The following is a 144179-nucleotide window of genomic DNA, read 5'->3' as shown; positions in this document are numbered from 1 at the left end:
ACATCCCTGCACCACGATGAGGAATATGTACTGTATTCGCAACTCTCGAAAACCCCTTGAGGATGTTGCCACCCCTGCACCACGATGAGGAATATATACTATATTCGCCACTCTCAAGGAAACCCGTGAGGATGTTGCCACCCCTGCACCACGATGAGGAATATGTACTGTATTCTACACTCTCAAGGAAACCCGTGAGGATGTTGTCACCCCTGCACCACGGTGAGGAATATATACTGTATTCGCCACTCTCAAGGAAACCCGTGAGGATGTTGCCACCCCTGCACCACGATGAGGAACATATACTGTATTCTACACTCTCAAGAAACCCGTGAGGATGTTGCCACCCCTGCACCACGATGAGGAATATATACTGTATTCATCACTCTCAAGGAAACCCGTGAGTATGTTGCCACCCCTGCACCACCATGAGGAATATGTGCTGTATTAGCCACTCTCAAGGAAACCCGTGAGGATGTTGCCACCCCTGCACCACGATGAGGAATATATACTGTATTAGCCACTCTCAAGGAAACCCGTGAGGATGTTGCCACCCCTGCACCACCATGAGGAATATGTGCTGCATTAGCCACTCTCAAGGAAACCCGTGAGGATGTTGCCACCCCTGCACCACGGTGAGGAATATATACTGTATTCACCAATATCAAGGAAACCCGTGAGGATGTTGCCACCCCTGCACCACGATGAGCTATATATACTGTATTCACCACTCTCAAGGAAACCCGTGAGGATGTTGCCACCCCTGCACCACGATGAGCTATATATACTGTATTCACCACTCTCAAGGAAACCCGTGAGGATGTTGCCACCCCTGCACCACGATGAGGAATATATACTGTATTCACCACTCTCAAGGAAACCCGTGAGGATGTTGCCACCCTTGCACCACGATGAGCTATATATACTGTATTCTACACTCTCAAGGAAACCCTTGAGGATGTTGCCACCCCTGCACCACGATCAGTAATATATACTGTATTCACCACTCTCAAGGAAACCCGTGAGGATGTTGCCACCCCTGCATCACGGTGAGGAATATATACTGTATTCACCACTCTCAAGGAAACCCGTGAAGATGTTGACACCCCTGCACCACGATGAGGAATATATACTGTATTCACCACTCTCAAGGAAACCCGTGAGGATGTTGCCACCCCTGCACCACCATGAGGAATATGTGCTGTATTAGCCACTCTCAAGGAAACCCGTGAGGATGTTGCCACCCCTGCACCACGATGAGGAATATATACTGTATTCGCCACTCTCAAGGAAACCCGTGAAGATGTTGCCACCCCTGCACCACGATGAGGAATATATACTGTATTCACCACTCTCAAGGAAACCCGTGAGGATGTTGCCACCCCTGCATCACGGTGAGGAATATATACTGTATTCACCACTCTCAAGGAAACCCGTGAAGAGGTTGCCACCCCTGCACCACGATGAGGAATATATACTGTATTCACCACTCTCAAGGAAACCCGTGAGGATGTTGCCACCCCTGCACCACCATGAGGAATATGTGCTGTATTAGCCACTCTCAAGGAAACCCGTGAGGATGTTGCCACCCCTGCACCACGATGAGGAATATATACTGTATTAGCCACTCTCAAGGAAACCCGTGAGGATGTTGCCACCCCTGCACCACCATGAGGAATATGTGCTGTATTAGCCACTCTCAAGGAAACCCGTGAAGATGTTGACACCCCTGCACCACCATGAGGAATATGTGCTGTATTAGCCACTCTCAAGGAAACCCGTGAGGATGTTGCCACCCCTGCACCACGATGAGGAATATATACTGTATTCACCACTCTCAAGGAAACCCGTGAGGATGTTGCCACCCCTGCACCACCATGAGGAATATGTGCTGTATTAGCCACTCTCAAGGAAACCCGTGAGGATGTTGCCACCCCTGCACCACCATGAGGAATATGTGCTGTATTAGCCACTCTCAAGGAAACCCGTGAAGATGTTGCCACCCCTGCACCACGATGAGGAATATATACTGTATTCGCCACTCTCAAGGAAACCCGTGAGGATGTTGCGATCCCTGCACCACGATGAGGAACAGTACACACAGGGGTTGAATGTCGAGTGCGTTATTAACGTATATTGTGCCATGCAATCTGATTAAAAGTAGCTCCACTGGTTAATAACTACAGTAGAACTGATTTCAATCAGATAGTTGTGCAATGTGGACAAAGACATTAAAAAAGCTGTACAAAAAAGGGCAACAAAAATATAGTATTTTAGATGGTGAGCATCCATAGATATAACAGCATGCATCACATTTCCCTGTAACAAGCCCGTAGGAGATGGAAGAGTACAATATCGTGTCGAGGAGTACAGATTTGTATATATCTGTATACTGAGTAGGAAGAAAACCCGTACATTTTCGTCCTCATGTTACGACTGCGAACCTTCAGTTCAAACTAGAACATTTTGGTTGTGCTATTTTTATTTGTAGCATTAGATTAAAAAAAAAAAAAAAAAGTCTAAAGAAGAAAGCTTTTAACTCTGTTGATTCGCTGTATGGCTGAATCCAACTTTCGAGAACATTTTTAGGTCCAGCCAAGTGTTATTTCTCGTTATTCTTTAAACATGTTTTCGTACTTGATAGAATAAAATACAATTTGCAGCAGCCGTGATTTTTTACTCTACAGTTGCAAGTCATTTAAATACCAGCGGAAGTTGAATTATTTGCAAAATGGCGAGTGTTTTAAAGGGAGGTAATCGTATTAATGGCGATAATGCTGCTATGTGGCGGGTAAGGAATTTTGTAGCCTCTTCAGAGTGACATTTTGTGATAAAGTGTCTGTGTGCCGTATTGATTGTCTCTGGAAGCGGCACCATCATCCTCCGGGAGACTGGTATTTATGTCAAATTGAGAAAAATGTCTTTGAAAACAGTTTCAGACGTAAAGCTAAGTCCTTCCCGCGATGCCTGTAACACGCTCCTTACCGCATGCTTGCGGATTTGCGCAGATCGCTCGATTGTTCTTTGAACCAACGGATGGGATAAATGTCATCTCGCCACGACAAAGCGGATTTTGCTATGCACTTCTAAAGAATTTATGTTAGACGTATTGGCGTTTTGTCATTTCCATTAATTATCTACTACAGCGACGACAACAGTTGATGAATGTGCCGAGGTACAGCACATACGATGTCATTAAACTGTCTGGATGCGGTTGTATTTTTGTGATACCAGCGTAGCATTGTCAGCAAGACAACAGCTGTTGTAACTCGTACCTTGCTGAATTGTACCTTGTAATATTGATATGTTAGGGTCTTTAATAGGTTCAGGGTTACCAGGCCGTGTGACCAGTACAACGTATTTCAAATCTTGATGAGCCACAATCCATTTCCGTAAAACCATTTCCGTTGTTACAGACGACGATAGAAGAAATAAGAAGCAGACGTCCACGTGACCAACCGTGATGCGGGGGGGGGGGGGGGGGGCAGTTCGATTCGAATCAACAGACTGGGGTCGGGATCTGGTAGGAGGGAGCTGGGATGACGGGAAAAGACGTGGAAGCTGAGAAGCCGGGAGTAAGAGAAGAAGAGAAACAAGAAGACTCGTTTGTTATGGAGTTGTAAGAAAAGGGGGAAGACAAGGCGGTAATAGTTGAGAGGAATATTTGTTTTACTGCTCGTGTACACAAACTTAAACCACAGATATTTGGTGGCATATATATATATATCCGTTCCCCTATATACTGATGGGTGGGGGATATGGAACGTAGACCAGATTTAATTCACTACTAGTATAGTAATGTCTGTATTTGATACTAAGTTATAATGTGAGATTGAATGTTAGTAGTGTGGAACTGACTGTCATCAACACGGTCAACGTTTGGCATTATGAACTGATGGGTTTAGTTGCAGTTACTATTGGCTGTTAATATTTGTATGATCCCTTATTTCGTTCCATCAGTACATATAATATGGTTCTTTTGAAGCCTGGAAACCTTATGTCATTATACAGGTTACACCTACCATAAAGCAGCGAGATATCTTTTATATGCATTTTAAGGATTGGACACCATATGCCATGGCCTTTGATGTATCACTCATATGGCTTTGGTTGGGGTGGCAAAAACTAGAGTCCATTTAGGGAGAATGATCCTATTACACAGGGGTTGAGAATGAATAAAGACACCATTGAATGAAAAAAATGCATGTGTTGTATTAAATACCTTATGTCGGGGACTTGGGTTTTTTTCTTCAGCAATACCACGAACGCAAGCACAAGTCCTTCACTGCTTCACAAGAGCTTGCAATAGTTCGTGTAAAACACGTCACCCCTTGTTGAACGTGATTATATAAAGTGCAAACTGCATGGACAGAGGGTTTTTTAATATCAACGAAGTAGAAGTCCCTCTGCCCTTTCTAATTAACAATAGATCACTTCGCGCAACACAATCAATAAAAATACCACTGACTGAGTGTGGACTTTAGGTTGGCAATAATGAGAATAACTGTATGTCGTAACAATAATTAACGTAAGAGTCTGGTGTAGTTTACTTTTAGTACAACCAGTCAATTGATTGATCTCCTGTGACCTTTACCTGGCCAGTTTGTAATGGATAGAAATGCCTGAACCTTAATTGGATATATGCACGTTAATAACATTACCTAACCTAATAGATAGACATAGCATAGTATAGCATAGCACATAGCATAGCATAATCTAACATAACATAGCATAATTAATAAACATAGCATAGCATGACACTGTACAACAGCATTGCGTGGCGTGGCGTAGCGTAGCGGAGCACAGTACAGCACAGCACAGCACAACATAACAACTCAACTACCTACCTACTATATACATACATACATACATACATACATACATACATACATACATACATACAGATACATACAGATACATACATACAGCAAAGACATGAGACAATTTGTGAGGCCAGAAAGGATTTAATTATCCCCTGCGCCAAGTGCGTTAATATCTATGTATGTAATCGTCAACCTCGACATACATAGATATTCATACATCAATACACACTAGCCAGTGCCAGGTCTGCCCACTGTTTCATGCACTTAAGCGGGATCGACCGCATATGGCTGACTTAAAGAGCATCCTTTTTATGGATGCCTCAATAGCTCAGAAGGCAGCATGGCAAGTCTGCAATTTGCGGGCGATTCGGTGCCTTAGGATCGAGTCCCAGCAACGGCATGGGACAATTTGTGAGGCCAGAAAGGATTTAATTATCCCATGCGCCAGTGCGTCAATATCTATGTATATAATCGTCAACCTCGACATACATACAATATATAGATATTCATACATCAATACATACATATAGATATTCATACATCAATACACACACACACACACACACACACACACACACACACACACACACACACATACATACATGGTTAGTTTTATTGTCAAAAACTAGGTCTGAAATCAATATTCCATTTGATTCTTTGAACAATAATAACGACAACCAAAATACAAACGCGAATTTTAGATAATAATACATGCACCTGGATGGGAATAGTTGAATTTTGTCGGCTGATTAATACATTCCTGAGATGGTTAATATATTCCTGAGAACCAAGTCCAATGAAAGGCAAAGGTAAGAAGTATGATGGTAAAAAGATTACCAGCAGGTCGGTTTTCATACACGGTTCAAACCGTAGAATGGCCAAGTTGAACAAAACAAATCGATTCTTACATAGAATTTAATTTTGCAAAATGCACCCTTTCGGTGTTGATTACCTCTGTGGTGTTCTGAATGGCCATAAAGGGCGCCATTCTTGACACCTCGTGTTCTGTCTGTAATCGATCAAACCTTATTCAAGCTGTCATTTTATCATGCTCCCACACAATGCAACTTCCTCAAGCACGGGGACCCGGCTAGTAGAACTCTCCGGTCGCGGGAAAGCACATTAGTCGATACTCTCGCCACGGAAGATTAAAAAGGAGGGAGCAGACGTAATTTGCGGAGACTGACCGGCTCGAAATCTTCGGTGGAAACACTTGTCAGAAATTGGCTTTCCTTTTAGGCCTGTTTTCACAATGGTAACTTTATTCTCAAGCACGTTGTCTTGTTTGCCCAAATTCTGCCTCACGTGGCTGGTAGAAAAGGAGAAATATCCGCGAAAATGGCAACAGATAGTCAAGATTAGGACAGTCAATATAGACGTCGCGCTACTCAACAAAGTCCCGAAACGGTTCGCGAGAATATGTACTCAGGGTCACTACTGAAGGGTCACTCATATTGTTAATACTACACATATTAACGATGCCCGTCCAACACACTAATTATGAAAGAAGGAATGTATGGCCTTCGTGGATTAAGCCCAGAGTGATGTTTCCTAAGTAGCATTTGGATTTCAATATGAGTAATGGTACTTCCGGTTAGAGGCCACAACAAAATGGTAAAAGTTATGAAAACACATGTACCTACTGTCACCCCAACAAATGGGTTGTCTCACACGCACCCATGTCTGAAATTCTGTATGTTGTACCCGTTGTACTACGGGCTCCTATTGTGATGGGGAGGGGAGGGTAGGCTGATTTATCCATATTAGCATTACTGCGGGCAGTTGCCACTCTCCCCCCCCACCCCCCGTCTCATACTCTTGTGTATTTTTGTTCATTGAAGTCTATTTTAAGTTGGCTTTTTATAATTTTATATCGCCCATTGCCTCCAAACACCACCAACGACCTCGAAAGCACTTTAAAACAACCAGTTTTATTACCTACAATAGTTTCCTTTTTCACAAATTTGGCTTTGCAAAGATCTCTCTCAATTTACAAATTAAAATCTTTCTTACGTTGCGCTGTAGATTATTAGTGTTGCCATTCGCTCTGCCAAATGATTTCGTTTATGAGAATAGTGTCTCGGCAAAAAGAGCCAGTCAGCAGAATCGTATGCAACGTCTGTTTTGGTTTGTGTTTTTTTAAAATACTGTAAATCTTAATCTTTAATTTTTAAAGGGGAGACACAGAGAGAGAGAGAGAGAGAGAGAGAGAGAGAGAGAGAGAGAGAGAGAGAGAGAGAGAGAGAGAGAGAGAGAGAGAGAGAGAGAGAGAGAGAGAGAGAGAGAGAGACAGACAGACAGACAGACAGAGAGAGAAAATAAGAACGAAGGTACATACACGCAACCCCTATGCCACCACCACATACACGCACCAACCATTCACACATAAATATTTGTATTCCGTTATTCCGAATCTAATTAAAATTAGATCCACTGGTCAATTACTATGACCTGTGGATCTAACAGCACCACGTTGGAGCTCATGTCCAGTTGACCTTTCATTCGACCAATCAAAACCTTACTTGCAAAATCATACCAGTGATTTGAAAAGAATTTGAAAACATTCGGGATTATGCCGAGGGTATACGAAATGATTCGGGTAAATTACAAAGTATGCCGGAAACTAATTTCAATATAAAATCTTATATAAAATTCGTTTCAAGACGAAAAAAACAAAACAACCCGTGATGGTATAGCCATAAAATCTGTTTATACTAGTATACAATCCACAGTTTATTACTACACTTTCCCCCCTGTTTTTTAATGTTGAAATAGACCAACAAGTTCGCCTATTGCATAAATAGTCTCGAACGATATTTTAAAGAATTTGTATGCTCCCGAATAACGCTATAAAAGGCGAAGTGTAATTGGTCGATATTTAAATTGTTATTTATAGATGAAATGTCACCTGGACATGGGAGTCCACGCAATGCTGTTAGATCTACTGGTAGACCAGTAGAGATAATTTTAATCAGATTGCGTTATTCCTTCTTTATGTAATAACGTGATTTAGACGCAGGTATCACATTGAGCAGGAATGTATGTAGTGTGTGTCTAGACTGGCGAATGAAGTGTATGGGTAGATCGAATCATACTCCCCTGAAAAATAATTAATTAAAACCCTTATTAAAATTGGCTTAAGCAAGGGTTTGTTCCCCAAACCCCCCTCCTTGCAGACGCGTCTGAGGCGGGTTTGGAATCTTACTGTACTATACCAATCGAAGTCCACGGCAAACACAATCAGCAATAACAAATGAGTCTGAGAAACAATCCAAACAAAGCTGAGTGACCTGTGTTTGAGTCGACCTAATTAGATTAAGAGGTGAAACCCGAAATTACCGCCGTGTTGCGATCACTCAACGTGCCACCGTCGACTCCGCCGGCTTGCGGCATCGATGTGCGTGTTTGAACGTAATTGACCGTTACAATACCCAAAAGAGGAAATTACGCGCTAGCTTGTAAATTTCAATAAAGAAAGAATTTTTTTTTTCAAACCCGCCATGATTTCTCACGGGACATGAACCGTGTTTGTTAGCAATAGGTTCATTCCTCGGTTGTCTTAAGCGAAACCATTCAGGAACGTGAAAAGCCAGGTTTTCCGTCCGCGACGTCTTTTCAAATCCCAACTGGTTATCCGCTATCGAAAATTGCCTTAGATGTCTAAGGTTTTGAGGTAATAAATATTGATTTTGCATTCTCTCCACATCGAAATTTTAAAGCGAACCCCATAAAATGTGATCAGTCTAGAATAATGTGGACAAAAGTGCATATCCTTTGGGGAAATGGTCGAGCATGCTATATTATCATCAACGTAATGATTAATGACACCTTCATGTCAATGTTTGCCTGTACTCGCTTATAGAGGCAGCTGCACTGTAAAACTTAAGTTTTCAGCGGTTTCAGTAATCTTCGTTTGCGTCTTAAATCTCCATACTAAAGAGGAAGGTGCTTACCTTAAACGTCAGATATTAAAATCACCATTCCTGGATTTATCATAAATGAAAGAGGTATTTGTTTATCAATACTTCACAACTTAAAAATCCTAGTCCTAATCAATAACACAAACACGTGATTCCTAGCCTTGTGGGGTGTTTTCTTCAGAGTGGTTTGATGTCATCTTGGACAAAATCCCGTGATTTGCGTTGCCATTTCGCTCAAGACTACTTCTTCGAAGAGACTTATATCCCTATCCGTACCCACCCTAAAGGCGGCGCCACACGACACGAGTGCCCCGTACGAGAATAGCCGATGGTATTGCAACCGATGAAATGGTAATGTTTGTGTTGTCACAATCGGCTATTCTCGTTCGAGACACTTGTCTTGAAGCTGGCCCCTTGGAATGGAATGGAATGGAATGATTCTTTAACGTGCACATTCAGAGCAAGCTGTGGTAGCGCACGCCTGTCCTGGGCACAGGTGCCGGCCTCGGCTGGCTCCTTCTTCCAGGACAGGAAAGGTGGGTGGGGGTGGGTGGGTAGGAGGGGGGACCGCCTGCACTGGCAGGTGCAAGGGAGCACCAGCAGTCCGACCGTAGCCGGTAACGGGCGGAGGCCTTGGAAATAATTGTGGAGACATTAATAAACTAATTATTGAAAACTAAAATAAAAGAATGCAAACTGTTTAGAGAGTCTTAGGATATGTTGTTTTATTGAGTCCAAAGGATGTCTTTACAGTGTTATGACTGGTCGAATGAAGTACAGGTTATCTTAAGCGTTTCTAACATCTTAACACTAAAGTGGATAAAAGTGTAGGGGCATAACTCCCTGCCAATAATCACCACACCCCCTCCAAGCTCCGACGGGACCGTAGATTTTAGTTAAGTTACGACCTTGAAATACATTTATTAGGAATATATACATGAATGGTGTGTGGTCTTCACACCAGGGTAAGGTGGCAGTTATCCGGAATTCCACGATGTATTTTCATGCAGCTATCAGTTGGCATGAGTGGCTGACAGACGAACTGGGCGTCCCTCGAGATTCAGACTAGGAATTTATCAGACTTCTACTTAATTCATGTCGTCGTACGAAGAATAGTGTACTGCCATACTATCGTGATTCGGGCGAATTATCGTGAATAAAGACTAACATCGATAGTGTGTTTTAGTGGACGGTACATTTACATTATTGTCTTAACTCACTTTCCGTAGACTCGAGTCTACTGTTATTATTTAACCATTTAGAATAAACATCCGCATTTTCTTATCGTCACACGCCATTCTTCGATATCATTTGACTATATCGTTACACGCCATTCTCCGATATCATCTGACTATATCGTTACACGCCATTCTCCGATATCATCTGACTATACTCGCTTATCTAGGAAACGTACAACGTATTATTCTCCATTTAAAACTCAGAGTTGGGCACTATTTCACTGTTTTGTGTTAATAATAGATGCGGATCCGGAGAAGGAGTTCATGGTTCTTGTTTGTTTTGTTTTTTCACTTATTTATCACACAGAAGTTTGATAGAATTATTGTGTCATACTGGAGTTTGGGTTTGGTGCCTAACTATGTCACACTGTAGTTTGGTAGTGGTCTATGTCACATTGGTGTTTGGTGGTGGACTATGTCACATTGGTGTTTGGTGGTGGACTATGTCACATTGGTGTTTGGTGGTGGACTATGTCACATTGGTGTTTGGTGGTGGACTATGTCACATTGGTGTTTTGTGAATGACTATGCCATATTGGTGTTTGCTGTTGGACTATGTCACATTGGTGTTTTGTGATGGACTATGCCACATTGGTGTTTGCTGTTGGACTATGTCACATTGGTGTTTGCTTGTCGTATTAGAGTTTTTTGTAAACTATGTTACACTCTAACTTTGTGATAAAATATACCATATTGGAATTTAATAGTGAAGTTTAATGGTGACAGCGTTTAGTGGGTTACGAGAGCTTCAAGCTATGAAGTCACTCTGGGTTGGATCCGGTACTGGGACATGAACCCAGGAATTACTGGCTTTAATCACAGTGGTCTTCCTGCAGTATCACGGAAGCCAATGAACTGTTACGCTTGGTTCAGAGCAGTCGACCGGTTCACGACGTCTGCGATAACATTCATGTAACTAATCCCAGGTTTGATTACCCTCGCCAGCAGATGGCGCTGCCTCTCGACCTGGTAACGACATCACGCGGCTCATCAAGAAGAACTTCCGGAAAATTGGATTCCTGATGAATTTTCTGTCTCGGCGTTAGTAGTTTCTAAAACAATGTATCTGGTTGTCTGCCAATGAACTGGTTCACGATTCACTCGAATGCTTTTACAGCGTTTGTTTTATTTTACCGACCGTCCACAAAATTCTTCTTCTTTCTGGCCAGCTTCTGTTACTTAGCGCCTTTAACGCGTTCGATACTGCTGACAGCAAACATCACTAGAGCACATTGATTTATTAATCATCGGCTATTGGATATCAAACATTTGGTAACTTTGACATATAGTCTTATAGAGGAAACCCATTACATTTTTTTCCATTAGTAGCAAGGGATCTTTTATATGCACCATCCCACATATAGAATAGAACATACTACGATCTTTGATATACCAGTCGTGGAGCACTAGCCAGAACGATGCTGGCAGCAAATGCTGCTCGATATTAAATATTGTCTGCCCGGTGGAAGCCTTCATGTCAATCCAAATTTAAATCAGTGTCACCGCACTATCATAGAATCACTGAAACCCACCCAAAACATTTAAGATAATTTTGCCAGCGGCAGAGACTAGGTTCTGATTTTAAGCACCAAGCCAATAGTTAATGGCTACCACTGATTACGTCTCAAACCAATTTGTCTACACTCATTGTGCCCTACTATTATAATAATTCCACCCATGCTGTATTTCATCTCAGTTTCAAAATATCGTGAGACGAATATAGCTCAGTAGTACAGTGCTTGTCTAGTTGGGGGTTTTCTCAGCGCAACCAGTGCCACATGACTGGTACAAATAAGGCAGGGTTGTGTACTGTCTTATTTTATGTGAAGGCGCATATAAAAGATCCTTTGCTGCTGTTTGGAATGAATAATCTTTTACATATGGTGAAAGACGGTTTGTACGTATTCCTTGCCCCCCCCCCCCCCCCCCCCATCTCTCTCTCCCCTCCGCGTCTCTCTCTCTCCCCCCCCCCCCCCTCTCTCTTTCCATCTGTCTTTCTCACTTTATCCCTGTAATATCATTCTCTGCCTCTCACTTCCTCTGTAACAATCTCTCTCTCTCTCTCTCTCTCTCTCTCTCTCTCTCTCTCTCTCTCTCTCTCTCTCTCTCTCTCCTCCTCTCTCTCTCTCTCTCTCTCTCTCTCTCTCTCTCTCTCTCTCTCTCTCTCTCTCTCTCTCTCTCTCTCTCTCTCCCACCCCCTTCTGAATCTGAAATATAAGTGAAACGTGCAACTGTAAAACTCTCCATCAAATTCCGTATCACTAACCACCAACACCTGTCCTGGACACTTAACAGACAATCGAGATAGCTGAGGTGTGTCCAGGAAAGCTTACTTGAATCCTAATTAGATATAAACATGAAAACATATTCAGATAAACGAATGAAACACTTGTTGGCATACAGGTATATATACGTATTTTTGTGTAACATCTCTGTGCTTAGAATAGGTGTACCTATCGCCCTAGATAACAGATAACGTTGATGAATGGGTAATGCGACTATTTAACGAAGACTTCAACATAAATTCCTTACGCGAAGTAATAATTTAGCGTTAAAGTTAATTAGAATTATCTCGCTGCTTTCTGAATTATGTTCTTTCATTGGCCGATAAGTGACAACTGCTTCCGTTTATTTTTAATATGAACATGTTTTTAATTATATCAAGATGCAACTAGCACTTGTCATGTCTCTGTTTTCATCATTTAGCAGATGATAAAAAAGGAATGTTTTATGCATGGCTTTTGGTACATTTCATTAAGAAGCCTATTTTCATCCCTTATTTCCTTTTAGGTATGTGTGTGGGGTAAATATTGTTATATATGCCAGTCAAATGATGATACTGTTTGTGAATGATTACCCCAAAAAAGAAGAAAAAGAAACAAACCTAAAGAAACTAAAAAAGAAAGGAATGAAGGAAGATCGTTCAAGTACATTTAAAAAAACACACAACTCGTCAGTGCATTAGACATAGCTAATGATATTGTAAATAAGAATAACAACTTGTAATACACGTCACATTTTACAATAAACATACCCACTAGTAGGCTATTTCATAGAAATATATAAGAAATAAAAATTGTATTTTTGTTTGTTGTTGTTTTTGGGGTTTTCATCACTAAAACATATTATTTGCGATACAGAACTCAGAAATAAAACTGGCAGAAAGTTGAAAGTGCCAAAAGGCGAAACGTACTTCCGGAGTGACGTAAAAATAGCAGATTCGATTGCTGGTCTAATAATGGTTACACGAAGGAAGTAAAAAATAATTAACAAGAAAAAAAGAAAGATTTTTTTTTACAAAAAAGTGAAACAAAACGAAATTGTTCATACCGTAAGCTCGCTCTAAATGAGTGTGATTAGGAAACGCTTGCGCTAATAGCGCCAATATGGTCGTATTGCCCCAGTCAGTAGATAACTTGAATTACAGGATCACAGCCTGGCCACATAATGACGCGGCCTAGAGAAATAAATCTATTTTAGTTGTTCACAAAAATATCGCACTTGTCAGTTTTTACTATCTCAGTCGACAGGTGACTGTTGTACGCGTTATAAGAAATACCAATTTTAATTTTTATTATTATGAAATTTAATTGGTTACTGCTGCACGCGCGATAAAAAATATATGAAAATTGTATTACACTTTAATTGGTTTTTGTCATATACGTCAATGGAAATAATTGTCAGTGGTTTTGTTGTGGGTTTTTATTTATTTTATTTTTTTTATTTTTTTTATTGATTACTATATGACACGCAGTAAGAAATTTAAAGTTATGGGGCTACCAATTTTTACTGAGGGCTACTAGATTATATAACCTGGTAACCCTGAAAAAGCTTTTACATAGCACAAGCGAATAAATGTATATATTTTAGTTGTCAAGAATCAACACAGAACGTAAATGTTAAAAATAACCATCACCATTTTGAGATTCACGCATTTTAATAATGATTTTTGCAGACAGACACGAGACGCGATGTAGACAGTACTAATAGCCTTATTGTGATACAATCATTAAAATGACTGAGATGACGTACTTTCACCGAGAGCATGACACTACTATTCAATAAAACTCAGGTCACTTTTCACAGCTTCACATGTTATCTCATTAAACATTAATATTCCCAACGTTGAGGTGTTAATTCAGCGAGACAGGAAGGGGTCATTAAACAGTGAATTTGTCTACCCTTTATGTGGGAGGTTACTCTATCACACACTCTTCCTTATGGACTCATTTATTAATTTCAACTTATTTTCATGCTTATATCCAATTAAGTTTCAAGCACGCTGTCATGGGCCCACAACTCGGCTATCTGGGCTGTCTGTCCAGGACAGTGGGTTAGTTGTTAGTTGGTTAGTGAGAGAGAAGAGGGTGTAGTGGTCTTATACCTACCCACTGAGCCCTTAAGAACTCGCTCTGGGAGCGTGCGCATGCGTTGAAAATGGTGGCCAGAAAATCCAGAGCTCCGAAAAATATATAAAAAACTATGTAAAGATACACACTGGAAGTGAGCAGATTGCTTAAAACTCTATGAAACAGACTGCCGAGAAACAGAAAAGAGACATGTAAGTCAATAATGCGAAATATCAATTAATTATGACAATTAAATCTGTGAATCCGATACACGGCTTACATTCGGAGCACAATTTTCAAGTTCGAAATTGCGTTGTTGGATAAGATGTCAGACTGTGATGCAGAATAGAAATTTATACTGTTTCTAAATTTACTAGAGCATGAACTATAACTTCCAGATACAAATAAACTACCTGGTATAATATAAAGAAGCGTTTGTAGCGAACTGTGAGAACTACTCACTAGAAAGAAAACATGGCGACAAGCGATGAACTGTCTACAGTTCTCCATAACACACGAGAGGGTGATATATGGAAGTAGCGCCAAGACTGAGACACTACCACTAGATCTCTTGATAGATTTAATGTCAAAAATGAACACCAGACTTTCTAACATTGAAACGTATGCGAAAAAAAATTGAAGATGTTGAAAACGTATGCTAAAAAAATTGAAGATGTCCAGTCGTCTATCTTGTCACTTGCTAACAAAGTTTATTCGTTGGAAGCTGACGTTAAGAACGTTATCACTGATAAACGAAACATGGAATCCAATTTCCAAGGTCTGAGTAATTTGTACGATTGTGTGAAGGAAACAGGTGACAAAAATAAAGCGGAAATAGAAGCGATAAAAGCGGACAATTAAAAACACTGGTAATGACAACGCGGAATACAAAAAAGAAATAGAGTCGCTGAAAAAGGACAATTATGAAATGAGAGATTTGATAACCGATCTACAATGCCGATCTATGAAAATGTAACCTCATCTTCACCGGTCTTGCCGAAAACCCTAACGAAATTACAGAGTACGTAATAAGAGAATTTCTTGGAAATGAACTTGGCTTGGATTACGATTTTGAGTTTGGTAATGTACATCGTTTTGGCAAAAGATGACTTGGTTCATCTCGCCCCATTGTTGCTCGCTTTCTGTACCACAAAGGATATCGTACTGATAAAGTCGAACGCGTACCAGCTCAAGGGAAAACCTTACGGTATCAGTGAGCAGTTCCCCCCGGCGATCGAGGAACGCCGTAAGAAACTGTATCCCATAGCCAAACGCCTGAGACAAGCTGGACACAGGACGAAACTGTTACGGGACAAGTTATTTGTAGATGGGAAACCTTACGAGGAGGCAAATTACACCGATTATCGGTCGTTCCGAGATGTAGTACAAAACAAGCCAAGCCAACAGCGACCAAGTCCTACACACGCGAAGGATACCAGACCGGCACAGAAACGACCGCGCGTTTGTTCATCGCCAACGGTAAACAACCGACCCCCCTCAAACTATCTGGCGCAGACCCCCATCACTTATCTGGCGCAGACCCCCCTCACGTATTCGCCGCAGACCCCAATCACCCATCCGCCGCAAACGGAGCGATGTCGGCTACATAGGACGGGCTGGAGGGTGAACATGTGATCAAAATTATGACATGGAATGTTCAAAGGAGACTAGCTTTTAAACTTTGCGACAGCGAATTTGTTAATATTATTTCAGGATGTGATTTGCTCTTTTTAAATGAATGTTGGATTGATAACACTGATGATCTCAATGTAAACGAATTTATCTTAGCCGCCCGCATAGTACGATCGAAGTGTAAGGGTGGTGGCTGTGTTTTGTATTACAAAAATTGGTTACATAAATATATATCTATTGTCAAGATATGTGCCGATACATACTGCTGGGTTAAACTTGACAAATCCCTGTTTGTAAATAAATTTCACGTATTTATTTTATGTGTGTACATACCTCCTGAAAATAATGTGTTTTATGTTAAATATGACTGTGACATTTTTGATATGATATACAATGACATTTTGAACTTTCAAACCCAGGGCGAGGTATTGTGTATAGGTGACTTTAACGCGCGCACTGGAGCGGAACCGGATTATATCCCACTGGATCGGCTTGATGATCAAGTGTTGCGTAAAACGGTGAACTGTTTGACTATGTCTCTGACGAGTGTTCAACGCCAAGAGTGTCTCAAGACAAAACTGTAAATAAATTTGGGTCGTAACTTGTTACGCTTGTGTAAAGCTACTGGTATCCGTATTGTGAATGGCAGATCACCTGGTGATAATATTGGTCGTTTTACTTTTTATCATAGAAATGGATCAAGCTGTATTGACTACGCTATATGCTCCAACGACATACTTCATATCGTTAGCGACTTTACAGTGTGCGATTTTAATATGTTTTCTGACCACGCGCCCTGTTTGATCGAGGTTGTTTGCTCATTGAAATTTTTTAACAAAGTTGTAGTTAATAAAGGTAAATCCTTTATATATGACTTTAACTATCTGGAATGAGGAATGCAAGGTTGATATTTTAAACAGTTTAAGCGGAAAGTCCGAACAATTACAGATTCTCTTTCAAAATATTTGTCCCACCAAAGAAAGTATTGATAAATCAGTTACTGATTTAACTCATCTGATAAATGACTCGACCAAACAATACTGTTCCCACACTGTTAAATGTAAAACTGTTGGAGGTCATTGTCTAAAATCAGTCCGTGACAAACCATGGTTTGATGATAAGTGCCGTGAGTTATATCGCAGTTACAAGGAGGCTCTATATTTGTTTAACAAGCATTCTTCATTCGAGAACAGGTATAATTTAGCTGTAAAAAAAAAAAAACATATAAACAGCATATAGGTAAAGCAAAACGAATGTATTTATATCAGGAAGGTAACCTGTTGCATTATTTGAAAAAACATAACCCAAAGCAATTCTTCAAGCGTTTTAAGAACAAACGTAAGCAAGTTAATACGTCATTAACAATCAACGATTTTTTTATACATTTTAAAAATTTAACAAACACCGATCATGTTGAACAGGTTAATATTACCCAAATGATAGATGAATTTGACGATACCTCAGTTAATACCCATAATGAAAGTGTTTTTGAAGAATTGGATAAAATAATAACACCTGCTGAGATTGAACATGTTATTTCAAATCTTAAACGAGACAAAACCCCTGGCCATGATCTTCTGTTAACTGAATATTTCATAGAATTTAAAGACATTTTATTACCCGTTTTAAGCAAGCTATTCAATAGCATTATTGATTGTGGTTATTTCCCCAATTCTTGGTCAAAACGGGATCATCCTACCCTTATACAAAAAAAGAACGACCCTAACGATGTAGGCAACTATAGAGGTATAACTTTATTAAGTGTTATATCCAAAATATTTACTTCTCTTATTAACAATAGACTTCTACAATGGAGCAGTAATCACAATATTATATCTGATGCCCAGTTCGGATTTAAGCCTGGCTATGGAACTTGTGATGCAATTTTTTTCCATACATAGTCTGCTATCATCCACTTTAGCGCATAAAAAACGTTTTATATTGTTGTTTCATTGATTACAAAAAGGCCTTTGATAGTATTAATAGAAATAGTCTTTGGTATAAACTAATCGGATACGGTGTCACAGGAAAACTATTAACTATAATTAGATCAATGTATAATGATGTTAAATCATGTGTTAAACACCACGGGTCCTTCTCTGATTCTTTTTCAACTAGTGTGGGTTTAATGCAGGGAGACGCACTATCGCCTATGCTCTTTTCTCTTTTTGTCAACGATATTGAACTTGACCTGTTAAACCACTGCAATAACTCTTACGAATTGAAATATTTGAACTTATTATTGCTAATGTATGCTGATGACACAGTTATTTTTTTCAGAAAGTATAGAAGGCTTGCAAGAAATGTTAAATTGTCTAAATATATATTGTTATAAGTGGAATTTATGTATTAATACCGATAAGACCAAGGTTCTTATATTTCGTAACGGACGTATTATACGAGATAATGAAAAGTGGTATCTAGGGGATAACGAATTGGAAATAGTAAATGAATTCAATTATCTGGGATTGGTATTATTAAATTCAATGGAAAGTTTGTTGAGACACAAAAATGCATTGCTAATCAAGGTCGCAAAGCTTTATTTGGTTTGCTGAGAAAAATTTAATGATTGTAACCTTAAGTAGAAACTAAGTTATATTTGTTTGATACTTATGTTAGCAGCATATTAAGCTATTGCTGCGAGATTTGGGGATACCATAGCGCTACAGATATTGAAAAGGTACACATCGATTTCTGCAAAAGAATACTTGGTGTAAGTAAAAAATGTACTAATATGATGGTATTCGCAGAACTTGGTCGCTTTCCTTTAACCACTTCTCGAAAATTCAGAATTATTAAATATTGGCTGAAAATATTAAATACTAACAACTGTATTTTAAAGAGCTGCTACGAATTATTATTAGATGATATCAATCTCCCTAGATTTAATTGGGTAAATTCTGTGAAAAATATTCTACTAGAAGTAGGCCTTCCTCACATATGGGATAGCCAACAGGTCGAAAATAAAACTTCTTTCTTATTCACAGTTAAACAACGTTTAGAGGATCACTTCATCCAGGATTGTAACAGAATAATTGATTCGTCATCTAAAGGATTCTTATATCAACATCTAAATCCTACTCATAATGTCAAGAACTATCTAAAAAAACGCCTTGAATTTGTATACAGCAAACTGATTACCAAAATACGATTATCTGACCATTGCCTTTGTATTGAAGTCGGGAGACGCCAAAATACCCCAAGAGAAAACAGATTATGTACACTATGTGATAATGAAACAATCGAAGACGAATTCCATTTTATTCTGAGTTGCCCTTTTTACCATGATCTAAGAATAAATTACATAAAGAAATACTTCTACGTCAGACCTTCCGTGTTTAAGTTAATCAAACTATTGAACTCGGAAAATATAATAACTTTAAACAATCTTGGAAAATATTTATACAAGGCTTTTCTAAGAAGGGAAATGTTCATTAAAAATTAATATATTATGTTTACCCTCCTATTGACATTTTATATACTCTATTCATGTAATTTTGATTGTTAAATATCACACTATGTATATATGCACAACTGTTACTATGATAATAATATTGATGTTTATGTCGCGCCTATAGCCAGGATGGCTTTGGATAATAAAGATATAGACTTGTAAGGGTTGGAGCCGGTACCGGGCTGCGAGTGCTGTACCTACCAGCCCGTAGTCTGGTGGCTTATCCACTGCGCCACCGAGGCCGGTTCCCCTTATGAACTATGTTTCTTCTTCTTTAAACAGTATCACGCGTACAACATCTACAATTCTTTCTCTTGGTTCTAAACCCAGTAGGCCTAATCCCTGGTAATATAATTTACTGGCCCAGAATATAAACTCTTTTTGTGTAAAACTATATACATGCATATAACACACACACACACACACACACACTTAACACACATACACACTTAACACACACACACTCTCTCTCTCTCTCTCTCGCTCATTCACACACACACACACACACACACACACACACACACACACACACACACACACACACACACACACACACACACACACACCGCACACACATGGTATTAGTATTTGTAGTACCAGTGTTGTACTTTGGGTCTAATTCAGGAGTAGTGACCAGCAACTGACCCGCCTCCAAATCCACCCCCACTCTGAATCCCCCGCCTCGGAGCGCCCGAGACCAGATGCAATTTGCAGTGCGCTAAGTACGACAACATTGTTCGTAGCGCCTGAGACTGGCTGCAATTGGCTCTGTCTGGCTGCAGTGATGCGTTCATTTGGTCTCGTGGCAATTGTTTCACAACTGAAGTCATCGTCCGTTCACTGGTCAGGGGCAATTATCTAGCAACTGTCAGCGACCTTGTCAAATGTGCCATTCACAGGAATTATTACAGCTTCTTCTGTAACACGGTGTTATAATGATCTCCAGAAACGACATCCCGTAACATCACAAAAAGCAGGTTTAAAAGCAGTTTTCCAAGAATTTAAAATTTGCGTAAGCTATTTTTGACCTACGCAAAAAACAAATTCAAGTAACTCATTTCCTTTACACTAATAATATGTACTGTATATATAAATGATGTCCTAAATTTAACGCGGGAACGAAAAACAGTTTACGCATAGTTAGATTTGCGTAAACGAAGCGCGAACGAAACTATCGTTCTCGCAATTTCATATACATGTGTATTAGTGCGTGTATATATATATATATATATATTACACATATGCTGTTTTGAACAGACATAGGATACGGGGGAGGGGTGCAGGGTGCACATTGTTGTTTGACAGACATTTTATTATATATTTTGAAGAAATGTAGGGTCATCATGAATTCCGTATCCTGCGCTTAAACATCCTGCATCTCTTATTAAAATTTTTGTAACCTTCTCTTCGTTTTAAACTGTCTAAGAATTATTTTAAAGAATTTAATAGTTAATGAGAGCTGTCCAATCAGTGCTAATTTCCATCAAAGTTTTAAGCACTTTCCTCATGCACTTTTTCTAAATGGACTTAAGAATCTGACTTCACCAGTGGCGGATTTCAAGGACAGAATGGATGACGTCTACGTGTTTATCATGTTGAATACGACTTCCAAAATTAGGAAATATCCTCACCCCACCTCCAGAATGGACTAGGGGAAGATCAAGTATGAGGAAAGAAATGGAAGTTAAAGTTTGTTTTGTTTAACGACACCACTAGAGCCCATTGATTGGATTATTAATTGCAATTGGGTGTCAGACATTTGGTAATGTTTGCACTTACTGTAGTTTAACCACTTCGCCATCAACATGCGGTCTTCAATACGAATTCTGTATACAGTAGATGATTTAATACAGATTTGTAATAGTGCGAATAACTGGATTTTTGTTTGTTTGTGGCTAGCTTGAAAATAAAGAAAATGAATTTCAGTTATTATCAATCTACTGTAAAGTTGCATGTTTCCATTATTTGATATATTCTTGTTATGATACAAGTAAGCTATATTTGTAATCGCTGCTGTGTATCGCTACGTGGAAGAACGCTCTATAGCCCGTTAGTAGAGAGCTTGTCTAAGGTGCAATAAGTGGTCCCATTAGTTTATTCCCCATCTCAAACAGTGCTCTACGATAGCTTTAACAAATGCCATGGTATGTGCTGTCCGGTATTAGATGTACATACAAAAGATCTCGTGCATACAAAAGATCTTTTGCAACTAACAGGAAGAAGTAATTAAGGAGAACCATGGTTTTTTGCTTCCAAAACCTTAAAGCAAGTATCAGACTACCATGTGTCACGCAACTAATATCCGCCGATTCAGCACTAAGTCAGACGTTCTTAAACATCCCATTGCCTTCCAGTGATTTGATAACTGGGACACAATACAAATACCACAGCTCTGCAAGAGGTTAACCCACAGTAATCATCCGGCCCAGCCTGTGGTACTGGTTTGAGAAACTAGTGTAACACAATTTATTGCTTTAAAAGGAAAGACACACTGACTGCAGAAATCGAGTTGTGTCCTGGAATGTGAAGAGTCTCGTTTGTATTGTCCGACACGTGGGAGAGATAGTGCAGGAACTGTCGAGCTGTTTATTCAACGAAAACACATTGCTTGCACTTGCAGAAATCCATTGCCACTTTTGAAAAGCACGTGGTATTTGAAGCGTTAGAATTCAGACTCTATTGATAAGGACTCCAGTTCTTACTCCAATTCCATTATTGGCGGGAAAAAAGACCTTCTCGAAAGTAAAGAAAGACAAGGACTACTGAGGAATCGAGTTTCCTCCGATGTTTGCTGACCCGATCGTGACAAGGGTAGCAAACGAAGAAATGGTTAACTTTCTGGTAATTTGCCGATATCGGAAACAAACGGCAGCAGATGCTAGACTAACCGGCTCTCGACTTAAACAAGTCACTCGACATGGCACGTGGCGGACATGCGTGCTTACACAGTAACTCGCCACCGCTCTGTCGTGGCGATTTTTAACACAAATAAAATAAATTATACAGAGAATATAATAATTATTTTTCAAAATAAGCCATGGTGAATGTTTATATTGGTGGTTTTTGATAATTGTGTAAGATTTTAATATGGAATTTGGGGCTCGGTTTGTGAATGTTGAGGGGTGTGTGCAATATCATTCTAATGGTGGGTCCAACGGGCTATTTCTCGTTCCAGCCAGTGCGCCACAACTGGTGTAACCGGCCGTGGTTAGTACCATCATGTCTGTGGGATGCTGCTTATAAAGATCCCTTGCTGCTAATGGGAAAGAGTAGCCCATTGTGTGGCGGCTGCGGGTTTCCTCTCTCGTTATCCGTGTGGTATTTAACTATATGTCCGACGCCATATAACCGTATTTAAAATGTTAAATAAACCATTTCTTCCTTCCTTCTAATGATGGAAGTACAGTAGAACTGATTTGAAACGTCGTTTTCCGTTTTTCAAAACCGATACGAAAACCTACATATGCGTCTTTGATTAACATGTTATGTTGTAATCATTAGAGAAAATTATCACCGTTGAGTGAACGAGACTTGTGTTGATATTCAACCAGTGGTCACTCCGTGCTTCTTGGAGACTGTTTCAATGACTGGAGTTAATGGCGGGTCTAATGAAGTCGATGATCTCTGGACGACTTGAAGAAGCGCTCTCTGTGTGTGTAGATCAAACAGGGCTATCGTGGAGAAAACGACTACAGTAAACAGAGCTAAGTGGAGGTCCATCCGTCTACAAGGTCTAATTAGACCTCACTTGTCGTTCAGCTTTATTCTATACTACATCCTCTTTGAAGAATTCCAACATCGCTTTGCCCGGAAAAGCCGCGTGCAAACCACTGATGTTTGAACGTGCATTATTATTATTATTATAGTAAATCTCATTATGGTTATTTATAACAGCGGAGGATCCACAAGTTTAGAAGCGTGATTGGTAGGGGTCTGTTGGTCGCAAGCAGGTTTTTATTATTATTATTATTATTATTATTATTTTTTTTTTTTTTTTTTTGGGGGGGGGAATTGTTTGTTTAAAGACACCACTAGAGCACATTGATTCATTAATCATCGGGTATTGGATGTTAAACATTTGGTAATTTTAACATATAGTCATCAGAGGAAACCTGCTTAATTTTTGTAATGCAGCAAGGGATCTTTTATATGCACTTTGCCACAGACAGGATAGCACATACCACAACCTTTGATATACCAGTCGTGGTGCACTGGCTGGAACGAGAAATAGCCAAATGGGCCCACCGACGGGGATCGATCCCAAACCTACCACTCATCTAGGTTTTAATTGGACACCAAGCGTAAACGGCGTCATAGTATTGGTTTTCAAAAGTATGAGTTACACGTAACCGTAGCAAATGAACTGTTCACACTTTGAAGCAACTAACCTAACTCCAAAGTGATATATATCTATACAAAACAAATACCATTTATACAAACTCGTATCTCTGTATAATACACCGTTCATTTAAAAATATTTAAAAAAACCATACATACAACTAATCAATATTGTATTGTACAAAACGCCCAGATAGGACTGAATACATAATAAATTCGCTACAGGATATAAAGTTCACAGACATATTATATATATATATATATACAGGATATGCATATACTATTTATTTACATTCATTGAACATATACTTACATACATGTACAAATATATATCTAAATATTACTTTTTTATTATTTGTATATTGAGAGTAATCATTTTTTGTTTTAAAAAAAACGCAAAAAAAAACTTCGCTCGCCAAAGTCTAGACCACCCCACCCCCTACAAAAAAACAAAACAAACAAAAACAAACAAAACCACACCAACAAACAAACAAAACAAACAAACAAACAACAAAACAAAAATATGTATAGATTCATGCAAATGCACCTAAAAATATAGTTAAAAAAACATTGAAACATTCTTTTATTTTTAATTTGTCTACGATTACAAAAGCAACACCATTCTGTAGGCTTTAACATTGTGAAACTGTAAACCATGTTTCTCCAAGAAGTTCACTTAATGCGATTTTACGATGTTCCAAATGCAGAAAATTGGCTGTAAACGAATGCCACTGATTGTTTCGACCACCATGTCGCTGTACTGCGATGTGTGGTGTTTCCGTGAACGCAACAAGTCGACACGTCTTCACCTACTGCTCTTGCTGTAGGAACCAAAAACCGCAAAGTATGCTTCGAGAACTTCCAGCGAGGATCACTAATGTCGCCAAACTCAATTTCCCGCAGCGGATGATAAACCATCAGTCCGGAAACGATATGAAATAAAAGAGACTATGGCGGCCGTTCCAGTGGCATTTCCACTTAAAATTGAATTCATTACGTGTGTTAAAACGTGAAACAACGTTACAGAGCACCACTCTACCTCCTCCGACCTCAGTCGGGCGGTCAGGATTCCATCATTGGCGGTAAAATTGAATCCATTTTGACAACGGAGGACGTTGGTATTATCTCCGTGCAAATTGTGTTATCGCCAGCGAGGTGGAATGGCGGCGCTCCACCACAATGGACCTTGTCACTTGTGTGTCTCGCATCTGATGCCGGCCTCCATAACAATCACCCGACACAGTTCAAGTGTCCCTGTTGCGTTATCCCAAGCTTCAGAGCTAATTTTGCAGTCTGCATATATTGTCCGTGAAAGACTGTTATCATGTAAATATACGTATAACATGTAATTTTGTAAAGACATATTACATATTCATGTAAATGTTACACACATTCTTTTAAATATTATACGTATTCCTGTAAATATTACTTATTCTTATAGTTATTACACTTATGGTTATAGTTATTGCACGTATTCTTGTAAATATTACACGTGTTCTTGTAAATAACACGTGCTCTTGTAAATAACACGTATTCTTGTAAATAACACACGTATTCTTGTAAATATTGCACTTATTCTTGTAAATATTACACGTATTCTTGTAAATAACACACATATTCTTATAAATATTCGACTTATTCTTGTAAATATTACACGTATTCTTGTAAATAGCACACGTATTCCACTTATTCTTGTAAATATTACACGTATTCTTGTAAATAACACACGTATTCTTGTAAATATTACACGTATTCTTGTAAATATTACACTTATTCCTGTCAATATTACACGTATTCCTGTAAATATTACACGTATTCTTGTAAATATTACACGTATTCTTGTAAATATTACACTTGTTATTGTAAATATTATACGTATTCGTGTAAATATTACACATATTCTTGTAAATATTACACTTATTAGTGTAAATATTACACGTATTCTTGTAAATAACACACGTATTCTTGTAAATATTACACATATTCTTGTAAATATTACACTTATTAGTGTAAATATTACATGTATTCTTGTAAACAGTACAGGGCCACACATTTTTAAATAAGATATAACCCGTGCTTGTACGGGAAAGTTTAGATGGGGTGTGGTGGTCTCCTCCAAAACAAAAAATGATTATATATTTTTTTAATATATAATGTCCGCCGTATTAGCCGATGTTATAAACACGGTCGCTGTGTTAAGTAACAAAGATAGCGGCTTTCATTGCGGTTGTATTTACGGAATTCATCTTTGTACCCAATATTTAACAGGATGTGCGTGCGTTAGTCGACTGGACCGGAGTGCAAAAAGATACTTGTGATATGCGACAAGGGGCAAGTATAAAGATGAAACAATCATGACTGTGGAACACTGTTAAAACGGCCTTGCGTATTACATTACAGATTATAAATGTCATACGTATTCTTATAAATATTACTTATTCTTGTAAATCTACTTATTCTTATAAATAATACTTATTGTTATAAATTGTATAGGTTTACGTATTCTTTAAATACTGTATTCACGTAAATATCACACGTATTTAACTCGTTTAGTGGGATATTACGTCTATTACAATAGAAGGCCTAATGATTGTGGTTTGTTGTTATTCAAAAACTATTTGCGGAATAATTTTCAGCTCACCTAACCCATAACTCGGCGATAGCGGGACATTTCTAGGCTAATTTTGTGAACTGTAAAATTTAAAAATGAAAATTGTAAGCACAGTGTGCCTCTGTCGTTATTTTGCTTTCACGAGATAACCACTGCTTTACATTACAAATTTTGATTTTATCAGTTTTGTGAAAACACTGCGAGTTATAAACATGTACATATCTAAGACCACGATAAACAAAATGATTACAGCTGTGGGAGAGTTTGCCATTCAGAATTCACGAGAGTTTTAACCCCCCTCCCCCCCCCCCCCCCCCCCCCCCCCCCCCCCCCTCAGGGTATGAGATGAATAACACATTTTTAATGAGTTCCTAGACATATTACAGCACACGTGTACGAGTGGTTATCTATTAGTATATCGCGGGTATTGATAAAAACTGAAAATATAATTAGGAAAAGAAACAAGTGCTGTGGCACTCGCCAACCTCGCCAGTTGCGAATTCTAAAAACAATTGGCTAATATTATTTTAATTTGGTGAATAAATTTGATGTAATAATTATTTTAATAATACAAAAATAATCTTGTTTCTGCTATTTTTGAAAAAGTTTAAATAGATAATATGGCGAAAGTTCCTGTTCACCCTGAGCTAGCCCCGACAGAAAACGACGACTCAGTGCTGAGAAGAATCCATCTCATTTTTCAAGCACTAGCGTAGCCACAACCACAATTTTCCCTCGTCACCTTTTATATTTGCCTGTCACCCCATGACACGACTCATAGAAAGTGCAGGTCCCCACACCCCCTCCCCTTCTAATATATAATTATGGCTACACAAATTAACCTAATGAAATGAACCAACAAGACTGCTTGAAAGTAGGGCCTACTTTATTCAACCAGGTACATAGTCAACATATCCATTGACGTATCATCGATGTTGATATATGACTGATGTAGGCGATTTGGCTACGCAGTCATAAATTTGAGAGAGAGAGAGAGAGAGAGAGAGAGAGAGAGAGAGAGAGAGAGAGAGAGAGAGAGAGAGAGAGAGAGAGAGAGAGAGAGAGAGAGAGAGAGAGAGAGAGAGAGAGAGAGAGAGAGAGAGAGAGAGAGAGAGAGAGAGAGAGAGCGCGCGCGCGCTGTCCGCCACCCACTTAACTTTCTTCAATTTAACTGATGTTAGCCGTTTAAAATGTTGTACAAGATGGTTCATGGTAATGGACATTAGTTGAAGAGGAACGTACAGTGTATAGTTCCAAGTCACGTAATCCGTTTAACACGGCCTTTAGATGAACTGCTATTAAAGTAGCAGATACATCGAGTTAAAGTATCCTAGAATGTACATAAAGAGTATAATAATAATAATTTTAAAAATCTTCCATAGTACTTAGTATGACGAATATTACTAGTAATTTCAATGCTTTAAAATTCTTTCTTATGGGCTTTGAACTTTCTACACTAAAACTTTCTGGAACTGTTTATTTTTATACCTTCCCCGTCAAGGTTGTACGAGTTAATACATTAATTCGCCTTGACAAACAACCACACACCGTTATTGCTTTAAAATGTCCAGCCGTCTTTTTCTTGAAACGCAGATTTTCTGTTTCAGCGAACCTCGCTGGTTATGCATTTAATATGTTTACAAATATCTTCACCAATTACTAGAATTAACTGCGTAAGTATTTTTGGAACACGACTGTACGTACAGATGCACGCGGCTCCGGTCTCATTAACATTCATTACTGAACACCGTAAAGAACGGCGAAGTGGCAAATGTTTATTTCCCTTGCACACCGTAGGCGAGGTAATTAGATTTGTGGCGAAATGTCCGCGTTTTGGACTCGACATGACATTCTATTAATCTCTGCCGATCAAACAAGCACGATAAGATTTTTGATGTACGTGTCTGTTCAGCCAGAGATTGCGAGCGTTTTTATCACTGAACGTCGTCCGTCGTTTTCTTGAATTGAATGCACTTTTCGCACGTAACATTTTATAGGACTATGGAACGGAAGTTATTGTACAAGACTATTAATATGCTGTAACTCTAGTTTATTAGTGAAAGCAAACGTTTTCCCTGGTGTGAAAGAATATAATCCTTTAATGACGACATAAAATTGCTTCATTTTTTGTTTCATTCCTAGAAATAGGCCTACATTTGTGGCAAACCATTCAGTGATTTGCAATGCAAACGTCAGCAATGATTGGAGATTATTCAATTCAGACGAAGTCGGCAGAGTTATAGATTTTATATTTTAAAGGGCAATTAAGGAGAATGTCTTGAATCCCCCCCCCCCCCCCCCCCCCCCCGGACAAAACAAAAGAAGGTTTTACCGACTAAAATTACCTTCTGGTATTAAAAAAACAAGATTTTCTTGTTTAGAATGTCAGTGTCCAAATACCACAGGCTTTAAACATTATCGGGAGTTCTTGGAATCCCAGCCAGGGAAAATACAGGACGTTTTAAAGATGGGTGTGGGGTAAAATGTTTAGTGTATTAAAAAGTCCGACACCTAGTATCATACATTTTGACCACAAGGGATGTGCAACCAGTTTCTAGCGAAACGGGTGTGCGCACTCCTGCATACTTCCATTTAACCATGGTTCCACCCCACCCTCCTCAATGTATATGTCACTTGAAGCTTCATTAGGGGATATAATGTAATCAGGTCCGTAGGAACGATATTTTAAGGGAAGGCGCACGCTATAGTGCGGGTGTATGGAGGGGTTGGGGGCACAGGCCATATGCCCCTCCCGCACCCTCGATTCCTACTACAGTGGAAATTCCTTTTGAAGAGCAGAAACTGCTAGTCGTACACAGAATGTTTGATTATCAATAAAAGTATTGAAAATTTATATCTTGTTATAATAAAAATCGGGTACAAGTATGCCATTAGTGTAGGCTACTTCATGGTATTAAGTTTTTAACAGGAAATACAAACATAACTATCCTATATCATATTGTGGGGATGGAGTGGTCTTCCTGTGCTTTTACATTAATCCATAAAACATGTGATGTCTTTAAGTTACGTATTCAATTGTCCGAGGATAGAGATTCATAAATATGTATATAAAACATCACATACGAATATTTTTCTTTTATCAGCATTGCCCTGGGAAATGTACTCAGTGTACAGGAAAACTCGATATATTAGTAGTAAACGCAATTATGTCAGAAGTGGAATATGTTTAGTATTGTGCAAATGTTTGCATGTTATAGTCCGTTTGCGTGAAAATGGAACCGCTAACTTGGGATGCAACTCTATAAAGAATGTTAAACCCATACCAACTACCATATATAATATTTTTACAATAAATTCCTGTCAGTAAAAATACTAATAACCACCAAATTGTATAGATTTAATCTTATTTTAATACAGGGGTGAAGACAAAATGCGAGAACAGCGAACGTAGGCAGAATTTTTACTAATATTTAGTACACGGATATCAAAGTTAGAATTGCATGTGCTTTACTTGGCTGTGCATTCAGTTGCCAAAAGCTGTTTCGGACGACATAAAAAGGAGAATCTTTCTTTGAAAAATGGCCCTGTACAATGCCATAGACAGGAATATATCAATAATCAAACTGTATACGATACACGGGGATTTGGAGGTGGAGAAATACAACAGGTTTACTGGAGTCCAGTGTCGGTAATCTCTCAAACTTAAATGAGGGGACAATTAAGGCATTTGGCCTGGTATGCATATTCAACGATATATAATGCACATTATTGCTTAATATCAACAAGTATAATCGTATAGTTAATTAATAAAACGGTTAAATGTGACGGTTATTATATATAACGGCCGCAGCAATTTTGTACCATCCCAGCGAGCCGGTAGTTACGTAATACTTAACGTGTCACGTTAGGAATTAGTCTTAGAACTGAAGAAACAAACGTACCTGACTTTTGCGGATGCATCGCAATGTTCTGTAATAATATCCATCACAGTAAGCCAGCAATAAGTATATATTATTTTTCAATACAAAATAAACCATTGTCAAAAGGGTCGAAATAACTATATTATATTTCGTCCATACATGAACCCACGTACTGAATTGCTAATCAAAGTGTTTTCTTAGTTAATTGGCCTATATCTGTGGTTCCTGACAGGCCTAGGTGGTTAAACCATCGGACTACAGGCTGGTAGGTACAGGATTCGCAACCCGGTACCGGCTCCAACCCAGAGCGAGTTCTTAAGGGCTCAGTGTGTAGGTGTAAGGCCACTACACCCTCTTCTCTCTCACTAACCAACGAACAACTAACTCGGTCCTGGGCAGACAGCCCAGATAGTTGAGTTGTTTGCCCAGGACAGCGTGCTTGGACCTTAATTGGATACAAGCATGAAAATCAAAATGAAATGAATGTAAATAATTCTGTAAAACACTTGATTAAGCAGACTTTCCCCATCTAAAATAACAAAACTGACCAATTACGTAGTCCCCCCAAAAAGAAAATTATCACTTGGGTATCTTGAGTGGTCGTTTTTTTTCCTTTGGATTTTTTAAAAGAGAAAAATACTATAACCCCATTTCGTTCTATTAATGCAAATTGAAATATATTTAGTCAAATAGTTGATTATATTATCAAGTCATTTATGTTGTTTTACAAGTCAGGTTGATCAAAGCGAAGCGCCTTGTCGTAAATGACTGCGTTTGTTTGCACTGTGCATACAGGAGTTGGTCGGAGCTGACGTCACTTCGCCCCAGGCTAAAATTCCGGACGCAACGAAAACAAAAGAAAATGGCTGCCCCCAGTTATCAGGAATAATCACTTTTTTTATTAACTCTAAAATTACACGTTTTTAATTTCTTAAAGTGTCAGTATGTACTGGTGATCCGGGTTTAAGTTTACTCTCCCTTTAAGTCTGGAGCTCTACTAGATATCAATGTCAATACATGTAAAAATAAAATAAAATCCTACTAAAGATCAAAACAACCCAGATCCCATCATAAAAAGGGATATTACTACAATGTTAAAAGCACACTAGAATTCTCGTGAATCACCGACAACGGGGATGGCCAGTGGATGCGAGAGCGTGGGTGACGGCTTGACGACTAGCACGGTGATGTATTATCGAGGGTACCAGGGCCGAGTTCAGACAGACAAAACAAAACAAAAAACAAAAATGTTCGCTATGCTGGTTTATGTGCTTCACGGTAAACCAAATAACTACGTCAGGAACCAATCAAATAGTTTGCGAACGTTAGCTGGATTAACTTGGGACTGGGCTTACTTCTGCCTGACTTTTGTCACTAACGTTCGCTAAACTGGTTTTCGTTATTTCAAGCTACTCAGTAAACCAAATGACCACACTTTAGGAACCAGTCAAAACATTTTGAAAACGTTTAGCAAAAAACGGCTGCCTGAACTTCGGCCGGAATGAGAAGAAAAATGTTCTCTAGACTCATTTATGCGCTTCATGTTAAACAAAACGACTACATAGAAGACCGTCAAATAGTTCGCGAACACAGGGCAGCACACAAATGTCCGGGGACAGCGATTTGGCGAAAGCATCTGAAGCTTGACCTCAAGTGATTGACTAAAGATGGAAGCATCATTATTCCTTTACAAGATAATTGGTGGAGAAATGCAAATATTTGTTTGCTTTCCATGTACCGCTTTTCTTTAATCAGAGAAATAGATTTCTGTGTTTTCCCCTTCAGTCGCGATATCTCCCATCAAAACGTCGTCTGAAATTCGGATTGATGACTTTGCTTGTCGCTTTATTACGAGAATCCGTGTCAATAAAACCCTTCTACCATTAATTATAAGGTCGGCAATCAAACGGTGATCAAAGCACAGTTGACCGCCATTAAGTATTGGAACCGTGCCCATGAAACGGTTTTCTATTTTCCCATTACGGAAACTCGTCAGTGTCGTCGGCGGTTTCGGGACGGTGATTAGAAGCATGCTTGCATTATGCCGCGTCCGTTTATGGCTTGTTTCTGGTTTAACAAGTCCTTTAAGTACCACAGAAGCAGGAAATTGCAATCAATAGAACACGACATCTGACTCTACAACCACGCACATTTAGCCAGTGCACGAGCAAGCCACGTCGTGAAGAGCAGGTCGTAAAAGGAATGCGAGAACGAAGCAGTGGATTCCTCGTACAACGTGTTGTCTATTGATACACACTCAGAACCTGGACAGCCATTAGACCTGGGACTGAAGCCGAGAGAGCCAGAGATTTAAAAGTTACACGTTTGTTTTCTTTAACGACACCAATAGAGCACAATGATTACGTAATCACAGGCTATTGAATACTTGACAATTCCTCTGGCTTTTTAGAGACAAAGTTAAAAGTTTGTTTTGTTTAACGACACCACTAGAGCACATTGATTTATTAATCATTGGCTATTGCATGTCAAATCTTAGAGAGAAAACCTGCTACATTTACCCCATTAGTATTAAGGGATATTTTATATGCACCACCCACACATAATGGCACATACCATGGCCTTTGATATACCAGTCGTGGTACACTGGCTGGAACGAGAAATAGCCCAATGGGTCCACCGACAGGGATTGATCCTAGACTGACTGCACATCAAACAAGCATTTTACCACTGGGCGGTGTCCTGCCCTCAAAGACCAACATGATCAGCAACATACATGTATACTACCTACATGTATACTACAACCTACATGTATACTACAACCTACATGTATACTACAACCTACATGTATACAACCTACATGTATACTACAACCTTCATGTATACTACAACCTACATGTATACTACCTACATGTATACTACAACATACATGTATACTACCTACATGTATACTACAACCTACATGTATACAGCAACATACATGTATACTACAACATACATGTATACTACAACATACATGTATACTACAACATACATGTATACAACCTACATGTATACTACCTACATGTATACAGCAACATACATGTATACTGCAACATACATGTATACTGCAACATACATGTATACAACCTACATGTATACTACAACCTACATGTATACTACAACCTACATGTATACTACAACCTACATGTATACTACAACATACATGTATACTACAACATACATGTATACAAGTTATATTTAATTCTGGGTACCACCTTTAATACTCTATTTACAGATAAACCAAAACAGTGATATTAAATTTTTTATTACACATATGCTGCCATAATATAATGGTAGTGGTTGGTGAACTTCATGACAATTTAAAAACAAGTAGCCTACTATCACCAGAACAATGATGAATTCATCCTAATAGTATACTTTTCACGTATCTAAATGGAAATGTCTGTTAAATGAATAGTGCTATGCATATTCTCTATAGTACAACACATACTATGTACACATTGCATTAAACATAAAAGATTCAGCATCGACACTGTCAATATTACACCTTGTAATATTTGTGAAGATGATGCATTCTTCTATAACATAACTTTGTTCTAAAATTAATGCCAAGTTGTTGTGTAAGTTAAAAAGTGAAAGTGGAAATTATTTCACCAAAATGCACTAAACTATAAAGAAATGGAATCTATCGTTCAGTGACATAATATATTGCTTTAAAATTGTACACTTTTCTTAAGAACAAGGACCAATCTACTTCATTTGTTGTGTACAGTATTGTAATATATTATAGTATATAACTATTAATCTGTATTAATCAGGCACACATTTTATTAGTCTCATGTGAATGCTTGACATAGGTTTGGTCTACAGACCTATAAATCAGGGCTCAATTTTACAAAACATTGTAAGCCTAATTTTGCATGCACACCCAATACAGTTTGTAGTACACATATTTCATTTGTCTTTAAAATACTCCATCTTCCGTGATGATGTAATTTTAGATGCCAAACACATGTAAATGTATATCCAAATATATGTCTGATATGACTGCTAGTCACAGACATAAACTTACAATGTTTTGTGAAATAGACCCCAGACCTGTAAAATAGACCTAAAAATATAGTCTTAAATATACCTGTAGGGTAGATCTCTAAAGATCTAGACCTAAAGACTTAAGAGTGTAGATCTGTCAAGTAGACCTATGCAAGATATTTAGCTCCTGGTTAACATCAGCTGCCAACCAATGTTTGGATGTAAGCATCTCGACTCTATGGACAGACATCTCAGTAAGCAGATGTCCCATAAAAAGAAGCCTCCAGACAAGAAGCCTCCAACATGACAAGAAGCCTCCAACATGACAAGAAGCCTCTAACATGACAAGAAGTCTCCAGACAAGAAGCCTCCAACAGGACAAGAAGCCTCCAACATGACAAGAAGCCTCCAATATGACAAGAAGCCTCCAGACAAGAAGCCTGCAACATGACAAGAAGCCTCTAGACAAGCCTCCAACATGACAAGAAGCCTCCAACATGACCATTAGCGTCTGTCTAACATGTGTTCTCCTGCTAGTGCCGGGCTCTCTTCTTGCCTTCACCAATGTTCTTGTAGATCTTCGTCTTCTGGGTAAACTTGCTGCGCTGATACCCAAAGCCACCACCTCCTCCACGCTTCTGAATACGTTCACTCTTGCTGGCATTGACATCTGTTCAAATGGTTAAGGAAACAGAAAAGACAACATGGATGCAAAGGAAAGGAATGTTATTTTTAAACTTTCAAATACATGTATTTTAAACTATAGCCACTTGGTATTTAACATGGTTATTTTAACATTCAGTCTAACAATGGATAAAGAGAAAACCTACTTCCGCTACATGTAACATACACTCCTACTGACAACCAGCAAGGACCTTTTACTTCTGCTACATGTAACATACTCTTACTGACAACCAGCAAGGATCTTTTACTTCTGCTACATGTAACATACTCCTACTGACAACCAGCAAGGATATTTTACTTCCCCTACATGTAACAATCCTACTGACAACCGGCAAGGATCTTTTACTTCCCCTACATGTAACATACACTCCTACTGACAACCGGCAAGGATCTTTTACTTCCGCTACATGTAACATACACTCCTACTGACAACCAGCAAGGATCTTTTACTTCCGCTACATGTAACATACTCCTACTGACAACTGGCAAGGATCTTTTACTTCCGCTACATGTAACATACACTCCTACTGACAACTGGCAAGGATCTTTTACTTCCGCTACATGTAACATACTCCTACTGACAACTGGCAAGGATCTTTTACTTCCGCTACATGTAACATACACTCCTACTGACAACCAGCAAGGATCTTTTACTTCCCCTACATGTAACACTCCTACTGACAACAGGCAAGGATCTTTTACTTCCCCTACATGTAACATACACTCCTACTGACAACCGGCAAGGATCTTTTACTTCCCCTACATGTAACATACATTCCTACTGACAACTGGCAAGGATCTTTTACTTCCGCTACATGTAACATACATTCCTACAGACAACCGGCAAGGATCTTTTACTTCCGCTACATGTAACATACACTCCTACTGACAACCGGCAAGGATCTTTTACTTCCGCTACATGTAACATACTCCTACTGACAACCGGCAAGGATCTTTTACTTCTGCTACATATAACATACTTCTACTGACAATTGGCAAGGATCTTTTCCTACCGCTACATGTATCATACTCCTACTGACAACTGGCAAGGATCTTTTACTTCCGCTACATGTAACATACTCCTACTGATAACTGGCAAGGATTTTTTACTTCCCCTACATGTAACATACTCCTAGTGACAACCGGCAAGGATCTTTTACTTCCGCTACATGTAACATACTCCTAGTGACAACCGGCAAGGATCTTTTACTTCCCCTGCATGTAACATACACTCCTAGTGACAACCGGCAAGGATCTTTTACTTCCGCTGCATGTAACATACACTCCTACTGACAACTGGCAAGGATCTTTTACTTCCGCTACATGTAACATACACTCCTACTGACAACCGGCAAGGATCTTTTACTTCCGCTACATGTAACATACTCCTACTGACAACCGGCAAGGATCTTTTACTTCCGCTACATGTAACATACTTCTACTGACAACTGGCAAGGATCTTTTACTTCCGCTACATGTAACATACACTCCTACTGACAACCAGCAAGGATCTTTTACTTCCTCTACATGTAACATACTTCTACTGACAACTGGCAAGGATCTTTTACTTCCGCTACATGTAACATACTCCTACTGACAACTGGCAAGGATCTTTTACTTCCGCTACATGTAACATACTCCTACTGACAACTGGCAAGGATCTTTTACTTCCGCTATGTACCATACACTCCTACTGACAACCAGCAAGGATCTTTTACTTCCGCTACATGTAACATACTCCTACTGACAACTGGCAAGGATCTTTTACTTCTGCTATGTACATGTAACATACACTCCTACTGACAACCAGCAAGGATCTTTTACTTCCGCTACATGTAACATACTTCTACTGACAACCGGCAAGGATCTTTTACTTCCGCTACATGTAACATACTCCTACTGACAACTGGCAAGGATCTTTTACTTCCGCTATGTACATGTAACATACACTCCTACTGACAACCAGCAAGGATCTTTTACTTCCCCTACATGTAACATACACTCCTAGTGACAACCGACAAGGATCTTTTACTTTTGCTACATGTAACATACACTCCTAGTGACAACCGGCAAGGATCTTTTACTTCCGCTACATGTAACATACACTCCTAGTGACAACCGGCAAGGATCTTTTACTTCCGCTACATGTAACATACACTCCTACTGGCAACCGGCAAGGATCTTTTACTTACGCTACATGTAACATACACTCCTACTGACAACCGGCAAGGATCTTTTACTTCCGCTACATGTAACATACCCTCCTACTGACAACCGGCAAGGATCTTTTACTTCCGCTACATGTAACATACTCCTACTGACAACCGGCAAGGATCTTTTACTTCTGCTACATGTAACATACTTCTACTGACAACTGGCAAGGATCTTTTACTTCCGCTACATGTAACATACACTCCTACTGACAACCAGCAAGGATCTTTTACTTCCGCTACATGTAACATACTTCTACTGACAACTGGCAAGGATCTTTTACTTCCGCTACATGTAACATACTCCTACTGACAACTGGCAAGGATCTTTTACTTCCGCTATGTACATATAACATACACTCCTACTGACAACCAGCAAGGATGTTTTACTTCCGCTACATGTAACATACTCCTACTGACAACCGGCAAGGATCTTTTACTTCCCCTACATGTATCATACACTCCTAGTGACAACTGGCAAGGATCTTTTACTTTCGCTACATTTAACACACTCCTAGTGACAACCGGCAAGGATCTTTTACTTCCGCTACATGTAATATACACTCCTACTGACAACCGGCAAGGATCTTTTACTTCCGCTACATGTAACATACACTTCTACTGACAACCGGCAAGGATCTTTTACTTCCGCTACATGTAACATACTCCTACTGACAACCGGCAAGGATCTTTTACTTCCGCTACATGTAACATACTTCTACTGACAACTGGCAAGGATCTTTTACTTCCGCTACATGTAACATACTTCTACTGACAACTGGCAAGGATCTTTTACTTCCGCTACATGTAACATATTTCTACTGACAACCGGCAAGGATCTTTTACATACATATTTTGATAGAACAGCACATACCACAGTTTTTTAAAACACCACTTTCAGGGGTTCTCACTGGGCTGAAACAAAATCTATTATTGCACTGAGGGCGAATGATCTTACAACCTATTGCACTGAGGGCGAATGATCTTACAACCTATTGCACCGAGGGCGAATGATCTTACAACCTATTGCACTGAGGGCGAATCATCTTACAACCTATTGCACCGAGGGCGAATCATCTTACAACCTATCGCACCGAGAGCGAATCATCTTACAACCTATCGCACCGAGGGCGAATCATCTTACAACCTATTGCACCGAGGGCGAATTATTTTACAACCTATTGCACTGAGGGTGAATGATTTATTGCACTGAGGGCGAATGATCTTACAACCTATTGCACTGAGAGCGAATGATCTTACAACCTATTGCACTGAGGGCGAATCATCTTACAACCTATTGCACTGAGGGCGAATCATCTTACAACCTATTGCACCGAGGGCGAATCATCTTACAACTTATTGCACTGAGGATGAATGATCTTACAACCTATTGCACTGATGGTGAATGATCTTACAACCTATTGCACTGAGGGCGAATGATCTTACAACCTATTGCACTGAGGGCGAATGATCTTACAACCTATTGCACTGAGGGTGAGTGATCTTACAACCTATTGCACTGAGGGTGAATGATCTTACAACCTATTGCACTGATGGAGAATGATCTTACAACCTATTGCACTGAGGGCGAATGATCTTACAACCTATTGCACTGAGGGTGAATGATCTTACAACCTATTGCACTGAGGGTGAGTGATCTTACAACCTATTGCACTGAGGGTGAATGATCTTACAACCTCTTGCACTGAGGGTGAATGATCTTACAACCTATTGCACTGAGGGTGAATGATCTTAGAACCTGTTGCACTGAGGGTGAATGATCTTACAACCTATTGCACTGAGGGTGAATGATCTTACAACCTAATGCACTGAAGGTGAATGATCTTACAATCTATTGCACCGAGGAGGGTGAATGATCTTACAACCTATTGCATTGAGGGTCAATGTTGTACCTGTGTAGCTACAAACTGTCCAGACTACATGAAAACATGTACAGATGGAGGGTCTGGTTTTATGGATTCCTGTTATAGACTAAATGGGTGAATAGATGGAAAACATAGTTAAATGGAAGGAAGGAATGTTTTAACAACGCACCCAACACATTTTAATTAAGGTTATGTGGCATTGGATATATGATTAAGATAATGACAGAGGAATGAATGAATGAATGAAAATACATTGGCCATTGGATGTCAAACAATGATAAAAATATAAATGAATTCACAATCAACATGAATATAAATTAAGAACGGAGTGTAAAAAGCTGTGCAAAATATAAATATCACAGCCATGCAATGGGTGACTCTCTCCAATTAGCATCAAGAGAACTTGTATATGCAGCATCCCACATATAGGATACAGTCGTTATTACACCACTTGTGGAATATGGACAGGGACGAGAAATGTGCATCTGGCATTTGCTTTACCACAGGGCTAAGTTCTACCCCTACTGGTTAGATGGATGTAGACCTTGCTGTGGAAAAAAAATGTGGGCTGATCAATTGCTCCACTAATTTTAGATTATGGAGAGCCATTTTTGTTATTACCATACTGAGGATTGACATTTAATCCTTTTTCAAGAATACTTAAAAACCCCACCAAATTATATGCTAATAGGTGTTAAAACTATTCTCCTTGAACTAGTCTCGGGGGAGTGATGAGAAGAAACGGTGATTACTCCCCTCAAATGTCAAGGTCTGATGGATTGTAGGTTAGATAAATATTTGATTAGTTTGAAGGAATGGACTAACAAACAACAACAAAATTGCCATCACATAAGATCAAAGTGGGTAAAAAAACAACAAACAAGAAGAGACAAGACCAAGTGAACAGGGATGTAAATAGTTATTACGAGAAGAAAAAACCTGTATTATGGTTGTCTTGTTTTTCAATACAAGACAGCAGCTACAGACCTCACCAGTGTAATGTGTTTGCACAAGGTGTTATATATATTTTCCTCTCGTTTTGCTCCATCAGTGAATTCCTGCAAGTTACATCACCATGGACAATTCATCAGAGACGAGCTATAATGCAGACTACCAGTTCGGTTTTTGGCAGGTCTGGTGTTTGTACGAAAATCAATAACACACATTACATAACCATCATAGTAAGTAATAATGTCTATTTGCTGGATGTATCAGCAAACAGTATCCACTTTTATAACTTGTACGTAATGCTACATGCCAAGGATTTTAATGATGTCTGCGAGATGCATGTTATATTCCCTTCCTATCATGTCTGGTAACTTACAGTACATTACATCACATTTTATTTCCACAACCAAGTTTTCCCACAAACAGTCACCTGATACTAACAATCACCTGTGTAAACCCAGTGTAACGGTGGTAAATAGTGATGTTTAGCATTCCAAGTTAACATAAATTTCATATCTAATTCAAAAGTTTGTTTTGTTTAATGACACCACTAGAGTACATTTATTTATTAATCATTGGCTATTGGATTTAAAACATTCAGTGATTTTGACAGTCTTAGAAAACACGCTATATTTTCATATATACTAATCTCACAAACAGGATAGCACATACCACAGCCTTTGATATACCAGTAGTGGTGCAATGATTACAATGAGAAATAGCCCAATGTGCCCACCAACAGGGATCGATCCCAAACCAACCGCACATCAGGCGAGTGCTTTACCACTGGGCTACGTTCCACCCTCTAACTAATCCAATACTGGACGTAAATAAAGTCATCATCCACGACACCATGCCTTTAAAAGCCAGGAGTCACTTTTTATTTACACTACTCGTTTCTACACCTTAACACTGTACTATCAATATCCTAATGCATTTAAAAATAAACTATGGCTGCATCTAAGGAATGTTTGCAATAATGACTTTTCTATATTCGTTCCCAGCCCTCGCTACACAAAATAAGAAAATGTCTGAACGCACCAGCTCTGCAACCACCATTAGTCACAGCAGTAAGAAAGAAGTCAGCACCTTTCACCATATATATTAATAACTGAAGCTAGAGCCATCGACCGCACTCGTAAAGCTCCAGTTATCTCCCTTACATCTGACAGGAGTACAAATTTAAAACACAACCGTGATAAATGGCCAGCAGACTAAAAGCGAGGAGTTTTCGGCACATCTCTCCCCAGCACCATACATCATGGAGGTGGATGTAAATACCACACTGCAGCACTTACTGACTGCTCACAGTGAATCGCAAATCAAACCTTTTTACTCACTGCCCAGTTAAAAGCAATGTGTCCTAATGTACGACAGGCCAGGAAGGTCTTCAATCAGTCGTAATAAGTAGTAGTGTAAACCCATCTGGAGGTCCAGAATTAAACGAGCCAGACAAACGTAGCCGTCGGCTGTGACTGAACTGTCCATACTGACTGACCTTTACGCTTGTACAAGATGTCGTCATGATGCACGGATAACACAACATTCATTGATTCCAAAACATCATGTACCCATGCATCCACAGCAAATACACTCATCTGAATATATCTACCTAGACATCCAACAGAATATATACTTGACCAATCTAAACAACTATCTCACCAAAGGCCCATAAGAACCAGTGGGGAGGGGGGTGGGGGTGGCTGGGGCTTCCGTGCCACCAACCCTCACTCAAAGATGAAAATGTACTTTTTTTTTTTTTTTTTGGTCCTTCCCTATATAAATAAACATAAAAATTTGGCATGTGGCCACTCCCCTCCACTACAGACTGTGCACCCCCTCCCTCCAGATGTCATTCCTATGGGCCTGAACCACCCTAAACATCTAGTGAGCCACCCCTAAAACACATATGCCCATCCATCTAAAAGATCTCCATCCACCCACTGATAATACATTAACAGTTATCATTCATGTTAATAATGGATGACGACTATTCTGAGAATACATTGATTGAGATGAGTGTGTTAGTTATTACTTAACATGTTCACTTGTCAGTGGCATCTGACCTCAAACAGCCGTGTCCCGACACAGACACAGTTTCACAGACACAGTTTCACGGTACATCTGGTCTTCCATTCAATAATCCGCTATAATTACATCAAGATGTGGGAATCTACTGCTGCTGCTTCTAATACATTTAGTATAACATCTCTCAAATCACTAGAAATGTGTACAAGAGATACCACTGCTATATGGCTGGCATGTCATAACTTGTGGTGGTACTGTGCTGTCCCATCTTGATGTATGTGCATGCATATAACACAACATTGCTGCTATATGGGTAAAAGTAACCTATGTGGTAGTTGTGGATTTCTTCTTAGTCTTTAGGAACAGGGGGGGGGGGGGGGGGGGGGGAGAGAAGAAAAAATGTTTTATTTAATGACTGGCTCAACATTTTATTTATGTCTATATGGCATCAGACATATGGTTACGGACCACACAAAGAGACAAAACCACTGCTGCCATGGGCTACTCTTCAATTAGCAGAAAAGAATCTTTTATATGCACCAGGACAGTACATACCACAGCCATTGTCATACCAGTTGTGGAGCACTGGCTGGAATGCGAAATGACCCAGTGGGCCCACCCAAGATGCCGTCTGAGAAATAAAAATCTGCGTAAACCATTTATGGGTTACGCAAGAACAAATTCAGGTGACCTATTTCGTTTTTATATAACCCATCATGAACATGAAAATGATGTCATAAATTCATTACGTGAACGGACAATGAGTTATGCAAACTATACTTATGTGAGCGACATGAAGGAAATGGTTTATTTAACGATGCACTCAACACATTTTATTTACGGTTATATGGCGTCGGACATATGGTTAAGGACCACACAGATATTGAGAGAGGAAACCCGCTGTCGCCACTTCATTGGCTACTCTTTTCAATTAGCAGCAAGTGATCTTTTATATGCATCATCCAACAGAGAGGACAGTACATACCACGACCTTTGATAAACCAGTCGTGGTGCACTGGCTGAACGAGAAAGAGCCCAATGGGCCCACCAACGGGGATCGATCCTAAACCAACTGCGTATCAAGTGAGCACTTTATCACTGGGCTACGTCCCACCCCCACACAGACCTGGATGAGGATTGATTGCGAGCACTTTACAACTGGACTACAAAACCACCCCCACATAGACCTGGATGAGGATTGATTGCGAGCACTTTACCACTGGACTACGTCCCACCCCCACATAGACCTGGATGAGGATTGATTGCGAGCACTTTACCACTGGACTACGTCCCACCCCCACATAGACCTGGATGAGGATTGATTGCGAGCACTTTACCACTGGACTACATCCCACCCCCACATAGACCTGGATGAGGATTGATTGCGAGCACTTTACCACTGGGCTACGTCCCACCCCCACATAGACCTGGATGAGGATTGATTGCGAGCACTTTACCACTGGACTACGTCCCACCCCCACATAGACCTGGATGAGGATTGATTGCGAGCACTTTACCACTGGGCTACGTCCCACCCCCACATAGACCTGGATGAGGATTGATTGCGAGCACTTTACCACTGGACTACGTCCCACCCCCACATAGACCTGGATGAGGATTGATTGCGAGCACTTTACCACTGGGCTACGTCCCACCCCCACATAGACCTGGATGAGGATTGATTGCGAGCACTTTACCACTGGACTACGTCCCACCCCCACATAGACCTGGATGAGGATTGATTGCGAGCACTTTACCACTGGACTACGTCCCACCCCCACATAGACCTGGATGAGGATTGATTGCGAGCACTTTACCACTGGACTACGTCCCACCCCCACATAGACCTGGATGAGGATTGATTGCGAGCACTTTACCACTGGACTACGTCCCACCCCCACATAGACCTGGATGAGGATTGATTGCGAGCACTTTACCACTGGACTACGTCCCACCCCCACATAGACCTGGATGAGGATTGATTGCGAGCACTTTACCACTGGGCTACGTCCCACCCCCACATAGACCTGGATGAGGATTGATTGCGAGCACTTTACCACTGGACCACATCCCACCCCCACATAGACCTGGATGAGGATTGATTGCGAGCACTTTACCACTGGACTACTTCCCACCCCCACATAGACCTGGATGAGGATTGATTGCGAGCACTTTACCACTGGGCTACGTCCCACCCCCACATAGACCTGGATGAGGATTGATTGCGAGCACTTTACCACTGGACTACGTCCCACCCCCACATAGACCTGGATGAGGATTGATTGCGAGCACTTTACCACTGGGCTACGTCCCACCCCCACATAGACCTGGATGAGGATTGATTGCGAGCACTTTACCACTGGGCTACGTCCCACCCCCACATAGACCTGGATGAGGATTGATTGCGAGCACTTTACCACTGGACTACTTCCCACCCCCACATAGACCTGGATGAGGATTGATTGCGAGCACTTTACCACTGGGCTACGTCCCACCCCCACATAGACCTGGATGAGGATTGATTGCGAGCACTTTACCACTGGACTACGTCCCACCCCCACATAGACCTGGATGAGGATTGATTGCGAGCACTTTACCACTGGACTACTTCCCACCCCCACATAGACCTGGATGAGGATTGATTGCGAGCACTTTACCACTGGACTACGTCCCACCCCCACATAGACCTGGATGAGGATTGATTGCGAGCACTTTACCACTGGACTTTACGGACTCCCCACCCCCAGATAGACCTGGATGAGGATTGATTGCGAGCACTTTACCACTGGACTACTTCCCACCCCCACATAGACCTGGATGAGGATTGATTGCGAGCACTTTACCACTGGGCTACGTCCCACCCCCAGATAGACCTGGATGAGGATTGATTGCGAGCACTTTACCACTGGACTACTTCCCACCCCCCACATAGACCTGGATGAGGATTGATTGCGAGCACTTTACCACTGGGCTACGTCCCACCCCCACATAGACCTGGATGAGGATTGATTGCGAGCACTTTACCACTGGACTACGTCCCACCCCCAGATAGACCTGGATGAGGATTGATTGCGAGCACTTTACCACTGGGCTACGTCCCACCCCCACATAGACCTGGATGAGGATTGATTGCGAGCACTTTACCACTGGACTACGTCCCACCCCCAGATAGACCTGGATGAGGATTGATTGCGAGCACTTTACCACTGGACTACTTCCCACCCCCACATAGACCTGGATGAGGATTGATTGTGAGCACTTTACCACTGGGCTACGTCCCACCCCCACATAGACCTGGATGAGGATTGATTGCGAGCACTTTACCACTGGGCTACGTCCCACCCCCACATAGACCTGGATGAGGATTGATTGCGAGCACTTTACCACTGGGCTACGTCCCACCCCCAGATAGACCTGGATGAGGATTGATTGCGAGCACTTTACCACTGGACTACGTCCCACCCCCACATAGACCTGGATGAGGATTGATTGCGAGCACTTTACCACTGGGCTACGTCCCACCCCCAGATAGACCTGGATGAGGATTGATTGCGAGCACTTTACCACTGGACTACGTCCCACCCCCACATAGACCTGGATGAGGATTGATTGCGAGCACTTTACCACTGGGCTACGTCCCACCCCCACATAGACCTGGATGAGGATTGATTGCGAGCACTTTACCACTGGACCACATCCCACCCCCACATAGACCTGGATGAGGATTGATTGCGAGCACTTTACCACTGGACCACACCCCGCACCCCCTCCCCATCAAGTGTATTTGTGAAAGGATACCCAGGTGGACATAGGGTGGCACTTGAAAGCCAAACGAGAGTGCCACCTTGTTGAGGTCGAGGGTGTTGACATTGTAGATGTTCTTCAGACTGTGTGATGCGTAGGACCTCACGTAAGACTTGTACGCCTCCTGTGCAGACTTGTGCAGAAAGTAGTTCTGACTGATCAACTTCTCCAGCTGAAACACAGTGGAGAAAATTAACGTACACATTTACTTCAAATATATAAAATTAGCTTTCAGATTTATATCAAGTATATTAAATTAACTTATAAATTTAATATTTATACAATGTCATGTACATGTATATAAAATTAGAATGTGCTTTATTGTAGTTTGGACTTAATTTTCAACATATTTTTTTTATTAAATTTAATTTTTTTAATATCTCACTTTTACGAAGTAAAAAGGTGAGATTTATGTATTACTTTTCTGATGGTGGCGACGGTATCAACTTTTGCATTAAAGTTTAATGTTAAGTTTCACATTTAATTCAAGTTTCTCACAAAATAAGTGATTAATTTATCATTTCTGTGGATTAAGAAACAGAATGGCCAACCATGAACACAAACAGCCTCTTACTCTGAAAAATTATCATCATCCCGTGCACTACTTCGGCTTGTGCTGCCGGGGAACAGTTGTTGTTTTAAAAATAAGCTAAATTCTGAAGTATGTCAAACTGACATCGACTATCTGTGAAATTGGTAAAAGTTGTTACACACTTCAGTTTAATTCGCTGAATGCTGCTACAAGGAGGTGCGCTACCCATACGTTTAATGCAGCCGTTATGTTTAAATAGTTTCCACTTGCACTGCCGAACCTGCAATTACACACTGTCTGCCACGAGCAGAGCAGCACCTCTGAACGCACGCAACAATCAGGAAGGAAGCAGATAATTGGGGGCAGGTGAGGCAAACTAGCTCTAATTGTAAGCATGTGCAGAGATGAAACGGGCAGTGACTTGTTAAATTAAAGAAACACAACAAACGGCAACACGAGCGGAAAAGGAAAATTATTTTACAAACAACAAAATATTTAAACGAGGCTGCGAATAAACAAAACATATGCATATTCGGTGATGCCGATATTTACACTCTAAGTTTTTTTCTTTTGTAAATAAATCAACAACTCTTGTAAACTATTGGTATTCTAGACATATGTAAATGTAAAAAATAAGTTGGAGCTTATGTTACACAATTTTGTAAAACAAGTAAAAAAAAATCCATTTAAATTTGCTTGAAATATATATATATATACCGTAGTAAAGCCAAATTTTAAGTATATATCACATTCATAAATAAACATTGTATTGGAATAGGGTGGGATTTTGTACCAAAAAAAAAAGAAGAAAAAAAAAAAAGAAGAAAAGAGAGATAGACAAGCAAGAAGGCATGCAGGGCAAACGGGGGGGGGGGGGGGGGGGGGGGGGGGCACTACTAGACAGAAAAAAGTGTCTTCATAACATTTACATTTACAAGGACAATATGACTGTACACAAAATAAGTACCATGGTTAATGTAAGATGCTACAACAGAGTTATGTAAGGGCTATGTCCATCATCCCAGTATAGAAACATTGTCATTAATAACCACAAAATCAATTTTGATGATGCATCTGTTCCCCACCCCCACCCCTCGTGTCCCACACCTGCATTGCAAACCGTGCACATAAAAAATACTAACATGAGAAATGTCATGTAAAGGGTTAACACATGGAGAAATACAAAAAAGTAAGAAATATCACATAAATGGTTAATGCATGAAGAAGCCAAAGGATAAACATGAACAAACACAACAATGTGAATTGTTATGTAAAGGGTTAACATGAAGAAAAATGTTAGTTATCATATAAAGAGTTAAGACATCAAGAAACACAACAAATTGAGTTATGTCATGTAAACGGTTAATATGAAGAAACAACAAATTGAATTATGTCATATAAAGATTTAACTCTTGAAGAAACAACAAAATGAGTTATGTTACATAAAGGGTTAATATGAAGAAACAAATTCAGTTATGTCATGTAAAGGCCTAATATGAAGAAACAAATTGAGTTATGTCATATGTAAAGGGTTGATATGAAGAAATACAACAAACTGAGTTACCAGTATGTCATTTTAAGAGTTAACACTTGAAGAAACAACAAAAGTGAGTTATGTTACGTAAAGGGTTAACAGAAAGAAACACAACAAAGTGAGATGTTATCTAAAGGGTTAACACAAAGAAACACAACAAAATAAGATGTTATCTAAAGGGTTAACACAAAGAAACACAACAAAGTGAGATGTTATCTAAAGGGTTAACACAAAGAAACACAACAAAGTGAGATGTTATCTAAAGGGTTAACACAAAGAAACACAACAAAGTGAGATGTTATCTAAAGGGTTAACACAAAGAAACACAACAAAGTGAGATGTTATCTAAAGGGTTAACAGAAAGAAACACAACAAAGTGAGATGTTATCTAATGGGTTAACACAAAGAAACACAACAAAGTGAGATGTTATCTAAAGGGTTAACACAAAGAAACACAACAAAGTGAGACGTTATCTAAAGGGTTAACACAAAGAAACACAACAAAGTGAGACGTTATCTAAAGGGTTAACACAAAGAAACACAACAAAGTGAGATGTTATCTAAAGGGTTAACACAAAGAAACACAACAAAGTGAGATGTTATCTAAAGGGTTAACAGAAAGAAACACAACAAAGTGAGATGTTATCTAAAGGGTTAACACAAAGAAACACAACTAAGTGAGATGTTATCTAATGGGTTAACACAAAAGAAACACAACAAAGTGAGACGTTATCTAAAGGGTTAACACAAAGAAACACAACAAAGTGAGATGTTATCTAAAGGGTTAACACAAAGAAACACAACAAAATGAGATGTTATCTAAAGGGTTAACACAAAGAAACACAACAAAGTGAGATGTTATCTAAAGGGTTAACAGAAAGAAACACAACAAAGTGAGATGTTATCTAAAGGGTTAACAGAAAGAAACACAACAAAGTGAGATGTTATCTAAAGGGTTAACACAAAGAAACACAACAAAATGAGATGTTATCTAAAGGGTTAACACAAAGAAACACAACAAAGTGAGATGTTATCTAAAGGGTTAACACAAAGAAACACAACAAAGTGAAACACAACAAAATAAGATGTTATCTAAAGGGTTAACACAAAGAAACACAACAAAGTGAGATGTTATCTAAAGGGTTAACACAAAGAAACACAACAAAGTGAGATGTTATCTAAAGGGTTAACAGAAAGAAACACAACAAAGTGAGATGTTATCTAAAGGGTTAACACAAAGAAACACAACAAAATAAGATGTTATCTAAAGGGTTAACAGAAAGAAACACAACAAAGTGAGATGTTATCTAAAGGGTTAACACAAAGAAACACAACAAAGTGAGATGTTATCTAAAGGGTTAACAGAAAGAAACACAACAAAGTGAGATGTTATCTAAAGGGTTAACACAAAGAAACACAACAAAGTGAGATGTTATCTAATGGGTTAACACAAAGAAACACAACAAAGTGAGATGTTATCTAAAGGGTTAACACAAAGAAAGACAACAAAGTGAGATGTTATCTAAAGGGTTAACAGAAAGAAACACAACAAAGTGAGATGTTATCTAAAGGGTTAACATAAAGAAAGACAACAAAGTGAGATGTTATCTAAAGGGTTAACATAAAGAAAGACAACAAAGTGAGATGTTATCTAAAGGGTTAACATAAAGAAAGACAACAAAGTGAGATGTTATCTAAAGGGTTAACATAAAGAAAGACAACAAAGTGAGTTATACTGCTTAAAGGGTTATCGACACTGTTAACTGTCATGTCACACGCGGGAATTGGGCTGATAAAACTGAAAGCCAGCTCGTGGCCATTTGCTTAACACCAATTCAGTTTCCACGTAGCTCGGGAAATTAAATTACAACCATTCTGCCTTCACTTAATCTCATGTTGTCAGTATATGTAACGCTGACATTCCATCATTTATTATTTTTATACAGGAAAAAGTGAAAACAATGCTTCCACTGCAAATTTTTAATAAATTTTCAAAACAAATAAATAAAATAAACAACAATTTTATTAAGTTTTAAAGACTAAGCAAAATTATACACAAAATATCTTTTTTACATAATTATAAAATTAAAAAACAAAGTCAACTGAAAAGTGCAAAAATGGATCAAACAGCACACCCCTATAGGGTGTATACCACCAAATCACATCCAATAGACAACAGCACACCCCTATAGGGTGTATACCACCAAATCACATCCAATAGACAACAGCACACCCCTATAGGGTGTATACCACCAAATCACATCCAATAGACAACAGCACACCCCTATAGGGTGTATACCACCAAATCACATCCAACAGACAACAGTAACATATGTGGCTAAAACTCAGACATGCAGCATCAGTCGACATAAACACCACAGATATAAACATTACCACCCTCACCCATAAAGTGAATCACAAAACATTGGGGGTAAAGCTGCTCATTTCAAAGATAACGGGTAGTGTTTATGACTACCCTAGTTCGGCACAATTGTTTTTTTTTTACAGTACATGTTTCAAGCACAAGGCTACTTGACACAGTGGTACTAGATGAAATAACATTGCATACATTTTTTACCTAGAGTTACAAAAATACCTGGGGTTGAATATCTGATATTTTATTTATGTAGTTATAAAACATACCTGCAGTTGTATGTGATATTTTATCTGCGTAGTTATAAAACATACCTGCAGTTGTATGTGATATTTTATCTGCGTAGTTATAAAACATACCTGTGGTTGTATGTGATATTTTATCTGCGTAGTTATAAAACATACCTGCAGTTGTATGTGATATTTTATCTGCGTAGTTATAAAACATACCTGCAGTTGTATGTGATATTTTATCTGCGTAGTTATAAAACATACCTGCAGTTGTATGTGATATTTTATCTGCGTAGTTATAAAACATACCTGTGGTTGAATATCTGATATTTTATCTGTGGCATTATAAAATGTATCTGGGGTTGAATATGTCATGTCATAGGGTTTTACGTGCACATTCAGAACAAGCTGTTGTAGCGCACGCTTGTCATGGGCACAAGAGCCGGCCTTGGCCGGCTCCTCCATCCATGACAGGAAAGGTGGGGGGAGGGGAGAGGGGAGAGGAGGGACCGCCTGCACTGGCAGGTGCAAGGGAGCACCAGCAGCCCGATCAAATCGGTAGCAGGCGAGTGGGGGTGGTGTTGGTGCTATGGAATTTGAATGGAGCAGTTAAATGTCAGAGAAAAGGGTGAGCAATTTTGATTGAGGGAATTTGGCGCAATTTTGAACGGTCGGTCGAAAGGTAAATGGCCGAGCTAATATAGGTTTTGATATTAGTGAATCAAGAGTAGCTCGTTAATTTTAGACCTCTACGATGGGTTGAATATCAGATATTTTATTTATGTAGTTATAAAACATACCTGGGGTTGAATATCTGATATTTTATCTGTGACATTATAAAACATACCTGGGGTTGAACATCTGATATTTTATCTGTGTAGTTATAAAACATACCTGTGGTTGAATATCTGATATTTTATCTGTGGCATTATAAAACATACCTGGGGTTGAATATCTGATATTTTATCTGTGTAGTTATAAAACATACCTGAGGTTGAATATCTGATATTTTATCTGCAGTGTTATAAAACATACCTGTGGTTGAATATCTGATATTTTATCTGTGGCATTATAAAACATACCTGGGTTGAATATCTGATATTTTATATGTAGTTATAAAACATACCTGGGGTTGAATGTCTGATATTTTATCTGTGGAATTATAAAACATACCTGGGGTTGAATGTCTGATATTTTATCTGTGGCATTACAAAACATACCTGGGGTTGAATATCTGATATTTTATCTGTGGAATTATGAAACATACCTGGGGTTGAATGTCTGATATTTTATCTGTGGAATTATAAAACATACCTGGTGTTGAATATCTGATATTTTATCTGCAGTGTTATAAAATATATCTGGGGTTGAATGTCTGATATTTTATCTGTGGCATTACAAAACATACCTGGGGTTGAATATCTGATATTTTATCTGTGTAGTTATAAAACATACCTGGAGATGAATATCTGATATTTTATCTGTGACATTATAAAACATACCTGGGGTTGAATATCTGATATTTTATCTGTGACATTATAAAACATACCTGGGGTTGAATGTCTGATATTTTGCTCCAGGAAAACTCAAACTCGTTGAGAGGAACCTTGGCCTGTTTGAGGTAGCGGAGAAATCCCAGCTCCTCGGGTCTGAGGATGAGAAGTGCATGGCCGACTCCACCATCGCCTCGAGCTGTCCTTCCAACGCGATGGATGTACTCCTGAAATAACACAACAAATTGCATGTACATAACATCTGTATATATACGCTTGATAAAACCACCTAAAACCCCCTGTTCTTCTGACACAATGGACATACTCTTGAAATAAAATAAACTGCATGTTGAATTTCTTATAACAACACAATAGGAATACTTATTATACGACCACTCAAAACCCTAGCTTCTCCTGACATGATGGCTATAATATATTTAACTATATATAAAACTATATATAAAACTATATATATATGACCTGTCTTAAGCGGTCACATAAGGGAGTAGATAAAAGTGGCTGCTTAAGACAGGTGGCCGCCGAGTATAGGTTGCCACATATATAGTTTTTAAAACATTTGTTGTTGTTTCTTGTTTTACCGTCTGTACTGCTAATCAACGGATGTATGCTCCACTGCCGACTTTAAATCAACTTTTGACATGTCACCTCCTTCAGAAATAATGCAAATGGAATGTATTAAATTAACCGTTCTCAAAAGTTTGCTTTCTTTTTCCATTTAATTATCTAATTCCTACTTCATGCGGTGTTTTGTCATAGAAAGTGAATCTATAAATGTCAAGCTTAGCCTGCCCAGAGGCAATTAAGATGCATTCCAGAGTCATACTTTCTTAAATGATACACAGTAGAGATGTCGGGACTGAATGGGTACTAGTATTCTTGAAGGTGTGAACATCAGCTATTTGCTGCACCATATCGCTGTTGTTAAAATATTCCTTTTATATAATAGTAAAACTTTACTGTGGCCACCTAATACAGGTGACCGTTTATTACAGGTGCATTTACATTATAAATCGTTTGGGAAGGAAAAAAGTGACCGTTTAAGGCAGGTGACAACTGAGAACAGGTGGCAGCTAGGGCAGGTTTGACTTTATATATAGTTACCGGCCTCGGTGGCGTCGTTGCAGGCCATCGGTCTACAGGCTGGTAGGTACTGGGTTCGGATCCCAGTCGAGGCATGGGATTTTTAATCCAGATACCGACTCCAAACCCTGAGTGAGTGTTCCGCAAGGCTCAATGGGTAGGTGTAAACCACTTGCACCGACCAGTGATCCATAACTGGTTAACAAAGGCCATGGTTTGTGCTATCCTGCCTGTGGGAAGCGCAAATAAAAGATCCCTTGCTGCCTGTCGTAAAGAAGAGTAGCCTATGTGGCGACAGCGGGTTTCCTCTAAAAACAGTGTCAGAATGACCATATGTTTGACGTCCAATAGCCGATGATAAGATTAAAAATCAATGTGCTCTAGTGGCGTCGTTAAATAAAACAAACTTTACTTTTATATATAGTTATAGTTATAGTTACCCACCCCCTCCACACTCCTCAATGCTTCTGACACAATGTTTCAAAACAATCCATGAAATAACTAATTATCATATTAATGCACATGTGTATGTTGAACCAACAAACTACCAATCAACCAACCAACCAACCACATGTGGTACATATATAACATGTATATACAGATATATCTACTGAAGGTTCAAGCATGCTCATCTTTCAAACATCCTCCCAGTCTGAAAGCTGGTGAACATTAAGGCTATGACATTAATGTGGATTAAATAAAAAAAATTATAGTAAAATAATATACTAGTAGACACATACAAAACCCCCACCAAAAAACCCCTATTAAAATTAAAATGGAGTTGATAAAGCTTCTTTGTTTTAAGGGGAGGTGGGGGTGGGAGAAGGAGGTTCATCAGACATGAAGTATAATTCAAGTATTAAAAAAGCTCTGTGAGTTATTATGTTTCATTCCATTTTAAAGAGCTGGGTTTTTTCCAAATCATAAAATCGCTCATTAATATTTGAAAATAAATCAGAACTAAATATCTATATTACATAATTTTTACCATACCCACAAAATCTTAAAAAAAATATCCAAAAATTCAATGCTTGCTATACATAGAAATAAATAAATGAATGCACGATAACTTATTACAGTATAATAAAATAAATCTTCTGTGTAACAGAGAAACTAGTTTACGACACAGTATTTCCAACACAGACCGAACAGCTGATGATTAAACAATGCTGGACTGCTGCTCAGTAAACATTCCTTTCAACGGTGCTCATTTCATATGTGCAGCAAGTGGCATACAAAACAATAATGATGCTAACTTTAGACGCAAGCTTTTCTCTGAGTAATTCAAGACATCAAGGCTTTCTTCCAAACGCCATTCCAGAAAAAACTGAATTGAACAAAACAAGGATAAAATCCCACCGGCTTAAGCAGGTTTTAAAACATGAAATAAAATCCTGACGTTTGTGAAGAAAAAAACATGCAGACTTGTAGCAATGCTCTCCTAACAGAAACATCACAGAACACCACATATTGTAACAGATGAGCTACATCACAGAACACCACATATTGTAACAGATGAGTAACATCACAGAACACCACATATTGTAACAGATGAGTAACATCACAGAAAACCACATATTGTAACAGATGAGCTACATCACAGAACACCACATATTGTAACAGATGAGCAACATCACAGTACACCACATTGTAACAAATGAGCAACATCACAGAACACCACAGCTTGTAACAGATGAGCAACATCACAGTACACCTCACAGTACACCACATACTGTAACAGATGAGCAACATCACAGAACACCACATACTGTAACAGATGAGCAACATCACAGAACACCACATACTGTAACAGATGAGCAACATCACAGAACACCACAGCGTGTAACAGATGAGCTACATCACAGAACACCACATACTGTAACAGATGAGCAACATCACAGAACACCACAGCGTGTAACAGATGAGCTACATCACAGAACACCACATACTGTAACAGATGAGCAACATCACAGAACACCACAGCGTGTAACAGATGAGCAACATCACAGAACACCACATATTGTAACAAATGAGCAAAATCACAGAACACCACATATTGTAACAGATGAGCAACATCACAGAACACCACATATTGTAACAGATGAGCAACATCACAGAACACCACATACTGTAACAGATGAGCAACATCACAGAACACCACAGCGTGTAACAGATGAGCAACATCACAGAACACCACATATTGTAACACATGAGCAAAATCACAGAACACCACATATTGTAACAGATGAGCAACATCACAGAACACCACAGCTTGTAACAGATGAGCAACATCACAGAACACCACAGCTTGTAACAGATATGCAACATCACAGAACACCACATATTGTAACAGATGAGCAACATTACAGAACACCACAGCTTGTAACAGATGAGCAACATCACAGAACACCACAGCTTGTAACAGATGAGCAACATCACAAAACACCACAGCTTGTAACAGATGAGCAACATCACAGAACACCACAACATTGTATAAAGGGACCTGCATTTAGCAGCCACCTGTCTTGAAATACCATTTTTAAAAGTTCCCTTTGGTAGCAGCTTATTAGAGGTTTGATTGTACATGCATATAAATGTTAAAAAAATCCACTTATTTACATAAAAATATATTATGCAGAAAAAATGCATTTAAACATTAAAACACCCCATTTATTTCTGAAACCCCAGAAATGAATCACAGTTCTGTAATACTGAGCCCATCCACCCTACCATCGATCCACCAGGGAGCCAGATAGTAAGGTGTGTTAACAGAGACACACCTACATATTCTAATGATCACTAAATACAGTAGGGTGTATAACAAAATGGCATGTACTACCTTGACTATAGGAATATGAATAAAAAAGAACCACTCCTTCTAATCAGCAGAATAGCCTATGTGGAGGTGTCTTATAACCCATCTATACACCCACCCACATAAAACCCTTCCACCCACTCAATATCCACCTGGCCAGCCACTCAATATTCATCTATCCATGCAATAGCCATCCAGCCATCCATCCATCTATCCAATAGCCATCCATCCATCTAATAGCGAGCTATCCATCCATCCAATAGCCATCCATCCATCCATCCAATAGCCATCCATCCAATAGCCATCCATCCATCCAATAGCCATCCATCCAATAGCTATCCATCCATCCAATAGCCATCCATCCATCCAATAGCCATCCATCCATCCAATAGCCATCCATCCATCCAATAGCCATCCATCCATCCATCCATCCAATAGCCATCCATCCATTCAATAGCCATACATCCATCCATCCAATAGCCATCCATCCATTCAATAGCCATCCATCCATCCAATAGCCATCCATCCAATAGCCATCCATCCATCCAATAGCCATCCATCCAATAGCCATCCATCCATCCAATAGCCATCCATCCATTCAATAGCCATACATCCATCCAATAGCCATCCATCCATCCAATAGCCATCCATCCATCCAATAGCCATCCATCCATCCATCCATCCAATAGCCATACATCCATCCAATAGCCATCCATCCATTCAATAGCCATCCATCCATCCAATAGCCATCCATCCATCCATTCAATAGCCATCCATCCATCCAATAGCCATCCATCCATCCATTCAATAGCCATCCATCCATCTAATAGCCATCCATCCATCCATCCAATAGCCATCCATCCATCCATCCAATATCCATCCATCCATCCATCCAATAGCCATCCATCAATCCATCCATCCAATAGCCATCCATCCAATAGCCATCCATCCATCCATCCAATAGCCATCCATCCATCCATCCAATAGCCATCCATCCATCCATCTATCCAATAGCCATCCATCCATCCATCTATCCAATAGCCATCCATCCATCCATCTATCCAATAGCCATCCATCCATCCATCCATCCAATAGCTAGCCAACTATCCATCCATCCATCCAGCTAGCCATCCTTCAGGGCTCAAACAGGAAATCATCTTGGTTTAGCCAATTTTCAGATATGTGGAGTATTTCCTTGGTTAATGTACGGAAAATTTTATTAGCCAACGACTAAATGTTGCCACTTTGTATAAAAATTTGCAATGGCTTATTTGGCTATGGGAAGGATGAACCCTGCTACTCTAGGAATACAACCCACCACCAAGTTGATAGACCAGGAAGATATGGGCTTCTGTTTACTATCTAAATAGTCCGTTAACAAACCGACTATCTGAGTTAGTGAAACTTCTCATCTATTTTAGTTAGCTCTGGAAAACCCAGCACAGAAAAGTAAACAGTGCACGATGTTGTTTATTTTTTGTGGGGACCTGGCTTGGGTGTACTGTAATGACAGGGTGTACCTTGAGATGACCTCCGACATGCTCCGTGAGGTGTTTAACAAACACGGTACTAGCTACATACGGTGTGTAACACACACGGTACTAGCTACATATGGTGTGTAACACACGGGCCAGCTGTTAGCCGGATCAGTGGACAGGTAAAAACACAGATCTGTGCCTGTCAGTAACACCATCAGGCTTTGCTTTCATACTCAATATGCTAACATCATTTAACCCAAATCCTGCTCCCCGTTTCTCAAGCTCTGACAGATCTTCAAAGCTGGGTACAGCTTACTAACTGTAACACGACACCAAGCATACAATGATGAATATTTCTACTTTTCTCTAACAAACGAACTGCTTAACCTCATTTAAAAGAAAAAAATAATTCAAACAATTGGACATTGCATACCAGTGCATAAAACACTGACCAGAGAGATACAATCACATTGCATACCAGTGCATAAAACACTGACCAGAGAGATACAATCACATTAGGCACAGGCCCCTCCCCCCACACAACATTTTTTTTTTTTTTTTTTATAAATTGTGCATTTAAGCCTGAAGCATAAATTGAAAAACTTTGCAGGGTCTTTAAAAAATGGGTTTACTGTAAGCTTTTTTTTATGAAACTTCAAAGAAAAAGGATAAGAAGAGCTTTCTGGTGGCGATTAAAAGCTGGAATCCTGGGAAATTTTTTAGAAATGTTTCATCTGATTGATTTTAGCAGTAAATTACGATAAAACAAGTAAGTACAACTGTAAAGGATTAAACAGTCACACCTGTGATAAGCAAGCACACCGTAAAGAAAGGTGGCCTTTGTGCACAGGAGACTGCTTAATACAAGTGTGTAAATAATAAATATTTAATAATATCCCAGCACAAAAAAACAACCAAAAAACAACATTGGTTGTTGGGTAATGATAAATGACAATTAAAATCAACAGGTAAAATTCAAACATAAACAGCGAGTAAGGTGGCCTCTTAGCATTTTTCTAAAATAAAATGCATGTGTACAAGTTTAATATTAAAAACTCTCCCCCCCCCACCCCCCCACCCCACCCTCACTCTTTAACTAATCAAAAACGTGCTCAGAAACATTGCTGTTCATTTAACACCTTCAGTGCACAAATACTCAAGTCACAAACTTATTAGAGTTTCATGTTTTTGAATAAATAAAATACATGTGTACCAGTTTAATATTAAAAGGGCAGACTTAAATAACTCAGTTTCACATGCCCCCCTCACCCCCCTTAGTCCTCAAATACTTAAGAAACATTGCTGTTCATTTAACACCTTCATTGTACAAATACTGGAGTCATTAAGAGTCATGTTTTTGTATGAACTAAATGCATGTGTACCAGTTTAATATTAAAAGGGCAGACTGAAATAACTTGGCTCCCCCCCCCCCAGTGCTCAAATACTTAAGAAACATTGCTGTTCATTTAACACCTTCTGTGCACAAATTCTTCAGTGAGAAACCTTTTTTTACTGCACATGTTAATTTGGTGGAGACAGTTGAAAGTGACGGCTTGATTGACTCAGCAGCTGAAAGGTTTGATAAAGTAACGACGGCAGCCTTGGAACCAGCAGGTTTCATTACGGTGATTGAAAGATACCCCAAATCCCACCAACTCTATATTACAACATAGATCTCGCCCATACTAACTTTGTATTTAAACAGAAAGCAACCAAGTGCATACATCTATCTGGCAACAGAATCACGAGGTTGGGGGTTTTTCTCTCCTTTTTTAAAATGTTTTTATTTTTAGATTATATAATTATGTAAAATAAAACAGGCACTATAAAGAGCAGTGATTTTGGGTGTGTTTTGGGGGTTTTCCTAATTATATTTTTTTAAATGTAAAACTATAAAGTATAGTGCATGTCTGTATTTTTTACATGTAAAGATTTTCATTGAACTAAAATTTAAAATCTGCAGAATTAAATGGCTTGACCTGTCAATTGTTTGGTGAGAACAAATAAATAAAACATTTATTTTTTTAATAATTTGTGGTGTAAAATTCTTGACTATATTAGTTCTTTTAAAAAAAACCCCAAAAACAACAATAACAAACAAACAAAAGATTAAAAATGCATTAACATGAACATCCACATGTGTAACTATGACCATTGTTTAATTGATCTAGGAAACAGCTAACACAAAACCATAACATGTATCTAGATAAATACCAAAGTCAGTGTCATTGCCAGGTGTCATTTACATTAAATTACTAAGATTTTGATACCAAGAACTAACGATGTATTTACTAATGGGGTTTAGTTTTCAAAATGTTGCTAGTCCAGAGTGTACATGAAGGTTTTAAAATTCAGGTAAATAGATACGAATGAATGAATGAATGTTTAACGACACCCCAGCACGAAAAGTAAATAGATACCTGAAAGTCTTAAAATATATGTAGTTACTGTAAGTTTTAGAATACAGGTAGATGCCTATAGGTTTTGAAGTATATCTAATTTCCTGTAAGTGTCAGAATATAGAGATACTTGTAGTTTTTAAAACACAGGTAGGAGCCAGTAGGTTTCAGAATATAGGTGCGCATGCCTATAAGTTTAAGAATATACTTTATTGCAGGTAGCTGTAAATTATGTCACAAAAAAGAGATCTGACTACCATTAAAAAGCTATTTTTTAACCTAAAACATGAAGATATATGGCAGAACAGTTTTACAAAATATGTTGGAACCTAGAAAAAAGAGAAAAAACAACAACTATTATTCTTACACTCAACCATATGCTAGTTTCTTCAAAATTTTTGTCAACTTTTTGTTGTGAGCTGTTTGTTATTTCACACTTGGCAAAGCTTCAAACCACTCAAACAACTTTCATGCAGTTCCATGCGATAAGCACAAACATATCCGGTTACCACAAAAAATAACCAACTAGGAATTCAAATGTTATCAATCTTTTAAAAGGAAACACTCCCGCAAGAAATGCTCTTACCATCTTACAAATATAGTAACAGAGACTTGGGAAAGATGATTTAAGTGAACAGCATGATTCTATTAATCAGTGCTATGGCGTTGGCATTATAAACACTGGGCGAAAGTGGAAAATGGAACAACTTTTCAACATAGTCAAAATGTGAGATAAATCAGGTTTTACAAACATGTAGATCACTTTGTATAGTCTCAAAAGATAAAAAATAAATTATGTTTTAGTAATTTTTTAAAGTGCTGAAAAGTGCAGTAATTGACAAATGATGTTCAAAGAAAATGAGAGAAAAAACATAACAAAAGGAAAGGAATATTTGTGTAATCACACCTCAGCACATTTTAAACTAAGACTATTTTGAAAAAATCAGAAAGGAAATATTTGTTTAACAACACCTCAGCACATTTTAATTTGTTGTATTAGCATCAGACATATGGTTAAGCACCACACAGAGCATCAGACATATGGTCAGGCACCACACAGAACATCAGACATATGGTCAGGCACCACACAGAACATCAGACATATGGTCAGGCACCACACAGAACATCAAACATATGGTCAGGCACCACACAGAACATCAGATATATGGTCAGGAACCACACAGAACATCAGACATATGGTCAGGAACCACACAGAACATCAGACATATGGTCAGGAACCACACAGAACATCAGACATCTGGTCAAGCACCACACAGAACATCAGACATCTGGTCAAGCACCACACAGAACATCAAAATATGGTCAGGCACCACACAGAACATCAGACATGGTCAGGCACCACACAGAACATAAGACATATGGTCAAGCACCACACAGATAATGAGAGAGGAAATCCACTCCATGGGCTACTAGTTTTGATTAGCAGCAAAGGATCTTTTACATAGTATATACCCCAAGACGTTTTGTTTTGTTTAAACGAAACCACTACATTGATTTATTAATCATCATCTATTGGATGTCAAACATTTGGTAATTTTGACAGAAAGAAAGACATGTTTTATTTAACGACACACTCAACACATTTTATGTTCGGTTATATGGCATCAGACATATGGTTAAGGACCACACATATTGAGAGAGGAAACCTGCTGTCGCCACTTCATGAGCTACTCTTTCCAGTTAACAGCAAGGGATCTTTTATATGCGCCATCCCACAGACAGGGTAGTACATACCACAGCCTTTGATATACCAGTCATGGTATACTGGCTGGAACAAGAAATAGCCCAATGGACCCACCGATGTGGTTCGATGCCGAACCGACAGCCAGTTGTGTAGAAATGATCGAATGGACCCACTGAAGGAGACTGACCATAGATTAACTGCACATTAGGTGAGCTCTTTACCACTAGGCTACAGCCCACCCCGAAGTGGTCAGATGAAGACTACAGTTAAAGTGTTAAAGTTGATGGAGAAAAGGCAGGTGTGTGACATGGATAGCCACAAGAGATGAGCACATATCGCAGTTGGGGAGACAAGCCTTGAAGGACTGGGATGTTGAGGTAAGACAGCGAAAGAAGTTGAAAGATAGAGTTGCCAGATAAGGAAAAAATGAGATGGAATTCAAAGGAGAAAAGAAAGGGGGCAGTGGGATAAAAACAACAACAAAAAAGCAAAAATAAACCTATCTTGGCTACACCAACACTATTGGCCTAGAGGTGCCCACTATTTACATTTCAATTTTGTCACTAGTGGATGCTAATTCATAGAGACTTAAAGAAAATTAATGTTAAATTTTTAATTATATTTTTAAAGTTACCGTATATCTTCACCTATAAGTCAAAAAAATTTCACCCAAAAATTATTTTATAACTTGGGGGGTCGACTTATAAGAGGGTAAAAAAATTTCACCCAAAAATATTACCGTTTTGGGGATTATTTTACAAGTTTTATTGTTGAAGTATGCCCTGTATTTATACTCAAATATACTCTTCAAAAGAAGAAACGCAAAACCACATTGTCGTAACATTTGGAGAATTGATTTAATTATTGAATGGTGAGTCCGATAATCGCCAAATGTTGCAGGATTGTTCACAATTCACTCTAGTCCATTGTGAGTAAGTGATAGGACACACCACCAAGGTCAAGGTCATCTGGAGTCAATACCGGGTGTGGCCTCCGCGTGTGTTGATAACTGCCTGGCACCGCCTGCCCATTGAAGCAACCAGAGTACGGATGACGTCCCGGGGGATGGTGGCCCACTCGGCCTGCAAGGCTGCTGCCAGCTCGGGCAGGGTCTGGGGCTGTGGTTGTCGCTGTCGGTCCAACTCGTCCCATAGATTCTCAATTGGGTTCAAATCCGGTGATATCGATGGCCAAGGAAGGACATTAATGTTGTTGTTCTGTAGGAAAGCCGTTGTGAGACGTGCTGTGTGAGGCCTGGCGTTGTCATGTTGGAACACTGCGTTGACGTTGGCCATAACTGGAACGATGTGTGGCCGGAGGATCTGGTCAATGTAGCCCTGTGCATTCAGGTTGCCCTGCACGTGGACCAGGTCAGTTCTGCCAGTGTGTAAGATGGCTGCCCACACCATGACACTACCCCCGCCGAATCTGTCCACTTCCTGCACGCAGTTTGCCGCATAACGTTCACAACGACGCCTATACACGCGACATCTTCCATCATGACGTCGGAGCAGAAATCGGGACTCGTCACTGAACCACACCTGTCTCCATCGCAGTTGAGGCCATTGTCGATGAATCTGGCACCACTGCAGTCGGAGTCGACGGTGTTGTGGTGTTAAGATGACACCTCGAACTGGACGTCTGGCACGAATTCCTACCTCACGTAGGCGGTTCCGTACGGTCTGGTCGGATATCCTGCGCAAACCTGGTATTGCTGCGGCTGTGGAGGTGGCAGTAGTCAATCGTTCCCGAAGGTGGCGTACCCGGATGTAGCGGTCCTGCCCGTGGGTAGTGACCCGTGGTCGACCGGATCTAGGGAGGTCACGTGTTGATCCATGTTGCTGGTAACGGTCCCACAGTCTGGAGATGGTGCTTGGGGACACATGGAATGCCCTGGCAACGGCCGTTCTGGATTCGCCTGCGTCTAGTCGGCCGATGGCATTGTTTCTCTGCGGTTCACTGAGACGTGGCATGTCCTGGATTGTCAACTGTCGGCCAGATACAGAGGCCAGGCAAGCGAACACCCTGCACTTTTATACTGTCGGTGTTCATGTTGCACGTGCAGACAACGCACGTGCAGTGGTGACATGGTTTGCACGTGGCTGCGTTTTTGCGAATATTCACATTTTGGAACTTTATTGTACAGTAGCTGCGTTTTATCGAATGTAACCGTGGGAATGTGTTTGGGACATGCAATGACCTTATATTCACAAAGCATGAACCGGTAGGAAACATAAAATCGGAGTTATAACCCATTTGTACCCTTTTTTTGAAGAGTATATGTTAATTTGACACATTTGTTTTTTATAATCTTTTTTTTTTTGACATTAGAACGGTTTTGGTTATGCAAAAAGGCGTGCGATCTCACTCGCATGTCAAAAGAACAGTCCACTTAGTTAAAATAACAAGTCATCACTAATAGCAAAAATGTAAACAATACTAACTACCTGTTGCCTGAGTTTATTTTGAAATCTGGTCACTGGCATTAATGGTTGTTCAAACAATGTTTTGTTGGTGATTAACTTCATGAATATTACTGAGCTTTCCCTTAAAACAGACTGATATCTGCAGTTCACTAGAGCAATAGGGACATACATAAAAACTAGTGTACTTTCCAGAGTTATCCTCCTTACATGTATTAATATGGCAGCAAAACATGTGATTAACTGATACTTTCAGTTTTATTGTAGTGTAGTAATAAAGTTGTTGTCTGTGCACAAAACCATGCTGTACAGTGCCATACGGTAACAGCCAAACAGCTTTCACTATCTACTAAGGGAATATTTCGTTTTGATGCTATGTTACTTGTTTGCAATGTACAAAACGTTAAAACCGAAGTTTGTAAAATAATTTTCTTTTGTTCAAATATTGTACATTGTTGTTCTCATGTGCTGAAAATAAGAAATACTTCAATATTTATAAGTTGTCTTTCATGGGTAGACTTATAAACGGGTCAATAAAAAAATAAGTTTTCAGGGCTTGAAATTAGGGACTCGACTTATAGCCGAGATCGACTTACAGACGAAGATATACAGTAATGAAAATTCAAAAATTCAAAACTTCCAAAATATCTCACTATTAGTCTCTACAGACTGACCCCCAGAGAAACATATCACCAAGTTTCTGAACAATCCAGTCAAAATACAAGGAAAGGATTTCAATGTTACAATTTTATTTTAATTTTTCACATTTAATAAAAGATTTAAAAGTTCAAAATGTCTAAAATCTCTCTATTAGTTTGTGCAGACTGCCCCAAAGGATTAAAACAATCCAGTTAAATCTTTTGAAGACTTCAAATCAAACGTTGATGGGTGGATGAAGGACAATGGACAGATGCCAGACAAATTATTATTAGAAAAGATGCACCAAGGAACATCCTAGTAAAGCTAATAAAACAGCAGAGTGTCTTGTATACGCCCTTCTCCCTTTCATGTACCAATCATTGTGCACTAGTCAAGAGTCGCGGGATACAAGTCTATCAAGTGTTCACTGATCTCGCAACCTATAACATTCTACAAATTCAGGGTTGGGTTTTTAAATATATCATTTCAATTAAAATAAGATTATACTGGAAGGAAGGAAGGAAGGAAGGAAGGAAGGGAGGAAATGTTTTATTTAACAACATAAATAACACATTTTATTTACGATTATATGGCGTCAGACATATGGTTACGGACCACACAGATATTGAGAGGAAACCTGCTGTCGCCACTTCATGGGCTATTCTTTTCGAGCAGCAAGGGATCTTTTATATTCAACATCCCACAGACAGGATAGATTATACTGGTTTTACTTTATTGTTATACTACAAATGTTATCAATAAAAGCATTTCAAGGTGTGAAGTTAGGCTAGTTGTCTAGTGAAACAAATGACAAACCCACTGAGGTGAGTGGCTTTCTAAAACATCTGCCAAACACAGATTTGTCACAATGATTTGCACGAAATAAACATCTTGCTAAAAACAGTAAAATAAAAAGCACTACCTTTGGGTCGTCTGGTGGGTCGTACTGGACTATCCAATCAACTAGCGGGATGTCCAAACCTCGAGCTGCGACATCCGTACACAGCAAGATGGCTTCTTTCGCATTACAAAACTGAAAAAATGTCTGGGTGCGTTTCGCTTGCTTCTGTTTACCCTGCAAACAAATAAAATAAAATTCTATATAAGGATGGACACCCAATTTATTTATATAAAAAAAAACTGACATACAAATGCATGCTATTAAAATAGATCAACAATTCACCAAAATACCAAACCCAAAACCCACCATTAACAAGCATTCTGGGTGTACTGCTAAAGCAATACATGTCCCTTACTGGGCCCAAATTGTTTTTGTATCTCCTAAATTCAAGGGCCATAACTATCAACAAGAGCACCAGTCAGGCATTGCCCCAAAAAGTATGCATGGTTTTTCTCATATCTCCTAAGTTCAAGGAGCATAACTCTGTCAATAATGGGTAAATCACCATGAAAGTAAATCTTGATCTGTAATAGTACATAATAAAGTTACACATAATATTTCAGCTCCACATCTCTAAGCATTCTGAAAGAAACTCTGGAAAACTATGTGGGACAGACAGCAGGATGGAAAAGAAACCTATAGATCCCTACAGTTGGATTGGTAAGGGACTAAAAACGACTTAATAATATACCAATAGAAAGAAATAAGGGAACACGTGGAATTGGAGGCCAAATTTAATTTACTACTAGAACATTACGTCAATATTTCGTATACAAAAGCGTATATCACACCCATTAAACAAAAGCATATAACACACCCATTAAACACAACCGTATATCACACCCATTAAACAAAACCATATATCGCACCCATTAAACAAAACCGTATATCACACCCATTAAACAAAACCGTATATGACACCCATTAAACAAAACCATATAACACACCCATTAAACAAAACCGTATAACACACCCATTAAACAAAACCGTATAACACACCCATTAAACAAAACCGTATATCATACCCATTAAATATCACACCCATTAAACAAAACCGAATAACACACCCATTAAACAAAACCATATATTGCACCCATTAAACAAAACTGTATAACACACCCATTAAACAAAACCGTATATCACACCCATTAAACAAAACCGTATAACACACCCATTAAACAAAACCGTATAACACCCATTAAACAAAACCATATAACACACCCATTATATCACACCCATTAAACAAAACCGTATAACACACCCATTAAACAAAACTGTATAACACACCCATTAAACAAAACCGTATAACACACCCATTAAACAAAACTGTATAACACGCCCATGAAACAAATACCTAATTAAATACTCTCATAAAGAACAATTACACACACACTATTAAAAATATCCAAATTATACATATAAAACAAAACCACTTTACACACACCTCGTTTAAAATACCATGATATACACCATTAAAGGCAACCCAAAAACAAAACAACTTTACAAAAGCAATTAACGACAACTCGGCTCTACACACACTAATATCATTCAACGAGACACTAAGTTTGTTTTGTTTAACACCACCACTAAAGCACATTGATTTATTAATAATCGGCTATTTGACAATTTAGTGTCAGAAAGAAAACCCACTATATTTTTCCATTAGTAGCAAGGGGTCTGTTATATGCACCATGCCACAACCTTTGATATACCAGTTGTGGTGCACTGGCTAGAACGAGAAATCGCCCAATGGTCCCACTGATGAGGATCGATCCTAAACAGAGCGCTTTACCACTAGACTATGTTCCGCCCTTCAGTGAGATGGTAATCACAGTAAAAACAACTAAAACAAACTGTCCACTATCAGACATTCTGCCAGAGATAATTTGAGGGTATGTAATAAAACCAAAACAGACCATAAGTGGCCCTACTGGGTGGTTATGGCTTGAAATCTTTTCAAACTGGAAATTGTATTTCTCATTTCTATTCATGTACTATAACACATATCGTAAACAGCAGTTCTCTAACCATCATCTATACAGTTCTCTAACCATCATCTACCAACAGTTCTCTAACCATCATCTACCCACAGTTCTCTAACCATCATCTACCCACATTTCTCTAACCATCATCTACCCAGTTCTCTAACCATCATCTACCCACAGTTCTCTAACCATCATCTACCCAGTTCTCTAACCATCATCTACCCCCAGTTCTCTAACCATCATCTACCCAGTTCTCTAACCATCATCTACCCAGTTCTCTAACCATCATCTACCCAGTTCTCTAACCATCATCTACCCCCAGTTCTCTAACCATCATCTACCCAGTTCTCTAACCATAGTTCTCTAACCATCATCTACCCAAAAGTTATCAAAATCTACAATATCTATTAATTTCCAAGACTTTAGGGTAAGTAATTTTACCCTCCATACCCTCTGGCAGAAACCCTGACTAAACAATGAATTAAATGAAAACTTACATGTATACACATGACCGGTAGGTCTATGTAGTTGAGAAGTTCATTGTGGTACTTGACAGACATGCATGAACTGAGGAACACCATCACCTTTTTCTTGCGATTCTTCTTCAAGAACGTGAACAAGAGAAGAAACCGCTTGTCTGATGGACACACGACATAGCCCTGGAAACAGAGGAAAAAACAAGATAAGAAACTGCTTTTCTGATGGACACACGACACAGAGGACAAAATGAGTTCAAATTTTGTTTTTTGAACTGAATTTAACTATGTGTACTCATTAAAGAATAAGATAATTTATTCTACTGATGACATAATAAATCAGACAGTTGAAAACCTGTATTCCCAAAATAACATTGAAAGGTACATTAAATTCATTGCTGAACAATTGTTTTGTAAAATATCCCGTTTCAGTTAATAATGATGGTATAATGTCTTTGCTCTACAAATTAGCTATTTCTGTAAAGACCTACGACACTATTTATCTTATTAAGTCTAGAATAATAAATGTATTTGATACCCAAAAATAGTCTTCTCCATGTCTAAGGGAAGCAACTCCAGTCATATTTTTGGAGTTATTTACTAGGATGCATTTATCTTTGGTGACCCCCGGTAACCAGTGTTTATGTTGAAGTCGGGTGTGATTAAACTGTCTGTTATAACTTAATTTAACTGTGAATGTTCAGAAAGCTACAGATGTTTTTAAAAGTTTAAATTAAAGTGGCGAGAGCAAGGGTGGACCCAGGAAATATTTTAGGGAAGGGACCTAGAACAAAAGGGCACATGCATTAACCCATGAAAAGTGCACCGTAAAGGTTTAGTATTTGTGAAATGAAAACCAAACAAATGGTTAAAAGGGGGGGGGGGGGGGAGACACTTATAGTCCTTCCCACTATGAAATTTACTACAAATTATTTATTTCTCTGCATATTGTTTTCTAAATTGTATACAAAAAGTTGGTATTTTGTCATTTCCAAACCACCTTTATATCAAACCTAACTAATTATTTACAAAAACATATTTGTTGGATGGGATGGACTATAAATAGTTTGGGGGGCACAGGTTCCCCTGTTTTATCCCCCTTGTTCTGCCCTTGGAGGTCAATCTTTGATAATAAAGTGATGAGCTACCCCACCTGTTCCAATCCTTCCACTGTGGCTTTTTCCTTGCTGTCATCCACCCCTACATACAGCGGTTCTTTCTTCAACGAGACCCGCGCTAAATCTTCCGTCTTTCTCGTTGGAGTCGCAGAAAACAGCATGGTCTGTCGTCTCTCTGGATGAAATAAACAGTTGGTTTCATATATAAACTGTTCATAAACTGGAGGGGAAAAAAAGAAGAAAAAACTCCACACATTTTTGTGTGTAAAAAGTTTACAATGTTACAAGCGGACTAATATTTATTTTTATGGCCTAGTGAGCATGACAAAAAAAGAAACAAACAAACAATGCCTTTTAAGTTAAAAATTTTCATTTAATTGGAGAAGATCCTCTGTTTCTTACACTATGTACAGCACAAATTTATGCTATGCAATAAATGTACTGATGGATTTCTCAGCTCGATTGTGTTTTATAGGAGTTTCCACAGTCATCCTATAATAGGTACCAGTGTGCAATGAAGGAAGGAAGGAAATGTTTTATTTAACAATGCACTGAACACATTTTATTTACGGTTATATGGTGTCGAACAGAATTTGCAATGACTCATTCTATGTAGATTTTTCTGCCATCATTTTCATGACTCATTCTATGTAGAATATTTTAAATGAACAGTCTGTAGGTCGTGGTGGTTAACGTGCACATTCAGAGCCAGCTGTTACAGCACACACACACGTGATGGGCTCAGGTGTCCACTTCCACTGGCTCCTCTGTTCCCGGACAGGACAGTCTGCTAAACAACCAGTATTTCTGTGAGTGGATCATGAGAACACTAGACTTACTAGGTAATAACTTAATGATTTGCTTCATCTCCTCTTCAAAGCCCATGTCGAGTATCCGGTCTGCTTCGTCAATGATCAAACACTGCAGGTTTTTGTACATGAACTCAGACGTGTTCTACAAACACACAAAAACACAGATCATACGTTTTATAAAACAGAACAAACTTCAGAATAAAAGAACTGTCTAAAATGAAAGTAATGTTTGCATACTTTTGTTTGAATAATATTTGTGTTTTATTACCCCAGCGGTCACTCATAACAGGGAAAATATTTTCCATATTTTCTCAGTGAGAAATATTCTGCATTGGTCTAACGAACAATACTATTGGACAATTTGACGCTTACAAACCAATGGCCTTGTCAGTACTAAATATGACGTCATCACAATTTGGCAAACACAAAATGACGTCATGTACTTTAAAGAGTTTACGTTTACGTCTCTCTATTTTTGGTGTTAAATTTATAACAAAATGTCATTTTAATGCAATTCCTTATAGATTTTATAGCAGAATAAAGAAAACTTTTGTTTTTGAAAATTATCTATGAACGTGATTAAATTACAAAGTTATAGCAATTCTCAGAACACTGCGTAAAGTGGTTTACATCGTTTCTATACAGATTGGCCTTCGTGCATGTGCGTCGAAAATAAAGGCTTTTAGAGAAAAAAATAGCTGAGGTAATAAATAGAATAACAAACTCGGTACCAGTTATAATTAAATTTATGCTCGTGAAATCATTTTCATTTGTCACTCGCTAAAGCTCGTGACAACTGAAAATTATTTCACTCGGGACATAAATTTTATAATAACTGGTAACTCGTTTATTATCCTCTATTTATTATCATAATTGTAGGATATTAAATGAGCTTCCAATTCGTATCATGTTTATGTCCCCAGTGAAATAATTTTCAATTGTCATGAGCATTAGCGAGTGACAATGAAAATTATTTCACGAGGGACATAAACATGATACGAAATGGTAGCGAGTTTATTACCCATAATCGATCTTAATTTATATTACTCATCTCGTTTCGTTGACGTTCCTGTAACTTGTAAGGTTGTAGTGTGCCAAATGATGACGTCGTCATGTGACGTCGATGTGTTATGTCCCACTTGGCCTTCTAGTGGGATGTATCACTTTGATATGTACCAAGATATGTTTAACCATATGGGTAATAATACACCTTATTTACCAACACTATATTTTGTCCATGTATATATAAACCATGCCTCTCTGTACATTAATCATTCTCAACATACTTGTGATAAGAACTACAAGTTTTAAGGAAATAGTATGGTGCTAAATAATAGTAACATTGACAGCAATGCACTCTTTTAAAAAATGCCATCATTCATATTTAATAAAAGATGTTGGGTGTAACTCTGCAAGAATGTTTGCCTCAGGGTGATGTGTCACAGGACAGGATTTTCACTCACCCCAACCAAAGAAAGAAAGAAAAAAAAGAAGTTTTATTTAACAACACAGTCAACACATTAACTATGGTTATATGATGTTGGACATACAGTAAAGAACCACGCAGATAATTAGAGAGGAAACCTGCTACTGACACACCGTGGGCTTCTCTTTCCTATTAATTAGCCACTTGGGATCTTTTATATGCACTATCCCACAGACAGGATAGTACATACCAATCTGTGTTACACCAGTTGTGGGCCAACCAACACAGATCAATCCTAGACTGACCGTGTATCAAACGCTTTACCACTTGGCAGAAAATGGGACTTCCTCTTTTACTATTTATTTGACACCCAATAGCCGATGTATTTTTCGTGCTGGGGTGTTGTTAAACATTCATTCATTCTTTCACTATTTAGATCTTGTGTAGAAATAACCACCCCTCTCACTCTTTTTCCCTTCTTCCAGCCGCTATTAGTAACACCTGCCTAACTGTAAATGGTCTAGCAGTCTTCCTGACATTGCTACAATGATGTTAATTCCTACCTGTAAGTTGTCGAGCAGTCTTCCTGGTGTTGATACAATGATGTTAATTCCTAAGTGTAAATGGTTGATCAGTCTTCCCGGTGTTGCTACAATGATGTTAATTCCTAACTGTAAATTGTCTAGCAGTCTTCCCGGTGTTGCTACAATGATGTTAATAAATGGTCTAGCAGTCTTCCCGGCGTTGCTACAATGATGTTAATGCCTACCTGTAAATGGTCTAGCAGTCTTCCCGGCGTTGCTACAATGATGTTAATGCCTACCTGTAAATGGTCTAGCAGTCTTCCCGGTGTTGCTACAATGATGTTAATAAAAATGGTCTAGCAGTCTTCCCGGCGTTGCTACAATGATGTTAATGCCTACCTGTAAATGGTCTAGCAGTCTTCCCGGTGTTGCTACAATGATGTTAATAAATGGTCTAGCAGTCTTCCCGGCGTTGCTACAATGATGTTAATGCCTACCTGTAAATGGTCTAGCAGTCTTCCCGGCGTTGCTACAATGATGTTAATGCCTACCTGTAAATGGTCTAGCAGTCTTCCCGGCATTGCTACAATGATGTTAATGCCTACCTGTAAATGGTCTAGCAGTCTTCCCGGCGTTGCTACAATGATGTTAATGCCTACCTGTAAATGGTCTAGCAGTCTTCCCGGCATTGCTACAATGATGTTAATGCCTACCTGTAAATGGTCTAGCAGTCTTCCCGGTGTTGCTACAATGATGTTAATGCCTACCTGTAAATGGTCTAGCAGTCTTCCCGGCGTTGCTACAATGATGTTAATGCCTACCTGTAAATGGTCTAGCAGTCTTCCCGGCGTTGCTACAATGATGTTAATGCCTACCTGTAAATGGTCTAGCAGTCTTCCCGGCGTTGCTACAATGATGTTAATGCCTACCTGTAAATGGTCTAGCAGTCTTCCCGGCGTTGCTACAATGATGTTAATGCCTACCTGTAAATGGTCTAGCAGTCTTCCCGGTGTTGCTACAATGATGTTAATGCCTACCTGTAAATGGTCTAGCAGTCTTCCCGGCGTTGCTACAATGATGTTAATGCCTACCTGTAAATGGTCTAGCAGTCTTCCCGGTGTTGCTACAATGATGTTAATAAATGGTCTAGCAGTCTTCCCGGCGTTGCTACAATGATGTTAATGCCTACCTGTAAATGGTCTAGCAGTCTTCCCGGTGTTGCTACAATGATGTTAATGCCTACCTGTAAATGGTCTAGCAGTCTTCCCGGCGTTGCTACAATGATGTTAATGCCTACCTGTAAATGGTCTAGCAGTCTTCCCGGCGTTGCTACAATGATGTTAATGCCTACCTGTAAATGGTCTAGCAGTCTTCCCGGCGTTGCTACAATGATGTTAATGCCTACCTGTAAATGGTCTAGCAGTCTTCCCGGCGTTGCTACAATGATGTTAATGCCTACCTGTAAATGGTCTAGCAGTCTTCCCGGTGTTGCTACAATGATGTTAATGCCTACCTGTAAATGGTCTAGCAGTCTTCCCGGCGTTGCTACAATGATGTTAATGCCTACCTGTAAATGGTCTAGCAGTCTTCCCGGCGTTGCTACAATGATGTTAATGCCTACCTGTAAATGGTCTAGCAGTCTTCCCGGCGTTGCTACAATGATGTTAATGCCTACCTGTAAATGGTCTAGCAGTCTTCCCGGCGTTGCTACAACGATGTTAATGCCCTTGGTGAGTTTCTTCGCCTCCTCGTGTCTGCTCGTGCCCCCCATGATGAGCCCATATGTGTGACAGTGATACTTCAACACTTCCTTCAACACTCCGAACGTCTGCATCGACAGTTCTCGTGTCGGGGAGATCACGATACACCCTGTCCCATTCCGCGGCATGAACTTCAGTTTATACATCAACTCTACAGCTGGGATTAGAAACGCCAGAGTTTTACCACTGCCTGTTTTAGCAGCTCCCATCAAATCTCTACAATTAAATACACCAGGGATTAGAATATGCAAGTTTTATTAAATAACCAATTAATCTTACTACAGTAATAGACAATTCTGACCATGCAATAAAAAAACATCTTTTATTGAACATGTGTGATACAAAATGCATAGTACATGTTCACCCGAATGACATAGTGTCCCTTGCCAGGAATGAATGAAGGAAAAAAATTTTTTATTGAATGACACACTCAACACATTTTATTTACGGTTATATGAAGTCAGACATATGGTTAAGAACCACACAGATTTTTAGAGAAAACCCGTTGTCACCACTACATGGGCTACTCTTTCCGATTAGCAGCAAGGGATCTTTTATTTGCACTTCCCACAGGCAGGATAGCACAAACCATGGCCTTTGTTGAACCAGTTATGGATCACTGGTCGGTGCAAGTGGTTTACACCTACCCATTGAGCATTGCGGAGCACGCACTCAGGGTTTGGAGTCAGTATCTGGATTAAAAATCCCATGCCTCGACTGGGATCCGAACCCAGTACCTACCAGCCTGTAGACCGATGGCCTAACCACCGAGGCCGGTAGCAGTAAGGGATCTTTTGTATGCACCGTCCCACAGACAGGGTAGTACATACCATGGCCTTTGATATACCAGTCGTAGTGCACTGGCTGGAATGAGAAATAGCCAATGGGGTTACTGACGGGAATCGATCCCAGTTGCCAGGAATGACAACATGTTCTTAGCCAGGAATGATGTCATGTTCTTAGCCAGGAATGACAACATGTTCTTAGCCAGGATGCTCAGCGTACCGTCAATTCCATTAAATTCAACTAACTTTCTAGACGAAGTAAGTTGTGTTATTTAATTAAACTTTTGTTAGTCATAGTATAGAAAGGTGGTATGTAATAGACAGAATAGACAGAATCACCTGTTTATTACTCCCTGTCTCAACAGCTCCCATCATTTCTTTACAAAATTTAACAGTAAACGAGACCTTACTAAATTAATAACATTGTTATTTCTGTACAAATTCTATAAAGAATAATTTTATTAAAATAACATTTTCTTTTTGTCACACACGATTACAGTACTTTTAACTATAATAAGTGCCAACATATTTAAACAGAGGTTCTGTATATACAAATTTGAACCTCTATGGTTTGTAAAAAGTTAACATTTGTTTTTTTTAATGACACCACTAGAGCACATTGATTTTTTAATCAGTTACCGTATAACCGGAAATTTTCGTGGGGTTTTATTTTCGTGGATTTCGAGGGTAAGTGGTCAACCTCGAAAATATATAACCTCGAACATATTTGAAAAAAAACCCCATTAAATTCTATCAAAAATAATCATCGTTACCTCTCTAACGAATACGGTATACTATTTACCGGAACTTTTATTTCCCGCGCATGCGCAGACTACGGGAAATCCGCAAAATAATTGTAATAATATATGCAAGACGACAAGTTATTATTTTTGAAGTGAACACACCACAATATTTATTAACTCTCAAAGAACATAACTAAGTATTTATTGATGAACAAGAAAAAACACGGTACACAAATAATCAACAACCTAAACAGAAAACAGCACTATTGAAATAAAAACGTTAAAATGGTTTGTTTGAATGTCCCTGAATAAAACACTATTATAAAGAATTTCGTTTCCACGCAGCACTACTAGAATAAAATACTAGTATTAACAAAATCATTGTTTGAATGCAGCACTACTTGAATATGCACACAGAACAGTTAGGCTAATTATCACGTCGAGCCTCACGCACTGCATCAGTGATTCTGGGATTGGTGAATGCGGATTTCAACATTTCCTGCCGTGTTTTCAAATTTCCTATGACCTTCACAATCCACCTTGCATGCACTGATTTTATGGCTGAGGTACGCATGTCAATCTTTATGCTTGTAACAACTTGGCCTTCTTTCACAGCCAGGGAAACCAGCTTGGAATACCAGGCGGTGAATTCGGCCTTCAGAGCGTCTTTCAGGGGTTTATTTACACACACATCTTGTGGCTGTAGAGCGTCGGTGCAATTAGGAGGAACAAAGACGATGTTGATATGAGCTTTCTTCATCTTGTCTTGAAAGGCTCGGTCTTGATGACACTTGAACATATCGAGTATGACCAACGATTTTTGCCACTTGGGTAGTTTCTGTTCTTTCTTGACACGGATGACGTAAGGTATGATGATGTTGTCAGCGTATTCATCCATGGTTTTGTTAGTTGACCAGTGATTATCAGAATGTGTGATATCCCAGTCACCGGGAAATTTCACACCCTGTGGATGACAACGATCGGTCTTCCCGTCGTAAATCAGCTGCACCGGTAACATGTCCCCACTCAGTGTTGAGGCGACGACAGCTGTGATCATACGTTTGTCGCTCAGTCCAGCTATTTCCACTCGCCTCGATCCCTTCTGATCCATGGTCCACTCGCCACACGGCACAAACTTTAACCCAGTCTGATCAAAGTTTATAATCAGTTCATCTGGAATTTCGTGTTGAACTGCGTTTGTCGAAATTCTGCCAAGAAACTCTCTCTTGATTGTTTCAAAGTTCTCTGGTAACACCCTAGCACTCGTTGTTGCTTTCCGCTTTGAAAATCCCATCCGATTCAGCAGGGAAACTGCCCAGCTCTTCGTTAAAGATACTGAGCCACCATTTTCTATCATGATCCCTGGGTTGCTGGCTTCAATAAGTCCCTTAGAACCAGCTATCACTATTGATGTATTGATCACTCCCCCAGCCCCATGGATGGCTTTCAAATAAGTTTGAATTGTTTTGTCCATATCACCCAATAGCAGGGGTCGTCCTCGGTTTTCTTTTGGCAAAGTTTTCTCTGCTAGTTTAATATCTTTTGCAGTAGATTGGATATTTCGCCTGACTTTAAGCATGCGTCTTTTATGTCTGTCCCTAATACTTCGAACTGTCGATTCATTGATTGGGTTATCGAGATCTACTGAAAATTTTCGACTGCATCTTGCCACGCCATGTTCAAGTGCATATTTTCCTATCTTGGCAGTTTGCTCGTCATCAAAATTTTTATATTCACGTTTCCGTTTTGTCGATTTAGGTGTCAATATGGCTTTGTTTGCAGCATCGATACATGACGACGGGATTTCAAGTTCTGGTCCTTGTGACGGGGACGGCAAAAAACTATCGCTACTAACAGATTTGTTTAACCAGCTCAAGAGAATCATGATTTCGTTTTGGTTGTAAAATGCGTGCATAACAGTAGTCGTGCAATGCTGGTATAATTAGCCAGCTTACCATAGGATTAAGAAGGAAACATGTCAAGCTCAGATTAAACATCAAACAGAATCAATGACTGTGATCAGTTGTTTCTCTAATAGCATACTGTAATAGCCAATCGAGATTGAGTGCTCTATTGTTTAACTGTGAGCTTTGATCGTCTGGTGTAATTGTCGACTGGATGCCGATGACGTGAAACTTTTAATGAAAAATTAATGGTATTTACCCACAGGATTTGTTGAAACAACGAAAATAAAAATGATCAGTTTTAAAGGTTTACCAAACCTCGAAAATAAAAGACCTCAAAATGTTTTTATCCCCCAAACCACGAAAAATTGAGACCACGAAATTTCCGGTTATACGGTACTTGATGTCAAACATTCGTTAATTGTGACATATCGTCTTGGATATAAAAGAAATAATCTGTGATCCAAAATTCAGGATTAACCGAGCTTAAACCATATTTAAAAAAATGTAAATTTACTTTTCTATAATAAATGTTTTCTAACAGTAATAACTAGACTCCACTGTAACAGGTCAGTGGTGATTACCTCCCCTCCAAGAGATGCGGTATAGCCTTGGCCTGGATGTCAGTCATGTGGGTGAATCCCATGTCCTCTATCGCCTTCAGAGTCTGTTCGGCCACTTTATCTTTCAGAGATGCAAACGAGGTGTCCATAGCAACCTCAGCTCCTAGACTGCTGCCTGGCACTGTAACACACAACACAAAACACAATCAAACGAGGTGTCCATAGCAACCCCAGCTCTGCTGCCTGGCACTGTAACACAAAACACAATCAAACAAGGTGTCCATAGCAACCCCAGCTCCTAGACTGCTGCCTGGCACTGTAACACAAAACACAATCAAATGTGATGTCCATAGCAACTCCAGCTCCTAGCCTGCTGCCTGGCACTGTAACACACAACACAAAAACAATCAAACAAGGTGTCCATGGCAACCCCAGCTCCTAGACTGCTGCCTGGCACTGTAACACAAAACACAATCAAATGTGATGTCCATAGCAACCCCAGCTCCTAGCCTGCTGCCTGGCACTGTAACACACAACACAAAAAACAATCAAACAAGGTGTCCATGGCAACCCCAGCTCCTAGACTGCTGCCTGGCACTGTAACACAAAACACAATCAAATGTGATGTCCATAGCAACCCCAGCTCCTAGCCTGCTGCCTGGCACTGTAACACACAACACAAAACGTGGTGTCCATAGCAACCCCAGCTCCTAAGACTGCTGCCTGGCACTGTAACACAAAACACAATCAAATGTGATGTCCATAGCAACTCCAGCTCCTAGCCTGCTGCCTGGCACTGTAACACACAACACAAAAAACAATCAAACAAGGTGTCCATGGCAACCCCAGCTCCTAGACTGCTGCCTGGCACTGTAACACAAAACACAATCAAATGTGATGTCCATAGCAACCCCAGCTCCTAGCCTGCTGCCTGGCACTGTAACACACAACACAAAAAACAATCAAACAAGGTGTCCATGGCAACCCCAGCTCCTAGACTGCTGCCTGGCACTGTAACACAAAACACAATCAAATGTGATGTCCATAGCAACCCCAGCTCCTAGCCTGCTGCCTGGCACTGTAACACACAACACAAAACGTGGTGTCCATAGCAACCCCAGCTCCTAAGACTGCTGCCTGGCACTGTAACACAAAACACAATCAAATGTGATGTCCATAGCAACCCCAGCTCCTAGCCTGCTGCCTGGCACTGTAATACACCACACAAAAAACAATCAAACAAGTTGTCTATGGCAACCCCAGCTCCTAGACTGCTGCCTGGCACTGTAAAACACAACAATCAAACATAGTGTCCAAAGCAACCCCAGCTCCTAAACTGCTGCCTGGCACTGTAATGCACAACACAAAACAATAAACCTTATGTTTATCAAAGATTTCATCATCTTGACTAAAAATGTCCAAAGATTAAAGTTAAAACATTTGTTTTGTTTAATGACACCACTAGAGCACATTGATTTATTAATCATCAGCTACTGGATGTCAAATATTTGATAATTCTGACAGTGTCTTAGAAAAAAAACTCACTATATTTTTCCATGAGTAGCAAAGGGTCTTTTATACACACCATCCCACAGACAGGATAGCATATACTGTGGCTTTTGATAGACCAGTCGTGGTGAACTGGTAGGAACGAGAAAGATGTGATTACGACAACCAACTGACACCTGTGTTAAGCAGCCACCAAATTGAATATCAAAAGGATTTGTTTTATACAAAGGAGACTTTTTGATACAGGTCACTTTACACCATATTAGAGGTGGTTGCTTAATACTGGTGGCCATTAGAGCAGGTATATTATTATATTATTACGGTTAGTATCACTGATAAAAAGACATAGTACAATATCTTACACTCATTTTCTTCAATAGCTTCAACTTCTTCGTCATCATCATCATCATCATCACCACTCTCATCATCACCGGATTCTTCATCATCACTTTCGTCTTTCTTCACCTTTTTCTTCTCAACTAGTGAAAAACAAAACTATCAAAATTAAATTTCACGAGACTAAGATGTGGACTTAAATAAAGCAAGTTCCATGAAGAATACTATATTAGCAGACTATCAGTGTATCAAGGAATGAGAAATAGCCCAATGGGCCAATTGATGAGGATCGATCTTAGACCGACTGCATATCAGGAGAGAAGAAAGAAGTTTGTGTTGTTTAATGACACCACTAGAGCACATTGATTTATTAATCATCGGCTATTGGATGTTAAACATATGGTCATTTTTGACAGTCATAGAGAGGAAACCAGCTGCATTTTTTCATTACTACATACCATGGCCTTTGATATACCAGTCGTGGTGCACTGGCTGGGACAAGAAATAGCCAATGGGCCCGCTGATGGAGATTGATCCCAAACCGACCGCACATCAAGTGAGCGCTTTACCACTGGGCTATGTCCCATCCTGCTTCAGGCCCTGCAGAAACGGAAGTGAACAAAATATCTTACCTTCCTCAGAAACTGATCTTTTCTTCTTTCTTTTCTTTCCTTTCCTATCACCAGTTTCAGAACAGTCTAGATGCGTGCTGGACTCCTCAAATTCACTACCTACATATAATCAAAACCAATTAACCATCTAGTAGGTAGTTTCATATCTGTTAGCTCATTCATCAAAACAATTTGTCACCATTCTCAATATTCTATGGATGCAAAACTTTCCTCTTGTAATTGGTTTGTTCCTTTGTCTTTATTCAGTGACAACATCTTTTAACATGAGTAGTGCGTTGGCTATGTCTGGTTTGTTAAGTTTATATACAAGAGCTTTAGATCTGACTAATTTGGGCACAACATTCTTTTTGTCTGTTCTCAGCACACCAAGGTATTTTTAGTGCAGTAATGTTCATAATAGATGACAAAAGAGTTGTAGATATTCAAAAATGCATTTCAAATTATTTTAATCTAATTACAGCTCAACATTCCATTGGTTTTGAGTGGAATTTTGAGGCTGGCACGTTTTTACTTAATTTGGGCTTGCTTGTTTTGGGCATACTTACATGTATTTTGGGTATATTTAAATGTATTTTGGGCACACCCATTATCTTTGGCTTAGGTTTGTTGACATCTAAACCTTGAACACTTACCACCATCAGACCCTGCATCACCTAGATCACCATTTACAGGACGAGTCAGTCTCTCTTTGATCTTCTTCTTCATTCTCTTCAATTTCTTCAGTTCTGAAATAATAACGCCCAGGATATAACCCTACTGTGTTTGCCAATCTGCCGGTGAATATCAGTGGTTTTACGTTGCATTATGTAATCTAGTGGGAAACATTTTTACAAATCAGGTGTTGTTAGGCCTGAATTGGATATATTTTTATATATGCTATTACTGAATGTCAATACACAGCCACAGTAGCTTGAATTATTTTTATGCTTAGAAAATTATAATTTCCCAGGAGATATGTCCTCCCAGGCAGTAGACTTGTCCAAATATCAGAAGTCTCTCGCAGAATTTGGGAAGGTTGACAGGTCTGGCTTTACTGTCAAAAATGTAGTTTCACTGACAACTTGTTACCAGAACCAATATTAAACAAGACATTTATAACATTAAACTTACTGATATGGAAATTGGTAAATGGCAAACACAGTAGTTATCCCTATAAATACCCATAAAAATTATCTTTTCATATATTTTTTTTAGAATTTTTAATCCCCAAAAATCAAGTCATAGAAGTCACATTTCCCTAACAATAGGACCAAGCTTCATTTCTGAAACAAGTATCAGAGCAGGTTTAATACATGTAGCTTGATACAAATACACATGTAGTTAATGAAAATATTCCATATCACTGACCGATCATTTGTACAGCGAATCTGCAAACAGCAGTTCATGTAGAAGTATGCTAAATAAAAATGTGGAAATATCCTGCCCCGCAAAAAGAAATGTTTTATTTAATAACACACTCCACACATTTTATTTATGGTTATATGGCATCAGCATATGGTTAAGGACCACAGATATTGAGAGAGGAAACCCACTGTTGCCACTTCATGAGCTACTCTTTTCAATTAGCAGCAAGGGATCTTTTGTATGTACCATCCCACAGAGGATAGTACATACCACAGCCTTTGATATGCCAGTTGTGGTGCACTGGCTGGAACAAGAAATAGCCCAATGGGCCCACCGACGAGGATCGATCCCAGACTGACCGTGCATCGAGCGCACACTTTACCACTGGGATAAGTCCCGCCTTATATCTTGCAAATGTTTCGAAGCCACCAGAAAAACTGTGATGAAATTAAAGAACAAAATAAACAATATGAGAATGAAACTTACAACTGTTCTTGGCAAGAGAAATGGAACATGGATGAGAGGTAAACCCAGGGAGTGACTTGTTATTGATGAAATGCCAAATGTTATGTTTTGCACAATCTGTCCCACCTGACCAGAACAAGGGTTCGATGTTTGTTGTGGAAACTGATACTTTTAAATCAGAAAACCTAAAGGCACATGAGATATCTCAGTCACATAAATGGTATCAAAAGTGTTTGATTAACAGCAATAAAAGATGTGAGAATACAGATGCTGGTCAATGTATGTCACAGCTTAACTTGACCCAGAAGGATCGCACTGCCACACACTAAAGAGATGGGAACATGCTTTGGCTAAAACTGCTGGATGTTAACCCACTTCACCTGGTTGTGCCAGCAGTTACTCTGTGCTTACAACCAAAGTCAGGTTCCTGTAGGAAACAACGATACACAGAGTACATGCAGTCTCCAATCATTCCAAGCACCTCACAGGAAGAGCAAACAGAAGATTTAGATGATCTGGCATCATTCAGTGAGAGACAGAGAGAGTGGAGAGGAGACAGATGGAGATGTTATGGAAAATTAAGAAACTTGAACATGGTGTAACAATTTGCTGAGTCAAAAGTAGAACATTTTATTGTTTTCTAATTACATTTATTTATCTCTGTTTTGTTTTAGTTGCAAAGCAAAACTGTGCCGACTAATTGTTTGTTTTATATATGGCAAATTAAAGAGGTCATAAGATTTGAGGAAACATCTCGGGCTAGTAATAATATGTCTGGGATCAGGGTTGGAAAAATCCCAGGGCTACCAGATTTCACGACCGGTCAACCAGTTTCGCCCATGATGTAAACCTGGCGGGCTACTGGGAGAAAAAAAAAAAAAAAAAAAAAAAAAAAAACCCACCTATAATATAATTTTAAAAACCACCACAAGCAAAATATTTGAAATTACTATTCAATTACTTTACTGGCCACTAATCCACATCACATGCTCACATGAACTAAGCAAACTCCAATCAGTTGCCAGCCATACGATTCGGACCATTGCAAAAGCAATAAACGCGATGCACTGCATTTTGTGTTATTTACAGTAATGATTACAATGATTTGAATACGCCCTTCTCCGTTTTGATAGCAATTTCAATTTGTTTTCAATTTCATGTCTGTAATATTTCTTTGAAGTACCCAAGCCCAAGTCTGAACTAAAACCAATGTCTCTTTTTAAAACCACATTGCTGTTAATGCTAATTAGGCAAATACCTTATTCTGATTGGCTAAGAACAGTTGCAATGACCTAGATTGACAACTAGCAGAAGAGGGGGGGCAACTGAGTAGTTAATAGTCTAAAACTCCTTTTCTTTAAGTTTCAATAATGCTTTCCGATTTTGTTCGGGGGGGGGGGGGGGCAACTTTCCCCCTTGCCCCATGCTAGCTACGGCCCTGTAATTAATAGATGTGTTACTGAACTCTTTTTTGTTGTTATCTTCCTGGTTTATTTAATTATTATTGTTTATTTTATTTATTATTATTAATTTATTTATTTTTAAAAACAAAACTGGCCCCTTATCTGGGAATAAGCCCACCACATGCTAAGATCACCAGTTGTCCTGGACCCATGGATTATTTCCAGTCAAATATGGTACTTTAACAATTTATCGAAGGCAGAGTGTACCCTCCGAGGGGTGAGGGTGGGGTAACTGCGAATCTCACCTTTTTTTTTACTCCAGAAAATAGCATACACATCTCAGGGTTTAATTTGTAGTGTTTCATTCATTGTTTATAAAATGTAGTGTGCGCACCCCCCCCCCCCCCCCCCCCCCCCCAGGATTTTTATCAGGGTACAGCCCTGGAAGGTGTTCTCATCTCTCAGTTGATGTCCGACTTATAAATGGATATAAACTGAAAGGATTAAGGAAAGAGGATTCCATTGTAGAGGAAGTTGTGTTCGTCAACACACAGTTGGAAAGCACAGACAGCACAGACAGAATGAAAATATCCTACCTGTACAAATGACATGCTTGTATTATATATAGTCTTTATTAATAAATGAGACAAATGATGTTTAATTATAGTTTTATTATTCTTTAAAATAATTAATCAGAATCTGAAATATAAAGTATAGATAATACTGTATAAGTATATTTTGGGGCTACCAGAATATGATGCTGGGCTACCAGAATATGATGCTTGGCTACCAAAATATGATGCTTGGCTACCAGAATATGATGCTTGGCTACCAGAATATGATGCTTGGCTACCACAATTTAGGTACCTGGTAGCACGGTGGACCACCACTAAATTGAAACATTTTTCCAACCCTGCGGGCTACTGGATTTTTTAAATTTACTAGCCCGGCTGGCTATTGAATATTTTTTAATTCCACAGGTCTGCATGCTCATTTGTAGACAATAATAGTGTGGACATTTTGAGTATATAATTTTAACCACAAGCTTTTCCAATACAACAGCATGGCCAAGTGCATGAAGTGATGATGCTTGTTATGTGCATCTCTGTTTATTTGCTTTGTGGAAAATATTGCAGCTGCAATGACTTTACGGTTATTTGCCCCTTTTGTCACACACATACCATTTGTTTGGCGTTGTCATGACATTAGTGTCTCAGACAAAGAGTCAAGTCTAGACTAGTTTTTTAAGCATCAGGCCAGGTCTGTTACATTTACACCTCATTATAATATTAACAAATGTGTTATACTGATTATTCTAGATAACAGAAATAAAACTTTTCTTCTTACATACGTTGGTGATGACATCATTCAGTTTTATGTTAACACACATCAATAAAACATGTGTGATATTTATTTAAGGACATATGATTGGCCGAGTCACCCGTAGCCATACCACCCAATGAAAAGACACCTGATCATAACTGACTGATCTGACATGCAAGTTGACCTAAAACTAATTACTCTGTGATGCAAAGTGAAAGGACTGTAAATGTTTTATTTGGAAAAGACAACTTTAAATTTATTTTTAACCTGTTAGGATATGTAAGAAATATAATACTACCAGTACATTTGAATACATTAGACAGTATGTGTCATACAATGTCATACAACTTGCTTGTTTGTGGAAATGCACCATATTAATTAGGGGATAATATCACTGTTTCGTTGTTAACAATAAGGATGTATCACAAAATTTGGATTTAGGGACGAGACGAAGTCGAGTCCTTAAATCCTTTTTTTTTTGGAAAAATCTTTATAGTTAACAATGAAACACAGTGATATTATCCCTATTCTAATACTACAGATATAATTTTCAAATTATTTATTATTTGTTTGCTGTGACATCACGAAATAATGAAAATGGCAGCCTCCATGCATTTCTTTAGGCTTGTTATATTTTATTATTATTATACATTACTATTAACAGAGCTTCGTGACCAAAAATAAATAAAACAATAACTTGGAAGCATTCAAAATACATCACAATGACATCACGACATCATTTCTTTTTTTATTTACTTGCCATGTGACTTGATGATTTCAATACAATTTTTTAATATTCTGCATTAATGATTTTGTGCAATCTATTTTAGATTGTTTAAACTTTCCTGCCAAATGCGTTTCTTCGTGGAGATGTCAAAATAAAGGAAGAATGCCATCTTATATTTGCCACAGTAAGACAGCTTGCCAAATTGGCACTGGCACAGCAATGGTTTGTAGATGGGACATTTAAGATAGTAAAAGGTCCCTTCTATCAAGTAGTCAACATCTTCTTTATTTTGATGTCAAGATGACGTATGATCGATTACATGAAGGTGTTCCAAGAGATTATTAACATTCTACCCCATGAGCCACAGGTAAAGAGCGTTGTCATGGACTTTGAAGCAGCGACATCGCGTGCCTTTTAATACCTACTGCCTCATGTCAAGGTACGAGGTTGCGTGTTCCATTTGATGCAGGCCATATGGAGGCACTGTCAGGAAATAGGACTGCAGGTATTAAGTTAATACAAAATAACAGTCTGTTCTTCTATAATTTATAACCTCAATTATGTTTGTTTTTTGTTATTCACATTTTTAGTTTATATATTTTTAACATACATGTATGTATATAATATGATATTATCACACATTGATTATTTTAACTGTTTATTTTTATTTTGCAGAGAGCATATTGTGAAAACGATTTTGTCTTCAAGTTTATTAGGAGGTTGATGGCACTGCCGTTCATGCCGGCGAAGCCACCTGACGGAAAGCTCAGCGACCTGTGCGCATGTATGGAGCGTCAGTGGATGGCCAACAGCATCTTTAAAGTAGCTTCATGGTCTGTGTTCAACCAGACCACAAGGACAAACAACCATGTCGAAGGTAAAGGTTTAGTTTGCCTTCTTTTCATTCAAACTGTTACATTAATAGTCTACTCCAACTTGACGACCAAAATGTATGTACAGGCCTATATTTCATGTTCTTTGTTTGCAGGTTGGCATCATAGGATAAATTTGAAAGCTAGCGAGCAGCAGCTAGGTATTTACAAGTTGATACCCTGCCTGTATCAAGAGGCATCACTACTGCCAGTCCAGTGTAAGTTGATGCAGGAGAAGAAGACTGGACGTCAGCCCCAGACATATGCGTGCAGAAGCCAGCAGGTGGTCTTCCACAACTGGACACAATATAAAGATGGTGATAGAGTCCTGCTTAAATGGACCTAAGCGTTCTGAAGGGTCCAGTCAGCAGAGAATTTAAATTCAGTGACTTTATTACTAACAGTGACTTTATTGACTGCCTACTAAATGTCTGAATCAATTTGCCATCAGGTATGATAAAACAAATGCATGTAAATTACCAGTATTAAGCTAGTTCCAACTAGGTAATTGAACTCCCAACGACTGTTCACAACACATGCATTGCAAGGGCCACCGGATTGCAGGGTACTGACAGCTTATACATAGTCAAACCGTGGCTACAATGTAGTACCGGTGTTTTATTTTAAAATTTGGTCTTGATGACAGATTTCTAAACAGAAAGTATGCCATTATTACAGAAATGTCTTTATAATGAGCTGTTGTGTGCGTATATTATTTTTATTATCGTAAGCAGATAATATAGTGTTACTGAGCTTATAATGAGATGTTGTGTGTATATTAGTTTTATTATCGTATGCAGATAATAGAGTGTTATTGGCAGATAATAAAGATGACTTACAATGATGCTTAGATACTCTTTATGATTATTGTATACACTGGAAATTAGTTGTTAATATTGAAAAGACAAAGATAATGTTATTTCGAAAAGGAGGAAGGTTGGCAAATAGTATGAAGTTTAAATATGGTGATAGTAATGTAGAAATTGTAAGTAGATTTTCATATTTAGGTGTAGTGTTCACACCAAAGAGTTCGTATACTGAAATGCCAAAAAACATTAGCAGGTCAGGCACAAAAATGCATCTATCAAATGAGAAAGTCCCTAAAACCTAGTCATGTATGCAGTATTTTTGATATGCTTATATATCCTATTTTATGCTATGGTTGTGAAGCAATATTTGGATTGTGTTTATGTTGAGAAATTTAGATATGCACTGACCAGACTTCGTGTAGCATCACATAGATTATTGCTTGAAACAGGAAGATGGAACAAGCCTAACCCTATTGTATTAGAAGACAGAACGTGCCAAATAATACAGGATGCACAAACAGTTTTGCGTCCAACTCTGTGATCGACTGTTCAGTGGTCGATGCGGTGCCCACAGTTGAGAGCACTCATGTCGATGCTAACAATACACAAGTGTACAGAACACACTTCTTTATATCATTAAAGGAAATGTTAATGCCTTCATCAGATACTGTACAGAGAGCACTGGTTGAACATGCTGACAGCACAGCATCCTCCGCAGATATTATACAGAGAGCACTGGTTGAACATGCTGACAGCACAGCACCCTCTGCAGATATTGTACAGAGAGCACTGGTTGAACATGCTGACAGCACAGCACCCTCCGCAGATATTGTACAGAGAGCACTGGTTGAACATGCTGACAGCACAGCACCCTCTGCAGATATTATACAGAGAGCACTGGTTGAACATGCTGACGGCACAGCAGCATCCGGCAGCTGTCAGCAAGTTGCTCTCCTCCAAAGAATAACCAACCACCACAGAAAAAATGAGGCCAAAGGAACAGTTGATTTAGACTTGGAGGTAAAGACGTTCATTCCACTTTCCAAACAAATGTGATTTAAGCATTCAGCGTCATAACTGCAACTATCCTACATAATGCATTATTCACATAAGTAACCTATGCATACATGCCGTTATTGCTGTTGATTGTATTATTTTACTATTCCAGGTCAACTACGACTATTTACCAGACAGATCAACAATTGGAAGTTCTGTCGCGGGTAAAGGTTTGGTATCTAGATGGAACTTTCAAAATCATCAGACGTCCTTTTGTACAGATGTTCTCTACCCACACATTTCTACGTTCAGGGGAACATACCAAGCAAGTACCACTCTTCTTTTGTCTGATGAAGAAGAAACAAAAAGACTACAAAAAGGTAATTGATAGAAACGATGAAGGTATAAGTGTTAAAAATATTACAGAATTAAATCAACTTAGTAAATATAGGCCTATATTTGAATATTACAAGATGCGTTATGTATAAATTAATGTATGTATTAATTTATACATTTATGTATGTATGTGCATTTATAAATATGTATTTTATAATGTATTTTCTTGCACTACACTACATGTGTAGTCATTGTAAAACTGGTATGTGCTTTTTTGACCTGTAAAATTCTAGGTCAATAAAAAAATTGATTTGTATTACTTTCAGGTTCTTAAAAAGGTCATTTGCCTTTTGCCATGTCAGCCTGCCGTGAAAGAATTTGCAATCGATTTTTAGAGAGGAATGTGGCAGTCTATCCGTGGACTGTTCCCCAATGCACAGATAAAAAGATGCGCATTCCATTGGGAATAGACTGTTTCGAAACATGTCTAGTCTCTCGGTCTTCAGGTAAGCTAATAAATAGAATATATTGTATTTGTTGTGTAACTAATTATTCAACTGATTTAACAGATTTATATTTATAACTCATATTTTAAATTTTCAGATTCAATACAGGAACACAATGTATAAATTTGTCCGGAAATTGACAGCTCTCCGTTTCCTACCCCATGAGCACATCAAGCCAGAGTTCGACTGTATGCAAGCCAATTTGGACCACGAGACATCGCCCAAGTTGGTGGAACTGATTGAATACATGGGCACCACGTGGACTGACAGCACCATCTGACCGTGTGAGTCGTGGAGTGTGTTTATGTGACCAACCCGTACAAACAACGATGTCGAGGGATGGCACAATAGGTATCTGGGCTCATTCTAGCTTTTTTTTAATTATAAAATTAGCCAATTTGGCTAAAAGTTTGGGTTTTTTGTTTAGCCAAATTTGAAATGTTTTAGCCAGAATAATCGCAACAAATATTGAATACTATTATTTATAAAAGAAATTATAGTCACACAAGACAGTAAGAAAAAACCTGTGAGCCCAAGTAAACAACTTGTATTTATACTTTATAATGTTCAGGATCAACAGCCGTGCAGGGAGTGGAAACTTGGGCATATACATGCTGATCCCCATCCTGCACCAAGTAAACAACTTGTATTTATACTTTATAATGTTCAGGATCAACAGCCGTGCAGGGAGTGGAAACTTGGGCATATACATGCTGATCCCCATCCTGCACCAAGTAAACAACTTGTATTTATACTTTATAATGTTCAGGATCAACAGCCTTGAAGGGAGTGGAAACTTGGGCATATACATGCTGATCCCCATCCTGCACCAAGTAAACAACTTGTATTTATACTTTATAATGTTCAGGATCAACAGCCATGAAGGGAGTGGAAACTTGGGCATATACATGCTGATCCCCATCCTGCACCAAGTAAACAACTTGTATTTATACTTTATAATGTTCAGGATCAACAGCCATGCAGGGAGTGGAAACTTGGGGATATACATGCTGATCCCCATCCTGCACCAAGTAAACAACTTGTATTTATACTTTATAATGTTCAGGATCAACAGCCATGCAGGGAGTGGAAACTTGGGCATATACATGCTGATCCCCTTCCTTCACCAAGTAAACAACTTGTATTTATACTTTATAATGTTCAGGATCAACAGCCATGCAGGGAGTGGAAACTTGGGCATATACATGCTGATCCCCATCCTGCACCAAGTAAACAACTTGTATTTATACTTTATAATGTTCAGGATCAACAGCCTTGAAGGGAGTGGAAACTTGGGCATATACATGCTGATCCCCATCCTGCACCAAGTAAACAACTTGTATTTATACTTTATAATGTTCAGGATCAACAGCCATGCAGGGAGTGGAAACTTAGGCATATACATGCTGATCCCCATCCTGCACCAAGTAAACAACTTGTATTTATACTTTATAATGTTCAGGATCAACAGCCATGCAGGGAGTGGAAACTTGGGCATATACATGCTGATCCCCATCCTGCACCAAGTAAACAACTTGTATTTATACTTTATAATGTTCAGGATCAACAGCCATGCAGGGAGTGGAAACTTGGGCATATACATGCTGATCCCCATCCTGCACCAAGTAAACAACTTGTATTTATACTTTATAATGTTCAGGATCAACAGCCATGCAGGGAGTGGAAACTTGGGCATATACATGCTGATCCCCATCCTGCACCAAGAAGCAGACTTACTGCCACTACAGACGACACTGGTATTGGAAGGGAAACAGAGAAAAATGCAGGAAAGAAACAACAGAAGGTTTTCCTCCACTGGGTGAAATATGTCAATGGGGAAATGGTTGTTGGCTGTCTGCTAAAAATTTATTTTGGCCACGTGCATGTAGCAATAACAACAACTAGAATATTACAAATAAAATCATTACTTGAACTGTTTATGTAATATATATTATTTATCCTATATTAATAAGACCTGTATACCAGAGCGTAACGTTTTCAAATATTTTGTTAAAATGTGTGACGTCAAACTAATTTGTGCTAATCGTGATGACATCATATTACCGATAGCAGCGACTTTAGTACTGTGATTTACTGAAAGTTTAATCAAAATGTTATTTTAGATCCTCGACAAATACCAATTAATGTAGACTCGGTTGATATTTTCCATATTAAGAAACACTTGTGACAAATCCTCCATATAATTCAGGGTTTCTGCCAGAAGGTAAAACGGGTATGACGCCATACCCAAATTATTATTTTTTTAAGTTAACATTTTGACAAAATTAATGACTCTTATCATTATTGTATGATTTTCTTAACCATAACCCTAATTGTAACCCATTTTCTTTGTAAGGGAGGCCCCCCATACCCCCTGTTGACTGTGGTTGCATTCAATTCCATAGCGCCATACCCAAAAATTTCTTTCTGGCAGAAACACTGTAATATCTTAGATTTTCAGTGCAATCAAAGTTTGTGATATTTTTCAGATCACATACTTTAAGAATTTGATAACTTTGCAAATCAGATGCAAATTAATTGAGGTCACAGCACTAGGTTTATTGACATTGAAGCAAATGCACTAGGATGAAACTCCGTAACTGACGTATACATTTAAAGATGCATTTTCACATCCATATATAAATACTCTATACAGTACTGCGTAAAACAATTTTGGATAAATCATTTTTAATATGGTTAATCAAAATTCCATTTGACAAATTTTTTGGCTACAGGTATTTTTTTATCCAGGGTGAGCCCTGTATTATGTGAGCCTGTGTCCAAAATATATGATATTGACGATACCGAAAAACACTCTATATATATTTGTTTTTGTTGCCACTGATCGTAACTTACATGAGTCGTAACCCAATATTTTTGGTTATGCAAGTTGTAACAAGGTCCGACTGCATACATCAGGCACAACGGAAGCAAGCAGACATTGATTGAGGGCTGACTGAGATAGAGGGTGCAAAACAATGTTTCTAGGGGCTTAAAAAGTAGATGTCCTGAGAAAAAAAACCCACCACCACCAGCCCCCCTGTTCCAGTACCTGTATATGCCAAATTGTAACTTGTCAAAAAAGATACATGTCAAAAGTTTGAAAAGAAGACCTAATAAATAAACAATATTTTGTTGGTCCATTATGTTCTTTTTGAAAGTCAAGGCTAATTATCTGGAGCCACTTCACAAAACATTGAAGTTGACAGTTAGGAGTAAATACCAAATATGGCTCTTGTCAGGTAAAATGGGAATAACAGTTGACAGGTATTATGGGTATCAATAACGATATGCTGCACAATAATGTGTTCTAAATTTCAAACTGTCCAAATAGTTTTTTAAAAAACCCCAAAACCACTGCTTTTATGCTATGGTCAATTTGTTTTCTATATACTGGTATGAAATGACTAGGATACGAAATGACTGGGGTATAAAATGGCTTTTCACAATGGTATGAAATGACTAAGGAATGAAATTACTTTTTGCAATGGTACGAAATGGATGGTATGATATGACTAGGGTACGAAGTGACTATGATTAATATACAATAATACAGTCAAGTGCACTCAAGTCTCGTGCATTCGATGTGAGACTCACCTTTTGAATGTTGTGTCATGCTCTCACCCTGGTACATGATTTTCTCACACATTTTAAACATTGTAACAAAACAAATTTATACATATATATTTTTTGTTGTTCATTCGATCTTGATGACCGACAAACAAGTCTGTGACTGCCGGCTGGCCCGGTTAAGCATCGTAAAGCATTAAAATCATATATAATAGGTGTCCACATTGTTTATTGGACAATTTCTCAAACCGTGACCAATTATCAGTGCGCTTATTTCCCGTGCTGGTTTATTCGGATTCACAATGTCGGACTGTGAACAGACAAAATCTCACTCCTTGCGAAAGTTCCAACTTGGGAGTTCTATATACGGAAATAGTTTTACCCATTCTCTCTCTCTATATATATATATATCAAAAGCTCTAAAGACTATACCTAACCCTTGAATGGGGGTATGAGTTGAACTCATGTGGAATGACCCACTTATCGATCTAGGCTAGTGTGCCTCGATAGCTCAGCTTGCACATCGAGGCATAACCGGGTGTGCGCCCTACTGTGCTGCGCATAGCTCATCTAATATTATAGTTAAAAGAAAACTTGGAGTGTAATGACGTAGTTCGTATACTCTCCTTTATCCCCGTTTTCGGAATTTTTTCATTTGAAGCGGAAAAAATATTTCAGCAAAGGTTTTGGTCATCAAAGTCATCCACGTTTTGCCTGAAGGTAAGTAACTAGTTTCATTAAAACATAATTAGACTGTAATATATATATATATATCTACATTTGTACTAAATTGTATGCAAATCTGTGGCCCACCGATGAGTTTTTTTAGGCTGCGACAAAAATATGAAAATCTCAGAAACTGTCAAGATCACCATATTTTTTCGATTTTTCTCCAGTACAAAATGCTTTCCAAATCCTTCATATTGAACAGATGTATAAAAACTATGGTATTGAAATGAATTTTAATAGTATTCATTATGTTCTAAACATGTTTTTTCCCTAAATAATAAATGTACAGAGCAGATGCATGGCGATTTTATTCACCCATTTTATTGTCATTCCGTTTCCTTGCATTTGTCAATCGGGTCATGTGACTGATTTTCTTCAATTTGATTGGCCGAGTCATGTTTACAAACAAAAATTACATACATGTGCTTCTCTGTGCTTATGTTTATATGCGAGTTCCTGTTGGTCAGCCCTCAAAGCTCTAGAGACTGAGAGAGGACTCCTATACGGAAATGACTGCTTGGCCGGAAATGTAGTTCTACAAATGAACAAGATGAGATACAAGGATGGCAAGGGTGTTCCAAAGGGCTTCACAACCTTTTTGGATGACCATCGCAGGGCTCGAAATGCAGTGTTAGTACATGCACCGGTGCAAGCTGATTTTTGCGTGTGCATGTAACTTTTAAAACTGGGTGCACGCTAATATTTTTCAAGTACTGTGTATTGTGTATACTAGTATCCTGTTGTCTACCAGATTCAGACTCAAGTTGTTGAATTTTGCGTATGCATTTCGTAATCTGTTCGCCACATGAAAACAATAACTTTTATCTTATGGGCGCATCCATTTTGTATCCCATAATCCTACTTACAACTATGGTGCCCTTTCGGTCATTTCCGTGAAATATATTTGCGAAAATTGCCGGCAATATCTCAGTTATGTACGTGAATGGTATTAGGGAAGGTGGTCGAGACCAACTTTGGGGTATCCACGCGCATAACACAGTTGTTGTCGTCACTCACAAATTGAACTCCACCAGATCTGTGATCAATACAAAGTACCGTAACTGCCTTGAACATTTTCGACCTCAGATATGGGCACTTGATCAGATGATTGCGAACGTGCAGGTGCGTTACTCGCGTAGTTGACTCGAAGTTAGCCAGTGATTATTTCGCAACTTCTCGTCCAATTCCATAGGCTAATTTATATTACACCAACAGATCTTATCAAGTTAAAAAAGTTGATAACTTGCTTAATACAAAACACAAATATTCGTACATTTTTGAAATAGGCCTATTATAGATTTCTGTAAGGTGTTTTTACGTTGGGTGAAATTTTCAAATTTGATCAAGAATAACGTTCCGGTACTGTTAATAAATAAACATAGGTATTGCCGAATAATTCCGAATAGCTTCGTATAAAAAAACCCATGAAGTTGCCTTATTTTTGGTGCATGCAGAATTTTAATGGTGCATGTAACTTTTTCCAGCATGCACCTGGTACATGTAGATTATTTTTTTTCATTTCTAGCCCTGCCATCGTCTCCCAAGAGGCACCATACCCCGTTACCATGGCAACAGGCTTCATATTTTATTTCACATATGTGGGAAATTTATTGAAAAATATGACCTTTTTGTGGAATTTTTGATGACTGGGACCGTTTCCTGTGGTAGGCTACAGTCAAGTATCCAAAATGACTTCATGAATAAGACTGCAAAACTGGAAATGCAGGTACTTGGTCTGTTTGGAAAACTCTTGTTTAGGCCCTGGATGACAATGTTTTACACCACCTCCACCAATCAGGTTGATCATATCGATGGCATCCAGATTGTAAAAGATGTGGTGAGTCAGCTGAAGAAGTCCAGTGAAAATCCATTAGGGCTTCTGACCAGAGAGACTGCTTTTTTAAATAACTCTCTCAATGTGGACAATCCTGTACTGAAAAAAGTGACAGCGTGTCCGCCTGATGATGACAAAATAAGTGCCATGATTGCAGCATGTCTGGCAACAGTGATTGCTGTCCTGGAACGACAATACAAGAGGTACTTCGACATCGACATAACAGAAACATTTAAGGAGACAGAGTCCACCAGATCCCACAATAAAGACGCAGAAGAGATCATGGGTATGTTTAGTGTGGCAAAGCAACAGGCCCCAAATGCAATCCTCTGCTTCTTGTCGTCCAGAATAAGAGAGGGAAAAAAATCAAGCTGTGGATTACCTAGATATTATGGACACAGAAAAGAGCAAATGTGGTCAGTTGGGCAGTGTGGTATGGTGAGAATGACAAATCATTGGAAGCATGTTGAGATGCGACAGGAATTGTCACAAAGGGCGGTCCAGAAGCATCAGAAGAAACAGGAGAAAGAAAGGAAGGCCATAGAAATGAGACTGAAGAACATCAGTCTAGAAGATATCGAGAAGGAATTTCATGACTTAGACAAAAAATCTTTAGCAGATCTGAAGGACATCATCTCGGGGGCAGTTGTTGGTAGGAACATCTGCCATGTTTGGTACGATAGTGATTGCCAAGAAAAGTCTATCTACTCTGGTAGAATTGAGAAACTGAAGAGGAAAAAGGGCAGTGTGTATGTGATTGCATACTGGAAGCAGGAGGAAACCCATGAGGATGCTGTGGATTTTGAAATACCAAAGTTCGAACTTGCTGCAGATCTCATCTTCAAGGACCTTGTGCTGTCATAAAATGACAAATCTTTGGGTTATCTTTATATTAAGGAGTGTGTACATTGTGACCCCCGGGTGAGTAGCGCCACTTAGAACTTGTTCAGGCAATATGCACTCACCAGGGGGGTCTAGACAGGCAATATCTCCTTACCCAATCAAACTCTTTCTGGGTTATTAATATATATATATATTGGGGGTTAGGCACGTTATGACCCCCATGTGAGTAGCGAGTAGCGCCACTAAGAACTTGTTCAGGCAATATGCACTCACCGGGGGGGGGGGGGGGGGGGGGGGGTCTAGACGGGCAATATCTCCTTACCCAACCAAACTCTTTCTGGATTATTAATATATATATATACTGGTGCTTTTAATAAGCAATCCGATGGTATTTACATTTTGCCTGTAGGATAAAAACTTAAGGAAGTATGTGGAATTTCCCCATAATTGTTTAATCAACGAAACCGTTTTTTGTTTCAGTCATAATTATTAAAATTATTAATTTATTATTGTGTTAAATAATGAATTATGTGCAAACATCGCCAGTGTGTTGAATGAACTACCTTCCCTGAAAGTTTCATTATAATCTAACCAATATTAAAAAAGTTGTGACATTTTGTGTTTTCAAAGTCAGCGTTAATTAGCCAAAACGGTCACAACTTTTCTTTTGGTTTAGTAGTAAAATAAAGCAAAAAATAGGTGTGATTCGACATCTTCAAAATGTCATAACCTATTTAATAGGGGGGGGCCTATTCATCCTACAGCAAAAATTTAAACCGCATTTTAAAGCTTTGTTCAGGCCCTGATTCATGCCTGTCTATGTAGGTTAATTTTCACATACTCTGCCAAAAAATCCCAAAATAATTGGGGGGGGGGGGGGGGGGGCGAAACGTCGCCGAAACGACTTGGTACGAGATTTAGGACGGACCAACACTGCATGAACTGGACTACAAGGCAAAACAGCCCAGGGTTCGAAATTGTTTTAAGGTGAAACGACCCGCATTCGTTGCGTAACCGACACGCGAACAAAACAGTGAAAACTGCGGTTTGCATGAAATATTGTTCTGGTTATGAAACATTAGGAATATTATGCTGTAGTAACATTAAACACATCATAGTTTTCTTAATGTTAAAATACCATCAACTGAAACATCTCCACCCTTCATTAAAGCTAGTATCTGCTTCAACTTCTTCTTATCGTTGCGAACTTTGTCAACACGTGAGCTTTGCCTACCACCTGTAGACATTTTGTAAAAACCAGTATTGTATCAAATGTTACGCTTGAAATGTATCATATTCCAACGTTCATACAAACAACTTGCGGTTAGTCTATTTTGGCATGGTTTATGGAATCTTACGCTTTTTAATGTTCTAGTTAACGAGCAACTGGTTACCAGCAACAAACAAAAAGCAAACTATGATGATTTAAGAAGTTGCTGACTTTTTTTCTGTTAAAAAATCCCGTAATATTTGTAAGAGAATCATGGCAGATTCAGGTTAACTCATTTTTTATTATATGTATTTGTTTGTTTTTCATTTAATATGAATTTATAGTCTCCCATCCTCTTATAAAAATGTTTTTTGGTAAATAATTTTAGTTTGGTTTCATGTAAGTCCAGGATAAGAAGAAAAGTTGAAGTGTTTTGGAAGTAACAAAAACAAAAACAACTATTTTTGTTTGAAATTTCGAAACAGTCTGCTCAGAAATAAATAACTTGTAGTAAAATCTACAGTGTGTCTGAAAAGGGGCTATCCTTGTGGGTAAGACTATAGGCGCTACTTAGGGGTGAGCTCTGTAAACGGGATGTGGTGAACTCGTATGGAAACTAACTCGTATGAACGGAAAACTCATATGTAAAAAATAACGGTGAACTCGTATGGGGATGTATGGATATGCAGATATACTTTGATATTTCTCTTAAATTTTGACACTTGTTTTGTATACATGCTTCTTATTTATGTCACCATCAGTCAACTATTTGCATGTCAACCGCAGTTTGTGCGTCAACGGCAGTCACCTATTTTCGCGTCACCCGTGGTCACCTATTTTCGTGTCATGTTATATATTTTGTTTCGTGCATAGGCGTATGGGCACATTTTTCCCGAATGACATGCGACGTCAAGAGCATCCTTGCCCGAATGACCAGACAATTTTTGACCGAATAGATAAATTATCACCCCATTTTTGCCCATTATGTGCGAGATTAACTACCACGTGACTTGCCCAACCAGTCAAAACACGCATGTCATTAGACTTATTTCCTGCGACAGAAACCGTAAACAATGCATGCATGTTTTGTGTTTCTCACTAGCCCGAACTTAAAAACCACTAGCCATGGACGTTGGGCTAGCGGATTTGTCGAACTCTGCATAAAAACTACACACAAGTTACTATACCAGTGCTCTACAAAGCGAGTAAAATACTCGACATGGCGACTCAAAACATTCCCTGGCATCTAAAAAATAAAATCACATTTGCCAGTTGGCGACTGTCCAATAATTTTACTTTAATCTGTAAACAAAACTGGACATCGGAAAACACTGTGGACCAGTAGCAATTTATCTTCCATAAAACGTGTTTTCTATCTGTATTATTTCCCTTAACTTGAATATCAAGTGTTTAGAAGTAATTCGGCCCCAGTTCAGTTTTGGACCAAGTCGGTCCTGTCCCATTTAGAGACAGGTTTTATTTATGTATTAAAATGAGATTATTGAGCCACTGTATGTCTTTAATTATTTTAAATGTCGACTTGTATATGTGTTATGCTGTGCTCCAATCGTCTCGTGCTTATCGTGATAACTGGTCCCTCCATGATAACGACGTCTCCAGTCATGAATGTCATTTTAAACGCGTCATAAGTCATATTTACAAAACAGTATTTATGGATTGACGAACATAAATATTATTTAAACCAAAAGTAAGGTAGCCGATTGGTAACTAGAAGTAACACGCTGAAGCCTGGTAGATATTATCACAATGCTTTTATTTTAACTTTTAATGAGTATTGCAATTTAAATGCATATCTTAGCAGTGTCATTAAAATAGTAATTCGCTTAAATTTGTTTAATACAATTATTGGGTACAGAATTTGATAATGATAGTTAATAGTCGTTCACTGTTTTAGTGGAACCGGACAAAAATAGTAACTTGTAATTACTATTTAACAACTAGGAATCACCTCTTCACAAGTTCATTCGAATGCAGTCCTAATAACAATTACGGCATTAGTAATGTGCCGTAAATTGGCAGATGAATCAATTTAATTACAAGTATATATTAGCTGGTTACTAAATATAAGTGGCTGGTGACTAAAATATTATACTTTACTAGCCAGGGAAGAGTAAATTTGAACTTGCTTTGTAGATCACTGTATACAATATTGGATATATCAGTTTGTAATTTCCATACGAGTTTACTGCATTTTCCCCCATACAAGTAAGTCTTCCATACGAGTTCACTTGTGGATTTTCCCCAATACGAGTAAGTTTTCCATACACCGCAAACCCTGTAAACTGATTCATTAAAGCTGTGGCTATGTCCACCACAATCTGAACAAACTCAGCCAGATTACAGTCACGTTACTATGAACATCAAGGGTGTAACCCCAACCTTAATCCTAACCCCACTCAATGTTCTCACTGGGTGAAATATTAAAGGAGGGCAGCTGCGTGACACCCTATCCTTCAAAAAAAATTTTTTTTTAAAATTAAAAAGCTAGGTTACCGTATATCATTGTGTGTTGGTTGACTTTGTGGAAAGACATACTCTTATTTTGTCCCTCAGTATTTGGTTTTAAAAAGTTGGGACAAAATACAAGCCGACTTATCTATTATCATTTATGTAGTGTTAGTTGAACCGGAGATGGTATCACATTCACGGACATTCAATTCGCTGAACCGATCAAAGTTTTAATAATATTATTTTAATAAAGATTTCAAGATATATGAAAAACCATAAAGATTTTTGTAAAGTGATCCCCTAATGTGAGATAAAAAAAATTCTGTTCATTTTATTTCCATCTTCATTGAATGAAAGAAAGAAATGTTTTATTTAACGGCGCACTCAACACATTTTATTTACGGTTATATGGCGTCAGACATATGGTTAAGGACCACACAGATTTTGAGAGAAAACCCACTACATGGGCTACTCTTTCCGATTAGCAGCAAGGGATCTTTTATTTGCACTTCCCACAGGCAGGATAGCACAAACCATGGCCTTTGTTGAACAAGTTATGGATTACTGGTCGGTGCAAGTGGTTTACACCTACCCATTGAGCCTTGCGGAGTACTCACTCATGGTTTGGAGTCGGTATCTGGATTAAAAATCCTATGCCTGGACTGGGATCCGAACCCAGTACCTACCAGCTTGTAGACCGATGGCCTAACCACAACGCCAACGAGGCCGGTCATTGAATGAATCGATCACTTTGATATCTCCAGCTGATAAAAAATAGTTTTGTTTTTGTAAAGGTGGTGTATATATTATTTGCCACCCAAAATAAATTATTTTAATGATGAACTAGGGCTTCTAGAATTTTATTAAAATCCACTAGCCATAGGATCAGTGATTTTAAAAATATACTAGCCATAATTAAAAATTCACTAGCCCTACTTTAAATAAATACAATTTTACTAATAGAAATATTCAGATATGTCACCTAAAGAAGAAGATTGAGCTTAAAAATCCTTAAAGAGGGGGCAAGATATTCATATTTACGAAATATGTAAATGCAGCATTTGACAAAGGGTTTTTTCCACTAGCCGTCCGGCTAGTTATAGTAATTATTTACTAGCCCAACACTGAATATCACTAGCCATGGGAGTGGGGCTATCATAATCTAGAAGCCCTGGATGAACACTACCACTTCCATTGGCATTGTGGTGATATTCTCCCCAAAAATAAAAGTTTCTAATAGTTTCTAAAAAATTGCTGAATAAACAAATGACAGAAAGTAGAAATGATCAGTTACAACCAATTAAATCTGCAAGTGACAAAATATCAGACAATAGTTCGTGGACACAAAAGACAGAATGACGGTTTGATCATGTGACAAATTTAACGCCAAATAAGTGGATTTTCAGTCTGCAATTGCCGAATGGATAAAAAATTGTATGTTTTCATTTCTCAAACAAAATATAACTTTTATTGTGTGTATCAAATATACAAATGGAATCACAGGTATGTGACAAAATAGAGGCTGTTAAAAGTACTGTTAAATTACATTACGGTAACTGTCGTAAGCTACTGAAGTTTTTCGTACACACCCACAGCTGGTTTCCTTTTATGTTTAGTGTGCAGACTGACCGATTCTTTTTTGAAAACAGTGGAGATGGGTGCTGTACAATATAGTATGGTGTGGGAAAATAAAAAGGGGCACAGAAAAATAAAGGAGGGTGGTAGAAAATTAAAGTAGGCGGCAAAATACAATAGTGGGGCGGGTCACCCCGCTTAAATGGAGTAGCAAGAACACTTCCCACTAATCCTAAATGACATGATTCAAGGAGATAAAAATAGCAAAACGAAACCCAGTACTCAGGGCTAGCTCTGGCACTTGCCAATTGTGAATTTTATTTTAATTTGGTGAAAGAATTTCATGCAGTGATTGATATTTTGGTGAAAATAATGGTGGATTTCTGTATTTAATAGATAATTTGGCAAATTTTCTACACACCCAGAGCTAGCCCTGACATATGGCCTGTGTTTGCTGTCATGACAAATCCGGGTCATTTTGCAGTAAAATCATTTTGCCCCTAGTCAGTTCGCTCTCCAATATGAGTTGTTTCGCCCTAAACAGGGCTTCTAGAATTTATATAAAATATACTAGCCATGGAATCAATGATTTAAACAATTTACTAGTCACAATTAAAAATTCACTAGCCCTACTTTACTTTAAGTTAATATAATTTTACTAAATAATAGTAAAAATTGTCACCTAAAGAAAGATATAGCTTAAAATACTAATATATAATTGGCAGGTGGGGTGAGAGGTAGGATATTCATATTTACAAAACTAGACGTAACTGCAACATTTGACAAAATGTTTTCACTAGCCGTCGGGCATGGCAGTAGTAGTTATATACTTGACCAACATTGAATATCACTAACCATGTGAGTGTGGCTACCATAATCTAGAAGCCCTGTCGGGCATGGCAGTAGTAGTTATTTACTAGCCCAACATTGAATATCACTAACCATGTGAGTGTGGCTACCATAATCTAGAAGCCCTGTCGGGCATGGCAGTAGTAGTTATTTACTAGCCCAACATTGAATATCACTAGCCATGTGAGTGGGGGCTACCATAATCTAGAAGCCCTGTCGGGCATGGCAGTAGTAGTTATTTACTAGCCCAACATTGAATATCACTAGCCATGGGAGTGTGGCTACCATAATCTAGAAGCCCTGTCGGGCATGGCAGTAGTAGTTATTTACTAGCCCAACATTGAATATCACTAGCCATGGGAGTGGGGCTACCATAATCTAGAAGCCCTGTCTGGCATGGCAGTAGTAGTTATTTACTAGCCCAACATTGAATATCACTAGCCATGGGAGTGGGGCTACCATAATCTAGAAGCCCTGTCTGGCATGGCAGTAGTAGTTATTTACTAGCCCAACATTGAATATCACTAGCCATGGGAGTGGGGCTACCATAATCTAGAAGCCCTGTCTCCATGGCAGTAGTAGTTATTTACTAGCCCAACATTGAATATCACTAGCCATGGGAGTGGGGCTACCATAATCTAGAAGCCCTGTCTGGCATGGCAGTAGTAGTTATTTACTAGCCCAACATTGAATATCACTAGCCATGGGAGTGTGGCTACCATAATCTAGAAGCCCTGTCTCCATGGCAGTAGTAGTTATTTACTAGCCCAACATTGAATATCACTAGCCATGCGAGTGGGGCTACCATAATCTAGAAGCCCTGTCTCCATGGCAGTAGTAGTTATTTACTAGCCCAACATTGAATATCACTAACCATGGGAGTGGGGCTACCATAATCTAGAAGCCCTGTCTCCATGGCAGTAGTAGTTATTTACTAGCCCAACATTGAATATCACTAACCATGGGAGTGGGGCTACCATAATCTAGAAGCCCTGTCTGGCATGGCAGTAGTAGTTATTTACTAGCCCAACATTGAATATCACTAACCATGCGAGTGTGGCTACCATAATCTAGAAGTCCTGGCCCTAAAACCAAAATGTTTCGCCCTTAGTGTATTTTAGATCAAATGGTACATGTCACTTTATCTCTCATAATAATTTTGTCAATATAATTTGTGGAATTCATGATGTGCATGAGAAAGTGGTTTAATAGTGTCTTCATGTACATGTAGGTGTTCTGGATCACCATGTGTGTGTGTGTGTGTATCAGATCAGAAATAATATTACATAGGCTAAGAATCATCATAAAAATTAATAGTAGTAAATGTTGGAATTTTATAACAGGGCTTCTAGATTATGGTAGCCCCACTCCCGTGGCTAGTGATATTCAGTGTTAGGTTAGTAAATAACTACTATTACCATGCCCGACGGCTAGTAAAAAAAAGTTGTCAATTGCTGCATTTAAGTCTATTTTGTAAATATGAATATCCTGGCCCCACTCCTACCTCCCTAATCTTAAAGTGTTTTTGAGCTCTATCTCCTTCTTTAGGTGACATATCTGAATATTTCTATTAGTAAAATTGTATTTACTGTAAAGTAGGGCTAGTGGATTTTTAATCATGGCTAGTAAATTTTTAAAATTATGAATCCCATGGCGAGTGGGTTTTATAAAAATTCTAGAAGCCCTGTTTATAAGAAACTTTACCTCAAAGTACAGTGCAAGTCGACCTAGTTATGTTAGTTGCGGATAACTTTCGGTAGTACTTAGTAGATCATATCAACTAATGCAAAAATACACTATTCAATACCCTTAAACTTTACTTCAAGCATCAGAAATACATGTTGTACTTCTCCTTCAGATATTGTTCTTTTGGGCCTGATGTTCACGCACACTTGTGCAATTGCAAGCAATTATAGTCATCCGCGTTTAAGCAGCGTCCACTAGCATCTACTTCCCGATTTCGTTTCTCATACCAATGTGGTAACCTATAGGTTACCAGGCTATATTTTGTGGTAACCTGTAAATGGGTTATCAAACACAATGCTTATTTCGATACCTGCTTAAGCAGTAAGAGATATATAGAATACTAAACCAGCTTGCCTGTCATACCATTTTTATGAAACGAGTGAACAGTTTTCGCTCGTCAGATACCAACACTGTTCACGAGTTTCATAAAAATGGTATGACAGGCAAGCTGGTTTAGTATTTTATTTATTACAAACCAACTGCAAACAAGCCGCATCGCAGAAGTAAACAGATGTTGAGACCTGCTACAGGTTATTTTTCTACGAATTGGGTCAGCAAGTGATCTATGTCACACGTAAACATAAACGACGTCATAGTGAGAAACGCGACGTCATCAATGTACAGTTTAGATTTTGGCGCGAAGCTTGCATTAATAATTGTTAGTTAATGTTTTTAAATTCACAATAATGACTGAATTGTAGATCAGACCAGCAAAGATTGAGCTGAGTGAATGGGATTGACTAGATGTGATGCTGACATTTTATACATAGGGCCGTAAAAAAAAGTAGCATGTCGATGAAATCGTTTTGGCTTTGTACACAGTGGGTCCAAATATAACGGCCTATCTTATCGCAATTTCCATTCATGGCCGTATTTCGTAATGGTACACTTTTAAATTACACTATTTTGTACAAACACGGTATTCGATACGTTCATAGTCTCTGATCAAAACATTTTCAACAGCAGTTTTGCACTGAAATGTTTTCTAGCTTTCAGGAAAAGGACGCGTCATGCACCCAGTTTATCTTATTGCAGGGAGATACAAAGTGACGTCATTCAATATCAACGTCATTCAAATAAAAAAATTATCCCGCCAGTCAGCGCGTGCCAATATTACACGTTAGATATTGAGTAATTGTTATGACATGAGTAATATCTTACACTGGTGTGTAATAAAGAGACATATGATTATATATATTCATGTTATCATTATGAGGGCATATTTTTATATTAGAAACTGTATTAATATTGCATTTTCAAAGTTTACACTATTTTAACTAACAAAACACATTTTGATGACTACTATTACTTATTAGACATTTTTCTGTTTAGAATATCAGTATCAGTATTTGCAAGGTGTTTGTTGTGGTCCTAATGGGTGTATACTACCAAATCAAATCCCATAGATGGCAATAGTAACATATGTGGCTAAAACTCCTACCTGCAGCGTATCAATCGACATAAATGCCATGGATATAAATACTACCACCCCTCACACTTAAAAGTGAATCAGAAAAAATTGGGGGTCAAGCTGCTCATTTCTGAGATAACAGGTAGCATCTATGACTACCCTAGTTCCGCACAAAATTTTAGTACTTTTTTTTTGACAGGTACCCCATACATGTTTCAAGCACAAGGCTGCTTGATACAGTGGTACTAGATGAAATAAAATTGCATATTTTGTTTTACCCAGACAAAACTACTATTTTTCACAACCAACACCCTCACATTTATCACCAATCACAGGACTTGTGGTGTTCACTTCTCTATCAAAAACATTGGGTGCACCTCGAACTTTGACCCAGCCGGAAGTTATTTGGTTTAGTACTACCTCTAGCGTGTAATAGCCCAAATCAGATTTTATTTGCATAAGGAACCGATTACTATTCATTGTTCTAGCTTAACTAATGAACTAATCAACATTTGCAATAGAGTACAATACAAACATCAAGGTATCTTAATAGAGATGATAAACACTAAAATAATTAAAATAAAACTACTAAATCGATTGCAACAAACTACATATATTCATCATACTACATCATTTTGTCATAAATAAATTAATAATTTCAACAGTCGATTATGACAATATTTATAAACACATGGAAATATTTTAAATGCACATAACGTACATAATGTAACAATTTAACCCACCGAGAAGATTCGAACCACAAACCTTCAGTATGACAGTCCAGTGCTCTACCAACTGAGCTGAGAGAAAAACACAATAGCTACTGCAAGTAGAAGCACTTTTTTTTCAAGAGTACTACACAATAAAAAAAATACATATAACATATACCTTATAACACATCCCCAACCTGTTGCTTATCTAAGGGGCCATTCAAATATGATGTAATACTAGAAGTGGTGGGTGGGTGTAGGTCCAAACATTATGTACATGTAGTGTTACAGGGGTTGAGTGGGTGTATTTAACAGCGGTGTATTTAACAGTATGTAACACTTTTTTAATTACTAAATTTTTTTCATAAACACTGTCATAGTGGTAGTGTTTAATGTAGGTAGTCATAGCTTAGACATATACACATAATAAGGATTATGAAAAGAGTTGGAATGTGTATCTGTGCTTTTCCAAATCGCAAAATAAAAGGTTAAAATTATATTGCACCCATCGCATGAATTATTTGTGAATGGGTGCCATGGGGGATGGTTGTGTCTCCAGAGTTGTGAAATATTTGAGGGATATATAGTCTAGCATTATGTAGCGTTACAGGGGGTTGGAAGGTGTAGAATTTTGGCAAAAATAGTGTTACATAATATTTGAACAGCCCATAATTAATTTAACTATTTAAACATTTAGCTTTATCTAAATATACTCTTCAAAAAAAGAAACGTGACATTGATTTTTAAAGTTTAATAATAAAAAACCTGGTAGACATGATACAAGCAACCAAAGATCAAGATGCCATAGGAAGGGGATTACTCTGTACATGTCCGAAACAGTATCTCTAGGAATCCACCTGAAACATGTACACCGGCATATGTGTGACAAAGGGGTGAGCAAAATGTCAGTATCAGTTATGACCACCATGAACCCTGATTACAGCTTGACAACGGCGATGCATGGAAGCAATCAAACGTTGCACAACACATTGTGGAATGTTCTGCCACTCATGCTGCAGTGCCGTAAGAATTTGCGGAAGTGTCTGGGGTGGTGGATTCCTTCGGCGCATGCGCTGATCCAATGCATCACATAGATGTTCTATTGGGTTTAAATCCAGTGAACGGGCAGGCCAAGGTAATGTCTGGACATTGTGACACTGCAGAAACTCCTGACTAACACGTGCAACATTTGGTCTGCATTGTCATGCTGAAACATTCCACCATTGACGTTCATGTGCGGAATGATGTCATGCTGCAGGATCTCGTCTCAATATCTGATGCCCGTCGGTGTACCTGCGACATGCACAAGAGCTGTCCTACAACCATGATGGATTCCTGCCCACACCATGACACTGCTACCACCAAAATGGTTGACTTGTTGCATGCAGTGTGGAGCAAAACGTTCCCCTGGACGTCTATAGACACGTGTGCGTCCATCAGCACGTGGCAGGAGAAAACGAGACTCATCTGAAAACAAAACAGTCCTCCACCTGGCACATGTCCATCCCACCCTCTGCTGGCACCACTGCAGACATTCCGCTAAGTGATGTGTGGTCAAAACGTTACGTTGCACTGGTCTTCTAGGAAAAATTTCTGCCTCCCTCAGCTGATTATGAACTGTCTGGTTAGAAATTCTACGCAGTCTAGGGTTTTGTGTTGCTGTGGTTGTTGCCTTTGTGGTTCGATTTTGAAGATGACATACCCAGATGTATCGATCTTGAGCGGCGGTGGTTACTCTGGGATGACCTGACCTTGGCCTGTCATTAACACTTTGAGTGGTGTTGTATCATGCCCATAAAGCAGAGATGGTTTGTCTGGAGACACCAAAGTGCCTTGCCACAGCTTATTGAGTTGCCCCTGCTTGCAATTTCCCAATGGCATTATTGCGTTGAGCTAACATCAATCTCTGCATTATTGCGTTACCTACAGTGTCGTTATGCAGTCAGTATGAATTACTGCTGATGTGGCCTTTTATGCCCCACCAATGGAGGGTTCGGCATGCAAAGTTACAGAACTTCATGATGCACGTGCTTCTCTGAGAATTGCGCTTTTGCGTTTCAGTACAAATGTTGACTATAGCTACGTCTATGTGAATCAAACGTTTTCTAGTGTTTTTGCATCACCATTCGCTCACTTACTTGATTGTCTTTATGATGTCTTTGATTCTGTAAAAATAATCCGATAACATTATTTTTACCAATGTCAATTTTTTTTTTGCGAAGAGTATATTATTAAATTTTATATATAACTTACACTTACAAAATATATGGGACCTGGGTCCATAACTTGATATAATATAAATCTTCAACTCCAAATATAAAATAATCGGAAAGACTTCTGAACGTTCCAGCATGTATGCTAATACTATCACTAACCCTAACCCTAAGCCTGAATGAACTGAATGCTGGAACTTTCAGAAGTCTTGCCAAATAATCAATGTATGACAAAAACTGAGCACCTCTGAAGTCAACTGACAGAGTGCACAAACTGCCCATAGACAGAAGAGAAAAGATACATGTAACACACAACAAAAGAAGGGGCATGTGCAAAGTGTGCTTGTTTTAATGTGCGAGACTTGCCTAAAATCAGATAAAATAAATTGTATATAAAAACCATAGACTTGCTTAAAATGTTTACCAATATACATGTATAAAACCAAAGCCAACCACATAAATAAATAAAAGCTTCTAGTTTAAAAAAAATTATTATTCATATTTATTCAAAATTGCTCATAAGAAACAAACATGAACATCAATTATAAATAAAATAAAAAAAATTATTACAGAAAACCAAAAACATAAATAAAATGGCCCATTTAGGAGGCAAAATAACTCGGTGAAACGATCCGGGGCAAACTGGAATACGGTCAAAACAAGATGTTACTATTGTGATTGTTGCTTGGCTCGGTTTGCTCAGAGCACTGTAAATATAGTGTCACTGTGATTCCTTATTTTAAATGTTGTTCATTTACTACTTAATTATCGACAGATGTGGCCAGGGTGTGTGTTTGGGGCAGGGTGAAAGAAGGGCATATGGTCATGCCCCTCTTAATCCTGATATTTGATACAGGCCTATGATAATAATATCTGACATGTGGGGATGGGGGGACACAATCTCTATTGGTTTTTTGGTGGGCAAAATCCATATTTTTATTTATTTATATAATGTATGACCAAAAAAACCCCATATATTTTAAAGTGGGGGAGAGGGCTGTCCACCCTTCGGGCCTGTGATGTGTTCCCACTTAAAATCCTGGTAAATTCTAGAATTTTTATAAAATCCACAAGCCATAGGATCAGTCATTTTAAAAAATGTACTAGCCCTACTTTACTTTAAGTTAATACAGTTTTACTAAATAACAGTAATAATCAGATATGTCACCTAAAGAGGGAGATGGAGCTTAAACACACTAACATTGAGGGGTTGGGGTGAGGGCAGGATATTCATATTTACAAAATAGACTTGACTGCAACATTTGACCCAAAACAATTCTCTAGCCGTTGAGCATGGCAATAGTAGTTATTTACTAGTCCAATATTGAATATCACTAGCCATGGGAGTAGGGCTGATATATAGACAATTACCAGTGGGGTTCAAAAGGTACGTATGCAAGTATTTTTATAACACCATATTACTGTTATTAGGTACATTTTTCATATTTAAATATCAATATTTGCCTACACAAATCACTATTGTATTTGCCCCACTAAGCACAAATAAAATCAGTGTAAATATTAATACAGGCCCCAATACACCCAACCCAAAAATATCAGATATGCTTCTTTTATGTGAATACTTTTAATAGGTTTTATTGTGCAACTTATGTGCATATACATGATTAGATTTCTTTATTTCAGACGTGCCTCCATTGGAGGATATGAGCGATCTGCTTCAACACATGGGAGTGTTGCGAGAGAACATGGACGTATCGAGCAGAAACCAGAATCCATTATACGTCTCAAGTACCGATTCAAATGTACGTACTTTGTTTTTTAACTTAAAGAGCATTAAAGCATCATACGTCTCAAGTACCGATTCAAATGTACAAACTTTGTTTTTTAACTTAAAGAACATTAAAGCATCATACTGCTCAAGTACCGATTCAAATGTACAAACTTTGTTTTTTAACTTAAAGAACATTAAAGCATCATACTGCTCAAGTACCGATTCAAATGTACAAACTTTGTTTTTAACTTAAAGAGCATTAAAGCATCATACTGCTCAAGTACCGATTCAAATGTACAAACTTTGTTTTTTAACTTAAAGAGCATTAAAGCATCATACTGCTCAAGTACCGATTCAAATGTACAAACTTTGTTTTTAACTTAAAGAGCATTAAAGCATCATACTGCTCAAGTACCGATTCAAATGTACAAACTTTGTTTTTAAACTTAAAGAACATTAAAGCATCATACTGCTCAAGTACCGATTCAAATGTACAAACTTTGTTTTTTAACTTAAAGAACATTAAAGCATCATACTGCTCAAGTACCGATTCAAATGTACAAACTTTGTTTTTTAACTTAAAGAACATTAAAGCATCATACTGCTCAAGTACCGATTCAAATGTACAAACTTTGTTTTTTAACTTAAAGAACATTAAAGCATCATACTGCTCAAGTACCGATTCAAATGTACAAACTTTGTTTTTTAACTTAAAGAACATTAAAGCATCATACTGCTCAAGTACCGATTCAAATGTACAAACTTTGTTTTTTAACTTAAAGAACATTAAAGCATCATACTGCTCAAGTACCGATTCAAATGTACAAACTTTGTTTTTTAACTTAAAGAACATTAAAGCATCATACTGCTCAAGTACCGATTCAAATGTACAAACTTTGTTTTTTAACTTAAAGAACATTAAAGCATCATACTGCTCAAGTACCGATTCAAATGTACAAACTTTGTTTTTTAACTTAAAGAACATTAAAGCATCATACGTCTCAAGTACCGATTCAAATGCACGTACTTTGTCTTTTAACTTAAAGAACATTAAAGCATCATACTGCTCAAGTACCGATTCAAATGCACGTACTTTGTTTTTTAACTTAAAGAACATTAAAGCATCATACGTCTCAAGTACCGATTCAAATGTACGTACTTTGTTTTTAACTTAAAGAACATTAAAGCATCATACTGCTCAAGTACCGATTCAAATGTACGTACTTTGTTTTTTAACTTAAAGAACATTAAAGCATCATACGTCTCAAGTACCGATTCAAATGTACGTACTTTGTTTTTAACTTAAAGAACATTAAATCATCATGCGTCTCAAGTACCGATTCAAATGTACGTACTTTGTTTCTTAACTTAAAGAGCATTAAAGCATCATACTGCTCAAGTACCGATTCAAATGTACAAACTTTGTTTTTAACTTAAAGAACATTAAAGCATCATACTGCTCAAGTACCGATTCAAATGTACAAACTTTGTTTTTTAACTTAAAGAACATTAAAGCATCATACTGCTCAAGTACCGATTCAAATGTACAAACTTTGTTTTTAACTTAAAGAACATTAAAGCATCATACTGCTCAAGTACCGATTCAAATGTACAAACTTTGTTTTTTAACTTAAAGAACATTAAAGCATCATACTGCTCAAGTACCGATTCAAATGTACAAACTTTGTTTTTTAACTTAAAGAACATTAAAGCATCATACTGCTCAAGTACCGATTCAAATGTACAAACTTTGTTTTTTAACTTAAAGAACATTAAAGCATCATACTGCTCAAGTACCGATTCAAATGTACAAACTTTGTTTTTTAACTTAAAGAACATTAAAGCATCATACTGCTCAAGTACCGATTCAAATGTACAAACTTTGTTTTTAACTTAAAGAACATTAAAGCATCATACTGCTCAAGTACCGATTCCAGTGTACAAACAAAATGTTTTTTAACTTAAGAACATTAAAGCATCGTACTGCTCAAGTACCGATTCAAATGTACAAACTTTCTTTTTAACTTAAAGAACATTAAAGCATCATACTGCTCAAGTACCGATTCCAGTGTACAAACAAAATGTTTTTTAACTTAAAGAACATTAAAGCATCGTACTGCTCAAGTACTGATTCAAATGTACAAACTTAGTTTTTTGACTTAAAGAACATTAAAGCATCGTACTGCTTAAGTACCGATTCAAATATAGGGACTTTGTTTTTTAACTTAAAGAACATGTTAATTCTTCCTGATCATCTGTATTTAATTAACTATTTTCAGAAGGTTTTTTTTTTCCTTCTAGATTATTTTATTTCATTTGAATCTCCTAGAAACGGCACAGGTCTGGGTTCATGTCTCAATACTGACACTAACCTAGAGGGAAAAACAGTTTGTTTTGTTAAATTACAACATCACTAGAGTACATTGATTTATTCATCATCAGCTATTGGATATTTAACATTTAGTAATTTTGACATATAGTCTTAGAGAGGAAACCCGCTACATTTTTCCATTAGTAGCAAATATTTCTACTTTCCAAAAGAAGATCTTTTTAATTTATATGCATCATCCCATAAACAGGATACAGAGTATAATATAGACAAGTTTTTAAGGGTCCCTTTTTGGTCAATTGGAAAAAAATAACGTTTCAAATACAAAAAAAGGGGATTTTCAAGAATAATCAAAACCAATACATTGATCAAATTAGTGTTCCCGTTTTATATATATCTTCATCATATAAAGCATTAAAAACTATACAAAAACAATTGTTTTATTTATTTTAACAAGTTTCTCAATGTCTTTTTCATTATGCTGTATGCTGTATGATATGTTGTTCAAAGCAGTTATCCCATAAGGGCTTAAATCTTCTTACCTCGGTATGGTTGATGCAAATTAAATCAGTAGAGTATAAGCAAAGTTATAATTACTTTGACACCTAAAACAGTTATTCCCAAAGTTGTATCAAATGTCACAGAGCTTGATGTCATTGTCATGATTATATCACCATTCAAAATGGTAACGTTTTATATCACAATTGTAGTCACTTTAAGAGCAACTTTGGGAATCTTAATTGGGAAACTGTTGAGTTGAAATTGGGAAAAAATTTGGTATTGGATTGGGAATTCACGTTAGGGGAATGGGGCTGTTCACCAGCCCCAAAATGTATGGTAGATTATACCCTCGGATAACACATACCACAGCCTTTGATATACCAGTCGGGGTGCACTGGCTGGAGTGAGATATAGCCCAATGGGCCCACTGACGGGGATCGATCCCAGATCGAAAGCACATCAATCGAGCGCCTTACCACTGGGCTATAACCCACCACTTAATCTTTAGAGTGTTCATTATTCTCTTTGTTTAGCGATAATCAAAATGTTGTCATCATGGTAATTATATTTTCATGTGTAATTTGTATTATTAGTTAACTTTGTCGTATCTAACTTAACAATCAGAAAATGTCATCTCTAAACCAAATTTCCAAGGTGAAGTTTGTCATTTTGAACTTATCTCATATTGTAGGAAAAAACTAATGTAACACAATCTTTAGTCAATGTCATATTTTTAGGAGCCATCCTAGTAAGTGTAATTTACTTGTACAGTTGTTGATGCCAAATTATACACAAGAACGTAATTTACTTGTGCAGTTGTTGATGCCAAATATACACAAGAACGTAATTTACTTGTACAGTTGTTGATGCCAAATATACACAAGAACGTAATTTACTTGTACAGTTGTTGATGCCAAATATACACAAGAACGTAATTTACTTGTACAGTTGTTGATGCCAAATATACACAAGAACGTAATTTACTTGTACAGTTGTTGATGCCAAATATACACAAGAACGTAATTTACTTGTACAGTTGTTGATGCCAAATATACACAAGAACGTAATTTACTTGTGCAGTTGTTGATGCCAAATATACACAAGAACGTAATTTACTTGTGCAGTTGTTGATGCCAAATATACACAAGAACGTAATTTACTTGTGCAGTTGTTGATGCCAAATATACACAAGAACGTAATTTACTTGTACAGTTGTTGATGCCAAATATACACAAGAACGTAATTTACTTGTACAGTTGTTGATGCCAAATATACACAAGAACGTAATTTACTTGTACAGTTGTTGATGCCAAATATACACAAGAACGTAATTTACTTGTACAGTTGTTGATGCCAAATATACACAAGAACGTAATTTACTTGTACAGTTGTTGATGCCAAATATACACAAGAACGTAATTTACTTGTACAGTTGTTGATGCCAAATATACACAAGAACGTAATTTACTTGTACAGTTGTTGATGCCAAATATACACAAGAACGTAATTTACTTGTACAGTTGTTGATGCCAAATATACACAAGAACGTAATTTACTTGTACAGTTGTTGATGCCAAATATACACAAGAACGTAATTTACTTGTACAGTTGTTGATGCCAAATATACACAAGAACGTAATTTACTTGTACAGTTGTTGATGCCATTGTTTATGACTCTTTCACCAAGTTTATTTTCACTTTCACCCAACGAGTCCATATCATCCATGTCATTGTAGGCAAATATCAGGGGCGTAGACAAATGGTCTGCTTTCAGAACTAAAGCATCTAGGTTTATACATATGGAGTTTCTGGTGGTGCAAAAGCAAAACAGAAAAAGGGTCCACTTGGTTCATATTCTAACCCCCTCCAGGTCCAGATCATGCTACGCACCTGAATATATCCTTTCAAACGTCTTGAACTTTCATAAAATAATAATCTTCAACATATTTTAATAATATTGTAATAAATAGAAACAAATAGAAACAATCTGCACTTTACAAAATCAGTGATGTTTACAAACCAGAAATCGACCACGTTTTCCTTTTCTTTTTGATATTGAGAATGGATTTGAATAGTAGTAATGTATGCAGTTGAGAATGATAAGGAAAGAGTTCAGAAATAGTGGAACTTTCTCTTGTAGATACTACATTCTAAACCACTACCTGACAATAAAAGAGCAGAAGAAAGAAGCACTGAGAGGAACGTACACAAACCGAGTGGCACAGAGATCTGCAAAGCCAAGACTGACACAAGGCAGACCTCGTCTAGTACGGCCAGCTCAGGGATGTTTGGTGGACTTAAGAAGGGATTTCTCTTTGGTGATACCAAGAACAAGGCGGGTAAAGACATTGCTAATACAAGGCATGACAGTGGTAAAAGTGCAAAGGAAACATGTGAAGAGGAAAATATTCCGTATATTAAGCCAAATACAAAAGAAGATGATTCCAAGTTTCGGTTTTCTGAAGTTCAGCAAGCTATGGAAGCTTCACAGCAGTTCCTTGAGAAGAAAGGTCAGACTTATTAAAGACATCCATCCATGAATGGGTGTGTGGTTGGGTCTCTGAGTGGCTGGATGTATGGGCAGGAAGAGGTGTTTGATAGTTGAATGGGTGTGTGGTTGGGTCTCTGAGTGGCTGGATGTATGGATAGGAAGAGGTGTTTGATAGTTGGATGGGTGTGTGGTTGGGTCTCTGAGTGGCTGGATGTATGGGTAGGAAGAGGTGTTTGATAGTTGGATGGGTGTGTGGTTGGGTCTCTGAATGGCTGGATGTATGGGTAGGAAGAGGTGTTTGATAGTTGGATGGGTGTGTGGTTGGGTCTCTGAGTGGCTGGATGTATGGATAGGAAGAGGTGTTTGATAGTTGGATGGGTGTGTGGTTGGGTCTCTGAGTGGCTGGATGTATGGATAGGAAGAGGTGTTTGATAGTTGGATGGGTGTGTGGTTGGGTCTCTGAGTGGCTGGATGTATGGGTAGGAAGAGGTGTTTGATAGTTGGATGGGTGTGTGGTTGGGTCTCTGAGTGGCTGGATGTATGGGTAGGAAGAGGTGTTTGATAGTTGGATGGGTGTGTGGTTGGGTCTCTGAGTGGCTGGATGTATGGGTAGGAAGAGGTGTTTGATAGTTGGATGGGTGTGTGGTTGGGTCTCTGAGTGGCTGGATGTATGGGTAGGAAGAGGTGTTTGATAGTTGAATGGGTGTCTGGTTGGGTCTCTGAGTGGCTGGATGTATGGGTAGGAAGAGGTGTTTGATAGTTGGATGGGTGTGTGGTTGGGTCTCTGAGTGGCTGGATGTATGGGTAGGAAGAGGTGTTTGATAGTTGGATGGGTGTGTGGTTGGGTCTCTGAGTGGCTGGATGTATGGATAGGAAGAGGTGTTTGATAGTTCGATGGGTGGATGGTTGGATAGATGGATGTGTGGATGGATAAGTAGGTAGATCAGTGGATGGATGGACAGATGGATGTGTGCATAGATGGATGGATGGATGTGTGCATAGATGGATAGTTGGATGTGTGCATAGATAGATGGTTGGATGGGTGTGTGCATAGATGGATGGATGGGTGTGTGCACAGATAGATGGATGGATGGGTGTGTGCATGGATGGATGGATGGGTGTGTGCATAGATGGATGGATGGGTGTGTGCATGGATGGATGGGTGTGTGCATAGATGGATGGATGGATGGGTGTGTGCATAGATGGATGGATGGGTGTGTGCATAGATGGATGGATGGATGGATGGGTGTGCATAGATAGATGGATGGATGGGTGTGTGCACAGATAGATGGATGGATGGGTGTGTGCACAGATAGATGGATGGATGGGTGTGTGCATAGATAGAGGGAGGATGGATGTGTGCATAGATAGAGGGAGGATGGATGGGTGCATAGATAGAGGGAGGATGGATGTGTGCACAAATAGAGGGAGGATGGATGTGTGTATAGATAGATGGATGGATGTGTGCATAGATAGAGGGAGGATGGATGTGTGCATAGATAGAGGGATGGAGGGATGTGTGCATGGATAGAGGAAGGATGGATGTGTGCATAGATAGAGGGAGGATCGATGTGTGCACAAATAGAGGGAGGATGGATGTGTGCATAGATAGAGGAAGGATGGATGTGTGCATAGATAGATGGAGGATGAATGGATGAACAGTTCAGTGTATTTGTTTTCTTCTTAGGATATCTGACTTGCTGTGAGTTACATGTACATTTGTCTGTCTGTCAGTCTGTCATCATTGGTGATTACTTTCAGACTGGGTCACAGATGACCTACTGACCCAGATTCAGCAGGACGAGACACTGAGCAAACGTCTGACTGATCCGAGGTTCGTACAGGCTATCGGCGAGTTTCAGAAAGACCCAAAAGCTGCGTCACAGAAATATCAGAACAACCCGGAAATGCAGAAGTTTTTCACAGATTTCTGCAACCTCATGGGTATTGTGTTTTAGTGTTCAGTCAAATCTAGCAGCACAGTACTGAGTGATCACCACACCAATTGTAGGTCTTTTTAAAATAGAATGTCTTGTGCTACTTATAATGGTGTAATATTAAAGGCACTGACACTAGTTCTAAGGCAGTGTTAAAAAATAATTAATAAAAATTGGTCTTTACATCTTTTGTACTATTAAATTACAAATTATTATTATTCTGTCTAAAATTCTCAATATTGGCCAATCCAGCGTATTTTTGGATGTCTTGGTGTTTGTGCTATAAACTCCAAATGCATTTTATGCATCATGAAAAAGTTATGTTGCTTGATGCATGGTCAGTCTTGGATTGATTCCTGTTGGTGGGCTCATCGTGCTATTTTTCATTCCAGCCAGTGCACCATGACTGGTATATCAAAGGCCATGGTGTGTGCTATCCCGTCTGTGAGATGGTGGATATAAAAGATGCATTGCTATTAATGGAAACATATTGCAGCTTTCCTCTATGACTATTTGTCAAAATTAACAAATGTTGACATCCGATCGCCGATGATTGATAAATCAGTGTGCTCTAGTGGTGTTGTTAAACCATACAAACTTTAATATATTCAGATTCCTTGTATCTTTACACATTACTTTTCTAAAAAAAAAAAAAATGTGTGTTTTTTTCTTTGCATATATATTTTTTAATGTGTAGAAATAAAAGTGGTGTAGAAATGTCCCTGGAACATCAAGTGATAAGAACACCTCTCAATCAAACTCACTCAGTGATCCCACTGGAGTGCCAGTTAAACCAAATTCATATTCTCTGTACCATGAATTTTAAAGTTAAAAAAAGTTTGTTTTGTTTAACAACACCACTAGAGCACATTGATTAATTAACCATTGGCTACTGGATGTCAAACATTTGGTAATTCTGACTCGTAGTCAACAGAGGGAATCTGCTACATTTTCCTAATGCAGCAAGGGGTCTTTTATATGCAATTTCCCACAAACAGAAAAGCACACACCACAGCCTTTGACCAGATGTGGTGCATAGGTTGGAACGAGACAAAACCTAATCAGTTGAACGGATCCATTGAGGGGGTTCAATCCTGCAACGCAAGCACCTCAAGCGAGCACTCAACTGACTGAGCTAAATCCCGCCCCTACCATGCATTTTAATTCACGTCAGTTTGGTTTTTATTTTATGGAGACTCAGTCATATTAGTTTATTTGTGTTGATCTTAAAAACAACAACTTAGACTTGTTAATCCAGTCTGGTATGACTCATTCATTCATTCATTCATTCATTCATTCATTCATGCAAACTTTCATTCATTAATTTTTGTCATTGGATCATTCATTTATTCATTCATTCAAGCAAACTTTCTTCATTAATTTTTGTCACTGAATCATTCAGTACATTTTATATATAAATGTGTATCGTGTCTACAGGTGATCATTTCTCGAACCTGGCTGAATCGAGTGTAGGACAGAATGCAACATCAGGCCCGACGGTTACCGATATTTCTGTCCATGATCCAGCCGGCTTATCGTCAGAAGAAGACGAGAAGGTTCAGGATATTCTGGCCGACCCGGAACTCCGAGAGATCCTCGTGGATCCAGAAATACAGAGTCTGTTTGAGATGTTGAGGACGAGGCCGGAACAAGCGTCACGGTAACTGCTCATTATAGGCTTTCATTTAGAGATGGCTGTTGCCAAAATTTCCATATTGCGATTCAGGAACATGAATTGCGATATGTACCACGATATACTGTGAAGACCAGTTCTCAATTATTAGAATTGATAATGCTCTGATTTCATGTATAACCTAATAAAATGATACACCAGTCAATCACGATTCGTTTCGAATAAGTGAAGCTATTGTTTATGTTCTTAAACTGGAAATATTTTTTTCAAAATATAATACATGTGCACTAACACACGTGCAAAATATATAAGTACAATATACTGGTACACTAGAAAAATGTCGCTATATGTATTGTTCAAAATGTATATTGCGGTATACCAGTTATAATGTGCATCTCTGCTTTCTTGGTTCGTTTTGTTTTGCATTTATAAATGATGAGTTATATTAAATTGAAGTGGCCTCCATGGTGTTGTGGTTAAGCCATTAGACATAAGGAGAGTATCTTTAACGACTCGGTATAAGGCCACTACATTGAGTTCTCTCTCAATAACCACTAACAACCTAACCACTAATCAACAGTCCTGGACAGACATTCCAGATAACTGAGGTGGGTGTGCTCAGGATAGCTTGCTTGAATCTTACTTGTATATAATCACAAAATAAGTCAAATGAAATGTAATTTAATAAAGTTGAAGAAATGTAGATTTTATTTGAGATATTAAGAACAATGACTGAACAAGCTACATGGTAAATGTCAGATCTCATGGGTTTTTTTCGATTTGCAACTGATGAGTTTCTAGTTGTTTAATTCTTAGAAATACAGAATTTATCTGAGATGTTAAGAACAATGTGCTGAATAAACTCCATAGTAAATGCTATTTTCATGTTTTTCTATGTAAAACTGAAGGGATGTTGCTTTGTAAAGTTAAATAAAGAAATTCAAAGTTCAGTTAAGATGTTGAGAAGAGGGCTTGTACAAGTTCAACAGTAAATGTTGGGCTTGTGTTTAAATATAATGATATGCACAAAAAAGTATTTTGTATACATCCGAGTTACTGTTTTATTAAAAACGATTAACATACACACACACATGCTGATTTGAAACCAGAATTGAACTGCTGGGATTCCATGTCTGTACTACAAGAATAACATTTTTTTATTTTTTTATCTTTTTATCTTGCAGGTATATTCGGAGTGTTAATAATGAGATGAGACAAAAAATTCGAAAGCTGGTTGAGGCTGGACTGTTACAGTTACAAGTCTAGGTTGAGTGTTCAGATCACACCAGTGGACCACAGAACATCTCCGTCTGACATTTACAACCAAAGCAGCAAACGTTTGTTGTTAACTTCAGGCTGTTGTATCACAAACAATGCCAGTGGGTACACAATATTTACGTCCCATGAATATACCCATCCAAGTATTTGAAACTGGATAGTTGCAGCTGCAACTGTGTAAGTTGTTTTACAGATGATGATAAAATTTGATATCCCAAAATATCCGTCCATTCATAATATTTACATCCATCAAATATATGATGCTAGGTTGTTACAAGTATTGCAGTGTGAATCGTATTGCATGTAATACGGGATGATTGATGTTACAATGTTCCATCCATCAAATATTCTGTCACAGAACTGGACCCATGCTCATAAAACTTTACGGTCTAGACTCAAAATGTTGTTATAGTCTTGAGTCGAGACTTTAAAAGTTTTTATAGGTATGAAGCCATTGAGACTTGTTTGTTTGTATCTATAACGGTGTGAATGGTACTGGACATAGTACTGAGTGATGCCAGAATATTTCCGTCCACCATTCTTTCTGATACTTTGGTTGTTGTGCTATAAATGTAGGATGTTGTATTGAGAAATATTGTTTTTATCCACTAAACATTCCATCTTGTAATACAAATAATACCAGCTGATGATAATATTTCTATTACTAAACATTCCATGCCACATTTTGTATTATAATACCGGCTGATGATAATATTTCTATTACTAAACATTCCATGCCACATTTTGTATTATAATACCTGCTGATGATAATATTTCTATTACTAAACATTCCATGCCACATTTTGTATTATAATACCGGCTGATGATAATATTTCTATTCACTAAACATTCCATGCCACATTTTGTATTATAATACCGGCTGATGATAATATTTCTATTCACTAAACATTCCATGCCACATTTTGTATTATAATACCGGCTGATAATAATATTTCTGTTCACTAAACATTCCATGCCACATTTTGTATTATAATACCGGCTGATCATAATATTTCTATTCACTAAACATTCCATGCCACATTTTTTATTATAATACCGGCTGATCATAATATTTCTATTCACTAAACATTCCATGCCACATTTTGTTATACAACTTCCGAAACTTGTGTCACAGATAATACTAACTCATATCAATATTTCCATGCATTGTCACAGTTTGTTGTTACCTCTTATTGTATAAGTTTATTATGCTATATTACCCATAATAACAGAGGGTACAAAAGGTAAAATCTTGGAAATTAAGGGATACATTTTTATTATTCTTAGATTTATTAAAAGTAAGAGAACTGCTCTTCAAAATTTGTCAAATTTGTGAAATACAGTGTCCAATTTTAAAAGATTTAAAACTAATAGCCCATCTAGGACAGTAGTAGGGGCACTTAAAGGCATACTGTCACAGATTTAAGGACCTTATTTCTCTAAAAATGGATAATAAATAAAAATTACATTAGTTGTTGGAAACCAAATCTAGCTATTGCATCACCTTAACTGAATCATGATGGACTAAAATCCATGTCAACCCTCTCGGCAATTTTAGTGTTTGAATTCTAGAGTATGTTGGTTATGAAGATGGTTGAATAAATTACATTTAGGGACAGATCAAATTATTTTTGTTCAGGTCAGTGGTCTGTGACAATATGCCTTTAAGATCTGTTTTTGGTTTTATTACGGACCCTCAAATTATTTTATGGCTAAAAGCCTGAAAGCTCATAATACTGTCCATGCACTAAACATTCCTTGTCACATTTTGTTCCATAGGCATAGTCCCTTCTGTCCCGGAATTGGCCACTGGCAATGTCAGAGGTTAAGTCTGGGATGGCCATGTCTGGACCTTGATTGGATATGTGCATGTAAAAAGAGTCTATTGGGAGTCCATTTTTGTTTGTGTCACCCATTGACTCTTTAAGTATAGATGAGATACATTGTATTTATTTTTGTGTTAAAAAGCACCCCAGGCATTTTATTAACATTGTTTCAAGTGTTTGAATCATGATTTGCCACTTGCCTCAGGAACACTATTTATATAATAATAAAAAAATAAAAAAAAATATATATATTGAATATTTTTAGGTAAAGATTTTTGTAAGTATTATCAGATAAATTAATTGATTTATTATTATATGTATGTTTAATGTTACTGCTTATTTGTAACAAGTTAAACTAATATGTTAACTTATTATGTTTATTGCTACATGTTAGCTTATTATTATTGGGTTTTTTAATGTTTAACTAATACACTAACTAGTTCAATGTAATATGATAATTTGTTCATAATCTGTTATACTACTTCCAACCAGAAAATGTGGAATTTATGTTCAGATTGTTATTATTTTAATAAAAAGCTGTTTTCTTTTAGATTTTTTCTTTTCTTGTTGGAGTGTTTTTAATTTGGCTTTTGTTAAAAAAAAAAAATCAGTTTGAAGGTGGTGTGTGTGATAGTGGCCAGAAATTTTTTTCATCAATAAACCTTTTGTTTTAACATGTTGAATGCCCTTGCACGGAAATGTGAATATGAAAAAGGAATTTTGTATATGCACTATATTGATAAAGGTGGAAATGGAATTATGCACAAAATCAGATTAATGTTTAAGCAGGTCTTAAATAGAATTTAAGACTAGAAATTAACCAGATGACATTTATCCTGCAATCATTGTCAAGTGTTTTGTCTATAGGCAGACTACCACTCACCAGGATGCCATGTTCTGAATTCTAGTTTTGTCTTTAGGAGGACTGCCACTCCCAAGACTGGTTTCACAACCTCACCAAGACCGAGCTCGATGGTATTTTATCAGTTGCTCTCATGGATCACTGTCAAAACAATGATCATACCAGCTCAGTGTCAAATTGATGTTAGCAGTCTACGACATTATAAAACCAAGTGCTAGTACTTAATTTTAACAAATATAATAGACCATGAACAACACAGCCCAGGTGTTCACGAAAGGTGAGCACATTCTGTCATACCAATCATGAACACTGCTTGTATTTGTCATGTCAGTTGGTTTCATCTAAAGGGTAAAAATTCTGCCAAAGATTTTTATTAAAAAAATATGAACAAGTATTAACACAGTCAAAAATAACATTGCATCAGACATTGTGATGGGTGTGTGTAGCCCAGTGGTAAAACATTGCATCAGACATTGTGATGGGTGTGTGTAGCCCAGTGGTAAAACATTGCATCAGACATTGTGATGGGTGTGTGTAGCCCAGTGGTAAAACATTGCATCAGACATTGTGATGGGTGTGTGTAGCCCAGTGGTAAAACATTGCATCAGACATTGTGATGGGTGTGTGTAGCCCAGTGGTAAAACATTGCATCAGACATTGTGATGGGTGTGTGTAGCCCAGTGGTAAAACATTGCATCAGACATTGTGATGGGTGTGTGTAGCCCAGTGGTAAAACATTGTATCAGACATTGTGATGGGTGTGTGTAGCCCAGTGGTAAAACATTGCATCAGACATTGTGATGGGTGTGTGTAGCCCAGTGGTAAAACATTGCATCAGACATTGTGATGGGTGTGTGTAGCCCAGTGGTAAAATGCTCGCCTGTTGTGTGGTCGGCCTAGGGTCAATCCATGTCGGTGGTCCCATTGAGCTATTTCTCATTCCAGCCAGTACATCATGACTGGTATACCGAAGGTTGTGGTATGTGCTATCCTGTCTGTAGGATGGTGCATATAAAAGATCCCTTGCTGCTAATGGAAAAATGTAGTGGGTTTCCTCTAAGACTATATGTCAAATTACTGAATGTTTCACATCCAAACGCCGATGATTAATAAATCAATGTGCTCCAGTGGTGTTGTTGAACAAAAACAAACTAAACTAAACATACATGATTTTAATATTTGTGTTTTGTCACAGGTGATATTAATACTAGGATAAGAGGGATATCTTATTGTAAGTAGCAGAAAAATACATACCCCTATGGAATATTTTCACTGAGGAAAAGTTGCTTGGGAACCAAGTTAACACTGATTGGCTGTCTGAATAAACAGATTGTCTGCATTTATACACGTTTGTGTTATTGTGATTTCTACATGCACTGCAGTTCACTTGGTGTTCGGTTCAGGAGAAAAATAGAAAGGAATATTTATTTAATGACACCTCATACATTTGAAACTTGGCTATTTTATGTCTCACATAGACATATGACAGAGAAAGAGAGTGAGAGGTGAGTGAGTGAGTGAGTGAGTGAGTGAGTGAGTGAGTGAGTGAGTGAGTGAGTGAGTGAGTGAGTGAGTGAGTGAGTGAGTGAGTGAGTGAGAGAGAGAGAGAGAGAGAGAGTGGATGGTGGGAGAGGAAACCTCTTGGAAAAGTCCAACAAAATAACTAACAATGTATGTATTTTCCTATAGACAAGAAATTACATACCATGGGCATGGATGGGATGAGGTAAAAGATCCATGTCGATCAAAGGTAATTGATTCTCTGACCCATCACACCTCAGATGAACACTCTACCACTGAACCACCACCTACCTACCCCATGTTTGGATAACGTTTAAACTTTGGATTTCTTTAATGACATCACTGGAGTACATTGATTTATTAATCATCGGTTATTGATTGGCAAACATTTGGTAATTGTGACACAAAGTCTAAGAGAGGAAACCCGCTTCATGTTTCCATCAGTAGCAAGGGATCTTTTATATGCATCATCCTACAGACAGAATAGCACATACCACGGCCTTTCATATACCAGTCGTGATTTACTGGCTGGAGCGAGATATAGCCCAATGGCCTACTCACAGGGATCGATCCCAGACCAAACACACATCAAGCTGGGCTGCTTAAAGGAGAGGACAATTAAGGCATTTGGCTTGGTATGCATATACAACAATATATAATGCACATTATTGCTTAATATCAACACGTATAATTGTATAGTTAATTAATAAAACGGTTAAATGTGACGGCTATTATATATAACGGGTGCAGCCATTTTGTACCATCTCAGTGAGTACGCCCTCTGGCGAGCTGGTGGTTACGTAATACTTAACGCGTAACGTCAGGAATGAGCCTTAGAACTAGAGAAACACAATCTACCTGATTTTTGCGGGATGATATATAGTCATACATTGCAATGTTCTGTAATAATACACATCCCAGTAAGCCAGCAATAAGTATATCCAGCACTATATATATTATTTTTCAATACAAAATAAAATACCATTGTCAAAGTGGCTACACAATAAGTCGAAACAATGTTTTGCCCATGCATTAACCTATGTACTGAAATGATACACGGAATGTTTTCTTAGTTAATTGGTCTATGCCGTTAGTTGCTTCTACCTGTGATTCCTGATTGGCAGGTGTGTATTTGATTGGTAACCAGACGAGCCAATTAATTGACACTGTCTAGACACAAAAATACATACCGGTATTGTGGAATATTACCTGTCGCCCCTAAAATTGTAATGGACATGGTTTATTACTGTAAATAGTTCTGTAAAACTATTGATTAAGTAGACTTTTCCATCTAAAACCACAGAACTGATCAATTACGTAGTCCCAAAGAAAAGAAAATTATCACTTGGGTATCATGGGTTGTCGTTTTTGGTCCATCGTAGCATATCAATAGGCCTAATAGTGTACATTTTTCCTTTGGATTATTTAACAGAGAAAAATACTATAACCCCATTTTGTTCCGTTAATACAACTTGAAATATATTTAGTTAAATAGTTTATTATATTATTACGTCATTTATGCTGTTTTACAAGTCAGGTTGATCAAAGAGAAGCGCCTTGCCAAAAATTACTGCTTTTGTTTACACTGTACATACAGGAGATGGTCAGGAGCTGACGTCACTTCGCCCCAAGCTATCCCATCGGACGACACAAAAACAAAACAAAATGGCTGCCCCTAAACTCTAAAATTACTCGTTTTTAATTTGCTAAAGTGTCAGTATGTGTTGGTGGTCCAGGTATGCATCTTTCCAACACATAAGTCTCTTGTTTGAGTTGACCCTACCTTTAAAGGAAACCTGCTGCTACCTTTTTCCATTAGCAACAAGGGATCTTTTATATGCACTTTTCCACAGACAGGACAGCACATACCACTGCCGTTGATATACTTGTAGTGGAGCACTGTTGGGATGTGTAAAAAAGTCAAAGTTAGGGTCCACTGAGGTGATTCAATCCTATCACCTTGGGTGATCGATCTTCCGACAGCTGGATTTAGGCCCCTGTATAGTTTTTGAGATGACGCACGTTGTGTTGCGAAGGTTTAGGTTATTACCACTGGGTTTGCAATCATCAGACTTTATTTATCACACAAACTGAACCTTGTTGCTGCATTGTTTATACAACATTGTTGCTCGTTGTCTGTGTTTCTCAGATTAGGCAGGGTTTTACACAGCGTAATCTCCGATATTTGTCAGCTTCACGCTGTGAATCGTCCCGTTGATCAGCCAGCTAGCAAAACAAGACTGTCAAATCACTTTCCTTTATCAACCGATTCAAATCCGGAACCTCTTCAGATTGTCAATTTATTATATTCTGTACCGACTTCTGTGAATCCCATTTTGAAAAGTAATAACATGGGGTGCTAATGATAACCAATGGGGTATATACAAATAGTAGAGAGATTACAATATCCCTATATAAACGTCTGGGTTCAATTAATATTGTATTTGTCCTCCACTGTCCGTATTCACAACTTACGTGAAAACAGGTTGGTGTAGAGTTCCTTTTTTATTTAAAGGTGCTGACGCTAGTTATTAGGCAGGGTGAAATGATTTTGACTATTACAGCCTTTTAATGATTAAACTACACACATTACTTACAACTTCTGTCTGAAATTATCAGGTTTAGCAAATCCATTTTGTTTCTAACTTTCTAGATATCTAGTGTTGTCAATGAAAATGTGATTTATGTGAAACAGAAAAGAAGTGTAACCTTTGAAAGTAGTGTCAATGTTCATTAATGATGTTCTTTAATTTTATCACAATAGCTACCCAATGTTTAGGCTGCTGTCAAACAGCCTTCATCAGGTGATTTTCAAGCAATCTATATGACATTCATTTTAATTTTATCACAGTAGCTACCCAATGTTTAGGCTGCTGTCAAACAGCCTTCATCAGGTGATTTTCAAGCAATCTATATGACATTCATTTTAATTTTATCACAGTAGCTACCCAATGTTTAGGCTGCTGTCAAACAGCCTTCATCAGGTGATTTTCAAGCAATCTATATGACATTCATTTTAATTTTATCACAATAGCTACCCAATGTTTAGGCTGCTGTCAAACAGCCTTCATCAGGTGATTTTCAAGCAATCTATATGACATTCATTTTAATTTTATCACAATAGCTACCCAATGTTTAGGCTGCTGTCAAACAGCCTTCATCAGGTGATTTTCTAGCAATCTATATGACATCCATTTTAACGTAAGAATAGCCATTTACCGGGTAATATGCAAGTTTAGTATATTTCATATCTCAATTTGGAATGTTTGTATAATATTTTATTAATAAAATATTTTTGTTAGTTACACAAATGTTTTTGATAGTATACATGAAACTTATTTTGTATAGTTTTGATTGTTTATTTTGATGAAATTGTACTTCCTTTTTTGTGTACAGTAATTAATTTTGTAAAGAGAACATTACAAACTAAAGAAGAAACCTACGTTAAATGATGCAGGGTCCGTCTAGGATCGATCCCCATTGGGGGTTTTCTCGTCTTAGCCAGGACACCATGACTGCTATATCAAAGTCTGTGGAATGTGCTATCCTGTCTATGTGATAGTGCATATAATCTTTAACTTATTTCCGTGCTTATATCCAGTTAAGTTTTAAGAACGCTGTCCTGGATACACACCTCAGCTATCTGGGCTGTCTATCCAGGACAGTGGGTTAGTTGTTAGTCATTAGTGAGAGAGAAGAGGGTGTATTGGTCTTACACCTACCCATTGAGCCATTAACACATGCTCTGGGTGGGAGCCGGTACCCGGCTGCGAACCCTGTACCTATCAGCTTTATGTCCGATAGCTTAACCACGATACCATCGAGGCCAGTGGTGCATATAAAAGATCCCTTATTACCAATGGAAAAATACAGCTGGTGGTGTCATTAAAGAAAACGAACTTTAACAACAACTCCTTCAAGTACACTTTCTTAATCATTTGATAAATATTTAATTATAAGGGGAGATAATTTATTATGTTATTGGATTCTGTGATTATTTGAAATCTATAGTTCAGACTTTCATATCAGATATAAGTATTTTAGTATTAACCTACTTACTCAATATCTATTTCATCATGGTTTTACAGTTCATCCTCGATGATGGTGTTGAGATCTGGTGACTAGAATGTTCATTTTTCAAAATAATAGTCTAGGTTTAAACCCAGGTCCGAGCCACACCTCACCGTTCATGTTGAATTTCAGCTTCATACCCACAAGAGGTAAGAGGTTAAACAATACACAGTTATACATTGTTTAAAACTAATTATATCAACCAATGAACTACATGGAATTTTATTATTTTTAATTTCCATACATTAATTTTATAAGCTGACTTGCTTTTAGTAAACTAGAGGCTTAATATCCATAAATAAAGGCATAAGAAATTTAGTAATTATTTGACACATTTGCTTGTTAAACATTTCAATGAATGAATGAAAGAATGAATGAATGAATGAATGAATGTTTAACGACACCCCAGCACTAAACATTTCAAAGGCTAAAAGTTGGAACAACTGACAATGATTTCATTGCATCAGTCTTTGTAAACTTTTTGTATCAACTTGACATAAGAGTAGCTCAAAAATTCAGTATGAAAATTATGATCAGTTACTAATTTTAATATACCGGTATTAAATATTTGGAAAAAAACCTGGTTATTTTAAAATTAAATATGTTACAAATGTTCTCCCCTTCATAGTCCATTCCTTGACGTGGTGAGGGGGTTGTATGTCTCAGTGACCAGAGAGCTATGTCAGCAGGAGCTTTGGCTTCTGTTAGGGACACCCAGGCTGGACTGGTCAATGGGTAGAGGCTAGACTGATATGGACTAAGGGTGAGGTAACCCTAATGAAAACGAATGTTCAGACTATTTTATATTCACAAACAGCAAAGAACAGAAAGACAGTAAACATCTGATAATTCTGGTTTAATAAAGAGGTAGGTAACATTTTTAACACTGTATATCGCCAATTGTCGAAAACCGTACGAAATCGAAAACCGTATTATTTTACTTCCGGGTATTTTGTAATGTCTGCACATGTTCGATCGTTAATACGACAAGAACTTCTTGTTAAGGAAGTACACTTAAAACAAATTTCCTTAAAAATGCAGGGGAAAAAAAGGTAAGAATAAGTTTTATGCACAGTGAAATGTATTATTACAGTTAATTTGCACCTTGGCATCTTAATGAATGCAGTGCAAATGCATCCCTAAACAGCAACAGGTGCACGACGGAATCCACACAACCAAACACGTCTGCTAGCACTGCCAAATGAGTAATGACAGATCATTTCCGGATAGCCGGTTTTAGGTCACGTGACTGTCATGTTACTGTTTATGTTGTTGCCATTACGTTGATAACGTCATAGTACGGTTTTCGATAATGCTTTTAAAATGATGTTTTCTTACCATCTGGTGCAATTTTTGATGGAACAGGGATAACATGCGAGTATGTACTTACCTTTTTATACATTTTATTTCAATTGAACAAGGTAAACATTAATGTTGTTAAATTGATAGCCTGACATGACTGAGCATGCGCACCAGCCATTTCCTTTTAGTCGTATGGTTTTCAATTAAATGATGATACATTTAATATTCAAAATTTTGTTATGTTTAACTAGTAATGGTAACTTTTAAAGCTAATTGATTTACTGTACACAGTCTTCTAAAGAATATGCCTTTCAAAGACTTAATGACTCAGTCTTTATAAACATTTTGCTATATTATTATGAGAGGGCATTTTTTAATAACTCAGTCTTTATAGGTTTTTGAAATGTGGTGAGACTGGAATTTTATTTCTTTTGTTGATTAGTTGTAAATGTAATAATAGGGTTAAAGTTAAAACTATTTATCTAAAGTATACAGTATGGTTTTACTGTTATTGACAAATATATCAATCCTTTTAAATACTTTGATAGGTGGTGTGACTTTTATTCTATGTTCATGGAGTAAATACTGATTTATTTGTTGACTTAGGCTTTGTTAACATTTTGATGGAGGTTGTGATTGAAGTGCTGTCGGAAATAGAATAAAAAAGATTTTCGTCAATTGTTTCTTTAATATTAAATAGTAAATATTTTGTAAATCACCTGTTTACTGACATGTTTCTTTTAATTTCAAGAGTAAACATCAATGAGAGCCCAAACAAGTAAATGTTAAATTAGGTAGACTATCATTAAATTGATGTTTACAAAATATTTACTCGTCTGTTTATTATGTAAGAAATAATCAACGAAAATCGGTTTTATTCTATTTCCGACAGTACTTTAGTTATTCACTCATTCTGGTTTTTGTGAGGAGAGAGTGCATTATTTATTGACTCAGTCTTTTGAGACTTTTGATACCACCTTTTCGATCATTTATCCTTTGCTGTACATAATTATTAATATGTACTTCTCTTCCTCCCTCCTCCTGACTGTCCCTCCATCCATTCATCAAATTATCCATTCATCCATCCTATCATCCATTCATCCATCCTATCATCAATTTATACATCCATCAATTCATACATTCATCAGTCCATCTATCCATCCATCCAATCATCAACATATCTATTAATCCATCCATCCATCCATCCATCCATCCATCCATCCATCCATCCATCCATCCATCCATCCATCCATCCATCCATCCATCCATCTATCCATCCATCCATCCAATCATCCATTTATCCACTCATCCATCAAATCATTTATCCATCCATACATCCATTCATCGATTTCATCCATCAAGTCATCCATCAAATCATCCATTCAATCATCTATCAAATTATCGATGCATTCATCAAATCATCCTACCATCCAATCATTAATCTATGTAATCATCCATCCATCCATCAAATCATCCATCCAAACATGCATCCATTAAATCATCCATCCATCAGATCATTCATCCATTTAATCATCCATCCATCAAATCATTCATCCAATCCATCCATCCATCTATCAAATCATCCATCTATCAAATCATCCATCCATCAAATCATCCATCCATGCAATTATCCATCCAAATCATCGAGTCATCCATCCATCCATCAAATCATCCATCCAGGCAATTATCCATCCATCAAATCATCCATCCAAACATACATCCATTAAATCATCCATCCATCAAATCATTCATCCATTTAATCATCCATCCATCAAATCATTTATTCAATCCATCCATCCATCTATCAAATCATCCATCCATCAAATCATCCATGTAATTATCCATCCAAATCATCGAGTCATCCATCCATCCATCAAATCATCCATCCAGGCAATTATCCATCCATCACATCATCCATCCATCCATCCATTCAATCATCCATCCACCCATGCAATCATTCATCCATTCATTCAATCATCCATCCATCTATCTGTGCAATCATCCATCCATGCAGTCATCCATCTATTCATGCAATCATCCATCCATCCATTTGTGCAATCATCCACCCATCCATGCAATCATCCATTCATCAATTAATCCATCCAATCATCATCCATCCATCCATCAAATCATGCAATCATCCATTCATCCATTCATTCATCCATTCATCCATTCATTCATGCAATCATCCATCCACCCATGCAATCATCCATCCAATCATGCAATCATCTATCTATCCATGTAATCATCCATCCATTCAAGCATCCATCCATGCAATCATCCATACATCCATGCATTCATCCATCCATGCAATCATCCATGCATCCATCCATGCACTCATCCATCCAATTATTCTTCCATCCATCATATATCGGTAATGGGGAGAGCAAATAAAGAGTTCGTATTGACTTGTGGTAACCTCCCAGTAATCTGAAGGACCGTTCTCGACTTACTTGACTTGTGGTAACCTACCAGTAATCTGAAGGACCGTTCTCGACTTACTTGACTTGTGGTAACCTACCAGTAACCTGAAGGACCGTTCTCGACTTACTTGACTTGTGGTAACCTACCAGTAACCTGAAGGACCGTTCTCGACTTACTTGACTTGTGGTAACCTCCCAGTTACCTGAAGGACCGTTCTCGACTTACTTGACTTGTGGTAACCTCCCAGTTACCTGAAGGACCGTTCTCGACTTACTTGACTTGTGGTAACCTCCCAGTTACCTGAAGAACCGTTCTCGACTTACTTGACTTGTGATAACCTCCCAGTTACCTGAAGAACCGTTCTCGACTTACTTGACTTGTGGTAACCTCCACCACAGTAACCTGAAGAACCGTTCTCGACTTACTTGACTTGTGGTAACCTCCCAGTTACCTGAAGGACCGTTCTCGACTTACTTGACTTGTGGTAACCTCCCAGTAACCTGAAGAACCGTTCTCGACTTACTTGACTTGTGGTAACCTCCCAGTTACCTGAAGGACCGTTCTCGACTTACTTGACTTGTGGTAACCTCACAGTTACCTGAAGGACCGTTCTCGACTTACTTGACTTGTGGTAACCTCCCAGTTACCTGAAGGACCGTTCTCGACTTACTTGACTTGTGGTAACCTCCACCACAGTAACCTGAAGAACCGTTCTCGACTTACTTGACTTGTGGTAACCTCCCAGTTACCTGAAGGACCGTTCTCGACTTACTTGACTTGTGGTAACCTCCCAGTAACCTGAAGAACCGTTCTCGACTTACTTGACTTGTGGTAACCTCCCAGTTACCTGAAGGACCGTTCTCGACTTACTTGACTTGTGGTAACCTCCCAGTAACCTGAAGGACCGTTCTCGACTTACTTGACTTGTGATAACCTCCCAGTTATCTGAAGAACCGTTCTCGACTTACTTGACTTGTGGTAACCTCCCAGTTACCTGAAGAACCGTTCTCGACTTACTTGACTTGTGGTAACCTCCCAGTTACCTGAAGAACCGTTCTCGACTTACTTGACTTGTGGTAACCTCCCAGTTACCTGAAGGACCGTTCTCGACTTACTTGACTTATGGTAACCTCCACCACAGTCACCTGAAGAACCGTTCTCGACTTACTTGACTTGTGGTAACCTCCCAGTTACCTGAAGAACCGTTCTCGACTTACTTGACTTGTGATAACCTCCCAGTTACCTGAAGAACCGTTCTCGACTTACTTGACTTGTGGTAACCTCCCAGTTACCTGAAGGACCGTTCTCGACTTACTTGACTTGTGGTAACCTCCACCACAGTAACCTGAAGAACCGTTCTCGACTTACTTGACTTGTGGTAACCTCCCAGTTACCTGAAGGACCGTTCTCGACTTACTTGACTTGTGGTAACCTCCCAGTAACCTGAAGGACCGTTCTCGACTTACTTGACTTGTGATAACCTCCCAGTTACCTGAAGAACCGTTCTCGACTTACTTGACTTGTGGTAACCTCCCAGTTACCTGAAGGACCGTTCTCGACTTACTTGACTTGTGGTAACCTCCCAGTTACCTGAAGGACCGTTCTCGACTTACTTGACTTGTGGTAACCTCCCAGTAACCTGAAGGACCGTTCTCGACTTTCTTGACTTGTGGTAACCTCCCAGTAACCTGAAGGACCGTTCTCGACTTTCTTGACTTGTGGTAACGTCCCAGTAACCTGAAGTACCGTTCTCGACTTACTTGACTTGTGGTAACCTCCCAGTTACCTGAAGGACCGTTCTCGACTTACTTGACTTGTGGTAACCTCCCAGTTACCTGAAGGACCGTTCTCGACTTACTTGACTTGTGGTAACCTCCCAGTTACCTGAAGGACCGTTCTCGACTTACTTGACTTGTGGTAACCTCCCAGTTACCTGAAGGACCGTTCTCGACTTACTTGACTTGTGGTAACCTCCCAGTTACCTGAAGGACCGTTCTCGACTTACTTGACTTGTGGTAACCTCCCAGTTACCTGAAGGACCGTTCTCGACTTACTTGACTTGTGGTAACCTCCCAGTTACCTGAAGTACCGTTCTCGACTTACTTGACTTGTGGTAACCTCCACCACAGTTACCTGAAGGACCGTTCTCGACTTACTTGACTTGTGGTAACCTCCACCACAGTTACCTGAAGGACCGTTCTCGACTTACTTGACTTGTGGTAACCTCCACCACAGTAACCTGAAGAACCGTTCTCGACTTACTTGACTTGTGGTAACCTCCCAGTTACCTGAAGGACCGTTCTCGACTTACTTGACTTGTGGTAACCTCCACCACAGTAACCTGAAGGACCGTTCTCGACTTACTTGACTTGTGGTAACCTCCCAGTTACCTGAAGGACCTTTCTCGACTTACTTGACTTGTGGTAACCTCCCAGTTACCTGAAGGACCGTTCTCGACTTATTTGACTTGTGGTAACCTCCCAGTTACCTGAAGGACCGTTCTCGACTTACTTGACTTGTGGTAACCTCCACCACAGTTACCTGAAGGACCGTTCTCGACTTACTTGACTTGTGGTAACCTCCCAGTTACCTGAAGGACCGTTCTCGACTTACTTGACTTGTGGTAACCTCCCAGTTACCTGAAGGACCGTTCTCGACTTACTTGACTTGTGGTAACCTCCCAGTTACCTGAAGGACCGTTCTCGACTTACTTGACTTGTGGTAACCTCCACCACAGTAACCTGAAGGACCGTTCTCGACTTACTTGACTTGTGGTAACCTCCCAGTTACCTGAAGGACTGTTCTCGACTTACTTGACTTGTGGTAACCTCCCAGTTACCTGAAGGACCGTTCTCGACTTACTTGACTTGTGGTAACCTCCCAGTTACCTGAAGGACCGTTCTCGACTTACTTGACTTGTGGTAACCTCCCAGTAACCTGAAGGACCGTTCTCGACTTACTTGACTTGTGGTAACCTCCACCACAGTTACCTGAAGGACCGTTCTCGACTTACTTGACTTGTGGTAACCTCCCAGTTACCTGAAGGACCGTTCTCGACTTACTTGACTTGTGGTAACCTCCCAGTTACCTGAAGGACCGTTCTCGACTTACTTGACTTGTGGTAACCTCCCAGTTACCTGAAGGACCGTTCTCGACTTACTTGACTTGTGGTAACCTCCCAGTAACCTGAAGGACTGTTCTCGACTTACTTGACTTGTGGTAACCTCCCAGTAACCTGAAGGACCGTTCTCGACTTACTTGACTTGTGGTAACATCCCAGTTACCTGAAGGACCGTTCTCGACTTACTTGACTTGTGGTAACCTCCACCACAGTAACCTGAAGGACCGTTCTCGACTTACTTGACTTGTGGTAACCTCCCAGTTACCTGAAGGACTGTTCTCGACTTACTTGACTTGTGGTAACCTCCCAGTTACCTGAAGGACCGTTCTCGACTTACTTGACTTGTGGTAACCTCCCAGTTACCTGAAGGACCGTTCTCGACTTATTTGACTTGTGGTAACCTCCCAGTTACCTGAAGGACCGTTCTCGACTTACTTGACTTGTGGTAACCTCCACCACAGTTACCTGAAGGACCGTTCTCGACTTACTTGACTTGTGGTAACCTCCCAGTTACCTGAAGGACCGTTCTCGACTTACTTCAATGCCTGATAAAACAAGCTATAAATGGTTAAAACTCGACTATATTTCACTGTTTAGCAGTGTATGCCTGTCAGAAAACAAGTTATTGCATGTCCCTCTGTTACCACCATGGTTTTGTTAAATGTTATAATATTTGGTAAAAAAGAAAACCTTGTTTTTAAGCACATAATTATCTATAGACAAACTTCAGAACAGCAGAGTTCAAGCTAGACTAACAAAACAGAAAGTTTGTGTTATTTAACGACACCACTAGAGCACATTGATTAATTCATCATCGACTATTGGATGTCAAATATTTGGTAATTACGACATACAGTCATCAGAGAAAGCCTCCTCAGGGTTTCTGCCAGAGGGTAAAACGAGTATTGTGCCATACCAAAATTGTTTTGCAGATTTTGCTTTTAAGTTAATCTTTGACAAAATGATTTCTCTATCATTACTGTATGATTTTCTTAACCGTAACCCTAAACCCATTTTCTTTATGGGGGAGGTCCCGCATACCCCCTGTTGACTGTGGCTGCATTCAGTTCCATAGCACCATACCCAAACATGTCTTTTTGGCACAAACACTACTACATTTTTTCCATTAGTAGCAAGGGATCTTTTATGTGCACTTTCCCACAGACAGAAAAACACATACCACAGCCTTTGACCAGTTGCGGTGCACTGGTTGGAACAAGAAAAAAACAAATCCGTTGAATTGATCCACCAAGGTGGTTCAATCCTGTGACACAAGCACCCAACTGAGAGAAATCCCACCCCCTAACAGAACAAAGACAAATCATTTCTTACTTGAAATCATTCAGGGAGAAGTGGGAGATTTAGGAAGATGTGAGGAGATTTAGGGAGAAGTGGGAGATTTAGGAAGATGTGAGGAGATTTAGGGAGAAGTGGGAGATTTAGGAAGATGTGAGGAGATTTAGGAAGATGTGAGGAGATTTAGGGAGAAGTGGGAGATTTAGGAAGATGTGAGGAGATTTAGGAAGATGTGAGGAGATGTGAGGAGATTTAGGGAGAAGTGAGGAGATTTAGGAAGATGTGAGGAGATTTAGGAAGATTTAGGGAGAAGTGGGAGATTTAGGAAGATGTGAGGAGATTTAGGAAGAAGTGAGGAGATTTAGGGAGAAGTGGGAGATTTAGGAAGATGTGAGGAGATTTAGGGAGAAGTGGGAGATTTAGGAAGACGTGAGGAGATTTAGGAAGATGTGAGGAGATTTAGGAAGATGTGAGGAGAAGTGGGAGATTTAGGAAGATGTGAGGAGATTTAGGAAGATGTCAGGAGATTTAGGAAGATGTGAGGAGATTTAGGGAGAAGTGGGAGATTTAGGAAGATGTGAGGAGATTTTGGAAGAAGTGGGAGATTTAGGAAGATGTGAGGAGAAGTGGGAGATTTAGGAAGATGTGAGGAGATTTAGGGAGAAGTGGGAGATTTAGGAAGATGTGAGGAGATTTAGGAAGATGTGAGGAGAATGTGAGGAGATTTAGGAAGATGTGAGGAGATTTAGGGAAAAGTGGGAGATTTAGGAAGAAGTGGGAGATTTAGGAAGATGTGAGGAGATTTAGGGAGAAGTGGGAGATTTAGGAAGATGTGAGGAGATTTAGGAAGATGTGAGGAGATTTAGGGAGATGTGGGAGATTTAGGAAGATTAGGGAGATGTGTGAGGAGATTTAGGAAGATGTGGGAGATTTAGGGAGATGTGAGGAGATTTAGGGAGATGGGAGGAGATTTAGGGAGATGGGAGAAGTGGGAGATTTAGGAAGATGTGAGGAGATTTAGGGAGATGTGAGGAGATGTGAGGAGATTTAGGGAGATGTGAGGAGATTTAGGAAGAAGTGGGAGATTTAGGAAGATGTGAGGAGATTTAGGAAGAAGTGGGAGATTTAGGAAGAAGTAGGAGATTCAGGAAGATGTGAGGAGATTTAGGAAGATGTGAGGAGATTTAGGAAGAAGTGGGAGATTTAGGAAGATGTGAGGAGATTTAGGAAGAAGTGGGAGATTTAGGAAGATGTGAGGAGATTTAGGAAGATGTGAGGAGATTTAGGGAGATGTGGGAGATTTAGGAAGATTAGGGAGATGTGTGAGGAGATTTAGGAAGATGTGGGAGATTTAGGGAGATGTGAGGAGATTTAGGGAGATGGGAGGAGATTTAGGGAGATGGGAGAAGTGGGAGATTTAGGAAGATGTGAGGAGATTTAGGGAGATGTGAGGAGATGTGAGGAGATTTAGGGAGATGTGAGGAGATTTAGGAAGAAGTGGGAGATTTAGGAAGATGTGAGGAGATTTAGGAAGAAGTGGGAGATTTAGGAAGAAGTAGGAGATTCAGGAAGATGTGAGGAGATTTAGGGAGAAGTGGGAGATTTAGGAAGAAGTGGGAGATTTAGGAAGAAGTAGGAGATTCAGGAAGATGTGAGGAGATTTAGGAAGAAGTGGGAGATTTAGGAAGAAGTGGGAGATTTAGGAAGAAGTGGGAGATTTAGGAAGAAGTAGGAGATTCAGGAAGATGTGAGGAGATTTAGGAAGATGTGAGGAGATTTAGGAAGAAGTGGGAGATTTAGGAAGATGTGAGGAGATTTAGGAAGAAGTGGGAGATTTAGGAAGATGTGAGGAGATTTAGGAAGATGTGAGGATATTTAGGAAGAAGTGGGAGAGATTTAGGAAGATGTGAGGAGATTTAGGAAGAAGTGGGAGATTTAGGAAGAAGTGAGAGATTTAGGAAGAAGTGGGGAGATTTAGGAAGATGTGGGGAGATTTAGGGAGAAGTGGGAGATTTAAGAAGATGTGAGGAGATTTAGGAAGATGTGAGGAGATTTAGGGAGAAGTGGGGAGATTTAGGAAGATGTCAGGAGATTTAGGAAAATGTGAGGAGATTTAGGGAGAAGTGAGGAGATTTAGGGAGAAGTGAAGAGATTTAGGAAGATGTGAGGAGATTTAGGGAGAAGTGGGAGATTTAGGAAGATGTGAGGAGATTTAGGAAGATGTGGGAGATTTAGGAAGATGTGAGGAGATTTAGGGAGAAGTGGGAGATTTAGGGAGAAGTGGGAGATTTAGGAAGAAGTGAGGAGATTTAGGAAGAAGTGGGGAGATTTAGGGAGATTTAGGGAGAAGTGGGAGATTTAGGAAGATGTGGGGAGATTTAGGAAGAAGTGAGGAGATTTAGGAAGGAGAAGTGAGGAGATTTAGGAAGATGTGAGGAGATTTAGGAAGGAGAAGTGAGGAGATTTAGGAAGATGTGAAGAGATTTAGGAAGATGTGAGGAGATTTAGGGAGAAGTGAGGAGATTTAGGAAGATTTGAGGAGATTTAGGGAGAAGTGGGAGATTTAGGAAGATGTGAGGAGATTTAGGAAGAAGTGGGAGATTTAGGAAGATGTGAGGAGATTTAGGGAGAAGTGGGAGATTTAGGAAGATGTGAGGAGATTTAGGGAGAAGTGGGAGATTTAGGAAGATGTGAGAAGATTTAGGAAGATGTGAGGAGAATGTGAGGAGATTTAGGAAGATGTGAGGAGATTTAGGGAGAAGTGGGAGATTTAGGAAGAAGTGGGAGATTTAGGAAGATGTGAGGAGATTTAGGGAGAAGTGGGAGATTTAGGAAGATGTGAGGAGATTTAGGAAGATGTGAGGAGATTTAGGAAGAAGTGAGGAGATTTAGGAAGAAGTGGGGAGATTTAGGGAGAAGTGGGGAGATTTAGGAAGAAGTGGGAGATTTAGGAAGATGTGAGGAGATTTAGGAAGAAGTGAGGAGATTTAGGAAGATGTGAGGAGATTTAGGAAGAAGTGAGGAGATTTAGGGAGATGTGGGGAGATTTAGGAAGAAGTGGGGAGATTTAGGAAGATGTGGGGAGATTTAGGGAGAAGTGGGAGATTTAGGAAGATGTGAGGAGATTTAGGAAGATGTGTGGAGATTTAGGGAGAAGTGGGGAGATTTAGGAAGATGTGAGGAGATTTAGGGAGAAGTGAGGAGATTTAGGAAGATGTGAGGAGATTTAGGAAGATGTGAGGAGATTTAGGGAGAAGTGGAAGATTTAGGAAGATGTGAGGAGATTTAGGAAGATGGTAGGAGATTGAGGAAGATGTGAGGAGATTTAGGGAGAAGTGGGAGATTTAGGAAGATGTGAGGAGATTTAGGAAGATGTGAGGAGGTTTAGGGAGAAGTGAGGAGATTTAGGAAGATGTGAGGAGATTTAGGGAGAAGTGAGGAGATTTAGGAAGATGTGAGGAGATTTAGGGAGATGTGAGGAGATTTAGGGAGAAGTGGGAGATTTAGGAAGATGTGAGGAGATTTAGGAAGATGTGAGAGATTTAGGAAGATGTGAGGAGATTTAGGGAGAAGTGGGAGATTTAGGAAGATGTGAGGAGATTTAGGAAGATGTGAGGAGATTTAGGAAGAAGTGGGAGATTTAGGGAGATTTAGGAAGATGTGGGGAGATTTAGGGAGAAGTGGGAGATTTAGGAAGATGTGAGGATATTTAGGAAGATGTGAGGAGATTTAGGGAGAAGTGAGGAGATTTAGGAAGGAGAAGTGAGGCGATTTAGGAAGATGTGAGGAGATTTAGGAAGGAGAAGTGAGGAGATTTAGGAAGATGTGAGGAGATTTAAGAAGATGTGAGGAGATTTAGGGAGAAGTGGGAGATTTAGGAACATGTGAGGAGATTTAGGAACATGTGAGGAGATTGAGGAAGATGTGAGTAGATTTAGGGAGAAGTGGGAGATTTAGGAAGATGTGAGGAGATTTAGGGAGATGTGAGGAGATTTAGGAAGATGTGAGGAGATTTAGGGAGAAGTGGGAGATTTAGGAAGATGTGAGGAGATTTAGGGAGAAGTGGGAGATTTAGGAAGATGTGAGGAGATTTAGGGAGAAGTGGGAGATTTAGGAAGATGTGAGGAGATTTAGGAAGATGTGGGAGATTTAGGAAGATGTGAGGAGATTTAGGAAGAAGCGAGGAGATTTAGGAAGATGTTAGGAGATTTAGGGAGATGTGAGGAGAAGTGAGGAGATTTAGGAAGATGTGAGGAGATTTAGGAAGATTTATAAAAGAACATCCATTAAGTTCAGCGGTGGCACATAGCCCAGTGGTAAACCGCTCGCTCGATGCGCGGTCGGTCTGGGATCGATCCCTGTCTGTGGGCCCATTGGGCTATTTCTCGTTCCAGCCAGTGCACCACGACTGGTATATCTAAGGTTGTGGTATGTGCTACCCTGTCTGTGGGATGGTGCATATAAAAGATCCCTTGCCGCTAATCAAAAAGAGTAGCCTATGAAGTGGCAACATCGGGTTTCCTTTCTCAATATCTGTGTGGTCCTTAACCATATGTCTGACGCCATATAACTGTAAATATAATGTGTTGAGTGCATCATTAAATAAAACATTTCTTTCCATTCTTTTGAAACAATTTGTTCACTTCACAAACTGTTTAAAACAAATCATGATAGTTGCATCACAATGGATTTTCTGTAAAAAATACCCCAGCTTATCTCTTATTTATATTTCAGATTTACAAGTGTTACTGAAAATACTTAGTTCAGATTAAGTGACCTGCAAACAGCTTCTGTTCTGTCAAGAATCACCACTGTTTGTATATTAGCTTATCGGAATACATTCAACGCTCCGATCCCCTTCCACTTCCCATAGTCCGGCACTTGAATGAGGTGTCATCTATTGGCCGACATTCGGGCCACAGATTATCAGAAAGGAAATAAGATGTACATGTTATGGCAATAATCTCTCAAAGTCACTGTGTTGCAGGTTTTCAATATCGTATATTTCACTTTCCGGTGTGAATGTAACTCCACGTAATCGGATTAAGATAATTTTGAGTGAAAAAGGTTACCGCTTTGTCATCATTGAGTAATCTGTAGTAATCTGTCCCAGTGTGCTCTGTGTTGTCATAAACATTGACAGTTTCTCCTCATAATGAGTGACATCGCTGATTTCGCTGAAATCCATATCAAGTTTTGTACATTTCAGTAATGCTTTGATGTTGGTGGGACTCGGTTACACTCGTTTATGGGTGGAGGGTAAACTATGTGTGATAGGGGGTAGGTATTTGTTGCCATTACTGGGTGTTTATTGTCAATATGGGGTGGGTGGTTTTTCTAATATTGGGTAAGTGTCTTGTCACTTGGGCTAAGGTCGCTCTTCGCAGCCTTGTTTTGGCTGCATACACAATAAATGTAACATATCTCACCTTAATTCACTTGAAATCCATATTTTTTAAATGGCACAAATTTTTTAATTACAAGATTTTCTTCAAACACATTCAGGTGCATTACAGTGCTGTCTGGTGTATCGGCACACCTAAGCATTCAAGGACCATTTTCTATGTGAACACTGTGAAATACTTAATAAAATATGTCTCTCACCACTGAAGCAGTGCATATTCTGAGATACACTACAAATTGTTTTATGTCTGTAGTAAATAAACATTTTAAAATGGTGCATAAATATAGGCACCCCCTTGTATCCATAACGATTTGCATGTCTGGTGATTCGAAGCAGTAGATGTGGATCGTTGATCCCCGCTATTTATAGACCACCCATGACCTCACTTTGTAGCCCATAAACGCTACACTATTGTCAAAGGATTATTTTAGTACTTTTTTGTTTTGTCTTGTTAAAAATATTACTATGAAAATGAACGATCACACATGACCCATCTCATGATCAGTTTCAAAACGAGCAAACAATGCAGTTTACAGGTCGGTATGTTTTTACCGAGACAGTTAGGCCAGATAGCTGAGGTGTATGCCCAGGACAGCATGCTTGAACCTTAATTGGATATAAGCACGAAAATAAGTTGAAATGAAATGTTCTGCTGTGATAATCACTTAAAGAAGGCTTGTTATAAGTGATTTCAGATTGATATTTGAAAAGCGTTATTAGTATGACAGGAAGTTCACTCTCATCACCTGTTTTTCATCAGTCGACACATTTCAATTATTTTGGGATTTGCATATGATTCCAGTTGTCATTCATTCGACAATTGGACAAACTTTTCACCCTGTGTTTGTTTTGCTGAAACTGAACCCAGCTTCTCTTTGTCGTCAATTGCAAGAGGAGAGATGTCCATTCAGACTCAATCATTAATGATTGTTTATTCACACAGAAGGTGAAAACTGCTAAAATTGCTCTTGACTTTTTTCCTCAGTTCCGTACCCTGTGGGTCGCCCGTCTGTTCACTTGGTGTGGATACGCTCTTCAAGTTTTAGGACCACACGGCTCATAGTCTTTCACGGCCGTTGAGTGTTCGTCCTAAATATCCTCTCTGTGTTAAAACGACTCACAATTAACTCTTATTGGTTCAATTGTTTGAACTATAATGACAGTGCTTTGCCCACTTCTCGCGCATCGATAATGCCCCGACAAAAGGATCTACCTCAGAAGGTTGCCTCCTGCAAAGACGAGAAAGAACGCATGCACAATACAGTTCCATTTGTTTGCCTGAGTCGGGAATGTTTGAAGCTTTTTCCTCGACTGAACGTTAAAGGAAAGGGTCAGTTAATCCATGACCCCAGCAAATCCCAATCTTTCATGAACATTTTTCATGACACTGAGCCCTCTTGGATTACTAACTTCCACAGCAAAACACCTGGATCTGCCAGCGAAATGGCCAGCCGCAAGTAGCAAAACTGTGGACTCCATGAAACCCCCCTCACAAACACCCAGCATTTCGAGTGCATGCTGGAGATATATGGGCCAGAGCCACTGTCCTGTTTTGTTAGCCTTCTCTCAACTTTCTCTCTCTTAAAGGGTCCCTGTAGCCCCATAAACTGTATTTTTTCTTGTCAGGTGTATGAAAGAGAGCCTTTCTGTTTTGTTTCTTTGTAGACTGGTTTAGCTGAAGCACTTTGCTAGAATACTTTTAGTGTTAAAGTATCACATATATTTGGTGCTTTATAATGACAGGTTTTAAAACTCTTTTATATCTTTTATGTTGAAGTTCTGTAAAGTGTTTGTCTACATTGACATTTGAATGGATTGCGGCTTATAAATTTTTATTTGAGATATTCATTTTTATACAACCTAACTGTTTGTGGCCTTTGTTCTGATGTGCGTACTGGCTCAAAGCGAAAAATGTGTGAGTGTTGATGTTATCCCCCTTCCCCAACAAAACATTCAGTCCATGCATGGGTACACATCTGTCAGTAAAACCATTCTCTACACTATTCTTTACCCTGCCTGTCCAGCCATCCAACAACCCATCCAATTGCTCAACAATATCAATTCATCCATCCATCCATTTATTTATCCATTCACTCTCCATCAATTCATCCATCCATCCATCCATTCACCCTCCATCAGTTCATCCATCCATCTATCCATTCACCCTCCATCCATTCACCCTCCATTCATACATCCATCCATTCACCCTCCATTCATACATCCATCCATTCACCCTCCAATCATCATTCCATCCATTCACCCTCCATCCATCCATCCATTCATCATCTATGGATCCATCCATCCATCCATCAATTCAACCACTCATCTATGCATCCATTTGCCTATCCAACTATGCATCCAGCAATCCATCCAGTCATTCATCCATCCATCTAACCATCTATCCATTCACCCACCCACCAACTAATTGTTTTTTCTATCCATTTTTAAAAATAAAAATATGTATATATATTCGAGAAAATGTTATAAATAACTCAGGTAGGTATAAGATATTCAA

The 144179-nt window shown here is 38.6% G+C and overlaps 2 protein-coding genes across 4 annotated transcripts; one reads left to right on the top strand and one right to left on the bottom strand.

The window, feature by feature from the left end:
- Positions 1-33495: 33495 nt before the first annotated feature.
- Positions 33496-96997, bottom strand: LOC121372575 (ATP-dependent RNA helicase DDX18-like). Its single transcript, XM_041498974.1, has 13 exons — positions 96892-96997; positions 80629-80721; positions 79997-80095; positions 79391-79507; positions 77541-77700; positions 73440-73740; positions 69842-69956; positions 69038-69177; positions 67906-68067; positions 65445-65597; positions 52019-52189; positions 45794-45971; positions 33496-34909 (listed from the first exon to the last, which is right to left on the bottom strand). The coding sequence occupies exons 1-13, from the start codon at positions 96917-96919 to the stop codon at positions 34773-34775; spliced, it is 1854 nt and encodes a 617-aa protein (XP_041354908.1). The 5' UTR covers positions 96920-96997; the 3' UTR covers positions 33496-34772.
- Positions 96998-97139: 142 nt separating this feature from the next.
- Positions 97140-128262, top strand: LOC121372574. Of its 3 annotated transcripts, XR_005957955.1 has the most exons (8): positions 97140-97249; positions 109581-109699; positions 114639-115008; positions 116751-116933; positions 118364-118586; positions 119744-120014; positions 121929-121940; positions 128135-128262. XR_005957955.1 is itself a non-coding variant. In XM_041498973.1 (6 exons), exons 1-6 carry the CDS (start codon positions 97237-97239, stop codon positions 119823-119825), a joined length of 990 nt encoding a protein of 329 aa, XP_041354907.1. In that variant the 5' UTR covers positions 97140-97236; the 3' UTR covers positions 119826-120753. The 3 variants fall into 3 exon arrangements, 1 of the variants encoding a protein (XP_041354907.1); XR_005957954.1 differs by lacking the exon at positions 128135-128262 and having other exon boundaries at positions 121929-122736; XM_041498973.1 differs by lacking the exons at positions 121929-121940; positions 128135-128262 and having other exon boundaries at positions 119744-120753.
- Positions 128263-144179: the final 15917 nt, after the last annotated feature.

The sequence above is a fragment of the Gigantopelta aegis genome, chromosome 4 (genome assembly GCF_016097555.1).
Source record: "Gigantopelta aegis isolate Gae_Host chromosome 4, Gae_host_genome, whole genome shotgun sequence".
Lineage (NCBI taxonomy): Eukaryota > Metazoa > Mollusca > Gastropoda > Neomphalida > Peltospiridae > Gigantopelta > Gigantopelta aegis.
This window is presented reverse-complemented; position numbering and strand designations above follow the sequence as displayed.

Excerpts from the sequence above, each read along its gene's own strand:
- LOC121372575 (XM_041498974.1), bottom strand. The coding sequence starts at position 96,919 with ATGAAGGGTGGAGATGTTTCAGTTGATG. Across the intron at positions 73,741-77,540 it reads CCGCATCTCTTGGAGGGGAG|AGATTTGATGGGAGCTGCTA; the intron begins GTAATCACCACT and ends ATTTAATTGTAG. Across the intron at positions 45,972-52,018 it reads TATCAGACATTCAACCCCAG|CTGGAGAAGTTGATCAGTCA; the intron begins GTATGTTTTATA and ends ACTGTGTTTCAG.
- LOC121372574 (XM_041498973.1), top strand. Across the intron at positions 115,009-116,750 it reads GCAGTTCCTTGAGAAGAAAG|ACTGGGTCACAGATGACCTA; the intron begins GTCAGACTTATT and ends GATTACTTTCAG. Across the intron at positions 116,934-118,363 it reads AGATTTCTGCAACCTCATGG|GTGATCATTTCTCGAACCTG; the intron begins GTATTGTGTTTT and ends TCGTGTCTACAG.